At 37.6% G+C, this 144,179-nt stretch overlaps 1 protein-coding gene across 2 annotated transcripts; it reads left to right on the forward strand.

The window, feature by feature from the left end:
* Positions 1–15,633: 15,633 nt before the first annotated feature.
* On the forward strand, positions 15,634–91,223 carry TOX3 (TOX high mobility group box family member 3). Of its 2 annotated transcripts, none has more exons than XM_062007546.1 (7): positions 15,634–16,204; positions 66,191–66,256; positions 70,189–70,443; positions 84,416–84,685; positions 85,976–86,203; positions 87,515–87,595; positions 89,650–91,223. In XM_062007546.1, exons 1-7 carry the CDS (start codon positions 16,103–16,105, stop codon positions 90,385–90,387), a joined length of 1,740 nt encoding a protein of 579 aa, XP_061863530.1. In that variant the 5' UTR covers positions 15,634–16,102; the 3' UTR covers positions 90,388–91,223. The 2 variants fall into 2 exon arrangements, with proteins under 2 accessions (XP_061863530.1, XP_061863532.1); XM_062007548.1 differs by having other exon boundaries at positions 70,192–70,443.
* Positions 91,224–144,179: the final 52,956 nt, after the last annotated feature.

Here is a 144,179-nt window from a genome sequence, read left to right on the forward strand (position 1 = left end):
AGAAAAATTTTGAAATAGAAATTTTAATTTAGAAGTGGCTATAGTGCTAGTTATTGGAAATGCAGTGATTTCCCAGCAGCACCAATGTGTTGTGTGGAGAGAGAATAAAAATTACTTCAATGTATAAATGTGTCTACCGTTAATTCTGTTTGAAAACACGTTTAGCAGAAGGGATCATGTCATCAGAGGAGTTACTTGCTTCTTTGAAAAAAGTTTGCATCTGTGCAGAGTACACAAATGCAGCCACCAACTAAAATGAAACTCAGGAATTTGCTTGTTGGAGCTTTGAAGCAAAAAATGCAAGAGCACTTCAGGAATAGGTGCTTCCTGAGAGCCTACCTGTTTAACCAGCAACTTCTCTTATGCTTCAATCATGATCCTCTTCTATAGCACAGCCCTTAATAGAGAAGTGCTAACTGAACTGTGAAGTAAAAGGGACACATAAGTATTTTTTTTCCCCAGAGACAAACTCCCGTTTAAATGGCAAAATGGTGAATTCTGTCTGTAAGTGACACAGACTAACTTGTGCAATATTTGTTGTTATACTTAGGAGTCACTCAAAATGAGGCTGTAGCATCTTGCCTGCAAATGGCAGCCTTTCCACCAGTGATGATGGATTGTCAGATTCACTCCATCAAATAGAAATCTTAATCTTCAGTAACTGAAGCTCAGGTATCACACCAGACCACTTCTATTCATCCAAAGATGACCGTCTGTATAGAAGCTGTCAGTAGAGGTCTCTATGGTCTGCTGAAACTTGGAACTTTCATTTTTCTTTGAGGATATGAAGATGGACAAAAATGCTAAGTTAATAGTTAATGATGAAGCAAACTGAAGAGCAGAGAGTGGCATCTGATTGTAAAGATGATTGAATATTGAATTGAAACATTTAGAAACATTGATTACTCTAGATTTAAATATCAGAAGCAGGATGGCATCCACTAGCCAGGTCATGAGCTTCTAGCATGTGTGCTAGAGAAATTGAAATACTCAATTTCTAGAATTTGAAAAATTTCTAGAAAAACCCCTATAGACTCAGAACTATTCCTGAAACATGCCTAGACTGAGTTTTGCTTCACTAAGCTCGAGAAAAGACAGGATTCTCCGGCAAAGTGGGTCTCAAATTGATTCAAATCCAGGCAAACCAGCCTAAAGAACAAAATATTCCTGACAAGAGGAGATATGCTGTCTGCAGTACAGATCTATGCCACTCTTACAGGCACATCCAAGCTGGCTTTAAATTAGGTTGCTCAGCTAGTAATGTAGCCACAGCAGCACAGAGCTGGTGTAGGACAAGCTGTTTACCCAGTTTTTCAGCCACAGAACAACATTCACATCAGTGAATGCAGGGGAGACATAGCCAGAATAAGAATGTGATTTATTCTTTCAATGTGAGAAGCAGCTATATGTTCAACAAAGGCTTTCCTTAGACTAATGGCCAAAGTAGGCCCCAGTGCAGCTCCTCTATAGACCGAGAAGAAAGGATTGTTTGTTGAGGCCCAACTGTCCCCAAAAACCAGTCTGCTGAGTGGATTCCGTCATGTGTGAGTTCTCTGCTCACTTCATTGTCACGGGTGTTTCCGCAAGCCTGCCATACGCAGCATAACTGGGGAATTTACTACAGCAGTTGCTGATAGCACAAATAATTCAAAGTCCTGTCACAGCTTGAAAAGAACAGATGACTACTATAAACCCGTTTAATATATATAAGATATTGTTTACCGATGGAATACAGGACAATGTGATTTTCTATAGAACCTCTCATTCTCAAGGAATGGCAAAGCATTTAATGAAGGAATGAGTTAGAGTTGTGGTTGTTCAGTCCAGAGCATGACTGGTTTAGCGTTTCAATGCAAAATCATTATGTGCTCAGCAGTAGCTCACAGGGCCGTGGCCAGTAAGGGCTGTCGTGCTGAGACAGGGGACACTAGCCCTGACACTGGCTTTGTCTTCTTGAACTGTTTGTGGTATTGCTTACTCTTTCCTCGGATGGGAACCAGAGGAAGAAAGAAGGGAACTTTTGTTAATTCTTAGCACTTCCTCAATGCTAGTGACAATAACTTTGACCATGTGGCATCTTCAATAGTTAATTGCAAGGGCTGCAACTGGGTGAGCCCTAGTTTGTGTGTAGGAATTCCGTTCTCCATCAGCATGTGCCTCCTGTATTCATGTGAAACAAATATGTGCTCTCCTGTTCCAATGTGAGTAGCTACCCTTCCTGAATAGTTGAAACACCCAAGGAGTAAAAGTACACCATTTGCTTTCCAGGGAGACTCCAGCTGAATTTGAAAGCTGTTTATGCATCTAATTCATGTAAACTAATGCTCCTGAAAATTGCTGCTTTTTAAACTCAGTTTGTAATATCATTCATTTCAGATGCAACTCATTTCCAGCCTTTTGGAATGCTGTTTTTATTTGCATATCTCTAGCACTGATTCTTGGATACAACGCTGCTGTATTCTTTGCCTTTCTTAGTATTCAGTTTATGTTATCCTTGTAGAAAAGCAGACCACTCTTCCCACAGTGAAATGTGTTTCACCAATGTAAATGCACGGACATTCAAGCATGTGATGCAGAGCAAATGGTTGTGCTCACACAACCAGCTTGCATCTTTGAACTCCACATTACCATGGTTTTGATGCTTGCACAATTTGCAGTAAACTTGGCTGGAATTGTAGGATGGGAGTAATTTCTCTAAAAGTTGACCAGCTGAAAGAGACACTGTGAATCTGGGACGCTTGCAGAAGGGAACGGATGCCTGTATTCAGTTGTCTAGGTGAAGCTTGGTTGTAAACCACAAGCTGTAGTGGAGATCAGTCCAAAAGGGGCTAGAACTGCTGAGCCAGGAGATCACACTGCTCACGTGGAATAGAAAATTATTTTACTCTGTTCTCCTGCCTCTGAAGACCCCCATGCAAGTTTTTCATTAGTGGCAGAAATGTATTTAGTTGGACTAATATTATAATTATTTTTATAATACCAAGGTGGCACCAAAATGACAGCTTTTAACCTTTGAAATCTACATGGCCTTAAAACAATGGAAATCACTTTTGTCCTATGCTCTTGTCATCAGGGCCACTTAAGTCACTCTCCATGGTCTGCAGCAGACAGTATAGTTTTTATAATACTCTGGGAACTTGAACCACAGTGTGAGTTAAACAAAGCCTACCAAAGCTTGCTAAGTAGATGCACAGTCTTGGATATTGCAGGCAGTGTGGCTCATCTCTGAACTGCAAGTGTATCCAGAGTTTAGCTCTGCAGCAAATGAGGCAGAACTACAGGAACAGTGTATCTGCCCATGGCTGTCCACATGATATGCCTGTATGGGCACTTTGGCTTTATGGAAGCAGTGTAATGTAGACAGGTAAATGCTGGCTTTGATTCCAGAATGCCCTGCATTTTCTCTTAGTGTGCAGCTCTCAGCAGAGGCTGATTCCCAGCCTTTATGAGATTGTCTTGTTTTTTTGTCACATGCATGATATACTGTGCAGGCACTGGCAATGTGCAGTTGGCAGGACACAAAGGTGTCATGGCACCATGGGCAAAAATTGCTGGAATACGCTGGTAAAATACAAAAAGACAAAAAGAGTGGAAGATCTGAGAGAAGGATTCCTCAAGGAACAGGAAAGAGTTTATGGAAGTCACTAGCATCATATAGTAACTGCTTTGGAGCTGCTGGTGTCTTAGTGCATTATTAATGAGGGGTTCTGAATGTCTTTTTTCAGTGTCAGTTTTAAAGTAATTATTTAAATGCAAATGTATTTTTTTAAAGGAAGATTTTCCATTCCAGTTTTTCTGGTATTTCTGCTGATTGTTCAGGCAGCTCACAAGCATTTGAGAACTTTGTCTTGAATACATACATAACAACAGAATATTTGTAATACTGTTTTCCCTATTTAAGACATTATATATTGAGGTTGTAATAAAGCAAATGTGGGAGAGCTAATAGATTTTTCCTGAGAGCCCAAAATTCCAAGCTTTGACTTGAATGATACATTTTATAAACTGAATTACCACAAATCCCTCAATGGGTGAGTTTCAGGACAAATATTAAACATGTGAATTAAAAACAATAATGAATTTTAAGTTACTTGTTGGAGAATATTAACCTAGAATTTGTTCTGAATGGATAAAAAAGAGATTTTGCAGAAGATGATCAATTATTTCCACTTATCCCTCACAAAGAGGAACTCTACATGCTGACTACTGAAGCCAGTAAAAGATGACAAAAGAAACCCAGTGTGGGCCGTTCACAATGGTCTTCATAAATACTCACAATTTAGAGGCCAGTAAGGTCTCACACTTGAACCATAAGACTTGTTAATGGATCCTCAACTTTGCTCTCCCTGTTCCAGCCCTTGCATATCATGCAATGGTTCCTCAGTACAGAAACCACAGTACTTCTCCAGGCTGGGTATTTATTGGCCCACAGATGATGTGAGGAGGCCCAGAGCAGGACAGAAATCACGATTCCCTACACCACAAAAGCAGAATTTCTTGTGGCCACATGGCTCTCAGAAGGCTGTTTGTTGTGCAGGTCTTTTGCAAATGTAACTTGTCATACACAGCCTAACAGACCAGTAGTTGGAAATGTGAGTGGTTTGTTTTCAATACTTGTGAACAAATACAGAGTTACTCAGAAGATGATAGCACTAAGAGCTCTGATTCAATCAAACACCTAAGCACATCCCTACTTTCATCTGTGTGGGCCATTTAATTCTTCATTATATATGTCTTTGGAAAAAAACATGAGCTATTCATAACACTGCATGAACAGGAAGGGAGGCTGTGCTCATCAACTTTTTTGTGCTGGAAATTATTAATTTGGGTCACCCTTTTCCTGTAAAGGTATAGCAGCTGGAGTGAGTTGTGCTGGGTCCATAAGAGGTGGAATTGCTCCACCACATACGAGATGTGGAAGAATGGGTGAGAGGTTGTGGAAGGAGAGCTGCTGCACCCTCATGCGTCTACTCCCCAAAGCACTGCATGGGTCACAGATGCCCCATCCATGTCATGATATGGCACGGGGGATGCATTCATGTAGTCTTGTTGCTGGCCCAGCCCTGATGCCTCCTCCCATGTAAGACTCACTTCTTCATACCTCACTGCTTTGTGTGCTTTCTCTCCACTGTCCTATGGCATCAGTGGCCCTCAGTGTCACTGGGGACATACCCTTCCCGTGCAGGCATTGCAGGCAGACCTGCCCCCACCATCCCCTGGCCTCCACGTAATTCACTATTGCCAGAAGAGACATTTGCAGAGCTGAGGCCTTGATTGCTGTGAAGAGCCTTGCAGTTACCTCATCAGCTGGATGGACGTCACTGAAAGTGAGAAAAGGGGACAAAACCCCTGCAAAACAAGTTGTAGAATAATCCTTATCACACAATACCTGTCAAACAACTGCTTCTAGTGAGATGGAAATGTGTTATCCTTTCATTTCTGCAACACTTCATTAGTAAGAGACTTGTTTTGGAGGGTGATAAGATGGGAACCAGCACTGTATTTACACATTGCTCTTTTTGTGAGGACCGCCTTAAAAAAAACCAACTGTGTGTTCTCATTACCTCTAAAAAAAAGCAGTGAAACACATTTCTCACACCTTGCCCTCCTTTATGGCTGGACACTGTTCCAAAACAACATCAGTCGTTCAGAAGTGAAAGTGCAACCCACAGAAACATTATTCAGTAGTCTTCATATGAAAAAGAAGGCATTTCTGCTTGCTGAATTAAAGGATAATGAAAAAAACCTGTATTTTTGGCAGTAGTTGTGGAAGTATATTGCTTTCTCAAAAGTCAGATCATCATAACACAAACAATTTACAACATAAAATTGTTTCCTTTTCCTGGAGTTTGGTAATTAAAAACTTTCTCCCTGATCAATTCACCAAACACTGAAGAAGACATTCCATGGCTCTTTAGTACCTGGCATGCCTTTTTTTTTTTCTGTTAAAAAACTGTATTATAGTGAACTAATATACAGACAGCTTACCTGTGTTCTTTAAATATAGCAGTGAAAATCTTTATCATTGGTCTCTTGACTTTGTTTCAACATGCTTTTTAATGCAAATTTCCTAATCTAACTTGTAAAACATTTAATATTTAGAATATACTCCTTTAAGATCCATCAAAAGAGGCAAAGCTGCATAACAATGCCTGGTGCTGGAGCATTGTGAGCCTGCTACAAAGGAATGAGGTGATTCTTTCTTTCAGGTCAGAAGGTCAGGCTTCACTGCATTAATTTTGCTGAGTCTCTTTGTTATTTATAACAAACAAGGTCATTTATTTTCATTTCCTTGTTTCTAATTGCATGCATCTCCTTTGGAGTATGAACTCAGTAAACAGGTGGCTGAAATGCTGGGGAAAATGCTTGAAGCTGTTCCAGAAAAAAAAGGGCATGTCCCACACTGGTAAAGCAATTTGATGAGTTAGAGATTTAGTCATAGCAGGATGTGCACCTGCTTGAAAGCAAATACGCTTCTCTTTGGCACACACAGATACATGCAAATTAGAAGAGATTATTTCACTCTGAATGGTGGGCTGATATTTGATCAAATTTAACATTGTATATTTTAAATAAAGCCTTGGTGTATATTAGGGAAATACAATCTCTTTTCAGCTGCTTTTGAATTTTCCCCGACTTCTCTTTGATGAATATTACAAATGAATGATATTTCTTCACTAGCTGAGCCTACAAAAAGAGTATGTCTCCAGAGGAGAACTTTATCAGAGAATCTTTATGATGAGAACTACCTCCATGCCCTGAAAAAAAAATGAAATCATGAAAAGCCAGGATGTTTAACCGACAAGGAATAAACCTGATCTTAAATTTATAATTCTAAAACTAATTCTCTCAAATTAAAGGGCATCCATTGGAGTTATAGTAATAGGTCTTTTTAATCCTGTTAAGACCCATGTTTCCTTGCAGCAAAAACAGAACTCCTAAATATATTTATGGGCAGCTTTTGCATAGGTAGTTATTAAATTTGCATTTGAAAATACTGGCACTACATGGCTAAATCTGTGACTGTTTTGTCCTAAAGATGAGCTACTTTATGGACTACCTTGATTTTAGGGGCAGTTCAGAATATAGCAGGAAGCACGAATTGTCTGGTATAACTGAGTTTTTGCTGTGGAGTGTTGAGAATATGTCCAGGGCTGAATCTGTAAGGGAAACAGTGAGCTGGTTTAGCAAGATCTTCTATTTCCCCAAAGAATGGGAGGCACCATGCCCTGTGTCCGTAGGCTCTGCGGTGAGCTCTGGTGCTTAAGAAATTGTCTCAGAGCAAGGGGAAAATGTGGGAGGAAAGCTGGAGAGATGAACGTGCCATTCCAAGGGACAATTGTTTTGTCCATTTTCTAAGATTGGGCATAGGGGGGGCATTTGGAGGAGGCTCTGCAAGGTCGTGTATCCCTCTGCTCTCCCTGTCATTTGTCTGCAGATTATTTCCTAAGAGTGGGGCAGGGAAGGCAATTTGGTTGTAAGGATTATGCTACAGCTTTCATTGTTTAGGATGCATACTGTAGCCTTTCTATGAGAAGATTACTGTCCCGGGCTTCTCTTTCCATGCATGTAAAAATACACTTTGTAATTTCAGGGAGAAGATATCTTCAAATGGTATATGGGAGGAAAGAAAATATTTTGTATCTCTAAAACCGATAAAAATCCAAACCCTTTCTTTAGCAAAATATTTGTTTCTTGAATGTAATTATAAATGTCATTGTACATTCTTCCTGACTTCAATGCTTATCTTGAAGAGTTCAGTGAAAATAAATTGTTTTCATGAAAGCAGAGAAGCCATTTGATAAACACACAGTCTCAGAAAATTGTTCCCGAAGCAGAGGTCGTTCTCTCACTTTAAAAGAAAGAGAATATGTTTTAGAAAACAAGCCAGGCAGCAGAAATAAGAGTGTGGTGTTTCTTTTTTTTTGTTTCAGTCAATTCATTTTAAAAAGCAATGTGTAAATCACATGGAAAATTCCGCATTGATTATTTTGACTGCTGTAGAACCCTGGAATAAATGAAGTTGAAATGGATTTATATCAAAGAACATTGCATTTAGTAGCAAGTCAGATTGTTATTTTAGTACTGACTTTTTTAGATTTGGTTTTGTGATCAGATGTTTTATTAAATATTAGCCATTCATGGAAATGCGAGCTGATTCTTTAAGAACAGCTTGGCACATACTGTTTATGAGCTTGGGGAAATAATCTAGAGGACCCGATGAAATCTGTCTTCAGCTTTTCAATGTTGAAAACCCAGCCCATCGAAGCATCAAAAAAAGAGAGCTCAACTCTATAAATGGAACATAATTCTCCTGAACAAAAGTATAGCAGCTCATTTTGGAGATGTTATTGTGGTCCCGAGATCACACTTCTAGAAATCTGTTTGTTAATTTTTAATCTGATGAATTTATGTATGTCTCTATTACCAAGTCCCAAACTCTACTGTACAAGTACTTATGAAATAGTTGGGTTTTTTTCCTAATTCTCAGCTAGAACTATGCTGCTATTAATAGTAGATTTATTAATATGCTCTCAGAAGAATACATCATTAATTAGGAGACCTAAAGGATAACTAATGAGTCCTTTGGAAGCCTACTCCATTATTGTATGGATGTGATCTATCCAAATAAAGCTGTATGCCTATGATCCTCTCAAATCTGGATACATTTTTGTATGTTTTCACATATTCTCTAGCATTGGTCACTAATTATTTTATGATATAACCTGTGGTGACATTAATATCATGGTAAGTCACTGTAACATTCAGTGGCTTCCAAGCAATGACTAAAAGTGCATCCCCTCTATACTTCCATGGCTTCCAGAGACATCTTCTCACATTTCCCCTGGGTACCACCCATGTTCTCAAGGGCAAGCGTGCCCTCTCTTTGGAGAAACACAGTATTATTGTGTCAAACCCACAAAATCACAGAAGGATACTTTCTCAGTCACTCCAGGAACATCACCACATCCTTGTTTAGATGCTTTATAATTAAGCACGTACAGCTGAAATGTATCACAGGTCATACAGCTGTATGCTGTATGCTTCAGATAATTACCTACCAGAACACTGGATGAAATTAAAACTGAAAAACTGTATGAGTGAATCTAGTGCAGACACAAGGATTAAATGTAACCTTTCTCACCTGGAAACACCCTTCACCATATCTCACTAAGACTTTTCAGATACATTTCATTACAATAATTCTTTCAGTAATTAGATTTGGTTCTACTTTAAAATGAAAGTTTTTGCCTGACACAGTCCTTTAGACTAATAAATTTAAAGAATTTAGATTGCTCATGATAAGCATGTTTCTCCTTCTGCAGACATTGTTCTTTTACCTTTAAAAAGTAGATGCCAGCAGCTTCCCTCCCCTCCCCCCAATTTCAGTAACTCTTCAAGTTTATATATTCTTTTGAGTAAATATATGAATGGGGAGAGTGCTGGAGGGGAAAAACAAACAGAAACATACCATACAGCTTCCACAGCTTTATATCAACAGATTATATAAATGCAATATATACACACATACAGAGCCATCTCTAAGTCTTCCTGGCTTGCTTTAAAATGGCATCCCTGGAAGAAAGGAATACATTGCAACAATTTCCTAGTTAAGTTAAAGCTTTTCTTCTTTAATGCTAATCTAGTAAAGCCACTGTTCTAGTCATTGTTCTCTTAAAGAAGTTCATTTTTATACAACTGGACAGTTCCTCTTCTGTTTTCAGTACAGCAATCAGTTTGTTTTTCAACGTAGTCTTTATCTTACAATAACTGTATACTAGTATGTCAGGATACTGTAACACCACAGTCAATAGCAACAGGATATTCACTCTGCCAAAAAGTAATCCTATATTGTCCATTACACACAGGTTATTTTGGAGGGTTGTGGAATAAAGCAGCAGAAACCTTTTTGCTTTAACATAATTTAACAGTATTAGTGCTTGTCTCTGCTCTGTAAATAACTCGAATACTTGTTTTTCTGCTAGAAGGTGGTTAAAATTGTCGCATGTGAACTGAGGTGGTAAAACACTTCAGGTAAGGTAAGAGACTTCAGAATCCACAGAAACATCAAAGGAGGCAGACGTAAATGTTTGAAAAGTTTAATAATTTTGGGTTTTATCTTAGTTTCACAAAGTAATGCATTGCACAAACTGAACAAAATCAGTTGTGATTTTTTTTTTCTGCAACACTCCTTACTTGTATTTTGAAATAATGATTTGTAAAGAATGACTACTAAAAATACTTACAATCTTTTGATCTATATACTAGATACAGCAACTGAGACAGAGAAACTACACGATCATCTGACAAACAAGCACTAGACTCCAGCTCCCCCAATTATTTGGCTGCTCCCATCTGCTGGCTGACATTCCCCCCTTTACTGCAGCAAACATGGTCAGTGACTAATAAGTGTTTATTGATCTCTGCTTGAGATATTTGCTGAGAAATGTAGATATCAATGAATATTTGATCTGAATTAATGCTAAGAACAAAAGTTTTTTTCTTTACTGCCTTGTATATAGAGTGTTCATGCCAGCATGATCACTTGTAAATGCCAGATGACTCTACAATCTGATGAGGAGAGAACCGAGGTAAATGCTAATGAATTATTATGCTGTTAATTGTACTTCTTCTTAGCCAAAAGTTATCCGTGTAGTTCTTGCTTTGAGGGCTAAGTCAAAATATTATTGATTCTTAGCAGCTGTACTTGATAAGTAGAATATAGGTCTAATTCAAAGCCCGTCACAATCAATTAAAGGGACTTCCTATTGATTCCAGGAGGCTTTAGATGATTTTTGAAACCAGACTTGGTTGGTGCTCTATATTTCTTTTCTTTTCCCATATTCCATCCTTTTTGTTTTGTGCACTTTCATCTTCCACATGTGCTCTGGGAGAAGGCTAAGGCACCACTCCTTAACAGCTGACATAGGGGTGGTTATACTCCTCAGTCTCCTCTTACTCCTCTCAGCTCTTATAGGAGCCACCAGACATAGACCATGCACTGTTAAAATGAATGTCAGGTCTCTTATAGTGTTGACTTTGCATTGTGAAACTGGAGCAAAGAGTCTCTGTCCAGCCTTGGCTCATTCTACTTCTTACCCCTTCTTCTCCTATCCCCTCTGGTATTTGCTGTCTTTGCCAGCAAGGTGACTGTCAGGCCAGAGAGATGGGGGCTGCTGAGTTGCAGAACTTGTACTGGCTATGTGAACATTTGGAAGTTAGGGACCTGGTGTTTCTGTGCTTATCTCCGAGGTTTCTTCCTGACTCTGCTATTCGTTGGAGTAAATCTCCTCCCAGTGCCTTTGACTTCTGTTCAGTGAAAAGAAAGAAAATGTTAATGAGCCTCTGGTACCGTATCCATGTTACAGATTGTGAGACTGACACCAGGTCTGTCAAGTAGTTTTGCAGGGGCTGTAAGGGTATCAGTTAAAGATGAAGCAAATAAGCCATAACACATTCCCTTGCTGTGACCTGGTGCAAAGTAAAGGACTCATTAGGCTTGTGTGGGAACCGGCCAGGCCTGGAACATTAGTATTTACCTGTGCAAGTTGTGAAAGGTTTCTGGGCAGCAGTGAGAAATTGTGCATGCACTTTTTCAAGTTTGTGTATGACTGATTCACTCCAATACAATTTCTGCTCTTACATCAGAAAAGCAGTTTGAGTGTTCTTAATGGCTTTTAAAATTGAATTGTGATGATGAGTCAGAAGAAAGTATAGCTGAAGATGGAACAAAGTCACAGTTTGTGTCTCACTGCCTGAATCATAATTGTTGGCATTGGTAGGCACACATTCAAATCTTTGTGGAACACTGTTTTTCAGAAAGTTTGTTTGAAATCAAGGCTAGCACAGAAATTACTGGAGTACCCCGCTTCCTGTAGATAGATGCTTACTTTTATTAAACCAGCAGAAAATAAGGGAATACTTATTCTAAAAAGCAAATACTTCATACTTTCATCTGCTCTGAAAGGAAAAAAAAAAGTAGAATTCTAAAGCCATAGTTTTATTGAAGAACCTTAAAAAGAGTAGCTTGAGAGAAGAATTTGTTGGATTCCTTTCAAGTGATATGTACAGAAAGATATTCTATCTTTAATGTGCTCCTGAGATAAATGCATTGTAACTAACAAACAGATTTGATGTCATATATATGGATTTACAGTGTAGCAGAGATTAGTCAAATTTACTTCTTAATAAACTGCATTGAAGAGGCATTGAGAAAGGAAAACACACACTTGCCTAATTTTTTGGTTTGTATAATTCTCTCTGGCACAGTATCACATAAACCCTGACATTTCATTTTAAAAGAAAAATAAATCAGTATCTGTATTCCAGTTTATCTTTTCTCTTCTTTAAACCACTCATTAATTTCACTGCAGTGTTACTAGTTCTGCAAAAGACTTAATTTGGGGCACATGGCAGATATACCAAAGCTAGATTAGAGACAGGAAACATCACCAAATTTCTGTATTTCAGTTTCATAATTGGTTAAAGAGACAGTATGTCAAAACTTTGCACCAAATAATATTTTGGAGAGAAGTATTTTGCCTAGCTGATTTTTTTTCTTTTAAATTCTGAGTCATTCCATTTCAGTTTTTCTGCATCATTGAAATCAAGATGGAATAGTTTGAGGGTTCTCTGTTGCATCTGTTCTTTTATTTTCAGAAGAAATTGTTTTGGAAGTAGCATATTCCAACAAAATACTTAAAATCATAGTTATTTGTATCACCACTATTTGCTTATCATCTGAATTTCAGACTTCAGACCCAGAGGCAGTTGCTGCCCACCCACCACAGCATCTCACCCGCCTGCTGCCTCTTGCTCCACAGGCTGGTGCGGCTGGCCCCAGCGTGGAGACCGTGTGCCTGGCCCCAGCGTGGATGCCGCATTTCTGGCCCTGGAGCACAGGCTGTGTTGCTGGCCCCAGGGTGGAGCTCAGTGCCTGGGCCATGGGATGGGAGTGGTGTTGGGCTGGCCAGCCTAAGTGTGCCCAGTCAGGCAGCCCCTCACCAGCCAGGCAGGAGCTGTGCCACAGCCAAAGTGCTCTGCAGGCCACACGCTGCCCAGCAGCCATACACGATATAGATCTGTGGCCTTTCAGAGGCTCCTTTCAATACCACAATGGGACCAAATCCTAACCTTGGAGTCATTTGCTATTCATTCCTTTCTGAAGCCATTCCCTCTCAATAGGTATATGCTGTCTGATTTTGTTAACAATGTGGAGAACCAGAGTGAGGAAGTCTGGAAATGCTTGTATTTATATAGCAGAGCACATCAGAAACTTGGTCTGTTCCTATCCCTGGGAATCTGCTTATTCTAAAACATACTCTTGGGTTTACAGAAATAGTTGTACACCCAATGACTAGAACAGAACTTTATCAACAACAGCCAAAACGTTGAAATGAGTTTGCTGTGCCCTTTTTCTGTCACTGCTTTGGAGGAAGACTTCAGTGCAATGTTGCACTCTGAAACAGATTAGATGTCTTTTTATTTCTGAACAATTTGTTTCTCTCAGTAGCATAAATAATTTTTGACACAGGTATGGGCTGTGCTTGTGTGAACACTCTGCACTGTACATTCCTCAACCATTTGTCTTCTAGCAACAGAGCAGATTTTTCAGTTTTTTCCCTTTGGTTAAAAACGGTTGACACAATGAATGTGAAATTGGATTAGGTATTTGACAGCATGTGCCTGTTTTCTCCTGAGGCATTTACCAATTCATATAAATTTTTCTAGAAAGTTAAATTCTAAATACCCCATGTAAATACTGATGTGTATCTGTGCCATGTTTAATTCTGCTCCTAGTGCAAAGCGTCCCTTTAGACATCTTTCTTTGCTTCAGACTGTGATATTTCAGGATCAGTGCTCTGAATAAGGGTGATCGAATGTCTCCAGTGCTAGCAGGAGCTACTTGTGGACTGTAAATATTGAAAATAAGATTTCTAGGAATGGAGTTGGGAAGATACTCCCTTTGTACGTGTTGTAGCTGTTCACTGTTTTACAGTTTGCTTCCAATCTACTCAGACTGTGCAAAATCATCCCTGGACAAGGGATGTTCAGGGCATGTGCAGAGTCTTGCATGTGGGGAGGAACAACTCCATGCACCAATACAGGCTGGGTGTTGACTCCCAGGAGCGTAGCTCTGCAGAGAGAGACCTGGGAGTTCTGGTAGACAGTAAACTGAATATGAGCCAGCAATGTGCCCTCATGGCCAAAAAGGCTAATGGCATCCTAGAAGGCACTGAGTGCGTCAAAAGGATGAGGTGACATTTTTTTCTGTAGTGTCCAGTGATAGGACTATGGGTAATAGACAAAAGCTGGAACACAAAAAGTTCCACTTAAGGAAAAACTTCTTTACTGTTCAGGTGAGGGAGCCCTGGCACAGGCTGCCCAGGGAAAGTGTGGGGTCTCCTTCTCTGGAGGGTTTCAAAACCCAACTGGACGCTTTTGTGTGTGACCTCTTCTAGGCAGACTTGCTTTAGCAGGAGGTGTTGGACTTAGACGATCTTTAGAGGTCCCTTCCGACCCCTACCATTCTGTGAATCTGTGACATGAGGTGTGGGACATTAAGCTCCTGTGACCTGCTTCAGTCAGAAGTGGGACTGCAGCACAGGCTCAGGATATTCTGTCCTTGGCAGCCACAAGAGAGATGCAGAGACCCTCAGAGAAAGTCTTGCTGCTGTTGTACAATTCAACCTTGTATATTTCTGTTGTCATGGCTATTTTGCAACCAAACAGAATAAACTTCAAGGCAGTCCATGGTGTATTTCCAGTTGTGTTATAACTGTAGAGGAATTAGCCCTAGTCCTGAAGAGCAATTCTCTCCCTGTCACAGAAGCCTTGAGTCCAGGGTGTATTTTCATCCTTCTTCCTCACACTTTGTCTGCAGGGCATAAGTCTTTACATTAAAAGGCCATCATACTGCTTTAGTGTTTCCTCCAGAAGTTCTGGAGCAAGATTTTTGGTCAGGAGAGCTCCATGCAGAGCAGCAGATACAGCTGTGCAGCACCCATGACTGACTAAACGTGAATTAGTAGTGGATTGCTTTGAATCGCCATCCAGTGACTTTGCGACTTCAAGGATGTTTGTGAGGCAGGCTACTGTGTTTTAAAGCCCTGCTCTTGACTATACATTAGGAAAAAAAAAATCTCCTTTCTCCTGATGCAGCAAGAGAGTGGTGTTAATCAATGAAGTGCATTACCCTCCAAAAGCGATGAAAGTTGCTCCCCTAGAATATGCGAGGGAAAGGACGGCCGTGGTGTAAGCCGGCACCCGCCCGCCCGCCCGCTGCCGCTCACAGCCCCGGTCCCGGTCCGGGCGGGCGAGTTGCGACGCGGGCCCCGCACCGACCGCCGGGGGCGGCAGCGGGCGGACGGGCGCGGGAGGGGGGGTGGGCGGCAGCGGGCTGGCGGGCGGCGGCGGGAGGGGCGGCGGGGCGGGGAGGGGCGCGGGCCCGGCCGCTCCTCCCGGGGAGCGGTGCCAGCGCGGCGCCGGCTCCTTCGGCACTTGGCCCCGCGCTGCGCAACCCGCCCCGGTAGCCGCAGCCCTGTTGCGCCCACCCCGGGGCAGCTGCCCCCCTCCCCGCGGCCGCGGGGCGGCTGTCACACCGCAGTGCCCCGCTCCCGGCCCCGCGGGCAGGCGCCGGGGCCGTCCGCTCCCCCCCTCGCCTTTGTCGGCGGCGCGGGCAGGCAGCGGCGGTCCGTCCGTCCGTCCGCGCCGGGCGCGTGGCTCCTTTGTGTACAGCAGCTGCTCCTGAATGCGGAGGCAAAACCCGCGGCTTGGCACCGAGCTTTTAAAAAACAACAGCCCTCCCTCTCTTCTGCCCTTCCCTCCTTCCCTCCCCTCCTCCCGCCGAGGCGGACGGGCACCCACCTGGGCTCTGCCGCCCACCTCTTCTCCTTTCCTCTCCTCTTTTCCTTGTTTACCTGCACTTTTCCGCCGCTTCTTTCCCTCGCTCGTCCCCGCTCCTCGGGAAGGCTCGGCGCCCCACAGCTCCGGTCCCTCGGCGGTTTGCCCGTGCCTCAGCCCCGGGGAAGGCACCTGAAGGTGGATCTATTAAATCTCCCGGCGGTCTCTCCAAGTGCACTTCTTGGACCAAAGCACCGGCATGGATGTAAGATTTTACCCAGCTGCGGCGGGCAGCTCGCTTCCCGGAGACCCCTCCAACCTGGACTTTGCCCAGTGTTTGGGTTACTACAACTACAACAAGGTGATTATTCCCGCGTGTATTAATTCCTCGTGCGGCTGCCAGGGCCAGTTCCCCGAGAGCCGGAGTTTATGGGCGGGGAGGCTCGGGGCTGGGGGATGCCCGAAGCCCGAGGCGGCGGGGTCCGCCCGGGGGGCTCAGCGTGTCGCGGGACGCCGGTCCCGGCGAAGCTGGAAGCGGCGAGTGGCCGCCGGGCCGGGAGCCGCCTCCCTCCTCCCGCCGGCGGCCGCGGCGGGGCTGGCCCCGGGGACACCCGCTCGCCAGGCCGCAGCCGGCCGCCGCCTCGGCTCGGTGTTCCAGTGGAGTTCGAAAGCCGAACAGACCCGCCAGCAACTTTGGGATGCGCGTCCCTCTCCCCCGCGGCCGGGGAACAAAAGGCGGCTCTCCCCAGCGCGCAGCCGCTCGGGGCTGGGCCGGGACTCGCTCAACTTTTCCCCGGGCTGGTGCCACTGCGGCTCCCCGGAGGGTCGGACAGAGCCCTGTAGGAGCTCCGACGTCCCTGCGAGGCGGTGGCGGGAGAAAGGGATGCCTCCCTCTGCTCTGCTCTTTCGGATGATTCCGGCTCTATTATGGCCAGTAGTCGCTAAAGGAGGATACCCAACAGGAGGGTTATCTGAAAGTACTCCAGCTGCTAGCACGGGAGGAGGACAAGCGTTTTGGTTTGACTAGGGTAGTCAGAGAAGTTGCAGTACCACTTCTGTCTATTCACACCTTCTATGTGGCGTATGTAGTTTATGGAGTAAGCGTTATAGTCAGAAGCGAGTCACTGCCCGGTGGCTACCCTCATTTGCAAAAATAGATTTCAATAATACAGGGATGATTTGCTTCACAAAGTACCCAAATCTGGGAAAGGCAAAATTAAGAATGACACTGTGACTCATGCTATTTTGAAAAAGACTTAGCTGTTTGCACTGTGATGTGTTGTCAATAGCACATTGAGCTATTAGCACTGGGCCCTCACACATGCACATAAAGATCCCTTTCACACTGTGTTTTTCCTGGTGCTATGTTTGTCCAACCTCTGGGGCCTTTTGTGAGGCACTGTATGAGATGCTGGGGGAAAAGAGAGGTGCTGCACAAAGTCTAAACTTTATGGTAAAACAGGTTTTTTTAGAATCCTCTCCAAATGAGTAGATAAAGTTTGATGACATACAAAGGTCACTTTCAGAGAGAGAAATAAAGTGGGCTCAAATAAAGGGACTCAGTAGCTAGAGGAAACTTTCTCTTGAAGACATTTCTTCTCAACGGATGTCATGAGTGTACTTTTCTGTTGCTCTTTGCGATAACCTCCGTCTCGGCTGCCGCGATGTTCAAGTTGCCAGCAGCGGTTTGGCGGCTGCCTCCCTCCCTTGTCGAAAGGCGCAGATCTCCGTTGGCTGGAGATGCAGCCCGGCGTTCCGGGAGCGTGCCCAGCCCCTGCCTGGCGCATGCTCCTTCTGCTGAGGCTATTAGCATGCTGCTTTGTTAGTAGTTAATATAGAAAGACACAGGAGGATGAATTAAAGATGAAATGTCAACCTTAACTTTGAATGCTGCTAAGGACTTCAAGAGCTCTAAAATGCATAGTAAATGTTCACTGATGTTTGTTATACCAACTAATTTTGGCAACTTGCATCACTTATTGCCCAGCAGCATGCTTTCTGTAAATTTAATCAGGGACTTTATTGTGTCATAAACAGAATGCATTTTTCAGACCCTGTTACAGGTTACTGTATGGATTCTTTTAAATTTTCTTTACATGTCTAAAATAATGAATGTTTCCTGAAAACCAGTAGTTTACTGTATGCGTTAACTTGCTGCAAATGCACAGTTTATACACAACCTTTTGACTGTATTTCCCCTCCTCATACAATGAGAACAGAGCACACATTCAGAAAAAGTCAAAAGTAACTAACTTTTGACCTATTCAAAAATGCATTTCAGTTGCTGTGCTCCTGAAGATAATTTTGGCAAGTATCTTGTAGGCCAGGCTTCCAATCTGCAGCAGAAAATATTTTAATTAACAGAATACAGCTCATGATGCATGTGTCTTATAATAGATATCTTTGTATGCAAAAGGCCTGATCCAAAGCAGACTGACAGATGCAAAACTGTGTTGCTGTTGCTGTGAGCTCTTCTTCAGCTCAACTGGGAAAGCAGCAGACATAGTGTACAGGTGTTTCAAGGACAGAAGAGGAATTTGTCAATGAGTTCCTAGAAAGGAAGATCTTAACTGCATTAATCTGATCTCATTTTCTACATTGTTCATAATCTGTAACTATAGGACCCATTGTAAACTGGAGGGATTTTTTAAATTATTCTGAAAAGAAGAGTACATTTATTTTGAAACCTTCCCTCCTTTGCTTTACAACCTTTCTGTCCTTTTCCTCGTGTTCTTAAGGAACATAAATGATTACTCTGTTAGGCACTGAGATGACCATAAGGCATCGAAACAGGAGTTGAAATATTTACTCCACTGAAGTAAATGAAAGAACTGTTATTGATTTCACTAGAGAGAGTATTTCACCTCAAGTCTTTCTGAAACTCATTTGAGTGTCCTGCCCACTCATCCGTGCCTGCTTCATTGTTAGGAGCTGAATCCATATTCTCCTTGTGACAGTGACATTGCCTGTGACAACTGCCGGGAAGAAGGAAGTGTGATGGCAAGAGTAAACATGCTGCCTGATTGTATAGATGTGCAAAAGCAGGATTATTTATGTACAAATGTTATCAGGATCATTAACATGTACAGTTGATGACATGTGGCCCACCTGTGGGAAACTGTATCTCGTATCACAGTGTCTAAAAATATTGAACATGGTGCCTTTCGTGTAGATACATTGCACCCTGTGAGGCAATGCTGTCTTCCACCTGCATGCTTTAAACAGATTTTCCCAGGACTGTATAGTTTTTTCCTTTTATGAGTACAGCAGTGGCAGCAACGTGGCAGGCTGACCCTGAGCCCCCAGGTAGGACTTGGGACCTCATGTTGCCCTGTGAGCAAGAGACTAGCAGTGGGAAGGGAGCTGCAGCACAAGTCCTGGGCTTGTAGCCCCACAGCCTAGGAGCTGTCCTGGTCCTTACCCGCAGCTGGTTTCCTCTGCCACAGCTGATTTTAGGTGCAATGTCATGCTTTTGAAATGGGTTGTTGATGCTGGACCGAAGGGTAAGGGATATCATGTTGAGTGTGGGGTTTTTTTTAGGGGGGAGCTTTACTTTTGAGGATGTGACAGGCATTTGAAAACAGATGAAAATACATAAGTATCCCTGCTATTTTTCATGGTGCAGCAGTTTCTAGAAGATTCCAGATTGGGATTAGTTGAGATGGTGTGTTACATGGTAAACACACATAAAGGGCAGAAGAGGAAATAAAGACATGGTGATTTGTCCAAGGTTACGCAGTCGGTCACTCACATAATCAGAGCCACAACCAAGGTATTCTGAGATTCAGTCTAGTAGTTTGTGCTGAATCTCATTTACTCTAATAGGATTACTTACGTGTTTAAAGTAAAGCATGTGCTTAAGTGCTTTACTGGATCAGGGCCATATTTGATAAGTTTTCAGTGCTGATGTGAGACTATATAACTTGACCCTGCCTGTGTCTGGCTGGTGGTGGTCGTTGGGGATAACAGGGATCCACCTCTGCATCATGTAACTGCACAAGTGAAATCATGGTCTGCCTGTTTCTAGGAGAATTCTGCTGCGGTGTACCAAAAAAAAATTCACCAAAAAGTAGCTATAAAAATTACAGAAAGTTGAAAGAAACCAGCTGTTGTAAAACATTCTGCTTCTGTTTTGAGCCCTTTTGTGGTTCTGCAGATGGAGAATGATTTTGGACATTCACTGTAGTCAAGTAGTTTTTTTTCCTAAACAAACTTTTTCATTTATTGAGTAAATTACATGTACTAAAAATATTTAGGGAACTGCTATTCATCATAGTGAATACGTTTGTTTTTTTTTTAATTCAAGGAACCATAATTATAAAGCAGTTTGAAAAAGAAAAGAAAAAACTCCAAAACCTAAACACATAAAGCTGAGTACTTGAGTTATCATTATATTAAGTTCCAGAATCCTTACTTCATTATTTAGCTGTCTACTTTTTATAATGTTTATCTCTTCTACGCAGATTGTCCTTGAAGGATACAAATTTCAAACATACATACTTTAATTTAGACACTAGCGTACATATGTGAATGTCAGAGCTTGATGTTTTTGGCTGACATATTCTACATTTTACAAAGGAAGCTCAGGAAGGTTATCTCTTTCTTCCAGAGGTAAAGCCAAGACAGCAGTAGTTTAATAGCACTCTAAACTGGGGCTACAAGTCATCCTTATTAGTGTGTGCTGTTGGGGGGGGAAAAGAAGGATCAGAGTTATATAAATGTTTGAAAATTACTTTTCTTGCAGATTTAGTGTGGTTACATGTGCGTAGGTTTTTCTTTCATATAGCAGATGGTGAGAGACAATGGATGCATGTATGCTGTTAAGATAGAAAGATCTGTGCTCACTTATCATCTGCGCTGCATATATGCTACTTCACATCTGGGCTCTGCTTTGATGAAGATGGGGAAGTCTCTGGTGACTGGAAGCTGATGGATATTGTAGTCATGTGTTGTACTTACAGTCTGACTGTGACAAAGGTGGCACCAGGTGATGGGAGAGTGCCAGAAAGCACCAAAGAGCTCCCCCAAAGTAGCGATGCATAAGCAGTGACACAAATATGGGTCTTGCTGGAGAAAATTTAAGTAAGAGGTTGGAAACTTCCTGTTGTAGTATCAACTCAGTAAATGCCATTTTATCTTCAGTGTTTCTCATTGATCTGGCACATGTAGGAAGTTTGCTGAACTGCATCTTTCCCAGAACAGCTCTCCCCTGCCTCTAATATCTCAAAACCTCAGGACTGTGCAGGCAACTGGGGAGCAAAAATGTTCCCAAAATATTGGGAATATATCCACTCCAGCACTAAACATATTGGATATGTGATTTCCAGTGCTTGGAAGAGGTAGTACAATGATCAGATGAGTATGTCCACAAGAACCACCACAGTTTGCATTATGCTGGTTTTTGGGAGCAGTCATACCCCAGGTTCTGTGATGTACTTGAAGAACGAGCTGTGAAAGGAAACCTCTGCGTGCCAAAGGCAGCAACCGTGCGAGAACTCATGTTGCTCAGAATGAACATGTGTAATGATGATACTAATTGGATTGTGCAGCATACATTTTTTTTCTGTTTCTCCAATAATGCAGCTTCTGTATAGAACATACTGTTTGTTATCCAGACATAAGGAATTGGTTGTGTCCAAGTTATATTTAGCAGAACTTGATTTTTTAAAAATATTTTTTAGATGTTTTCTTTACAATGGGTTATAATTGTATTAGTAAGATAGTTGTAGTAATGTAGAGTTACATATGAAGAGTTTGATTTTGATGCTTGGAGGTAATCAGGAGCACTTATGGTATGTGTGGAAATGACTAGCAGGTGTGTTTCAAAATACTGGTAATTTGCAGCAATCATAACTCTGATGTGTGCATACTGTGGACACAGGCACCCACTCCCACCTCTGGCTCTAGAGTGAGGAAGTATTGACAAAGTCTACTGAGATGACAAGAGCCTCATTCCCACAGCATCACTTGCATCAAACATACTTCGTGCCAAGGTACAACGTCCAGCCTAACCCTGTAAGGAATTATTATGAATTTCTAATAAAATCTAAAATAGAAACACAGGAAATAGCAACTTATATTCTTTGGCAGATACTTGAGAGTGGTTTGTGGAGACTATGAGTTTTGTGACTCATTTGTTGGTTTTGTGCAGTATCTGGCAAAGTGAGGCCAATCAAACTGTGACCTTTGGGTTATGCTGCAGGCTCTTATTAAATTTGCGGTTAATACATGCCGTATATATTTGTTGAATTCTGACACTCCCTAAAAACCTAACTAATGCTACTGAGTGATGGTAATTTAATTTAAGAGGAGAAGATTTTGTACAGCACTAATCCTACCTTTTTATCTGTAATCACATTTCTACTGCCGTAAAATTGAGTGCTGTTATACAGACCTAATGGCAGGGTTGAATTTTCAAATGCTTCAAACTCTTATCTGATAACCGTCGTCTGTACTGTTACCTGTCTGTGTGATGTATTTATAGAGTGCCAGTCACCATAGTATCTTTGTGATGATTGCTACCAAAATTGAGAACTCTGAGGTGAAAATCTAATCAGGACTTTAGATAGCAATGTCACACAAGAGCCTTCTGGTCTTTGCCACTGTGCTCCGTGCAGATGAAGTCTCTGATGAGATCATGCTTGCTGCCACGTTATTCATTATTTGGTTTTGTAACAAGATTTCTATTTCATATCTTTTCCACTGCATGTTAGCATGTGTCAAACCAATCCAAATTCTGTTTTGAATATATTCTCTCTGTATCTGAGACAATATATTGAAAAGTACAGGCATTATGGGGCAAAACCAAAAGGGGAGACTGTCATTATACAACTGCATCTACTGCAGGTACCTCGGATATCCAAACAGATGTTTTAGTCAACTTTTTGCAGACACTTCGTGGCAATGGGCAGTCAAGCTGAAAAAAACTATTTTCATCACATTAAAAGTAACTGAGTTTTATGAGCAGAGTGTTGAAGATATGACCAACCAGTGCTACAGACTCAATTCTGTTGGAAAAGGTGTGCTACTAAACCTAGACAATAGAAGTTTATTATTGAAAATGGAAAGTGCTTTAAACAAATAGTTTATCTAGTTTTCAGTTTGTTTATATAGTTTATGTACTAGCTATTGGCATCCCTGCTCTGTTTACCTCTGCATGGCTAGTTTGCCCAGCAGCCCACGTTTTGTTGAAAAGCCTCGTACTGGTATTATGAAGGAAAAGTAAAGCAGTCTGTTCTCAAAAACTGCAAGATGAAAACATCCCTTAATATCCATTTAAGCTTGATTTAAAAAATAGTATAGAAAAATATGGATAGATATATCTTTTTTTTTTTTTACCCCCAACATTTGGTCATTGGTTCAACGTGGGCATCTTTCGCTTACTTACATGGGCATTACATCAGGCCTGCCTTTGGCATTTAAAGGGAGAAATTGTTATCAAGTCAATGTTTTTTTTTTGTTGGTGTAAAGTTATAGCCCTTCTTACTGTATGAGTCATTACAACCATATATTACCATCCCTGGCCAAAGACTTGTGAGAGCTAAAACTAAATCTTAGAGAAAAACAGTGGGTCATGACATAGTGAAGTTAAAAATGAAGGATGTGTGGAGATGAAATGCCAGGATTTGGACTGGCAGCCTCTGAAGTAAGGGATGTTTGTCTTTTGCTTTTTAAAAATTGTTTTTTAACTTGTTGGCACAACTTTATCTGCTATCTCACTGGCTAAAGTGAGAGCTGTTGAGGCAACAGAGTGCGTTTCTCCTCACTTTCCTTATCTGCTTTACGCAGTACATAATTGGTGATTTTGTGAAGTCATCATGTTAAAGCAGAGTAATGCTTGAACAGATGCATTTATCTTCACATTTGCTTTTATCTATATTTAATATTCTAAAGAGTTCAGATCAACTGGGCAACCTAACAAATGGTTGCAAATATGTGAAATTACCAGTATGGTTGGATTTGTAGGAAATGAAGTCTACATGCAGATGTTTTTGGTCACTTGAAATGAGTTGTCTTCATCTCTCTATTTCATTTTCTTAAGAAAATTTTTCAAGAGAAACTGTGTGCAGCAAACGCAATGGATATAGTTTATGTTGTAATTCTATAAATAGTTACTGTGAGAGAAATTAGATGGGAATCTGAAAACTAAATAAATTTAGATATGCCAATTAATGAAATATTTACTTTTGGTTTTGGACTGGTTTGTTTTGATGTTGGTTTGTTTTTCAAGGAAACCCATGCATGGAAACAACCTGAACTGTATGAATCATCCTTTCTATCCCAATGAGACAACTCTTATATTTAAAGTCACTGAATTATATAAAGGTTTGTAGGTTCAGGATATATTTAAGCACCTCGATATTGATTAACTGTCTAATTTTGATATGAGAAATTGTGTTAAAGCCATGCAAAAATCAATTGCTGCATAGTGGAGTAGCTTATTTTCAGAGCACATCATATTTATCTGCTGTTCTTTTTATGCTACTCTCTGTATAGTCATATGACTTATACAAATAGTTGAGTTTGGAATGGTTTAGGATACTGTATTTCAGTATTACTTTCTTATTAATAAAGTGCTTTTGATTAACTGTACTTTTACCAGTAAACTGTTTTACTGATAGAGAATTAGCAGTCTTCTATTCGTTAAGCAGTTTGCTTTCTTAAATGAGAATTTGATTTGGTGTGGGAAAATAGTCACTCTGTTTGCTTTAGTAGGTTAATGCTGTTGGTTATGTGGGTTTTTGGCAAGCATGTAGATGAAATGACGATAATGACGTGGTGATAGAAATACAGGGATATCATTATATTGGTTTGTCCCACTGAAAAACTTGATAGTTGTGATTTCCTTCCACAACTGAACAGGGTTCTTCTTTCTCCTATTGTTCCACTTGGTATGGTTTAAAATACATTAACCTTACAGTAAAAAAAGAAAAAACCAGCCTCCCTCAAAAGCCTTCTCTATACATGGAGTAACATAAATAGAATTTTACAATGCATGTTTTGCTCTTTTTCACACCAGAGCTGTAAATGAAAACAAAACTGATCTCAAGACTCTACACTGGACATACCACAAATGTAAATACACGTGAGGTGAGAGCACAAGAGCTTAATTTAGATTTACACTTCAAAGTAAACATTAAAGTAAATAATATCTTTATACCTACATGGCTTTCTGTTGTGGTTTTCTGAGTGTCCACTAACTGAATTTCAAATGAAAAAAATCAAGTCATTTGTATCAATTTATTTTATCCTGCTGAATAACTTAGATACACAAGATATTATTAAATAAAAGGATTTAACAGATACTTCTGTCCTTTCCTTTTGATGTTTTAAAAACCTTCTTAGTTATCTTTATGCTCTCTTGGTGGTGCAGCTGAGACCCAAGGAGTGCATGTGGAGTGAATAAATCAGACCCATGCTCTGCCAGTTGTCATGCGTTATGAGGACAGTTGACTTCTGAGATTTTGACTTTGTGGAATCAACTTTGTGGGTACCTTTTCTGTGAGAGGACCCTTGGAGCATGCTCTGTGTTGGCACTTTCCTTGGTCAGCTTTCTCATGTTCCCTTGGCTCTGCTGGCTGCTTTGGCTTGGACTTGCTGGCTGATAGCACATAGCAAAACCCCATAATTCTTGGTGCCACCCACGACTGGGAAAGACTTTAATTGATGCACAGCTCTGATTGAACAAGGTGCAAGGCAGGCACTGTAATCTAGGGTTAAATATATCTCAGAGAGATTAATCAAAGATCATATGAAAGGAAAACACAGTTCTGCCTATTAAATACGTGCTCAAGTAGGCAAACCAATAGCACTTCAGTATTTTGCATACAGAGATTTATGGTATGTCCAGTGTACAGCTTAGAGATCAATTTTGCTTGTCTACCTGTAATTCTTCTAAAAAATAGCTATAAAATTGTATTGTGAGCTTATGTGTTTATTTTACTTCAGTCTGCAACTATAGCTTGCCCAGTTTAAGTAGCAAACTGTTTTTCTAAATCTAGTCAGCAAACAACCTGTGATGGGATAGCAGCCTTTTTCTGTCTTCTGTGTTAGAAAGTGTTTGAGTAAGGATGGCAAAGATTGGTTTTGTCTTCTATCAGCACAAATATATTGCTGGCGATAACATATCATGTAAGTATGCTCCCTATCTTCCTGTATCCTTGTCTCTAGTAAATAGTAGTTTTTCAAGGAAGGTGTCAGAATTTGCCCTTTTTCTTAACAGTCTAATAGAGAGTTTACATAGCAGAAAAGAATCTTGATTCTTTTCTTGATAACATATTAAAGGGTGGTGGGTTTTTTTGAGCTTTATGTTGTTTTTTGTAAAGAAAATTGGCAACTGTTACTTGTAATACATGTAACTAATACATGTTGAATCAAAAACGTGACTGTCATACCGTCACACTTTTTTAGAGTGCAGAGAGTGTGTATTGGTCTGCATTGGTTGTAACAATCTTACACTACTTGGAAAATGTGGGGAAGTGCTATTTGCTACTGCACAAGATATGTACATCAGGATACCTACATCATCTTTGGAGACCGTGAGGCCCCTTATCAGTCCTTTTAATTTCTGGATTGATAATTAACTGAATTGCACTGTAGCTCCCTCTGCATCATATTTCACAGTATTTATGTGTTTATGCAGAATTATATCTACAGAAAAGTTTCTAAGGCTATTCCATCATGAGACATAAGTGAGAGACAGTGATGATAGAGCTTGATTCATATGATGACTAACTGCAGGTGAACAATATGTTATGCCTAATTCTCAGTTTCTGTGACTCAAAAATGATAAAAAACTCTATTAAAATACCAAGATATCAATCAAGTATTTAAAATGTATATGAAAGCATAAAGTCTAGAAATCATAAGAATCTAATAGCTATCCATGTAATTTTAGACTATATAAAGTATTTGTTGATCTTCCGAGTTTTAATGTCTGCATTGGTGAGAACTGATATCGAGCATCACTTTGCTTTCTGCCCCATAGATGTAACCTTTTTCTTTTAAAATAAATGGGAAAGTGAAAAAGACGGAACAGTTTTAATGGAGGAAAATAGATTCTTATCAGTCAGAATCATGAACTCAGATTGAGACTTTGCAGCTACAGTGAGTACAAGCAGTGCACCAGAAATCTGCCACAGAATTTTGATAGTGAGAAATCTTTTATCTCTTCTTTTAACTAGTTTTTAAATTTCTTCTTATTTTGTTGAGTCTTACTTCTATTTCATCTTCCACACTGCTGTGGCAGGAACCAGTCATTGCATTCTCTCTCTTGCCATCTGTTGATTCCGAAAAAGAATAGAGAAATGAATGTGAAATCTTAATGAGAAAGAGGGAATGATGGCCAAGGAACACTGCTAAATATTTACAGTTTGAGGATCAAGTATTTTTAGTCTTCCTGGGTTCCTAAACTTCCTGTTGTCTAGGTATTGGTTTTGTGGGGATTTTGGGAAGGAAGAGGACTAGAGGGGAAGAAGAGGGTGAAAATACATGCTATTCACATTTAAAGATTTCCTGTACATTTTGGGGAACTGGCCTTTAGTTCTCCTTTGATGAAAAGAAAGAGACAGGTTCATCATTGCTTCTCCATTTAATTGGTTTATGGCACCCAAGCAAAGGTGCTTCTATCTGCAGCTTTTTTTCTGAAACTAGTTGCCAGGGATCTTTGAATGTAGAAAGAAGAAATAACAGGATTTTAGATGATGAATCTCAGTATGTATGCTAGAGAAGGGCCAGTTGCTTTATTGATCTCAGCTACTGAAGTTTTTCTCTGTGAAGATGATTTATGTTTACCTTTCAAAAAAAATAAAAATCAATGAGACAAAGCAAACTTCATGTAAGAACTGATTTAAAACATACTCAACTTTTTCTTTCTCATCCTTACTTTCTAATATCTTCTATGGATTCAAAAGAAATGACTGCAGTGCTGTTCTTGCATATAGGAGTATACCCTCTTTGAAGAAGAGGGATGTTTCTGCTTTTGAATTGAGCTTCATAAACTAACTAGAAAAAAATCAGCTCAGAGGATATATTTTGAAGTAGTAGTTTCTTGGACACCGAAACATTCATTTCCTAGAAGAATAAAGCCACTTCTTTGTACCTACTTACAAAACAAAGGAATTGGTACTGGTAAGATGTGAGAACAGTCTGTAGTGTGTTGGTAAGCATTACTCTGGCTGCTGAAAAGTACCAGTAATATCTGGCCTCTTTTCCTTACCAGAAGCAACTCAACAGCCTCACTGGAAATCATAAAAATGGTCTCCAGTTGGTTTTATCTGCACTTCTACTAAATAAATGAATCATTATTATGTTTTCTTCAGCTTAGATACTGAACAAAAATGAAACAAAATGCTACATTCAGCTCCTTCATGTTGGGAAGGTCTAGATAATCTTCATCTCTGAAGTGTGAAAGAACTGTCACATTAAATTGCAGGTCTGGCAGCAAAGATTTTTTTTTTTAATAAAATAAGTACCTTACAGTTGGAGAGTTTATTTTTCTTACGAAAGGAAGACATAAAAGGCTTGAAGCAGCTATGTTTTAACAGTAATGCTGGAAACAGCACAGTGAGAGAGAAGACAGTGTTGTTACAAGCGTGGCTGTATAAACATTGGCTATGAGCTTAAACTGAGAGTGAGAAGAAAGTGTTTGTCTTCCAGAGGAATCAGGTGCTGAGGCAGCCTTCCATTACGCTGGAGACAAAGGAGCAGTAGTTACTTTTAAGGCTCTGAGTTTATTGCTAAATATCATATACTGTGGTTGGCTGAAACAGGCACTGTGGGGTTATTTCTACTTTTAATCTTGTTTAACGTGATTCTTTTAGGTTTCATGTTTACATTCCTAAACATGTGATATTGAAGTTGTGTTATACACTTTGTGTTCCCAAGTGAGTCTCTGATTTTGACAAAGCAACCATAGATGCAGTAATTACTTACAGACTCAATAACAATTTTGGACTTACGCATAACAGCTGGTAAACAAAATTCATGTCTTTAGTCTGATTTTTATAGTGGAAAGCTGTTATAAATGAGATTTATAGATGTTGAGGAGTTACCTAGTGTCTGTGAACAGAGAGAGATCACTTAGTTCTTCATTCAGAAATGGTTTGTTTTTCCTTGGTGGTGGTGGGGAGGGCAAAGCCTTTTAAAAGTCTGAAAGAAGCAATGGAAAAATCCTCATCTAGGAGTTTCATGGTCTGCAGAAGCATGGTGTCAAATTATTAGACGGTTTGTCTTGATGTGTTTTGAGAATGCACATCACATAACCATTTGCTTCCTTCCCCTCACACCCTGCTAGCTGATAACTGTCTAAGTCATGGAATCATAGAATGATGGGGGTTGGAAGGGGCCTTTAGAGATGCTCTAGTCCAACCCCCTGCCAAAGCAGGTCCACTTAGATCAGGTCTCACAGGAATGCATCCAGACAGGTTTTGAAAATCTCTGGAGAAGGAAACTGCACACCCTCCATGGGCAGCCTGTGCCAGGGCTCCCTCACCCTCACAGTAAAATAGTTTTTCCTTATGTCTAAATGGAACTTTTTGTGTTCCAGCTTCTTGCCATTACCTCTTGTCCTGTCACTAGATACAACAGAAAAAAGTGATGCCCCAACCTCCTGACACTCACCATTTATATATTTGTAAATATTAATGAGATCCCCCCTCAGTCTCCTACAGACCAAACAGCCCCAGTTCCCACAGTCTTTCCTCATAAGGAAGATGTTCCAGTCCCCTGATCATCTTGGTGCCCTGTGCTGGACTCTCTCCAGAAGTTCTCTGTCCCTCTTGAGCTGAGAAGCCCAGAACTGGACACAGGACTCCAGATGAGGCCTCACCAGGGTAGAGTAGAGAGGGATCAGAACCTCCCTTGACCTGCTGCCCAGACTTTTCTTAATACATCCCAGGATGCCATTGGCCTTCTTGCCCACAAGGGCACATTGCTGGCTCATGTTTACCTTGTTATCAACTAGGACTCCCAGGTCTCTCTCTGCAGAGCTACTCTCCAGCAGGTCACCCCTAGCCTGTGCTGGTGCATGGGATTGTTCCTCCCCAGGTGCAGGACACTGCACTCGTATTTGTTGAACCTTCTTTGCCCAAAGAAGAAGTCTAAAAATATTCTGGCCTTGCAAATATGAATGAGAACTCAGTTTTTAAAAAAGTGTTTGGACAGTGGAACTGAGCAGCCCTTCAGCAAGATGTATCATAGAGTCATAATCATTTTGGTGGGAAAAGACCATTAAGATCATTGAGTCCAACCACTTGTCTCATACTGCCAAGCCCATCACTAAACCATCTCCCTGAGCACCTCAATTACATGTCTTTTAAATATCTCCAGGGATGATGACTCCACCACCCACCTCCTTGGGCAGCCTATACATCTGTTTGACAACCCTCTCAATAAAAAACTTCTTCCTAATGAGCAATCTAAACCTACCCTAATAAAACTTGAGGTCATTTCCTTTACAGCCAGTCTTAGTAGACTTTTGTGTTCTTGAGCAATGCAAGTCAGTTTTTTTCTCCATAAAAACAGAGAATTATGATAGTGGATATCTTTATTTTGCCTTTAATTTATAAAGACAGTATGTAGTCTTGTTTGTGTAAACAGTTCCATCTGCCAACACCACTGTAAATATTTTGGCCTAGAAAGGATCACCTACTACAACTAGGTGGTTCTTTGCAGAAATACTCCTCACTTACTGGTGAAAGACCTGGTAAATCATAGATCTTTTTGAAAGCCTCTCATTTTGTTTTTGAAGTGATCATTTGATTGAAACTGGTTTTGAGTCTCAGACTCAAGAAATCTATGGAATAATTTCAGAAGTCCAGAAAAACATTAAAAATAACTAGTTCGGAGGTGTCAAGAATTGAATGGCTCTTTCTGGACCAGTAGCATCGTTTTTAGAGGCCTGATTACTTGCATTTGCAGCATGATTTCCTGGGAATTACTGAACTCTGAAATATACTGTGAAAGTTTGCTACTTGTTTATAAGGCATTTTGAGTGCAAAAGTCTTATTGTAGAGTTTCATTGCTCTTATCTGTTAATATGTCCTGGGACACTTTGTGCAATTAAAGTGTGATTGAAAACCAGTGTACAGTTTTTCAAAGAGAGTTCTAGCTTTGTCTTTTTTTTGAAGTTCAAGTTCCTTGGGTTTTAAACTTTGAAGCAAGTGGCTATAGCTGATGTAAAAGTTTTCTTCAAAACCTCAGTTGTGCAAGCTAATGATTCTTCCTACTTCAGCTGCAGTACTACAATACAGTGGTATTTTATTTGTTTATGCTCATGCATCAAATTGATAATTAAGTATTTTATCTGGACGAAAATATCGTTTTTCTTATAAAGTAGACTTTAAAAGAGGCTGGGAGATCTATGAGGCTCTTTCTATGGTGTACTGGCTTAAGAGATTGGGATCTGACTGACTGGGAAGCTGATCTGTTGAAAAGGACCAACAAATCACGGTGGATATTATGTGGTGGGAAAGCCAAGCACTTGTTTTATGTTCACAATAGGTATTTTAACTCTCTTGGTCAGGAGTTTGCTTTCAAGTTGAAGAATTAGGATGGGAATCCTAGTCCTGCAGAGTATCTATGTGCATACTGGTGTGAACGACCTGTCTTGATCATATGGATGTATTACACCAGGCTGGATAGCCCTCTCTCTGTAGTTGTGTGTTAACTTGACATCCTAAACTAAATGATTTTTGGTTAGCTCCGTTGTAATCTTGTGGTAAGGGACTGTCAGTTAGAGCCCATCAGTTTAGTTTGGCAGATGTAACAGTGTAGAAAATAACAATGTGTAAAAACTGTTTCTTACAAACTCCAGTCTGGAATATGTCTCACTGGTGACTTTTAGCTTTATATGTATGTGACTGGACTGTTGCTTCTATAATTAAGTTTTAGAGTTTCTTCTTTCTTTCTTCAGAATTATTGTCATATGATGATTCAATTTTTATTCTCTGCAGTACGCTTTAGAAAAATTCATCCAGAGGAAGGTAATTCAAGCACTGGAATTTCTTATATACCCTATTACTTTTGACACATAGAAAAACAAATCACAATAGTATAGCACAAATTTGGAGATGTAGTTTTCCTAGAAAATGAAACCTTGTTGTGCTGGCATTCATGGAAGAATGTTTCTTGAAGAAAGCCATTAAGTAGACGTTAATTACAGCATTCTTCATTTCTTCCTCTCTAGTTTGATACCAATTGCCGATTGCCTGGAGGCCAAAGTGTCCATGTGTGAGAGGAATGGGGAATATGGTGAAATTTAAAATCATAGATTTAACAATTTTATACTTTTTAAAGTCTTGGTTCCAACCTAAATCTTTGTGGTATGTAATGTTGCCAAAAATGTTTGTGTGCAGTAGGGTATTTTGGATTTAAGATACTAGAAAAGTATTAGATTTTGAGATGATGGATATTATAGTCAGGAAAATTAAGCCCTTTAAAAATGTCACATCCATGTCCAAACCCCTCTCCCTAATCACTGTCTGTATTGTAATAAATTAAACATTGACTGTTCTGTGCAATGTGAGAGTACTAAGTGTTAAGAATCGTCATAGTAATGATTTAGGTTATTACTACAATATAGTAGCCTAATCAAATTAGGATCTGCGTTCCCTCCTCCCAAAAACCAAAATTGAAAAGAATTCTTGATTTTTCTGAAAGATTTTACTGTCATTGAGATCTACTCCAAACACTGTAAGTAGTAGTAGGTAGAAAAGAAAATATCACCACTTTTGTATCTTAGTACACTTCAAAGCAGCTGTTTCTATTCTTATTAAAGTATTTTATAATTGCAGCAATTTATTAATCAGAAAGAAATAGCTTTCCAGCTTTAGAAACATTAGTCACAGAAGTCATAGAGAATGTGGACCAGGGTTTCTTACATCTGTTAAAAACATGGTGCTACCTTTCTGGACATGGAGGTTTCCCTGTGTTGGTTTGTATCAGTTAATAGAAACCCTCCTTGAAATAAGATACTCGTCAGAGAATATTTTATGAAACAGAAAAAAGGACTCATAAACCCTGTTGGATTCCAAGAGTTATTAAATTTTACATCATACACAGTTTATTTTTCCAGATGCCACAGTTCAAAATAATGTATTTTTAATACTACTTGTAGAATTTTACAGATTCATAATAGCATGTGACATGTTAATATCCTCTGTGACATCCTACTGGTCATATCCAGCTGTGATCAACAGTTGTGTGTGCTATGAAAGTGACATCTATTGTAAAAATAAGGATAATGCAAAAGGATACAAACAATCCCTTAAATTTGTAAAGGCTATTACAAATCTTGAATCTTAATTTCAAGGAAAAAATACATGCTAATGCCAAGTTTATGCCTTCAGTTAATAGTCCTTTATTCCTTCAGGAAAAAAAAAATTGAGCAGCTATACTTTAAATGAATTTAATGAACTGCAAAGACTGACATTTTCACTATAAAAGTCACACTTCATTTAATGAAGTAGTTAAATATTGATGCTATATTAAAATACAGGCTGAATAAAAATGGCAATATGCTTTTCAAAATAGGAATTTGAGCTGTTTTTTTCTTCCTATATTGAAAATTTCATGAACTGAGAAAAGGGAAAACCAGCAGAATATCTCCATAGTAAACACAAAGCAGTTTGTTGAAATAACATTAAAGTTGAAAGACACAAACCCGTAAAAGCAAGGAAATTAAGTTGCTCTACTCTTAACTCAGTGTGTTTGTACTGGAGCACTGAATCTCTGAAATGAATGGATCCAAGATTATCAGCATTCCATGTGCAGTATGTTCTAAAATTCTTGAAGACAAAGACAGATTGTAATCCTATGCTACAGGTGGCACATAAAAGACCTAGCCATGTGTTTACCCAGGATAAATACTTATATCATGATGTTGTTTGATCTTAATTCAAAGTAATCATGTTTTAAGTGCTATGATTTCAGTGCTAATATTCTAGCATAGCTATGTTACCTGTGTTGCAGCTTCCATACATTTCCATTGATATAATTTGAATTTTCAATTTTGATTTTATATCTGCACTTTCACCATAACAACATAATATTGATTGTGAATAAAGGAACATTGCTGACAAACATGGAATCACAGAATCTTAAGGGTTGGAAAGGACCTTGAAAGATCATCTAGTCCAACCCCACTGCCAGAGGAGGACCACCTAGAGTAGGTCACACATGAACTCATCCAGGTGAGTTTTGAGTGTCCCCAGAGATGGACACTTCACAACCCATCTGGGCAGCCTGTTCACATGCTCCCTCACTCTCACAGTGAAGAAATATTTCTTTGTTTTTTCCCATCTCTTAACACCTACGTGATGGTAAAGGGAAAAGAAAACAGGAATGAATCTTAACATAGATGTGAGTGGGAACAAGGACTGAGTGATGATCTGATCAGCTTTACTTTGATGGGTTGAATTAAGTTGTACTCTACTTCATAAAGCTGTACAAATTTCGACACAAGGTTTCTGTGTGAAGTAAAATATTGAGGATGACATCTTTGGCCCGTTGAAGTCAATGGCAAAACTCCCACTAATTTCAGCTGTCTATGATTTCATTCTCAGTGGCTGACTTGTAAAACAATGGCAAATCGATTTAATACTTTTTTTTCCCCCCTTCCCCCTTGGGAAAGATCTCTACTTCTTGGAAAATTACTTGTCTTTGACATTAATGCTCCTACTCTGAAAATATGAATTTTAACTCGGAGTAAATATAGTCTAATTTCTTACCCATACCTGTTAACATGTAAACATGATGGAAGAAATTGGGGGCTATTTTGAAAGTGGGAGGTTGTATACAGTTATAGAATCAGTTCCTAATAGAAACCAATAATAAGGAATACAGTTTTCCTACAGAAGACTAATGAATCATTTCTATAACTAAAACCTATCAGGTGTGGTCACAGCATGTGCCACTGGAAACGTGGTTTAGGGGTTTGGTTTTCTTCTGCCTTATATGCAATCAGTTTTTCCTTAAAACAACAACAACAAAAAGTAAACATTGGAGTCTGAACTAATTATATAAATATATTTGTATTTGGAAAACATACAGTATATGTGTTTATGATAGTGATCCTCAAAATTCTACATAAGGTCCTATATCAACATCTATTTGCAAAGTTATGTCGTCTGTCATTTACCACAGCAAGCACTGAAATGATATGCTTAAATAGAACATACAGTTTTGTAGGGTATTATATAAAACCACTCAAATTTATCTAGAAACATCCTTCCAGAAAAAGGAAGAAAAATGGATGTCAAATAGATGTTCTTGCTATTGACTGTCTTAAAGTAGTTCCAGTTCTGCAGTTGTTGTGGCGTTTGGTTGCTGATCTGCTTTCTGCTTAAGGCAGTGGTCCCACTGAATAGAAAAGGGTAAGACGTAATCCAAAGAGAAACACTTAGTGACATGTTTAGCAGTCAGTGTCCTTATGTAGGTAAATCTTTAAAGAAAGAAGCACAAAAGGTACTTGAACAGGTATTTCTGTACTGCAGATATTCAATAGTTACATATTAGAATGCAAATATTAAAACTATAACAGTGCTGCTGTCTTTAACAGTAGTATAGGGAAAAATGTTTTATTAAACACTAATTTTGCTAGTTATTTAAGAAGTAGCTGGCTTTGCAGACATTAATCTCTTTTTCTTTTTAATTCAAGGTTGATGGTCTAGGTCTCACACATTGTATTTATGAATAGGACACTCAATAACTATGCAAAATATCTATTTCTCCCATGGGAATCTGTGCTTTGATATATTCTGATCCTTATTAAATTTAAACAGGATCAAATTTATACAGCTTTGGCAGAGATTTATTAAAATACACTGAGTGGACAGCTTGTGGGAGTGCAGTGTGCTGTAATAACATATGCCTCTTACCAGAGAATAGTAATTATTTAGAATCAAATAAATCTGTAGGAGGTTAAGTATATATGGAAAAGATATCAATTGTAGTTTTCTACAACCAGACAGAAGTACTGTCTGAAGATTTGTTGGTGTATAAAGAAATGAACCACCCTTATAAACCCCCAAATATTCAAAATGTCATTTACCAGCAAAGCTAATATTCATCCAGTCTTCAAAAAATGTTAATGACATTTGCTCAGTAGCATTAAATTAATTGTTTAGTGCTCTTTCATCTGCATAAGCAAGTATTCACATTTATACCAGAGATTTATTGAGTGTAATTGAAAACTCCGGTTGTTCCAAAGTTCTATAAATTTATTTTCTTCATCACAATCCTCATGTACATGGAAAGGAAAATTCAAAGTGATGATTGCAGATTAACCAAAGAATTTTTTAAAAAGTTATCTATATCTAACATCCATCATTCATACAGCGTTCAGCAGTGATCTGTTTAAGATAAAATACTTTAACCTTTTTAATCTTTGTATATGGTAATTTCACTAGCATAAGAATTGAGAAATTGATATGTGGGTCAGGGAAAGCAGTATTTTCTGGCATAGTTGTGGTTTGGATGAAGCTGCTGTGTTTTGTGATGTGATTCTTTGGAATTTCAAAGCTTGAGATGTGTAAAAAAGGTAATTTTGCCAGTAACCATAGGCGAAAAAGACAACCAATCAGGTATAGGTGGGAGCTTAACAACATATATCCTAACCCTGTCTTTTCCTGGTAAAAAGATTCATACTTACACGTCAAGACAGGAGGATTTGGAGGAATGCATTTAAGTTCATGAATCTTTGGGAAGTTGTCCTGTGCTGGCAGGGAACATAGCAGAGACGATTGGGTGGTTCTGGATCTTTCCATTGTCTGGATCTTCCAAACAAATTTTCTTTGGATGGTCAAAAAAGGTCTCTTTGGATACTACATTGGTTCCTTTGGTTACATATGGAGTTCACTGCCTCGTTTTTCATCAGTTTTCTCTACTGATTATTTCAATCTAAAATAGGTTTAGTTATGAAGCAGTAGTTAAGAATTTGTAATTTTTGTACTGTACTAATATTTAATAAGCCATTATCATGATTTTTATGGTCTGGAGACGTTTGAAAGTTAGCTGTATGCAAATAGACTATATGTTATATATGTGCATGAGTGTGATTCAGCACTAATGTGACCTTCAGAATCTGGGCTTTGCTAGAAACTGTTTAAACGAGTAGGACTATTCTACTTGCATTTCTCCCTGCGGCATGAAAGTAATGGAGTAATTTCAGCAGGAAATTTATTTCTCAAGGCTTATTGTATTAAGAAAGTGACTTTTTAAAGAAAATGCATTTAGATAGAGATTATATTTGATTTAAAACTAGTACCATCAGAATACCTCTGCATATTATAATGAACATTTAGTGAAAGCTGTCTAGTTTCTTTGTGAGAAATGTAAAAAATACTAATTTTGGTATAAGTCTTTATGTTTTAACAGTTGTATCCTTTAAAAAAAGCACTGATTCACATTCATGTGAATTTGATACAAATCTGGTTAACTCCTTATCAAATCGTTGCTCATTCTTTTATTACTCTTTCATCCTGTTATTCTTTTTTGTCCTATGCTTTCAAACATAGTTCAAGGTTTTTCTAAATCAACTAATGAAACCTGATTACTTCAAGCTAGCAAGTGTATCCTCTTAAAATAACATGTGTTCTGTTTCTGTCCTTTATTATAAGAGAAGAAACAAAGTGTATTTGTTAAAATAAAAGGGCATTTGGGTTGCAGTCCCATTACAGTTATTGCATTGTTGTATGACCTTGGGCAAACCGTTTATTGTGCCTGTCCCTCACCGACTTTTTTTTTTCCCTATGAAAATAGAGATAATAATATATAGGAACCTCCTGATAGGACTCTGAGACTTAATTCATTGCTATCTGTGGAAGACTCTGGGAGACCTGTTTAGGCCATTCTGTAGATGTTCTATACATTCATGCATGTTATGATTCAGCGCAACATATATTGTTATATATGAAGTATATATAATGTGATTCACCATGTTTGGTCCCCATCCAATAGAATTATAGTTTATATTAATGAGTCATCTTGTGACACTTCTAGCATTTTTGTTTCTATTGATGATAATAGTAAAGATGAAAGTAGAAACAAATTCTTTTCTTAAATCCACAGGTGTTTTGACTCAGAATCTCTATTTCTGTGGGTATCAGGATTCTATTTTTTAAAGTATATATGCTGTAACCATCTACACATGACTTAATTTATATTGGGTTAACAAAAAATGATTACACTGAAAAGAAGAATTGCAAAGTCAAATAGCAGTCTGCTTACACTGTTATGCAGATAGCAATACTTTATGGTAGAATGCTGGCCAGTTGTCCTCCATTTTTGTGTTTAAGGCTGTAGGGAATTAAGTAATTGTGGAAAAAAACTAGAGAGCTGATGTATTGCAGTTCTAAGAAAAACTTCGTCTTGCCTGCTAAAGGTTTTTATGTCATGGTTTTCATTTTTAAAGAAAACACATTTTCCAGCTGATTCCTGTGATATTTTATTGAGAGTATACAAAATTCCTTTGGTGCGCTATGGATAAAGGAGTCCTTTGCTTATAAAGAGAAATGAGACAGTTTATAGTTCAAGCACAGGAAATTTATTGTTAGAAAAAATAGCTTTATTTGTTGATGGAGACTAGCCTCATTATACTGGTTTGTGTTTACTTTTATTAAATCTGATATGTGATAGAATAATTGTAACTCTTCCAGGGCTTTTAAGTGTTTTATAAGGACAATCATCTTTTGAAATGATTTCCTTATTCAGTGTCTCAAATCAAACGTATCATGACAAGCTATTAGGCTATGAATTTATTCATGCATCACAGTAAATCAAGTTGGCACAGTGGTTTATAAAAGATCATCATCTATATTAGTATCTTCAGGGTCAAACAATTACATTGCTTCTTACTTTGAATTGGCACGACTATCTATATGCTTTACTGCAGACCCTAATAGAGAGGAAGAATCTTGAGTGTACTCGAGATTTTTTGCTAAAATTTTCTTTTGACTGCAGTGGATGGATGTTTTGTATAATGCAACAATAATGTTTGTTTACAGATGTAAAACAATTTATGTTATAGTTACATCCATTTTTTTTCTGCATGCTCTACAAAGACAGTGTAAGGTAAAGGTAACAGCCTTGTAGTATTTGAAGACAGCTAAAGAATTGTTCTAGAATGTCAGCGGTTGTGACATTGTAAAAACACTGTCTTTCTTTTGAATGATGTCTATTTCCTCTTAGAATTGCATTGATTAATTAATAATGCTGAGATAGTAAAAGTTTTAATTTGAAGATAACATATGAGGTACAAGATATTAATTGCACCAAAGATAACATGCTAATTAAAAGGTTCATGCACAGTTGTCTGAGGTTAACAGGGTGCATTGAAATACTTGGAATTGAAACCTAATTAAAATCTCATATTTGAATGCTGAGTTTTTGCAAAGGTAGCATCTTTTGTGCTTTCTGAGTCTCTTTTTCTAAGAAAGAATTCTTTGTGCAGTGTTCCTTTTGCATGAAGGTAGTTCGATAAGAAAACAGGCATTGTAAGCCAACGATTTAGAGCAATATAAGTAGTTCTGCATTGAGTATTAGTTCAAAACGCAGTTGCAAAGATTGTGTCAAAACAAATGTGTTTGAAGTCGCAGTTTAGAAGAGAAAATGCAGACGGCTCACATCTTTAAAACAAGGAAGTTGGTTTTACGTGTTAGATGCTTCATTTTTAGAAAGACAAATGACTCACAGTGAAAACAAGGTAATTGATGAGAGTCTTAAATATTTGTGCTTATCGTTAACATGGCAATCTGGAATCTATCTCCTGGACCGACTTCCATCTTACTCTCTTAGCAAAAAATGATAGGAGAAAAATGCAACTCCTGTGCCTCTCCTATGATTTATTCCATTGCAGTGCAATTTTCTAGCATAGCAGTTTCCACCATTCCTTCCTCTGTCCTCAGCAACCTTCAAGAAGTTTCAGTGTCACCTTATCTAGCTCACAGGAGTGAAGCAAAGACTTCTAGCTCTGGAAGGGATTGGCTTTCATCTTCAGGAAGGCTGCATGCCAATACTGGCTTCAGGCTCAGTGAGATTGGTCAGCCACTTGTGCCATGAGTAATATAAATAAATAGTACATGCAAGTGTCATAGTTTAAGTTACAAAGATTATCTCACATTCAACATTCATGACTTTCTACATGTTCTCCATTTCACTATCCAGTGAAAATATACCTTTATGTACTTCCTAGATTAAAGTGAAACCAACAACTTCACACCAGAATAAAAGTACATTAAATGACAGTGAAGTGAGTTCTGAATTTTCACCTACATTAAAAAATGTCTGTGGACATTGACTGTGGTCTCACACCAGTGTTAACATTCATTATTTGTTGGCTGGGAGAGAGCAGCAATTCTTAAGCTTTCTAAACGATTTGTAAAATTCACTAACTCAAAGTGCAGAGGCAGTATAACATTTTAAATCATGAAGGTGAATAATGGAAAAAGTCTCTGTGCAATAGAATTAAGCAAATATTTAAAAAACATAAATCTTCAGTCTTGGATTTCTGTAGTAGGCAGCAGCAGTTGCTGCTCTGTGTAGTTAGAAGCATATGAAGGGGAATGTATTGAGTTACACATGAATACTACATGTACAGCTGAAATAGCTTCGTATCACTAATATTCTGCATTGTACAGTCATCCTTGTACTAAAGAAAAAAACTGAAGTCTTAAAGTATTTGAGTCACCCAGATGAATTACCAGAATAAAATCCATCAGTCACTTCTTATGAGTGGTTCTTTCATTCTGTAGTGCCAAGAACTAATTCACCAAATAATATTTCTGTCATTTAGAAGTTTGGAAGTTTATACCCTAGAGTATAGGGCTGAGGTATAGACAGAAAGTGTCTAAATCCAAAAGTGTAAGCTTTAAAAATCTCTGCTTCAGTCTTCTTTCCCCTAAAGCCCATAAGAACCTGTGATTTTTCTCAAGTGTTTACACCGAGAAAAAGTTCTTGTGTTTCTGCAGGTAGCTGACAATACCATCATTTTGCAGAAAGCCTGGTAAAGAGAAGAGCACAGCTTGGTAAGACCTAGATCAAAGAGAAAATTCGAAGTTGTGATTCCTGCTTTCATTTGGGGCTGTAGCCTCTGTTGTGGAACTCTGGATGGCTACAAGTTACGTGTAGGCAAGAATCAAAGGACATTGTTTTGCAGGTCTAGCCCTAAGCCAATGGAAGGGAACTTGTGTTTTAAATGTGGCACTGTTACACTTAAGGATCAAACTAATGCCAGGGTATCGCCAAAGAAAGACTACTCTATCTTAACCTGTAAGCATGTGGCTTTCTGTTGTTTTTGATTGCCTAACAAATGCTATGTAGAAACAAACATAAAAAATCATTTCTAATCAGCCATTTTCTGTAAATAGAGGTTGTATGAGTATTATCACCTTTTTGCCTCCTTAATTTGATGCCCGACTGGATATTAACATATGACCTGGTGTTTAAATTTTGGAGCCAGATTTATCCTTTATCCTTAGAGATTTTAGTGCTTTTGGCTTATTCTCTTTTCCTTTGGAACAACAGTCCTTTTAAGTTTTCCTACTTGTATTTTAACATTACCTAAAATTGTTAAAAGTTTTATTATTTTCATTAGACACAAGGCCAAGAATCAGAGAGAAGTGACTTGATCAAGGCCACGCAGATTCAGGTGTCAGAATTAGGAGTAGTACATACATTTTCTTAGCTGTAATTCCATTCTTCCTTTCCTAGTGAGTGTTTCCTGGTAAGATGCAGAAGAAGCTTATAGGTAACACCCTTGAGACTGTTACATGTGTATCAATGGCTTCCAGGGAAGAAATCAAAAAACTGGATTGGACTGTAATCAGTAATGTCCCCAGGCTGGTTACAGTTCCCTGGGCTCGGAAAATTGCACTGTAGCGTTAAAACTATTTCCCCCAGCCCTTTGGCACAGGCTGGGTTTTCCTAGGTTACCCCATTTGTGTGTCTGAGACCTCCCAACTCTTCAGGGAATCATGTTCAAGAAATAAATAAAAGAATCTGTCTTCCAAGAGCAGTGATTCCAAATCAGCCCTAGCAGATGTGAGAATAACTTCTTGTGCCAGAAAAATAAAAAATTCACAGGAATATGTTCCTGTTGGTTATTGCTCAGGGATAGAGACACTTTCAGATTTAATTCTAACTTAAATGACACATACCATTGTTTAAAAAAAGCTCAAATGAGCATACATAGATTTAAGCTATGTGGAGTTTTTCCTAGGGTATTCATACTTTTAGTAAAGTGCTTTTACTTGGGCTGCACACTGTTTAGGTGTTCTTTGTTTTCATTTTCTTTTCTCCTTTCAAGAAAAGACCTTACTATCCAATGAGGTGAAAGTTAATTTCCTCCAAAATAAAAAAGATCTCTGATCTACCAACTGTTTGGTTATATGTTAAAAGAGTGATGCCCTTTGAAAATTAGATCTTCTGCTTCTGTTTTTTTTTTCTTATGTAGACATCAAAATACACTAAGCTGCATAAAAAAAGGTAAGATTTGTGAATGTTTTCCTAAAAAAATACTGAACTATGTGTTCTGCATCACATAGAATTCAATTAATTTCTTGACATTTAAAATACCGCTTTTTTGTCAAGACAACTTATTTGTAATGTTTGTATTTTTGAAAATAAAGAATCCAGGTTCCATAGTCAATAACGTCTTGGACTCCTTCAGCCTGTTTAAGTAACAAAATCTTGGTGTGGTTGATGCTTTGGTTCAGTGAATACCAGACTTCTCTCTTACTCACGATTTATTTTTTTAACATAGTGTGGTTCCAGGTAAGAAAATACTCTTCTGTAGAAAGCATTTACCTTTTTCGCTACAGAAATGAGTTTAATGTTCTTTGGAACTGAATCCTGAAAGCACTTATTTGAGTGGGGTGGACTGAATTGTCCTGTCCCATTTGAGCACACGTCAGGCTTTGAAAATACAGCCTTTAGGGCACTTTATCTAACTGTGGTAACAGCAGAAGTTAGGACAGTTATCTAAAAGCTCAATCTTTCAGTATTTCACACAGGCCATTGTTTTAGACTCATTATCTCAGAGATGATTATTTCATTGTAACAGAGGTTCACATCAGGAAATCTGGAAAATGGCACTTTAAGAAGTTATAGTTTTGGCAAGTTATAAACAGATGTTTCAATTCAAAGCTGATGGGTGTGCTGTGTGGAGACACCAAATTCCACATAAACAGAATATTCAAGGGACAAAGGACCTTTTGTAGCACATTTTGATCAGCTACTCCTAAAGAGAAGTGCTGTTAAGAGTATTACTGAGAACAATGTGTCAGTGGCACCATCTTGGAAATGATTATCAGCAACTCCTAGCACAGCATCTTATGTCAGAAATATTCTAGACAGTGTAATAGGTGGGAGGTAGAAAGCTTCTATCTGAGAACAGTTTAAACAAGCTGTAGCAAGAACTAAGGCAGATTAAGCTACTACACTAAATGAGGAAGAGATGCTCAATGAAATTCTATCCTGAGGACAATGTGTCAGAGTCAAATGCATTGCTTCCTCTAAAGGAAAGCAGTGTAGGGTGTTTTTGACTTTTTTTTTTCAGTGTAATAAACACTAAGTTGGTGCAACTAACTGATCTGATGATTCAGGGTTGATTACTGGGGAGACAATGAAAAGAATTTGATTTTTAAAGTATCGTAGTTAAAACTCAGCTGTGTAGACCACAGAAGCTGTGTAGATGGAACGCGTAGTCTTTGCTGCTCTTGGGAAGGGCAGCAATGGCCACCTGCAACTAGTTGAAAGAGTTCACAAACAGCTTTCAAAATCCAAGCTTCTCTAAGCCCTGCCAGTGAATGAGACTGATGCACACTATCTGAAATCACTCTTCCTCATAGGCCAAATTGTTCCAAGTGTACTGAACTGAACTTGGAAAGAATTGTATCCTTTGCAGGAACTGGAAACGTGCTAGGTAAAGCTCTCATGAAAGTCAATGACTTTCTGGGCATGATGCGCTTAAGTTTTGAACCTGTGCATTGAAATCTTTCCTTGCAAGCTTTTTTATTGATGCACATTTTGTAACTGGATGAGTTCAGTGTCACAATGCCCCATCACTATATTTGTTAAAAGAATCAATGTGTAAAAGTCCAATTTTACAGGCTGTAGCTGTGCATACATAATGGTTTGAAAGTCCTAGCCTGCATTGTATGTGCAGTCTGTTCCAGCAGCAGCGTTATTGTTACTAGGTGATTAGTTGGCCTTTACCTTCACTGTACTACTTATTCTTTTTAATGTTATAGTTACTATTAAATGCTCTCCTAATCACTTTTTCTTGTATAGCAAGCAGCTCTATAGTCCACTTAAAACAGAAATGAGTTTCTGTGGTTTTCTATATATCAACTCATGTATCATAATGAAAAAGAGGAAGAGAAAACCTATAGCACCTGAAGGTTTCTACCATTTTGTGCTACACAGTGCTTAAAAAGTTTTACAGAAGGAATGAGAAAACTTACAAAGCCTTTATGAAAATTTATTTCTTTATTTGTGCTTGATTTTTCTACTTGAATAGCTGTATCAGGAGAGGAGTTCAAGGGTCTTAATTTTTTATATCTTCTCCAACAGTAGGATTGCTTTGAATTTTGTGGAATTATTATAACTTCACACCTTGCATAAAACTTCAGATTTTTGCCATTGTTATAACCTCTGCTAATGAAAATGTCCTCCATTAGAGTGCTACGAATATTTTCAATACATATTCATGCTATGCTTGAAATTCTGCACATCATTTCTTAACTAAGCCATTAGCACTGATAGGTACTATTTTGCAAGTCTTCACTTGAGCAATTTGTACATGTCAAATTTAACCACTGCACAATACCTATATAGAGAAATAAAAACATCTGAGTTTGGTGCTGTCTATATGCACAGCTCCCAGTATCTCTGCTGATGGTTGATAACAATTGTGCTGCTAGATATGTTTTTTCAGTGTATAATGCAGAACACAGGTCACTATTGGTAAACCTATTCTAATCATGGCTTCTCAGAACACAAATCCATTAACCTGTAGTGATAACCCTGCTGCAAAGACTCGACACAAACAATGCTGCAGTAGAAATGATAGAGTTCATGGCTGAACTGCATTTGAAAGGGCATTCTGAATATAGTTAAGGAAGTAATGTAGAAGGAAAGTTAATGAAATTTGAGATGAGTCGCCTTTTGTCAAGGTACAACTGCTTACTGAAGTTTCCACTCAGAGAAAGGCTATCTCCAACTAGAACGTTCCATTAATGTATGCATAACCTAACTCAAGCAATATGGAATTCATCTCCTTTTTTCCTGAAGGTGTTTAACAAATACTTTTACAAGTTCTTTCAGTGTCACTCAGTCTTGAAGAATTGAAGAGCCACTTCGTCATCAAGAGCCATAGAATAATCCTAGCACAACAGATGATGGTGATGGTAAAGCTGACATTATCATAACACGTGGTCATCACTTTTGATGAAACATTCCACAGCAAACATCAGCTGGCTGAGGTGAAAATCAGCTTCACTCCTTGTTCGATTCCACTTCTTGAAATATCTGTTGTTTGCTTGTTGGTTTCGTTTTTGTTTTTTCTCCCCTCTTAGCTTTAGTATATAGAGATTCTCCCTAATAATATATATATGTATATATATGTATGACTTCTTAGAAGCAGGTGAAATGATTGCTGATTTTTCCTTAATCAGGTCTTCTGAGACCTAGGCGTGTCAGAGAAACTACCCTTTCTTAAACTTAAATTCTGTCTCTTACTATATGTTGAATCATCTTTTGGTCTGTGAGATCTCTCACATTTTTTCAACAAGTTCCTTGAAAGCTGCCTTAGGCCTCTCTTTTTCATTGTTCAGTATTTTGACTTTAATACCTTCCAACCTTGGCAAAACAATTGTTTTAATCTTACTGGAATCAGGCTTCGTTCAGGAACTAAATTTAGTAAAATATTGAAGAGTCATTGTCATCATTGAAGAGTCATAACCAGAGACTCCATTTAGAGCACTTTGTTTCATTATTAACTTGATACTAATCTTTTGGAAGAAGTCACCTCAGACAGATATTGTAGATGTGGCTGATTTTGAGAGGAACTGGATCTACAAGCTGATCTTTTCAAGTTGTCTCACGTTGAGAATCAGCTGTCTGCAGCAATCATAGATTCAGCCATGGTGTGAAAACCACTTGTGAAGATTTTTAATCTCTGTCATCACAGAGACATTCGTTCATTCTCGAGAAGAATCTGTTTATACAAAGAAAATGGCCAAGGCCTATATTGTCAGTGAACAAAATGTGACAAACTTTGAACTTGGAATTAATGCAGAGGGCCTGAAATCTTCAGTACCTCAGACAGGCAAGAGAGAACCTATTTTTTCCTTCCAAAACGAGGCTCAGCATGTATTGGTAAAGGTATTTGCAGTTGCAGATACTAATGCAGATATACATGCAGATGCCTATGCAGATAATACTAATACAATGTGACATTGGATTGGCTCAGGTGACACTTAATGTCACTGATGGCTTTCTTGTGAATTTTCTGTTGCCTTGCAAAAGCTTGATGGAGATATTGCCGGGGATTGTTGTATGATTGCTCTAATGCTGGTGTAAGAATGTATGATTAGAAAGAAGCCTAGATTGGGAGCCTGAGGGGTGAGGGGTAATGTTTACAAATATGTAAAGGGCGGGTGTCAGGAGGCTGGAGCCAGGCTGTTCTCAGTGGTGTTCGATGATAGGACAAGGGGCAATGGGTATAAACTGGAACATAAGAGGTTTCAAAGAAATAAAAGGAAGAACTTCTTCACTGTGAGGGTGCTGGAGCACTGGAACAGGCTGCCCAGATGTGGTGTTGAGTCTCCTTCTCTGGAGACATTCAAAACCTACCCGGATGAGTTCCTGTGTGACCTACTCTAGGTGGCCCTGCTCTGGCAGGGGGGTTGGACTTAGATGATCTTTTGAGGTCCCTTCCAACCCTTAAGATTCTGTGATTCTGTCATCAGCATTCTAGCTCTTAGGCAGACATTCCTACAGCATCTTATCAACAATTACTTAGTTACTGGTTGTATTGCATTCTCTAGCCAAAAAATTAATATACCTGCCATAAATACACCTATGCCAGGTCTTGATTTTAAATTGCACATCTGTTCATTTTTCTTGTCCACACTTTTGGAATATTTTTTCAGTATTTCAGCATAGTTTCTCATACTTGTAGAACCCTGTAAAGTAAGGTCAGAAAACAAGATATTCCATGTTTACTTTTGAAATAACGTATGGTTTGAATGCTTTTAAAAAGAAAAGTAGAAAATATTGTGCTATAAATCCAACTTAGCATGACTGAAGTATCTGTTCATGAAAGGACTCTATTTAGTTTTTATAAAGGAAGTCTGGTCATTTTCTGGTGATCATGGTGAAATTCATCTTACCTCTGTGTCATACAGACATGTTTCTGTTTGATTCTGCAGTCTTTACTTTTATTCAGCAATGTTTTCCCGGATGAGTAAGTCCCTGGTGTGTTTAGCAGCTGTATGGAACCACTCATGTAAGACCTGATCAACATGAAAAAGGGTTGAAGAACTTACTGCCTAAAAGAAATCTATGTGGATGTATTTTAATTGCTACATTACCATGACATTCTACAATATTTATAATTCTAAAGACTTCTTTGAAATAAAGAAAGATAAGCAGCATGTGCAATAGAAAAACAGAGTCGATATATCAGATGTTTGTCAGAAAAACATTGTACATCTACCCTAACCGAAGGTATTGCAATTGTGTGAATGTCTGAGATAATTTTAAAGTCAAAAGCTTAATGTCTTTTGGTGCCTTTAGCCTTTCTGATTTCCCGAAGTGATCGTAAAGTTATAAACAGTCTGTCTAGGAGGTCTCTAAGAATCCTGTTAGGAGCTTTTTATTATACTGGCAAATTCATATTGAGTTGGTATTCGTTTTCACTATTACAGAATAATCAAATCAGTGCTGTTATTATTATACTGTTGAAAAAGAAAATAATAGGGATGTAATGTAAAACTGCTAATGTGATGAAGCACTCTTATTACATTAGGTTAAGAATGCTATGGCTGCTTGTTCCAGCTTGCTTCAAGCAGTGATTGAGGGAGGAAATGGAGGGCGTTTCGTGTGTGGCAAGAGGTTATGTACATTCTCATTTGAATGTGTAATTGTCTTTTGACGGCCGAAAGGGTGATGGCTTTGCCTGCTGGTGCTTTCTGCCAGGCTGTGTTGTTGGTCCTGGACTGTAAGAACACTACTGTTCCTACCATCACACAGTAGTGCTGTGATCTTTTTTAATCATGACTAGCATCTGATGGTTCTCTCTCTCCAGAAGAAATGGCTTATATATTCTTTTATGTTCATCTGAGCTTTTTTTCCAAAAGGGAATAGAGCTTTTTGAGTACATTGTTAGAAAGTACAACAAGCCCCCTGAAGGTTCAAATTTGACAGGGATGTTAGGAGGCAGGTCAAGTGACTGCCTAATGAAGATGAATGGAGAAAATTGCTGGTACAAGAATCACGTGGTGGGCGCTTAGCCCAGGTTGCTGAAAGTGTGATGGAATCTCACGGCTTCATTTATCAGTGTCATATTTGGGCTAAAAGTGAGCAGTATTGTTCTCATTTCTTCCAGATGGATAGGTCAACTTTAATATTTATTGCTCTTGTAGAACATTTGTTTGATGTATTTCCATTAGCTAGGCAATAATAGAAAAGCAGTGGAGAGAAACATAAAACAGCTCCCTTCCTCTTCAGCTGAAATATGGCATACAATAATGTGTAAATATTTCTAAGACTGTGCCTGATTTTTAAGTTTTTTTTTTTATTTGATGACATGATCATATGTATTAAGAGGCTTTATAAAAATAATGGAAAAACCACATCAAGGAAATATAAAATATTTGGCTTTCGATGTGTGATTGTTAATCTTTTAGGTTTTCATGAGCTTATAGTGCCTTTCAGGAGTAGCTTTTGCTTAAGAATGTCAACTTTATATGGCAAGAGAAGGCACAATAACACTGTATTTGAAGGACTGTTATGAGACTGGAAGTGTTTTAGCAAAATCAGCTTACAATTTTGGATTTCTAAATGGAATACAAAGACATTTGTATCTGTCATTTTTTTTCTTCATTTCTGTCATCACTGTTTACTTTTTCTGTGATGGGAAAAGACCACTTAATCTGGATTGATGTAAAATTTTATATAAATAGGGGATCTAACCGTTACAAAATGGTGGCTTTTAGCTAATAATGGTAACCCCTGGTTGCTGTTTATTAACTGCTTTTTTCCCATTTATAGGAATCAGTTTCAAGGTGTTTGACATATTTTATACTGTGGAAGGAAACTTAGCTGTTTGTGAAGCAGGTGTTGTGTTAAGTGCAGTGCAAACATCCTAGCCATATGTTTCTATAATTTAAATTAATTTGGTACAGTCATACTGTTAATCTTTAGTGACTTGTTGATTGGCATTTTGCAGACATATTTCTGGAAGGCACCCAATACCATTTTCTGTAGCCTTTCTGGCAGTAGCAGAGAGTAACATTTCCACAAATTGGAATCTTGTACAGCTCTGGGAAAGGAGCCAAGATTTAAATTAGACAATAACCTCTGCTCTGTATATAGCTTCTATTCTTCAGCTGTAGGGAAAGTGATTTGTTTAATACAGTCAGCTCTGTACCATATAATAGACTGATATATGAGTCACTCCTTGGCAATGTGTGTTTCTTAAATTTATATAGATTGAACAACTAGTTGGTAATGTACTTAGTTACAGTTGTGCAAACAATAACCATTAGCAGAGCTGAACAGACCTAGAAAAAATTGCATTTGGTTGGTGTTTGCTGAAGATTGTATGGAACTGTTGGATTTTTGAACAATCCTTCTCTCCAGGTGCAGTGGAAAGAATTTCATAAACATGAATATTGTGTGAGCCTTGGAAAATCAATACTAAAGCTTTTACATCACAGTTTAATTTTTTTATATTTTGTATGTAGACCTGTGTACATAATGTTCCTTAAAAATTAAACTTAGCATCAGTCAGTGTTGTAGCTACATCTTTAGGTTACAGCTCTTTTTGTTTTGCCCTTGTATGTTTTTTTCTCTTTTCCTGTTAAAATCTATTGCTGTCAATTGATATCTGTGAATGCAAAGAATCCGTTTCTTACCAAACAGCAAAGATATTTTCTCAAAAAAAGAGAAGTCTTTACACCACTCAGTTCATGTTTATTTAAAAGCCTTAAACCATTAGACCAAATCTCACTTTTTGTCCAACAGAAAATTGATTTTGCTAAAAAAACGATGTGGACCTGAAAGACAATATTCAGAAATATGCAAATAAGTAGAGATAAAAATCTATTTAGGCAGATGAACAAAGCAATCCAATTTTTTCCAATTGAAAGTTTATTTAGCATCACTGAATATTTTTGAATAAAATTCTAAACTGCTGTTAGTGAAATACTTGTTTTTATAGGGAAAAGGGAATTTTTTTAAGCGGAACTCCTTTAATACTTTACATTTATTTTTTTACCAGATCTTATTTTACAAATAAAGCACACTGTAAATATTGAACAATGCACAGATATATTTCCTAACTATGTAGTAAGCTGCATATTCTGAGTGGCTTCCAAGCAGTAGCTTGTATAAATGATATGCCAATCAAAATTATTTTTGCAACTGTAACCTGTTATAATTCAGTCTCTTATCTAAAGTGTCAACTTCATATAAACCAGATCTCTTTTCTTAAACTGTAACTATTACATGTATAATTTCCCTTGTCCTGAACTAATCCTGCTTCTGTCCCATAAGCTTCTTGGAAGGGCACAACAGCAAAGCATAATGTATCTACTGCTTGTATAAATCTTAGTCATCACGGTTTCCATTAGGTCATGTGCATTTCATTCCTTAGTCAGGAGTGAATTTTGTGCAGAATATCCAATATACTTCAATGACTAAGTAAGGCTTGTAAATATCCAGCGTGTCCTTTCCAGACCAATTTTCTAATAATTCAACTTCTAAAAGCTGACTTTGAAAAAATCCTCAATAGTCAGCAAGATGACTACTGAAAATTTGACCATTTCTATTGGTAAATAATATGAGGTTTCATATTGTGCCAGGTTTGTTGTTATAGCTAGCTTAAGGAGTTCCTTACTCTCTTCTTCATTCTTCATACAAATAAAAAAGGAACTTTTAATTGCATTTACCTCCCCAAATCCTTAATGGGTTCAGTATCTCATTTTTGCAGTGAGACCTTAAACCCAGTTTTATTATAAGCAAAGGGATATTGAGTTATAGAGTGGATAACTAAATAAGTGAGTGAAGGCTTAAAGCATGATGTACAATGAGATGTCTGGAAGCTGAGGTCACCAAATGATGTAGCTGCTGGTAGCAGTGCGGACATTGTGACTTTGAGTCACTGGAATGTCCATTCGTTTGGATCCCACTGCTGCTGATAACTGAAATTGAATCCTGCCAATAGCCATTTTATGGAAGCTGGAGATGCTATACATCTCCTTCATTGTTGTTGACGATAATTCTAAATGTTGATGAATCTATTTAGATGACCCAGGAACTTCCAGTGTGAGAGGAGTGTGTCAAGTTGCCATTTTTAGATTCTGATAATAAAAACTCCATCGATGAGGTTGAGGCACTGTGATGTTCACGAGCTGAACATCTCTGAGGGAGACACTGCACTAGCAACATTAGTTGTGCTTGTGGGGGGGATGAAGAGACTGAAAAGGGGCTTGACTTTCTCCATCTTTATGTTTATGGAGCAAATTGTAGGAGGAGTGAAGACTAGAAAGGGAATTTACATTTGAGAATGATGAAGGTTTTATGGACACGTCACATTTACAGAGATTGGATATTTTTTCAATTTAGTGTTCTATTTATGAAGAATTTAGTGGACACATCTCTGTAAGGAATGGAATCATACCTGCACCCTCACTCCTTAGCCCTTTTTCTCAGATGCATAGTTGTGTTACAACATTGCAGCAACTTTTTTCTTATCTCAGAAGATGATATATTTCTGTGTTGACATGAAAATTGATAGCTCTTTTATGTTTTTTATAGTAGCTAGTTAAGCTACAGATGATATTCCAGTTACTGGAATATAGTGCACAACCACCACCATCACCACCTGAATCAAATGGTACAGCTTGATTTATGTTGGCAAATAGCCTTCACCATTTTTCTCCCTGGTAAGTACCACTGCTGGTTTCTGGTTTTCCTAGATGACCCTTACAGAAGTGATTGTTGGGATTTTTATTAGATGTGAGGGTTTGGAGTTTTGAGGGGGCTGGTGTGTGTATATGGCGTGGAGGTATTTCTTCTATCCAGTAGTTTGTATATATGGTAGGGTGAAGGTCAGGTTGTAGCACGGGAAGAGATTCCTGTGTCACTTAGTCTGTTGTTGTTGGCTTCAGTGGTGATGAGTCAGGTCCTGCACAGAGATGTGTGGGGGATCATCATGGCATGTTACCCAGAGGTTCCCATGAATATATGTGAGTTTGAACAGCGACACCTGTCCCATGCTGCTGGGAAAGCAAAGCCATAAGATTGTATGAGACAAAGGAAAATGAGCTTTTTCTCTAGAACTATTGCCAGTTTGGAATGATGAGATAAACGTAAATTTCATATTCACTGTTACAAGCTGTCCATTTGTTCAAAATAGGAAAAAATGACGTTTATATGAAAGTTTATGTAAATACATATGCTTTGAATTGCTTCTAGATAATGTCAAAAACATGTTTTATGAGATATCACAAGCTTTGGAATAGTTTTTCTTTTAGTTTTGAATACCTCTCCTTTGCTATGTGTTAATCTTGCCTCAAAGTTTATTTTCATGCTTGTTCTCTTACCAATTTTCATCTTTTCCTTATCTATCTGATAATTCTTGTCATCCTGCTCTACTAATCATTGTCATACTGTACCTTTCTATGGGCTTTTTCTTCCACATTTTCTCTGCTTCCTAGTACCCTGCAGATGTACATAATTTTATAGCACTTGTATGTAATTCCTCTCGAAAGAGACTATGTATGTTGTATTTGACAATGTAGTTCTCCCATTAAAATACGTGCATATTTTTATCTTTTCTTAACAAGTTTTGAAAATACCGTTGAGCAACCTTGTTTTGATTAGCAAAGGAAATCTCTATCACTGCAGAACCATTGTAATAATTCCAGGACAGGAGATTATAGGAAAAACCCAATATCTGGAAGATGATTTGGTTTGGAGTTTTTCAAGTTTAAATATCATTAGACAATGAAATATAATAAACGATTCTAGATGCTTATACAAGTTAAGAGGAAGTCATGATTTATAATAACATTTAATATTTACTGTGACCAATTAGTTATTTCTCCACCCTTGATTGGTATTTACTCTCTTGGTGGCAAGAGAGCTGCCAGAACATCACATACTTCTGCTCCTGCCTTCTTTGTTGCGTTCACATTAACAGTGTGCAGTGTCCTTCAATTCAGTTAGAAAAAAATGACTGAGAAATTTTTTGATTGAGCAAAATCTCCCCAGTTTTGCAGACAATGAAGTAACTAAGTAACTGACCTTGTGGATTTATTGTGACTTGTTCTTACATATAAAGCAATTTTCATGTTTCATGCATAATTTTGCATCATTTCACTTGCTCTCAACTCTTATGCAACTTTAATGTCACAGAAACAGTCTGCCTGTATCATAAAACTAAACTGAAGTTATTATATGATCCAGAGTATTATATACTAATGAGACAGCTTTTGCCCTGAGTATTTGGGGGGAAGAAAACAAACGGAATATATAGGATTTTTCTGAGAGCACACTGAATCAGGTCTCACTTCTGCTACACAGAGATATCTCAGTGAAATTTTGTATTCTAAAAGTGGAATGGAATTATAAAATTCAAAATATGAAATAAAAATGAGAGAACTCTCAGTAGTCTGCAGCTAATTGTAGCAGACATCTGCCTGCAGAAGCACACAGTTACAGCTCAAAGTATTATTTGGTTCCATCAGAATAGTTTCTGTATCAAAAACACTGTCTCAGCGATACCCAAAGAAATGTTTCTATAGAGCTTAGGTCTCCATCATGCCATCAGCTGATAAGGAAAACTTAAGAGTGATACATGAATATATGCTTGTGACTTCTTCCATTTGACCTCCAGTTATTAACCTGGCTTCTAATTAATAGGTATTCATTCCTAGGAGTATCTTGCATAGTTTCTGTACGTTCAAAGAAAGTTCATGAAGAGACTGCAGCTAATTCATACATCTAGTTTGAGTTCATACTAAAGCTAAATCTGCTTTTATTAAATCCAAGTAAGTAGAATCTAACCAAGAAGCATGGTACTTCTTGCATGTCTTTGGTGTGAATAGCATAAGACGCTGAATTGTCTCAGTCCACTAAATTAGGAGATTATTTTCAGAGCATGAGTCGTGAGCTGTAGAACATCTTGGCAGCAGAAATGCCACTAGGATCTGCTGTCTCTTATATTTCAGGAAAAGAAAGTAAAAAATGTGCATGTTCAAAGCTCAGGCTTGCTTACAGCAAGACATCAAGGGTAGTACTTGACTATTCAAGAGAGCTTTTACTACCACTTTTAGTCTTGTATTAAAAAAACATTGTTTTTTCTATGACATCTGAAAATTATTAGGAGAAATTTCAGTACTGAGATGCCTTATATGCTTTTTAATATGCACTTAATTTTAGTACTAATTAGTCATTAGTATTTTGAAACATTGGTGCTGAAAGTCACCTGAAGACTGGAGAAGCCTGGCTTTCACATAGTGCTAGACATTTCCAGCCTTTCATGTGTGAGGCTGTCAGCCAGGTTGCATGTCAAATAAGATTATAAACAGAGCAACTTATTTTCTCTTAACTGGCCTTGCTTTACTTAATGTAAGTTTTCAGTATTTTAAAATTAGTATTTTTATTTGTGTGGGAGGAGGGGTTTACTGGGAGTAAAGGCTTTGAGTAAAACTTTATTCATTTCTCTTGTCATAAAGGGAATTTGCTGTGTACTCTTTGTGCATCCTCAACTCTCATCGGAACCTCAGGGGCTGCAATCAATATCAGAAGTAATTTCTGTGCCCACTTACAAGAAAAAATACGGTGACCCAATTAAGTGAAGAAAATACTAGACTGTGGTAATGGATGAAAATGCAATTAAAGTAGGTTACTCACCTACAAAATAAAGTTTCTACTGCCTGAAATGTTGCCTTTAGGTTGGAACGAAACAGTGGGAAGCTAAAGATAGATAAATTAAACCTGATTAGTCTCAGTTGGCATAAATTAGGAATAAAAGCTAGCATGTGGGGATTATTCCACTCTTAAATTTCATTCTCCTCCACTGTTTTTGCAGAGCATTGCATCCAGTTCAGTCCTGCATGTTTAAATAAAGTCAGTTGTTGCTGAAGACTCTCCAGAGACCTCCCTGCTGTGGGATTTGTAATCCATCCCCACTAAAAATAGTGGAGGAATCCACCAGATTTAAGGTTGATGTAAGATAAAGAGACAGGAGGAAGCAATGTGTTGTGTGCCTGTTTCCAAAATGCATCTATAGTCTATATTATATTGACACACATATTTTTTTCCAAATTGGAAAATGCCTTCATCTGAGGAAAATTATCAAATCCTGTGCCTGTCAGTCATTTTCATGTACAAACCCCGCTCTTGAAAGGTTAGCATTTGAAATCTTTGAGTCCAATTTGTGCTTCCCTGTTCTTCCCACATAGAAGGGCATCATCTCTTGCATGCTGTTGCTTAGAGATTTGGTTGAGGGTCACCATCACTGACTCAAATGCTGGAGTTATGCATTTCTGGGTGACTTTTCTCTATTTCTTATTTGGATATATGTGTAATAAGAGCAAAGTTACATCTTGTTAGCTGTCTTTGCAGTAGGCAGCTTGCTTTGTACAGCCTTGTGTATAATGAAGTAGAGTTAATATAGACGTTAAATAAATGCTATTTTTCTGTTTGATTATGATTAGTATTTCTAAAGTGAAAAGTATTTAATTTCAGAAAAAAAAATGCAGGAATCCATGCTATCAACGTGACTGAGAGTTGAGATATTTAAGATTTTATGCATGATTTTAGCCTGAAAGTGTCTTGACTAATTCTCCATTATGATTATTATAAAATGTCTACATCTGCTTCACCCTTTCTCTATCAATTTTATATTTAAAACTTGATATAATTTGCTAGTGTAGTAGAGCTGAATCACACTCTAGAATGGAATTTACAATTTTCACTGGAGTGAGTGAAATTTGATATAAGATTCTAAGAAAAGCTACTTACAGCCCAATTGCAGTATAATCACATCACTTTAAATTCATGTGAGAAAATGTTACAGTAATGTTGAATATAGTGATATAAAACTATTTCTTGGGATTCTACGAATAAAATGCTGTCATTATGTTAAGAAATGCTTAGATTCAATGCTTAGACAGTTTATATAAAATAAATGGTGAGGCAGACATGATTAACACCTTGTTTGTATGAACTTAATGCCTCAGAGAGGAAGGGGAAAAAGAAATGTTCATATGGTGAAAACAATTCTGTATGTATTCATTCTCCTTCCCCCCCCTCCCAGTAAAAATTTTCTCTTGCAGCAGTTAAACTATTGGGGTAAAATGATACTCAAATAGAGGTGTAAAGTGGTCAAATACCTCTGCTGATGAGGAGTATACTCACCTTTGTGCGTTAAGGCAGGAAGGGGCATGGATATGCTCATTCTAAGGCTTTCAGTTCCTGTGTGAGGCACGAGCCAGTGACCTCCAGTCATGGCACCAGGTGCTCCTGTCACAACCCAGAGGGGCATGGGAAGGTAGATTGGAGGGGTAGCCCCAGCATCAAGTCCACGGGTTTGATATAAATCTTTCTTGCAAGGTACTTTGTAGTACCATGTGTATCAATTTAGGCCATTCTAGGAGGTTGTTGATCATGTTCCATTTGGTAAATGTCCTGGAGAATAGAGACATTTCCATCCTCTCACAGAGTTGTGTAAAGGGAGCCATTGTGCTTTTTCCTTGCTTCAATTCTTTATAGCAGTTGTGGAAAAAAGCATGATTTAACTGCCATCTGTCCTCTGTTGTCATCAGAAGTAAGATTTTGTGTATAATTTGAGCTGTTTAGAGAAATGTAACTTGTGAAATACATACACAGAATGGATGCTGTGAAACTGTGTGTTTCAGAAGACCTTTCTCATGTGGACTCCAAATTGCTACCAAGTTATAGAAAAATATATATAAACAAGAGACCTGGCCATATAAATAAATTCAGCTTGCACCTTAGCAATATATTCCTTCCATGACATTTATGTCTAATGTGGTTTATTCCAGCAACAAGTGTGTACTCATGAGAGTGATGGCAGAAATAATTTTGTTATGCATAACTGCAAACATCTCTAGGTTGGAAACCAAAGAAAGAAAGCATGTCCTTTAAATCATATATTTTTAAGCAAATACTTACACTACAGTGGGCTTTCCTTGACTTTGTTACTGAATGTGTTTATCTTAACATTTGGTCTTTTCCTGCATTTTAAGCTTCAGGCAATACTGGAGTATAAGGATGGTGAATGTGCTTCAGAACTCTTAGAAGTAACATTTGTAGATATGTGGAGCTTTTTTTTTTAATGTGAAACTTAACAGGTTGGTCTAAGTTTGATATATGTATTAGCCTTGTATAGAAGAAAAGTAATCTTTGAATTTGTAGATGAATGCAGAGATATACCCTGAATCCATGTTTTGAGTCTCCCTTTTGCTAACTTTGAAGGCAATGTGAGCATAATGTAAAGTCTGTTCTTGTCTGCAAAGAGCCAAAGTGGTAAATTGAAATTATGTGAACATGTGACAGCAAAATATTTGGTAGGTTTGTCCTGGAGAGAACTTTCAAGATTCAGCCTAATTTTATAACACCTTAATCTTGCGTAACTATTAGGACCAGGACTGCACTTTGGACCACCTTTTAATATTTATTCATTTATTCGAGTATGAAATAAGTAGTATTACAAGTCTGGCATATATTGAATTGACTTGAATGTCAGTCAAGATAATAATAACACTGTGTATATTCATGCAAAGTTATTTCTTGACTATAAAAACTTTTATAGACTCTCTCCTTTTTAAGAGATCTGAAAATGCCTAACATGAGACCATTAAGTACTCCCTTTGTTACTGTTCCCAGGACACACACAGTATCACACTTTGCAAAATACCATTCAGTTACTGCTTTTGGCCATGGAATTCAGTGAAGGAATTCATATTAAAGAGTTTGGCTGAAATCAGAGAGATTAAGTCAGTACTTTTTATTGTTATTGTCGAAGTTTTTATTTGCTGTCTGAAAGTGTTTAAAGCAACTTCCACTGTTTACATTCTAATTGCTTTCTTAAAACTTTCAAATCTGTACTCTCTGCAGTGTGTCTGATGGATGTTTGAGAATATATGAATAAAATGTAAATGTCTATTTTTCTTTAGGACTTTGCTCAAGTATTTTATCCTGCTGAGGTTTTTTGGCTCTAACCAAAGAGTAGAGAGTGTGTTTATACATGTATATATAAAATATATATATACACAGACATGTGTATATAAACAGATATATAAAAATTAGTGTGGCAGGTGTTTGACTCAAAAGCTGGAATCTGAATGGTCCCCTGAATGAAAGACTTTTAAGATTTTAAATATATAAAGGCTGTCAGATGTATGATTGTATGGATACTTATGTACAGATTGAATAACTAATGAACCACTAATGAGATTATTCATTTACCTAAAATTCAGCATTAAGGATGTGACTACAAAACTGACTACTTATATTCATTTATTTTAATATTTTGTGCTCCTCTCTGTTGTTGACTTGTTGCTCATCAGCAGTGTGTTCTTAAGCAAGTCAAGCTTTCTGGTATGAAATCCACTGTAAGAACTTTTGTTTTCAGCAGGGCCAGCGTTTCCTTCTGATTATTGCAGAATCTTGATATGGTACCTTAAAAAAATCCTGATGTGGAAGAAACGGAGAGAAATAACTGTCGTGTAGGTAGTAAGTTCTGGTGGCTGAAATCACCAAGGCTAAAAATCTTCACATGTATTTCACACATATGTGAAGATATTTCATAGAAAATTTGTAGGCAGAACCTAGAAGGAAATGAACCTACTTCCAGTAGATATCAGTAAGAGTAATATTATTAATCTTTATGAGCAAGGTGGTTGCTATTTTGCTGTCCTATGAGAATCACCGATCATAAATTTACTGTAAGAAAATGAACAGAAAGGCTGAAGTGTAAAATTGGCATATATAATATGTTATGTAGTAGTCCAGAACTTTATGAAGTTAGTAAAAAATGTTAATCTTTTGCTGACAAAAGCATTGTGTCTGTCCATATACCCATACCCTTGTGCATACAGGTGCATAATGGTTTGATCTTTGACGTAACTGGGATGCATGATCTGCTTGCTGATGTTTGGTGAAAGGCTGATCCAAATGGCCAGCGTTTGAACTGCACCCGGTCCAGTTCCTTTACACTTATTGACTCAGAACTCGGACTCCAGTAGCTGCATGTTGGCTGTGGTGATTGATACATCTTGTGTCTGGCAGTACATGCCATTTCTTCCAAAATGTTACTCCTGCCACAGGAGTACAGAAATGTCTACAGATGCCTATGTAGTGTCAAAATTGAGGACACCATTTTGCATTCATTCTGAGGTAGAGTTACTTCTTTATTTAAAAGGTTTTAAAATTCAGGTTTTAAAAGATGCTTCATCCACTTAAAACAATAAAAATCCCTAACAGCTTCAATGCTTTTGCATCTGTGAACCAGCTACTAAAATCTGCCTCAGTGTTTCTAGTAGCAAAAATAAAACAGAATACTTGTGTTTTATAAATAATAGGAATACCACCTACTACTTCTGAAGTATTGAAGCTGTCAGGAAGGACTTGCTTTTCCAGAAAAGAACACTCTGCTCCTGCTATGAACACATCATACTTAAAAGTAGAGCCTCTACAGACATTAGCTCGATATCCATCTCAAACAGAAAAGATTGGAGGAATCTCATCTGTTATTTTTATGTTCTTCAAGAAAATAAATTGTATTTCCTGATGAGAAAAAACCCCCAATATTTACTTTAATACATCTGGTGGTGATAGTTGATACTGTTTAAAAAAAATAGAGAGAAAAGCCCCCTCTCTCCCAACCCTCCCACTCCATCTACTTCTATTGCCAGAATAATTTTAGTGTATATTGTTTTGTTTGGAGTAATCAGGCTGAAGTAGCATTAGTCCAGCTTCTCATCTTTTAATTACAGACAGTTTATTGTCTATGCTGTCCCACTTTCTGCATGGTTCCCCACCAGCCAGCTAGACTTAGCAATCTCCATTAATTTAATTTGGCATTTCATTCAATCAGACAGGCTGTGAACATGATGAATTTTTTTTTTTAAATAACACAATGCTCATTCTTAATTGATGTCCTTATCAGACATTGTATTTGCCAGAGCTGTAATTATTGGTCAGGCAGCAAAATCAAATCTGTCCAAACACAGTGAAGATGTTCTCCGGTGAAATTATTAAGATACAGTACTTAGACCTGCAAAGTAATTTAGTTTTGGTCTGTAATTACATCTTTTGGGATCGTTATCTTTCTTTTTACTCATAAGGATAGTGTAACCTCAGAGGAATTAATTTGCCAAATATGAAGATAGAACTGAGATCCTTGCCATAATATATATTTATGCAAGTAGATATTATTCTATATTAAAAATATGAGCATGCTTACACCATAAAATAATGATTAAATAATGGTCATATTTTTAAAACATTTTCTAATTTCATTGTAGAAATACTGGAAATGTGATCAATGGAGTTTGCCATTTTCCATAAGCAATAAATTGCTGTCAGAAATAATAGACTTGGAATGTGTAACTATCTAAAATACATATGCAAGCGGGTGTGTAGTGCTGTGACAGAATTAGTTTAGAGCAATCTCTGCAGCAGTAGTTCAATATCAAGCCAGTGAAAATTTTGTCTGGAAGTACTATCTCAAATTTCAAATGTATATTTTGACTAAACATGAACTAATAATTAAGAAAGGACTGTTGGTGTCACAATAACTAAATATTAATTCCATTTGGCAATAAAGGTTGGGATAGGGATTTCTTTAATAAAAAAAGCAAGGGGAGAGTGGATTCTGTAAGAACTCCAGTAATTTGAAAAATTTATTCTCAGATATATGATATATAGTCTGGGAATACAGACTATATTGTTCCTTTTAAGCAACATGTAATTCTCTGGATTAGGTGTGAAAAGATGATAAAATGTGTTTCATTCCTGTCTGAATATATCATGTTTGAAATTTTCATTTGGGACATTAATTCACTTTCCATGGTTTTGGTGGTATTCTGTGCCAGAACAATAACCCTTCCAACTTTTCCTTCTAGTTGTGCTTTTGAATTAAGCAGCAATGTTGTAAAAATAATTATTTAAGAAATCTAATGTATTTGGCTGATGAATATAGTTATACATAAAAATACTAGTATTTTAGAGATTCATTTCTGTGCCATTGAGATGTTCAGATAAAAGTCTGGGCTCCTCTACAACTGATTTGAAGTTACTTATGTATTTCTGGCTTTTTAGGAAATGAATAGTGGGTATGAGTTCTAATGTTTTTCAGATTAGAGTTGCTCTACAGTGAGTTGATTTAAAGACAGAAATATAGAAAGTTGTAATAAATACTAATGACTGAATATTGTAAGCAAAAATGATTTCTCCATCAAAATTGGTAGCAAAATTTGCCTTAAATTTTCTAGGTTCAAAATGTTATGCCATATGTCTTTCAAAATTAATTATTGGCTTTACTAGTTATCCTTTTTTAAGAAATATTATGGTTTTATACTGTAAAATTCTCTTTAGCTTGTTTTATTTCTTGCTGTGTGTTTTGATTCACCACAGTTGCTAAAGAAAAGTCTAGACAGTAGACTCTACTTAACTTCTTGAGATTTCATGAAGATTTTTTCATTAGGAGTTTGAGCATTTAATCACTGATTTTTATCCTGAACTGCAAAGGTTTCCTGTGACGTTCTTCACATCAGGCTTCTTTGTTAAAACAACTATCCATTAATCTCTTTTTTTGTAGCCAACCAATTTTTAAGCTCTGGTGAGTGCAAAGGGCAGCTTGAAAACCCAAGGAGCTTTGTTCTGTGCTGGTGCAAAGTGGCTAATCCCTTGATTTGCAAACAACAGGTATCATAACTTCTGGCCTAGGAGGTTTGGGCTGTGAAAAGGTGCCGTTTGTTGAAGTGGGGCAGTGATACAGTTTTTGTATCTCCAATCCTGGACTGGAGTTGATTTGGCCTTTGTTAGGCCAAAGGCATGAGTTTTCCCTTAGCACCATAAGTATATACTCTTCCTAGAAAAGATGAACAGAGTTAGATGCTGGACTTCAGGTTTGGTAGTGAAATCTAAGAGGAGAGCTTCAATAAGCTGTTTTAGAAAGAACGTGTTTTCTTTACATTCTTTCTACAAAGTGTTAGTAAGCAAATACCTGGTTTCTGTAAGTACAGTCTTCATATTGGTTCTTATGACTTTTGGTAGGGCCAAGATTTGAGTGCCTTTGCAACATAATAGAGGACTGAACTGTCATGGTTTTAAGTGCAACAATTTGCGTGAAGAATGAAATCTGTGGTTCATAACAAGTTTTTGTTTGATTGTAGAGTCCCTTTCACAAAATGAGCACATGCTTGTGCTTTCTGTTGGTTTGTGGTGGCAGTAAGTTGTGGTACCTGCACTTAATACATTTATTGAAACTTAAGATAGAGTTTGAACTCCTGAAATCAAAGGAAACAAACAATAGTTTGTAATGCCATGGCATGTGTTGCTAAAGGCAGCTAAAAAGGTTTACAATTTTGTAGTTACAGGGCGAGGGTGCTCTGAGATCTTTAGATGCAAAAGCTTTCTAATTGTTATGGCTAAGTAATCTTAAAGCATCCCAAGGCCAGCAAGACAAGAAAAATAGCTGGCCTAGGTGCTGCATTTTACTCACTTTGTGTCTTAGGGAAATCCAACAGGTGAGAGCTCGACAGAACTATACCTGTGCAAACCAAATTGGTGGGTTGCCTCTTTAATTTGAATGCCTGCTGCCAGCTCTGAGGTGTTTATGAGGAGTCTGAGCAAGGGATCCTTCAGAAAATAAGTACAGAAGAATGTTGACTGCAAGAAGAGGAATTTCACAAAAAACATCTTTTCCAAATTATTTTACTAAAATAGATGAAAACTCCTTGTTCTATTTAGACTGATTTATAACTGTTCCCAGATGATCACAAAGTGTTTCTAAATTAAAAGCCATTAATTATAGCCTTATATAGATACAAAGATATGCAAGAAGTGCTTTGCAATTCCAGCTCTGCACTTCAGGTGAGAGCTTTTTAAATTACTTGGACCATTGGAGCCACCTGCTTGACTAAATGCTGAGGGCCCTGTGTTTCAGTACTCATCAGTGCATTGCAGTGTTAACATTGTTACTGATTTTTCTCATTTCTCCAGGGCAAATACTAATTAATGGATACAATTCACAGCTGATTAGCTGTAGTTTCTTCAGTAATTACATTCGCAGACTAACTGTTCAGAAGAGGATTTCTAACCCAGTTCTTATTTCACTCTAAGCTTAATTTGTTTTTTGAATTGTTTAGGTCCTTAAGATAATAACCATTTTATTTTCTTTTGTTGTTATAGGTACTGTTAGATAGTAAAGAAGTTTAATCTTAGAAATACTCACTGATAACTGTTGTGTGCCTTCAATGGATTTCTAATTCAGAGACAAAATGTTTATTTAAATAATATTAGTTATGATCCATACTAACAAAAGCCCAAGTACACCAGGTTCTGACATCAATGCCCAAACCCTACACAAGGTCTTAAGTATTGTAGCCCAAGAGCAGAATGGATATGAACTTGTAACTTTTAGCTTTGACATTCCTCATTACATGATTTGCTTCCACAGTCTTAATATAATGGAAAATTATGTTGTCACTTTCCTCTTTGTTTTACTTTAATAAAATAAAAAGCAAGAGAACATTTGGCAATCAGAACAGCAGTAGCTGCTGTGTGAGGAACACACATAGATCAAAACAATTTTACTCTTCAGGGTAAAAATCAGCTACGTTTCCATTTTGAGTAACTGGAACCCCATGGGTGCAAAGCTCCTTAAAACAGGATAGCATTTGTTTATCGAATGTTAGAGCTATACATGCCTGTTCCACCTTTGCACTTAGGTGTGATTTGGAAACTTGAATTCTTCTTTTTTTTTTTGTTACTGTATAAAGAACAGCTCTGTTGAAGCCAGTTGAGTTTTTCATGTAAATCCTTCTTAGTTTGCCACTAAATGACATGAAAAAAGTCTATTCTGTCAATCTCACTGTTGAACTGAAGTATTAGATCCTTATGCAACAAATCCTCACACACATCCTCATGTGCCAAAACAGTAATTTGAATGTGCAATTTTATTTGAATTTTTTAATTTCCAAAAATGGGTGACGTCTGGGCTTTTAAAAAATGGATGACATTGCTTGAGTATCTGCATAGCTGGGGATAACAGAGTTTTAATAGCTGAGGGAGCCTACATATTGTGTTAAGGCCTCTGTTGCTTGTTATAAGTTGAAAGATTCTGCATGTTAAGTACACAAATGGGATTTCATACCCAAGAATGAGGAATCTTATCTCATATTCTTTCCTTTCTATGGCTCTGATGTTATTGCTGTCCTGGTTTGTCAGTCAGACAATTCCTCAAGTATACGAGGCTCCAATTCTTCCATTTTTCATCCTCTATCATTATAATTTTATCCTTTTTTTTTTTTTTTTTCCTCCTTTTAACTTTTGGTCTTACTTTCAGAAATTTGAGTTTGGAGTTTTCAGGGAAAGACTAATTCTTAAAATGATCACTGTGGCCCCTCCACTTCTCTAGAATGCTGGAGACTCTGGAGAGAGTCAGAGCCTGAAACATTTCTCTTCTAAGACCAGTCCGTTACCAAGTACTGCAGTGGCAAATTGAGCTACAGCAAAATGATTTCCCTTTCAGGACAGATTCAGCTGCTCTGAAAGCACAAGGGAATTCCCTGCTTGGAAAAAGGAATCTGTGCAGGTGCATGGTTACCCATCTTCATGTACTTGTTGCAGAGCTTATGCTGCTGGTGATAGTGTTTGCTATTGTGGTTTTGCGGGGAGGGAGAGGTCCACCAAGGTCTGGCAAGATAAAACAAAGTCTTCCTGAAAACATTTACTTTACAGAACCCAAAAATGAGAGTTAAGGGAAGAATGTTTAGTGTGGCTTTAGCAGCAGTGATAGGGCATTTTAGGGGACAGCACAAGAACTTTTCTCTCATTTGATACTCATTGCAGTGTGTGCCATGTCTGATAATGGAGAGGTGAAAGTGTGAAAGTCTGTTATTTCATGTTTTAGTGGTAGCTGCACAGTATGTGTGCTATGTGTTCCTTGAAGCAAAGACTCTGTCTAGATGCCTGCCTGCTCTGGGAACACATGAAGAAACAGTTACCAGGCTACCTGCTTTCTGGAAGTGCTGTTTAAGGGAATGAGGCACACTAAGTTCTGGTTAACCAAATGCTGATAATCTTTTTCTTTTCTATACTCAATCTTTAAAAGTGCTTGAGAATCTGGAGGAAAAAGGTCTGTGGCATCCAAGAGGATCCTTTCAGATCACTCATGTTTGAGAGAGTTGCACTTCAGTAGGAGTAAGTGGGCATGGGGTAGAGCTCAAGGTCACAGTGTGATAGAATTTCTCTGATTTGCAAGATGTTCCGGTATTAATGTTCACTAGAGGTATGGGAGCTCAACTGGAATGAAGGATAAACAAAAGAGGATTGTTTGACTTTTGAATTTTGAAGAAAGAATGGGATTTTAAGAGCAACGCTGCAGATTCTCATTGTTCCCTTTATTGACCTTCTTCCCCTTAAAAACAGGTCTACTTGAAATAGTAATATAGCAGCTACATCCAGCTACAACCATCCTGTGGATCAGCTGCAGAAATAGTAGAATGCATGTCAGGAGAGATGTAGTTCTGGAGAACAGTCTATTTCTAATGGACACTTAATTTGAAAAGTCACCTCTAGGTCTCCATGTCTGCTACATGGACAAAAAAAAAAGGAAGTTGAAGAAATACACTTGGAAATCTTCTGTGTATAGACTTGGGAATGCAGACTGTGTAATAATAATAATAACAAGAAGATTGAATCCAATCTAGTTCTGACTTTGAAGAACATCTGCAAAATTACATCTTATCTGTTTGTTGCTTTGTTCTTGTTTTTTTTCAACTTTTTCTATGCCAGTGATGGGGTAAGGAAAAGTTTACTGTGGCATACATTAAAACCCGAATGTTTATTTTTCTTTCAGTTTGGAAACAATAACAACTACATGAACATGGCAGAGGCAAATAATGCATTTCTTGCTGCAAATGAGGTAGATGTTTTTCTTTTTTATCTATGCTCATATTCTGCTGTTTGCTGTGATAATTTAACAGACTTTGAATGGATGAAGAGTGAAGTGCTGAATATCTGTGTGTTTTATGGAGCACAAAATAAAGACTTTAATGAGAAAGAAAATAACCTGACAGTTCTCCATTACTAGTCAATTTAGCTGTCCATAAGGCTGTTACTTACATAGCATGTCAATAGAAACAAATCTGCTTTATGTATGAAAAAAATTATAAACAGAAGGAAACAAATAAAAAGCACAGTAGGTGTACACTTCGAAAGCAAGCTTAGTAATAGTCATTGCTAGCTAATGTGCTAATTTCTATTGTAGATAGAAACATTTTAATTTGGGTTCTTAATACTCATGTAAGTTAGAAAACCAAAACCAACTCTGTTGCCTGAAGCGTATATGCTGTGTGAAGGAAACTTCTGACCAGGATCAACAACAAAGCCAGGGACTGGGCTGGTGGAGTCTGTCTGGGCTGGGGAGGGGATGTATTTGATGTCTGCCTCTAAGCATGGAAATAGGAGAAAGGTATGGCAACTACAGTCTCCATCTGTTCGTTACAGTGGTGCTGCCTTACAGCAAGTTTATAGACTGTCAACATGCTAATGCTGACCCTGGCTCCAGGCAGAAACACCTTTTGCTCATCGCTAAAAAGCGACAGCTCGTATTCCAGAGGAAGGTGCAAGATGCACGGTCTAGTTATGTACATGGAGACAAGAACTAAGTATTTATATAGGGTACATGCCGTAAGTGATCTTCCTGATATGAGGAAATGTTAGAAAACCAGGCAGCCTTAATTTTGCATATTGTGATGATTCAGTCACAGGTGTTCCTCTGTAGCTTTTAAAAAGCGATCCTGGAGTAAATAAACAGAAAGATGTAACAATAAATGTGAAGGTTAGAGTTAAGAGTTGTATTTTGTGAATCATTTCTACAATGGTCACCATCTCTTTTTACCCAGGAAGACTGCTTAGATAAGGGAATATTGTTTGGCACTAGCTCCAGTGTTATTTGTGATAATGAACACAAACCCCATCTGTAATGACAACATGATGTTTCTTTCTGTAGAATTTCTTTCCTACATTTGAATCAAACATTGATGAAAGCTCTGCTGCCAGCAGCTGTTCAGAGACAATTTAATTCCAGCTGTGATAATTCACCGTGTCAGACATTGGCTGTTATATGTTGATACAACAGTTCTCCAGATTTGCATTTTTATCAAAAGGAACAAATGTTTTGAACATTTCGGTACAGATGGCATTTAACCATGCACACAGTTTTTGAGGTTTTTTGAAATGTGTAAGATATAAATATTTGAAAAGTTAATAACTTGAAAAAAAAATGTGATGGGTAAGATGAATCCCACAAATGTGATACCATTTTTTGGTCATAACAGCACCTTTCTGCAATCCCAAATTGCATACTATTCAGGCTCTTTTTACAGGCTGAATATGCCAGTGATTTGGATTTAAGACTACCACACTAAGAACCTTTCTTTCTTCTTAGATTACATCTATTTTATCCTAAAACATAGGTCTGTTGTATGTTTTTAAAGAAAGATAGGTATCCATATTTGGGCAAGCTATATTGTGATGATTGAATTAATGTTATAAAACATAAAGGTATTCATCAATTTACTCTCCCATTTATAGTAATATAAGTATTAAGATGAATCCTAGTTTTCTAAGTACAATATTGTATTATTATCTAGCTGTGTCATATATTTATACAGCTATCCTGGAGTTATTCTGTTAGATGAGGAAAAAAGATTCAGTTCTTATAATTACCACTATCACAGAAATATGACAGTTAAAGAGAGGTTCAAACATACTGTAATAATACTAATTTCCCTGAACCCTTTTGCTTCAACAAGGAATAAAAATATGATTGTTAGTGTTTGCATTAAAGCATGAACCTAACTTTGCAATTACTGAATTACATTGTATTTAATGATAGTCTTTTTACATTAACATGAGTGTAGCTTTCCTGCTATGATTTTGGGCCTGAGCACTGCTGAGCTAGAAGCCCATTTTATTCCTGTAAATAATGCCTTAAGAGTGTAATCCTGGAGCACATTATGGCTTAGAAGCCACACATTTGCTTTATGTTTTCTGTCTCTATGTCATGATTACTACAACCCATTTTAAAGCACCTTAAATATTTATTGAAATAATATTTCAAGTGTTAATTACAGTGGTAATGAAAACAGCCAAATGCCACATATCAAGAATGAGTGTTTATCCGTATTGTTAATGTGATATGTTAGATTTCATTAAGCAGTAATGGGGTAGCAAATGAGTCACAAATTACAGTTGCATCTGTTACTAGACCACATTAGTGCCAAAATAACTGCAAATGCAGCCATAGGGTTATGTTCATTAGCCAACCACTTCTCCTGGCCAATCCATCCTTTGTGTTTGTGAACTTATGAGGTCCACGGGAAGAAAAATTCACACCTTTTGTAGTACAGCAGCAGGGAAGTCAAACGTCTTCCTAATCCAGACACAGCTTTCACATCCAGAATTAAGTTACAGTCTTGCAGTTCGAGCGAGATGGGTAGAGTCTCAGCAGACTCTGACGGTACTGCCGACTGCAGCAATCTGGGACCTCATCATTTCTGGTGTGAGACCAATAACGACAGCTGACAGGTTCTATATGCAAGCAAAGGTTTTTCTTGTGTTTCAGTTTCCATCTTCTCTCAAGCGGTTATTAATTTATATCATCATTAACAGTTTGAAAGATGACAATTTGCAGCAGTTAATGAGATCTTTCACTGAACATATCATTTTTAAATTAACTGACATTAAGTCACTCTTTCAAACAATGTAAATAATACATAAAACAGTTCCTTCTCCACCCACCTCCCCTGTAACTTTAATCCTGAACTAATGCAAACAAGCAAATCCCAGAGCAACCTTGCATGTCCAGGAGAAGCCAAGAATGCCTGTTTTAGGATTGCCAACTGCCCAGTTTGATCATGACAGTCCCGATTTGGGTACATTTAAAATGGCCTAATTTCAAGCACTGAATTTCTATTATTAAGTAGCAGTGGACCTGAAATAATATATGAAAGTTCATTTAACTCACAAGAAATTTGAATAAGCATAGCTCATTTGTTTTCCAAATAAAAGTCAGCAATGTTAAAGCCAGATAGACTCTAGTTGAATAAAGATTATCTTTGACAGACACATGCACACGTACAGACATGCACAAACCCTGAAGATAACTGGCAGTAAATGTTTTTTGCTCAAGGCATCTTAACAGGTGTTTAGTTTGTAACAAACCCACTGTTCAAACAAAGCTGGCTTACTTCAGAAAGCACTGAAAGCTGCTGTAATCACCCTCGGTCTTTTATGTGTGTGTCTCCTCCAAATTACAACCCGTGTTTAAAAGGGTGCATTGTACTTTGGGGATGGAAATTAAAAAAAAAAGAAATAAATGCCAGAATTACAATATTTCATGTTTTATTAGTGGATAAAAGGAAACAAAAGATGTTAAATGGTCAGCGCTGTATTAATGTTGTGTGTGTGCTACAAAGCTGTATTTTATGAAGCATGAGAGTAATGTAAGCTGTTTGTGCTATTTTACTAACATATCAATAAAGTGGCAATTTGTTATACAGCCAAATCCAATGTAGCTGATATTCAGACTAACAACAAAGACAGATGTTGCTAATTAAGTACGCATTAAAAAAACTGTTAATACTGATACTCCATTAAAGCCATATGATAATGAGACTTAAATCTTTAATCAGAATGATCCACAAACCGCTGCAGTATGTGAAACTTACAAATTTTGTTGCCTGTACACTTTGCATTTTAGAACAAAACAGGATTTGGGCTGCAGGTCAGGAGTTGATTGCTGTGAGCAGTGTGCCCTAACGTGATTTGCCTTGTCCTGTCCTTCTCTAGCAGACGTTCCATACACCGAGCCTTGGGGATGAGGAGTTTGAAATCCCACCCATCACCCCTCCGCCTGAGGCAGACCCTGCACTGGGGATGGCAGATATACTGCTGCCCTTTCAGGGCCTTGGTGACCAGCTGCCTTCACAAGGAAATGAATTTACACCTCAATTTCCCCCCCAGAGCTTGGATCTTCCCTCTATTACAATATCCCGAAATCTTGTGGAACAAGATGGTATCATCCATACCAATGGATTGCATATGGTAGGTCCAGTTCTTTGTGTGTTTCTGTTGCCTAATATTGTCTTGTCAAAGCACAGTAATGTAGTTTTGTGTCGTCTATCAGTTTCAATTGACCTCTCAAAGATCTGTATGATTTCTTGGTATTGCACCCTGACCAAGCACTCACCGATGTTCTGCATCACGTGCAGGTGTGCCCTGTATGAATGCTGACACATGTTGGCAGTGTTACGCAGCAAACAGTGATAATGCTGTTATTCAGTTCCCCAAGGCAGTTCGCAAATTGTTAAAGGTTTAATATTGATGGATTCGGGAAGATAAACATGGCTGATAAAGTACAGTGCAATGCTGTACAGTGTGTGAGTGGATTGCTGGTGAAGAAGCAGTCGGATTTATAAACACAGGATTTTAATGTTGGGAATGGACTTGGAAAGCCATATCCATTGGAATCGTGTGCACCCCAAGTGCTGCTAAAGTTCAAAAATATGTTGACAGTGGCATTGAATTGAAAGACCATTGTGTTGGCCAGGACGAACTACAAGAAAGGGAGCCAGACACAGTAGGCCAGTAGTAAAAAAACTATCTATTTACCAATATTCTCTGTATTCCATGGAAATGGATTTACTTTTTTTTTAAACTCATAGTAGAAATTATAGGAATGTAAACACAAGAAAAACTTCTTTGCTATTCAGATGAAGGAGCCCTACCAATGGCTGCCCAGGGAGAGTGTGGAGTCTCCTTCTCTGGGGGTTTCCAAACCTGCCTGGACACACTTCTGTGTGATGTGAACCTCCTTTAGCAGGGGCCTGGACTTGATGATCTCTAGAGATCCCTTCCAGCGCCTACCCTTCTGTGATTTTGTGATTACCTTGACCATACTCAGAGATATAGGGTCACATAAAAAAACTTTGTTCCATCCAGTGCTCATGTTGACCATGTGTGGCAAATTAGGCCTGTTATGTACATAGGCTGTTTCCAAGCCCTCCGGGATAGAGAGAGATGATCCAGGCGAGGGGAAGAGAAGAGTGAAGGGGGCTGTTAGGCTAATTCCAGTGTTCTTTGCTGTTAATTAGAATAGTCAAAACCAAGGCTGTGTGGAGTCTTCTCCAGAATCTATACACACTGGATGGCTGTGATATCAGTGGGAGGGTAAGTGGGGCAGTTTCCCCTTTCCTCTTTTATTTCCCGTTCAGCTTTGGGGGCTGTCTCCCTGCTTGAGTTTCTCTAAGCTTTGTGCAGTAACATTCATAGTCACAGTGATGAGGCACAGCTGTGAGTCAGTTTAGCATTTTAACCTCAGTGGTTACAGTTAGAATTAGTTTCTATATTGCATATTGAAGACAGAGTGAATGTTTAGCTTGAACAGATATTTTACGTCACCTATATTTTTTCTAATTGGCTGTGTTATATAAGACCTTTTGTGAAACTTTGTGTAGTGAAAAGATTTACTGCTGGACTGTAATAAAGGTCATCGTGTTGTCATGTTAATGATTTCATGTAAGTCTCTTTTTCTTTTTTATTATTTTGGCAAATGAAAATTAATTAAAGATTTATGAATCAACATGCAGCAAATATTTCTCTGGAATTCCACAGGCTACTGGCTTCATTGCAAATGTTAATATTTCCTTGGAGGTCATGAAGAGTAGCTAACACTAATACAGAATAAAGCACAAACAGCTCACTACTTAGGACATAGAGAATCCAGTAATTCCCCAGATACAAAGCAGGAACTGCCTAAAACAGGCCTTGAAGGATGTCATGCTTCTTTTCAGATCTTATTTTGTATTTGTGCACTGGTCGTGTTAGATGACTACTAAAGAAAGATCAGATGAATAAAACCTGAGAGTCAGGAATGTTGTGCCTGAAAACTAAAGTAATGGAGCATGTGTACACTGAATACAATGAAACTTGCTCAGAAATATGTAATAAATATCATGAGCTGGATCAGTGGTGTTAATGTGTATGAATATTCCCTCAATATTATCAAGTGGAGTGTAACTTGACAGTTTTGCCTTCTAATTTTGCATCTTTTCACTGATACATGATTCTTCCGTGAGTAAATGCTGTCACCTTAACAGTCTGTCTCACCTCTTAATGGGAAGCTTTACATCTTTTCCTTTCTTTTTTTTCTAGACTGTACAACGTAGAAATTAATGATTGACTTCAGTGGTAACAATTTGTTCGTGTAACAGTTTGGTCAGAGAGGATCTAAGGAAGCTCATACCTTCTTATCCCCATAGTCCAGTGGTATTTTCCAAGGTGATTGCTAGTTCAAAGCTGTAGGTTAGAAACTGGTGTGGAGTTTTGCTGCAGAGAATTGATGAGAAATTGCATGATTTGATATGGAGGAGCCTCATAGGGACGTTCGTGTGTCAGGCGCTTCCCTGCAACTGCTTGATTTGTTTTATACTGTGAGATGGAGTGGCCCCTGACACTGTATTTTAGTCAGTAGTCTTTTTTCTCTTCTGCTTATAAATCCTGGGTAGCTTCAGGAAGTTTAAATACATTAACAGAGGGTCCTTGCATAGATTTCCCCTGAACTCACATAGGTCTCTTTAGTACTCAAATTTTCCAGCAGTTAATCTGTATTTCAAAAATAGAAAATGAAAACATTATATCATATTTTATGTGAAAAAATGTGCACTTTATTAAACTGGTAAATATTTATTAATAATATTAGAATTCATCTTTAAATTAGACATTTCATGAATTACCTTGCCTTGCAGCTATAAAAACTTTATTGCAGCAGTAAAAAAAATGTAAAGGAGGCATTTTGACTATGAAATTTCATTTCATGGTCAATTGAATTTACTATATCTGAAAGAACTAAGGATGGGGTTGTAAAATAATTATGATGTTCATATACACTTACAGAACAATGTTCTTATCCAGCGATGCTAGGATAGTTTTACTTAAAAGCTGTATTAATAGTGTATTGCTAATCACTAAAGCTTCTTTAGCTGAATACAAACTTGAATTATTTTAATATGAACTGCATTCAGTTTATTGGTTATCTTGTGGAGCATTAGGGAGCTTTACTGTAAGCAATATTTAATATAGATAAACGTAGTCCTACCCTGTTTAAAAGTCCAGCAGAAGAATTTCACCTTGAAGAAATGTCATGAGATTTTAAATCACAAATGTTGAAAAAATAAAATGGGCTTGGACAGAATTATGATTAATACTGTGTGTCTTTGTCTTTTTTCTCTGTACTACCTGACATGTTCACCTATAAACTTGAATGCAGAACCGCCAGAGGCATGGTTAAAAATAGGTTATGTCAAGGTTTTCCCGTGTCTCCCTTAGGGTATGGAGTTGGCTAGCTACCTTGTAATACTTCTGCAAGTATCTCACATATTTTCCACTGGAAGAGCAAAAAAAATGTTTAAAAATAAGTAATTCTCTTTTTGACACATCCTTTGTTTACTAATATATTGAAAAAATCTAGTGCAAAAAAGGTGTTTATTCTCAGCATGAATGTGACCTAGCAGTTATTAAAAGCTCATATTGATGGGTTAACAGTTGTTCATACTATTAAGATACACATCCTATGGAAGGAGTGACAATTTGTCACAATGCTGATTAACATAATTATTGTTGGAAACAAACACAATACATTTATCTTGACAGCATTTTTCTACCTTTAAAACCAGAAAACAGCAACAAAAAGAGGAGATAAAATGGAGGCAGTTTGATTTTAATATTTTAATAATATGCAAATAAAATCCTGATGTTCAAAAATGAGTCACTGAAAAATGAAGTGTTGATGTACATTTGACTTCAAAGAACACATGGATTTACATGATGGAAATGTTATCCCTGTAAATACTTGAATATAAATAAGTGGAAATCAGCAGCGAGATCCTCATTAAAAATCAACCCCCGGTATTTTATATTAATGCTCTGTTTTCTGTTGAGCTGCCCATAGAAAAATTATTTTAATCTACAAACTGTGGCAATTCTATAAAACTACAACTTGTGCTCCTGAGGGTTCCTTTTTTTAACACCTCTCTATAATCTGCCCAGCCTGCTGAGTAGCATTGACATCAGTAGTACATCAATTTCAGAAAGTGGATTATTTTTACTAGACAGCTATTGTGACATATTGGGTCAGTCATAAATGAAAGATATTCATGCAAGCATGCAATACTTGTAATGAAGTCTCACTCTGACCTTCTGTATGATTGATTCTGTAATTTAGTTTTCTCAGGCAGTGCCTGAAATGAAATGAAATCATGTTGAACAAGTTTTGAATACCCACAGTGCACCAGGAGAAGAAAAATCTGCAGCCCCAGAGGCTTGAGAGAGAGCAGCTGAACGATTTATCTCCATGCTATTATAGCCTTTGCCAGCATTCAACATTTCTTTTTTTTTTCTTCTTTTTTTTTTTTTTTTTTTTCTTATTTGGCTTAAGTGCTTAATTCTGCAGGTAGCTGTAAATGGGAAAATAAAATGCTGTTCAGATTTAAAATGACAGGACAGGAGTATGTGCAGGGGACTGATAAAATATCTTGAATAGAACTGACCTTTCATGTAGCTGAAAGTTACTGGGGGATTCATCCTCATAATTACCATATAGATTATTTTTATTTCTTTCCTGCAATGAAACATTTCAGAGAGCAGTAGTGCTGATTGAATGAAAATTGAACTTGTTAACATTCTTTTCAGCTTAGCCTGTTGTACATAACAGAAGGTTAGCTTTGATGAATTTCAAAATTCTCTTTCTGATATGTAAGAAACAGACAGTAAAATAATTGTCTCTTTTCAGTCTGATTTTTTTTTTTCTTTTATTCAAAAAAGTACAGATGTTACAAAACCAGGCTGATAATTTTGCATATATTGGTCCCTGTATTACTTATGCTGCTAGAGAAAATGTGTTTCCCATTTGATGAAGGTTTGAGCTTGTTTATATTTTATAATTGTTGCAATACTGTCAGTGCATTCAGGATTCTGCACAGATAAGGCTAATTCATAGTGGAATACGCTCATCTTTAATTACATTGCTGCTTAGGAGTGGCACTGTGCTCAAATCAAAGACATGATGGTGGCTATTGCTTTTATTTCAAGAAGAGACTTTTTAAATAAACAGCTCAATGACGTGGCTTTAAAGAGCTAAGTTGCAAATTTGAGGTTATAAAAGGCTGCATACCATAGAAATACTATTAGTGTTTCAGAACAGTGGTGCCTTTTACCAAAAGGTCTAAATCTTTTTTAGTAATTTAAGTTCCCAAATTACTAATTAACTTTACATGAATAGATTAACAGAAGATTCCATGAATAAAAGCTTAAAAAGTTGCTTTAAAGTCGGCAAAAGACAGTTATTTCACTCCTCACCTGACTGCATGCCTCTAATTTATATATTTGATTTTCCTTTACAAAGACGCTTATTTGTAAATCTCTCCTAAATAGGAGATTACCAAGCCTGTAATCTCCTATCTAGAGAGAATGGAGTAGGTTTTCAATTAATACAATGTTACAACAACATTGTTTAATGTGTTGCAGATGAAACAGTTATTTCATGGGTCATTAATGTGTTTAACGCCTGGAACAGTCTATTAAAACAAGCCCTTGTTATTGTTATGAACATGTTTATTGTTATCTTTAATACAAAACATACAACCAATTCTGGAAAGTTATAATTATTCATTTAAAGGAGTAGGAAGGATTTTTAATAGCAAGAGAGATTGTCTTTGGAGTTTTCTTATTCCTGTTTTTTCTTTGGTTGCTACGGTGGATTACTAAACTCAGGTTTTAAATCAGCAGTGTTAGTCTGGTTTCTGCTGGGCTTTCCCGGCAGAAATGATAGCTGTTATTGATGCTAATTGTAATAATTTGTCGTACAAAGGAAAATTAACCTCAAAATTGAGTAATACCAAATTAAATGATGCTCTGGTGGCTTAGATCAGTGACATTTGGTCATATACAAAACCTTTTCACATGGTGGCAGACACTATGTAAAATTAGACAGTCAGGACTCAGTTGGGAATTTGCAGCTCTGGTGCCCACAATCAGCTCTGCTGTGACACTGGTTTCTGCCCACAGAGTTGAGCTGTGTGCTTTGCTGTTGAACTTTCAACTCTTTACAGAGTCTTTTTTCTTTTTTTTGATTAGTACGTAGTTAAATATTTTATTTTACATTGAATGACATAGTTGTGCATTTTTTAGTTACCTTTCAGGGAGCATTTGTGCAGTTTATGGGTCTTTCAGGGAAGATGGAGAATGGGTTGTAAGCACTGGAGTCCATAGCTTCTGCACAGGACCTGCATATTATGCCTTTGACATGATACAAAGATGGTACTAGGCTGCTGATGTACTAAATAATAGGGTTTTAATAGTGTTTAGATTTTCATGTCCTCAGTGACATTGTAATACTCAATGTGTATAATAAAGTCATTTTTCTGAGACACATGCTCTTCCCTCCTTTCTCATTGGTACAGACACAATGGGCCATCTGTTAATGAGTTGTTATGGTTGGAGAAGGAAATGTGTTCTGGTGTTCTTTTTAAAAATAGGCAAATCATAGTAAATGCAAGAAAGAACCTGTCCATAGGAAACCAAGTGGCAGCAGTTGCTAAAAATGCCTATTTAAAGAGCAGGTACTGCTGGTGCTGCAAGAAGATGATTAAAAATTAATGCAAGTAGGTTATTACCTGTCAAGATACAGAGGGAATTCCACACAAAAGAAGAGGAACATAGAAACATTGGATGAACAGTCTAGAAAAAAAATATTGTGACTATTTTATATTAGTAATGACTAAATCAAGATATATCAACTCCAGAAGATATTATGAGATGTGATATTAATATGTGGAAAATTATACACCCCACTGGGAAAACCGTGAGGAAGCTGTATCTATGATATTTCTGAGAACTGAGCTCAGTAGGAACACAGACCTATATGACCAGGGACACCAGCTGTGTATTAGGTGTTGGCTGTGATTTTAAACTATTCTGCCTCCTGAGTTTAAACTCTAAAATCAGGTGCTGCTTTCTTAAGACGGCCAAATGAGGCAGATGCTGCAGCTGGTCTGTATATATTTTATCTGCCCAAAGGCTTTATTATGTCCAAGCACCCTCTTTCTTGGGTCACTGGAAAACTTTCTTTGAGATTCCTGCTATTCAGTGCTGCTACCGCTTGTGTTTCCCCTTGGACAGCTTACCCAATACTCAGCTTCCACTTCAAGTTCTCAAGCTATAAAGAAATACTAAGTCTCTGTAGAGTTTTAAATTATTCTGTGTTGTCAGGTAGCTGGAAGAAAAAATACCTAGCTCTGGTAATACAAAAGATAATGAGACCTACTTTTCCGACTTCTTTAAAAGCCAACAACAAACAAGGAAAATCAAAACAGAAAACCTCACTCCCCAAAACCCAAAGAAAACTTAGCCCACCCCCAACATAGCTACCAACACTTGTAGCAATTTTTGAACAAACAAATGCCATGTAACCCCAAAGTCTGTCCCCACTAATTCCTTGCACAATTTTTGTTACCTTTGATAATGTTTGTTAGTTGTCATACTTCTGTGCAGTCTCTCCCCATGTTGCTTACTGCATAATAAGGACCTTTGAAGTCTGCCTTTGATTTGGTAGCTGAAGCACCTGAAGTTGCAGAGGTTGTAACAAAACTGCTAACAACATTTTTCTGACATTTCGGGGCTTAATTTTAACGATCCAGGGTTTGTTTGCAATGTGCTTTTGCTGTTTGCATACAGCAGACCTAAGCTTGTACTGCTAATTTGGAGAGAAGCTCCTCATGCCAACAGACTCATCAGATCAGAGCCCAGATCTGTGATCTGAGTCACACATGTATTGTGATCATGCTGTTGGGTACCTTGTCCAAAAGGAGTGTGATTCAATATGCTTTAAAGTATGGTAGATGTTCAGGGAGAAGAGAGTGAAGAATCTGTTTTTAAATGCCTCTACCAAATGATCTAAAAATTAAATTATAAAGAATTTGTGAATTAGGTGATGCTAAAGCACCAGTAACAGCTGCTGTGGATGAGTGAAAAGCTATAGCCACCCTATGGCGCTGTCCATCTGCAACAGCAGAAGCCTTTCCAAAGCAGGAGGTCTCAATAGCAACTGAGGCAACCAAGAAGTACTGAGGGACTTACAGGTTCACAGGACAAGGTTCCCAAATAGCAAATGCTCTATGCTGGGTTGGGTAATTATCAGCATTACAGAGAAAGGCCTTCATGTTTATTGGTTTTGGTTTGCTTGATTCTTCGTATTCCTCCTCTTGCTTATGTGCTCTTTCTGAACAGAAAAGAGTAATTTCTGATGCAGGAGGACTGAGGGAGCACATAGCCCAACAAATTGTGTATTCTCCATGTTTCTAAGGCAGCAAAATGTGTGTGAGCCTCCTACCACCAACCAATCTTTTAAATGCAGCTGCAAGCATGATTTTTTTTTTTCTGAGCCGACACGTCCTGTTTGTTGTAGCCTTTATTTGGGAATTAAATTAGGTAAGGTTTCCTTTTCTACAGAGAAATGAAGCAAAACATGGGAGTTTTCTCATTGCCAGGGAGAAGAGGCTGCTGCTTGTAGTGGATCTTCTGATAACTGCAGTTTGACAGATCTATTACTGATGGCACTATCTGAGGAAGGGAGAGGAGGGACACTTCTTTAGTGCTGGCAGTACCAAGTACAACTGTTTTGTGTTCTATTAAGTAAGGATTTAATCTCTGTCAGAGAAAAGCATCCTGTTAGTTTGGTTTTGATTGGCAGTGAATTCCAATCTTGTAAAAATTTAGATTAATGGATTCTTTTATCTATACTTTACTCATGGAGAAAAGAGTATTGAGGATTTCTTCTAGAGATACGCTGACTTGGCCAAAAGTAATGGGAGTAATTCACAGACAGGGACAACTGAGGATTTTTCTCTTTAGATTGCAGTGTGTTTCCTTCAACTTAAATATATGCTTTAAAATATTACATCAGCTTATGTTACAGTGACAGTGATGAATTCCTGAGGCAACAGAATATATAATGTTTTAAGTCGACATGTGAAACCAGGGCACACTGAGCATAACCATAAATGCTGGGTTTTGTATAGCTATTTTTATTGGTAGATTTCTCACTTTCCAGGCTAGCTCATGCAGTATAGGGTCAGATCCCAGCCCTCCATCGTCCTGTAGGCACTTCCATGGGCTTGGTCCTGACATAGCTAGAAAAGAGTCTTACTGGAGGTGTTACCTATTGAAATGATTGAAGGCTGTAGACAAATGACTTTAATCAAGATTTCAATATTACTCAAAACATTCTAAAAAGTAATTTCCTGGTTATATTTTTAAATATCATATTGAATGTTCCTAGAGATTAAAATTGTATCAGGGTAGAATTCCAGACTAAAATTATTGTATGTAAATAGTTCTCAAAATACAGGATAAGTAGAATTTAGTGCCTCTTTCAATGTAGTATCTAGATGCATTTATCTGTCAAAATAAATACTAGCTGTATTAACTACTAGATTCTTAATGAGTTGATAACAGAAGAACGAGTTATCTTTTATCACTTTATTTTTCCCTTAGCACTCAGTGATATGTTTTGCTGTCACTGGCTCAAGCATGGTAATTATTGAAGAACACCTTTGATAATACTGTATAAATTAAAGTGTAGGAGTTCACACATACCTTTATTTTTCAGTCTCTGTACTCTGCTGTTTGCTTTCCAATGGCTTCTGAGGAACTGGTATTTTATCAGTTTTTGAGAACTTTTACAAATCAAAGTAAAAGAAGCTATATATTTGGCATATGCCCTGAGACATCTGTCCTTAGGCAATGTGACAAAATACGACTTCTTTGGCAAGACTGTCTAAATAGATTAGAATAGTTGAGAGTAGGATAGTTTGATGAGTGAGTATCCTTATGGTTTCTTTGATGCGGCCTTCTGTGCCTCAAATGTTGAAAGTACTATTGGAGTTGTGCAAGAGAGTTGTGACAGAAAGCCAGTGTGTCTAGATACAGGCCCCATAAAGTAGTTTTGAGAAGGAACTGTACAACTCCCAGTGTGACCAATAACAAAATGAAAAAATGAACAAAGGCAGCAGACAGGACCTGTGGACTCCCCCTCCACTCCCACTGTGTAGAGGACGTTGTGAGACTGATGCGGTTTACAAGGAGCCAAGTATCTTGAGAAACAGACTTTAACAGTTAGAAGAAGGGGTTAATGCCAAGGCTGTGTTTTACACTGTTGAGGTTGGGATGACCATGAATCGGGAGCTTTGTCGTGTGAACCAGACTGCTCTGTGTCCTTAAAAAGGGACCAGAGACTGGTAAGGAGGGAGCCTGCTGCCTCTGAAGGCCCAAAGTTTGGATGGTACCTAATTAGCATGAGGTCATCAAACATCTGCAGTAACTGGGGAAAGGTAAAGGTGGCAGAGGGAGACCACCAGCTCATAGCCCACCAGCTCACACCCCAACCCCAAAAAAAGAGAGCAAAGGAAGAGACCTGAGCATACATACTCATTTACATGCCAGGCAAAGAACTGTTATCCAGTCACTAAATAGAATAACAATACAGATGCGTTAGAATATAGGAGTGGGATTGGACAGGGGAAACATTTTAGACCATATTTTGCTTTTTTGATTGATGTCAATAATTGAGGAGATCCGAGAGACGGCTGACATTCCCTTCAGTGAATGTCTCTATACCTGAGAGGTTTGTGTAGCACTCATGTAGGATAATAACAGAGAGATCTGATACAAAGTCATTTCAGTCTGCAGAAGAACCTCAGAAGTTACTTTTCTCTAGTTTTCCATTTCACGTTATGTCCTTGTTTGATTGTCATGCTGAGTAAACCAGTGGTTGAGTTTTTCCTGACTTGTGTTAAAATCAGCAAGTTTTGCCTAGCTTCAATCCAAGACTGTAAAGCAGATCAGACTCAATCAAAACGTGATTCTGTCCGCTTGAGAAGTTCATGAATTTTTGTCAGAGCTAATCTATCATTTTTGCATAATGTTACAAAAATCCTGAATGTTCATAATACTTGCATATCACTTTTACTTCTGGTTAAGTTTATGTAAAAGAGCTTGTGATATTCTCTAAAACGTTCACAGTATTCTCAGTGGATTATTTTGAATCCATGAGTTTTTCAATTTCCATGTAGTAATGTAATTAGGATGTCATGTGGATGTTTTAGTGCATTTATATTTCCATGTGTGCTTTTGGTATAAGGTGATATTGGTTGTTAAACATTTCTTTGACAAACATTTTATGCATAATGAAATGCCACTGATCCTTTTGGTTCAATGTTGGTCTTTATAGTATATAAGAAAAATAAGAGCTCAGATAGTTGTTGGAAATTTTGTATTTTTGATTATAGATTCCTCCTTAGAATATTTTGTTTGCAAATGCTGTTGCTATTGATTAGCTCCCTTATGTTCTTGCTACTGTACAAATGTAAAAAAATGGTGTATACTTCCTTGTCTGAAAGCTATAGGTACCTGATTTCAAATTATGCAAAATATTTTCTTTAATTTGTGTGTCTTCTCTGTTTGGTGCTAGATAACCAGTTACAAAATATTGCTATTTCTACTTGTAGCTTTTAGTGAAGCTTTAAAAACAAACAAAAAAAAGCACTAAAAATTTAGGAAAAGATACAGAAAACTGGAATTAAATACATGGACATAAGAAATCACACAAGCATCAAATAGTGTGGGAAAAAGGGACAGTTAAGAATTCATGGGCTTACGTATAAAATTAGATTCTGGGTCAGTACAAGTCAAGAGAATTTAGTCTCAATAAAATCATAGATGCAACTGAAGTGACAAGACTTGGAGTAAATGCTTTGTAACCCATGTTATCATGTTTTGTTGCTTCAGTGTAAAGGCCAGGAAGGTGTGTGTTGTGTAACAATAAATAAAGAATAAAAATTACTCTTTTTTAGAGGTGTAGAATACTTCCAAGAAAGTACTGCATGCAAAATAATGAAGACAGTTGATTTCTCTGAGAGAAGATTGTTCTGATCTCCACGTTTGCTTTAGCAGCAGATTTTCTTCATGCAATAATGTCTGGAAACTTAAATGAATGGAGTAATATGCAGAAAGTGATATCTTTTTGCAAAAGACTTTCAGTGACTTCCAGATGCCACTGCCAATACAAGTCATAATCAAAATGACCCTCTAGTTAATGTTAATAAATTTTCACAGAAAGGTGCCCTGAAGCAAATGGATATTTCAGCCAATAAGTCTGATGTTTTGATCTTTCTGAATCAAGTGCTCCACTTTTGGCACATGCATTCGTCTGTAAGGAGCTACACTCTTACTGAAAATGTTAAAAGAACTTAAGAAACAGAAAAAGCAGCATGATACAGTATGGATGATGAGCCAAGTTGTCAATAGCTTGGAAAGCATGGGGAAAATGAGGGTGAGACCTAGTGTACAGGATCTGGATCATAAACTTGTGAGGTTAGCTTCATCTATACTGGGTCCAGGTGCAGCACTACATGTACTTTTATGTTAAAAAAGGTTTCTTTTTGCCTTATAGGCTTCAACAGAAAGACATATGTATACCACATTCAGAATTAATATGATTTCTTGCTATAGAGAAGCAGTGTGTTGCAGCAATTGTATGTCAGATGGATGAGGCAGGGTGTGCATCTTCTCTAACATATGTATTGCTTCTTGGCATGGATGCACTTGTCCCATCCAAGAAGAGGCTTTCAGGAGCACAGAACTACTGCCTCTGTTGAGGGAAGAGTAGAAAAACAGAAGAGGAAAGTCACTTGGGCTAAACTTACCTCTGTGTAGATGCAGATGTTTGAAAACTGATTTGGGCTTATCTACATTTAGTGAGAGAGCACTGAGAAAATCAGACTCCAGACTGTGGAAGTCTGGAGGACTGTATGCTGGGCTCCCAGCATTGCTGTTTTGTTCTGTGTTATTTCATTAGGGCTCGTTGCACCTGCTACTAATTGCAGTGTCGGTTATTAATAATGAAAGAGTTTTCAAAATCTAATTTCTTTCTCACATTTGTCTGTTCAAGCAATGGCTATAGATTAATCAAGTTGATGAATCAATTTGTGAGCTATTTATTCTCATCACTTATTCACTGTGATTAAAAAAAAATAATCTTTTCTGTATAAATGTTGCTTCATTATGTATTGATCTATGTGTGGTTAAAAACAAGGAAAACAGAGTTCATAGGCAGATTCCAGTTGACTTTACCTTCAGGGCCTGGCTTCTTTTTGTGTACAAATGTGGCAAGTCTTGTGCAAATGTATAAGAAGACATAGTTTATGCTCTTTAGAAACAGTAGAAACAAAACGATGCAGGCACTGGAGTTTGAGACATGAAATACAAGAAAAATAAAGTCACTGGTTGGTACATAGCTTGCTACTTGCACATGTGTTTCATTGTTAGATTAAAGATAAGAATATGTAGTTGTGTCAGGTACTTATAAACAGGGATTATTAAGACTGGTTAGGAATATTTGAACACTTCTCCGTTGTGCTGCTGTGTCTACCCTTGAGACCTGCCAGGACAGTCTTCTTTGTTTAAAACAACTTTAAAATCCCACTCAGACAGAATTGTTTTATACCTGTTACTAGTAACAACTAAGAATAATTGAATGTCAGTAAAGGAAGATGCTTTTCTCTATATATATCCCCCCGCCCTAGTTTTGTTTACTTTCTGCATTTGACAGCAGTTTGTGCCTTCTCAGTTGCAATGTTTTCCCTGTATCACCAGTCAGACTGTTTCCCTGGCATTTATGTGGGTATTTTGCACTGCATTGAGAGAAGAAATGTTTAAAAATGGGATAATGCAATTTTTATTCCACAACAAAAGCTCCACTCACAAGTGAGAGAGAAGTGAAGTCTGAGGCGAGTGTGGAAACTGCTGCTGCATTTAATTTACTAAAAAATGGATTTAATTCATTTTTTAATGAAACTAAACAAGCTGCAAGTGGACAGTGTCCTGTAAGCCTGGCAAAATAATTTTACCTGATAATGCTACATGGTAACTGCTAATGACTAAATAACATTTTAATCTCTTTCAGGACCAGAGTCACACACAAGTGTCCCAGTATCGCCCGGATCACTCTCTGATTATGAGATCTATTGTCCATATGACTGATGCCACTCATTCGGGAATTATGCCTCCTTCTCAGCTAACCACCATTAACCAGTCACAGCTAAGTGCGCAGCTGGGGCTAAATTTAGGAGGCACTAATTTGCCACACACTTCTCCCTCCCCTCCTGCGAGTAAATCAGCCACTCCTTCCCCATCCAGCTCTATAAATGAAGAAGATGCAGATGAATCAAATAGAGTAAGTTATTCCATGCACTGCAGTGAGTAAGCTTTACATATCTTCATGCTGTATTTTCATGAATGTGGCACTGTTGTCTCAGCTGCAGTGTGCTCATATAAAATACAAATGTTACAAAAGAATGGAAGAGGATCCATTTGCTGTTTAGCTTCTTTATGTAAGAAGTCACCACAATAGCTCCATAATAGTAAATGTAAGAATAGACTTATATATATTTTTTTGGTCTAATAGATTTGTAATTAATTTCAGATTTTATAGATCTAGTGAATCTCTTTACTCATTGGCTTTGGATGGTTTTGTCATTTTGATATTCTCTGGAGTTGTATAAAACAGCTGCATTTAGACAGAAATAAAATAAGCTTTTTCCTAACTGAAAATTTTGTTAATTTACACTTTTCTTTAAATCTATTATAAAAAGAATTATTTATCAATGAAATAAAGCACAGGTGTTATATTTAAAGGCCTAATTTAGACTGTTCAATGAAAGGTTTTCTCATTAAGTAAATGGAAATGGTACCTATGGAAAGATGATTGCTCTGGATTCTCAAAATGTCAAGGTAAAATGACTATCATAGAGGTGTATTCAGAGCCACGTTTTCCCCTTGTTGTGGTAATCTTTGCATAGTTCAAGGTGTTACAGGACACAAGGAGGCCAGAGTTACCTGTGTGATCTTGGGGATGCTGCTCCAGGGGTGCCCCATCCCAGGGTCATGAGGGAGATGTCTGTGCAGGGCCAGTACCTGGGAGTAATGGAGCATCCAGTGCTGCTGTGGGGGCACTGAAATTGGGTTTGACACAGTGGGTCCACAGAGTCTCTGGACTTGTTACTGCTTTTTGCCTGAAGGGTGGGCTTTTTAACCACTGCCCCATGGCGAAGTCTGGGCATCAGGAAATGCCTCCAAGATTTTGAGTCTCAACTGACAAAATTACATCTTAATGGAAAAATCTAAATTGCCTACTCACAATATACTTTAGATTAAATCTTAATTTTTTTAAAATACAGATTAGTATTGGGATGTACTTTTACAGGTAAAGCTCATAAGATATGAATTTCTGAGCTATGCTTACAATGAGTAGTAACCATTCATGTAGTTCCAGTAGATCTGATGAGGTGAAGTTGCAACTAAGTCCTATTTGATTGGAGAAAGGCTTACACAACAGAGCACTCCAAAAGGTTGCCTACATAGTAGTTTTGTCCATATATTAATGTCAGATCTTAAATTATGTTTTTTAATTAATCTGCTTTATTTCATGCATATATTGACTGTTTTTGTTGTTACTGTTTCTTAGGCTACTGGAGAAAAACGAGCTGCCCCAGATTCTGGCAAGAAGCCCAAGACTCCAAAGAAGAAGAAAAAGAAAGATCCCAATGAGCCACAGAAGCCAGTGTCAGCATATGCCCTTTTCTTCAGGGATACACAAGCTGCAATTAAAGGGCAGAACCCGAATGCTACATTTGGAGATGTGTCAAAAATAGTGGCATCTATGTGGGACAGTTTAGGAGAAGAACAAAAACAGGTAAAAAATTGGTGCAGGGTTGTCTTGCAAGAAGTAAAATAGTAATCCTTGAAAAATAACCTCTGACCTCTGCTTTGAGAGGACCATACTACTTGCTGATGTGGACTTATTACTTTGTAGAGCTACACTGTTTTTTGAACTTGCTGAAGCCCTGTCATCTAAAAATCATTTGGTTACTACAGTAAGTAGTACTAAATGGCTGAATTTGTCTTTAAATTTTAAAGGGCAGTTAGTAAAAAAAGCTCAGGTGATATAGTCCTAGAGTCCTTTTAAGACCATCTTTTGATGATTCCTATTTCAAAGCTCTTGTTTCCTATTAATCAGAAGTTAGAAAAGAGGAAGGTACAGCACATTTACCATTTCCCTTTGATCTGCCTTACAAATTTGTTACAAAGCATGTTGATTTCCAGCCTTTGAAGCCAATCTTCTGTGCCTCATTACAATATCATGTGTGAAATGTTATCTTCGACTCAAACTTGGTACAGAATGATGAGTTTTGTTCTTCCTTAAGGGTTATTCTTCTTTCTGTACACATGAAACTCATTCACATGGATTGAAGGGAAAAAACTAAAATAAAAAATCCTGTGAGGCTGTTCTGTGCAGCTCCCAATAACAGTTAATGAAAGCTGCAATGGTAGAGCATCTTCCCGTGTAGGACACCTTCTGGGACGATATGATTGATACATGTTTGTGAGATACATTTGGAAACTTTTAGACTCATTTAACAGGTGATAGTGAACATGATTTAAAAGTGAATGTTAAATTTACTGGTGATTAAAAACACAGATTTGTTCATTTTTGCCTAACTTTTCTTGTTTAACTTAATGGGATTCTCTCATTCTGGCTTTGGGGAAAGTGAATTGTCCCAAGCCATGTGAACCTCCAATTTTCTTTTGCATATTTGAATATTTGGATTTTTTAAAGGCTTTTTTTTGCAATTTTACACTACTGCAGGTACTTAGCATCTGAAATACTCAGTGTTGTAATGTCCCTGTTACTTAGAGTCATTAAAATATTGCTTCCTGAAGAGGTAAAGTGTACCTAGCTAGTCTTGTGAAACAGCTGGCTGCTCTAGCAGCATTTTTTGTTCATGATAAATCAATATAAACTGTGGCGCAAGTCCAGCAAGTAGACCTGTAAGTCTGTAACCACCTGGAAGAATATTTAGGTCTTTCAGGGAAGGAAAAACACATCTAACAGTATTTTCAGGGGATTTGATCTGGTTTTGTTTCTCTACAAGAGATTTTTAGATCTTTCTGGCAACAATGTCTTAATAATTGAAGCTGGTGCATTTGTGGTCTCTTTTAATAGGTATATAAAAGAAAAACTGAAGCTGCCAAAAAAGAGTACCTAAAGGCACTTGCTGCCTATAGAGCAAGCCTTGTTTCTAAGGTAAGCCTAATAATGCCTACAGTGTAATGCAAGTTAGCTTTTGGCACTGATGTTTAAATAGTGGGGGTGAGCGTGCAGAGTTACACAAAGTAGAAGTAGAATCCTAGGATTTCAGTAATACAGCTCTGCAAGATGCTGTGCTGCTGCTTGAGCCTTGCTTAGTGTCTGCAAAACCAAATTTCATCTCTCTAATGATACATTAATGATTACCAAACATCTTCCTTTATCTATGGAGGCAGAATAATGCACTGCACTACAGAATTCAGTCATGAAAAATATCCTGACCTTTTGACATTATCATTTGCAAGCTACTGGCAGAGTTTTGTTTTTCCTCAAGTGCTGCTTCTCAAAAGACAGACTTTCTTTGCGTGGAGCTGGAGAGCAGTTATTGTATGACAAAGCTTAAGTATTCCTTGCAGGTGAGGGGGAAAAAAATGCGTGGTGGCTCTGAATTTGGAGAGTGCTTACAAATGGACTAGCTGGCAGTGGGCCACATGGAGTATTTTAGCAGATCCCAAGTTAAAATAAAACTTGTGAAGAAAACAAAGCTCTGCTGTCTCATTTGAGAATTCACCTTTCTAACTGGCAGCACTACACTGGTTGTAAATCTGTTTCATCTGAGAAATATGCTTAGGGACATCTGAAATATGAGTAGAAATTAATCAAGGTGGTTATTTCTGTAATAGTTGTTTGTAAAGATCAATTACAAAAATATCCTTGATCACAAGACAGCAAGAGAAGTGATGATAGCTAACTACTGAGAATATTTATTTGAATATACAACTTCAGAGCACTAAATCACTCAAGCTTACTATTTTAATTAGTTATTAAAAGTACAACAGAAGAAATTCTACACAAGCATTTTTGAAAACTGGAAGTTTTCTTTTCCATGTGTCGAGAAGCTGTATTTTTCTATTATCTCTAGGACTTAGATAATATTCTCAAAGCCCAGTGCTAAGTTCAGTGGTAGCTGAAATTCTTGGAGAGGATTTGTCAGTCCTAGGATTCCTTTTCTAAAACATCAGAAATCATGTTTTCTCCCCAAATCCATGGGACTTGGACTACCAAGAAACTTGTGGGAAGACTGCAAGTGGAAATTTTACTCTTAAGTCCAGTATTCATCTCATCTCCTCTGACTTAAGACATCCTTGCTATAGCTTTTTCATCTGAGCTGGTTTCTGAGAGTAGGGATGGAATAGACACTTCTACAGCACAACTTGACACATTCTAAGGTAAATGTCTAAAACATGTCAGTTAATTGTGCTGGAGGAAACTTTTTCTCTCTACTGTCTTTTGGGGGTTCTCAGCAACCATTTTACATGTGTACAATGTGTATGAAATGAAAGACAAATCCTGCTTTGGTCTTTAAATACATCTAATTTAAGCATCTACAATATTTAAAAAATACTTAACTATGCCTTCAAGGGCACTAGGACACCTTATTTATTACAGTAGACCTCTTTGGACTGTAGTTTTCCCTCTGGTGTGTCTTGTCAGAAACCACCAGGCCTCTGGAAGTAGGCAGGACACCCCACTGATGCAACGGTGCCCCTCCAGTGTATTCAGCTGAGTGCCTTGACATCATTCCCTTAGTCTTTTGTCTGTCAGATAGCTAGCTCTTGATGTCTTAGATGTTAAGAACTACAAGAAGCAAATTTTAAAAGTTGCTTGAGAAGTTTGGTTGTTTGTACATACTCTTATGCCATGATAACTGGTACAGGAGGATGTTTTTGAAAACATAAATGTAGAAAGTGTTGGGCTCTTTTAACTCTTTCTAATATATGTGACATCGGTGACTTTCTGGTGTTGAACAAGGGCACAAGTTATATTTTTGTCCAAGTCAGAACTGGAGGTACCATACACAGAGATGGATGAAGAGGATATGTAATGGATTGGTGGATCAGTGTTCTTTTCCAGGCTGCTGATTCATCTTTTCTGATAGGAAACAAAAGATGAAAAATTCTCCCTGAGTAGCTGTGACTTTTTTATTGCCATGTAAATAGTAAAAATGTTTTTCCTGCTAAGAATGCAATAAATTTATTTTCCAAATACAGGCTGCTGCAGAATCTGCTGAGGCCCAGACAATTCGTTCTGTTCAGCAAACATTGGCATCCACAAATTTGTCTTCCTCCCTTATTCTGAATACTTCTCTTTCTCAACACGCGACAGTATCAGCATCTCCTCAAACGCTGCAACAGCCCCTTTCCAGAGCAATTGCTCCAAAACCTTTGACCATGAGACTGCCAATGAATCAGATTGTAGCTTCTGTTACCGTTGCACCAAACATGCCAACAAACATTGCAGCTCCGTTGATAAGCTCAATGGGAACAAATATGGTGGCAACGCCATCTCCATCTCAAGTCAGTCCCTCAATGCAAAGCCAGCAGCACCAGATGCAGCAGCTCCAGCAGCAACAAATGCAGCAGATGCAACAGCAGCAACTACATCAGCATCAAATGCATCAGCAAATACAGCAACAAATGCAACAGCAGCATTTTCAGCACCACATGCAACAACATTTGCAGCAGCAGCAGCATCTTCAGCAGCAACTCAATCAGCAGCAAATGCAACAGCAACTACAGCACATACAGCTTCAGCAAATGCAGCAGCAGCAGATGCAGCATATGCAACACCAGTCACAGCCTTCTCCTCAGCAGCATTCTCCAGTAGCCTCGCAGATCACTTCTCCCATTCCTGCCATTGGGAGCCCTCAGCCAGCACCTCAGCAGCACCAGTCACAAATACAGTCCCAGACACAGACTCAAGTATTATCGCAGGTCAGTATTTTCTGAAGTTAAACGATCTCACAACATGGCTTTGCGCTGATGGAGGGAGTGGGGGTAAACCATATTTGGCTGAAAACTGTAAATTGTTGATGGTAGTTATGCAGGGATGCATAACAGATCAAATGATCCTCTAAAGTGTCTATTAGATAGGCAATAAAGAACTACAATGTAGCTGTGTATCATCTTTTAGCTGACTATAAATCATTTTGTTTTTTTTTTAAAAACTGCAAGCTGTGCTCTCTTTCATGTGATGCCTTTTTAATTTATTTAAGCTTTACCTACAATATGTGAATCAAATGGCCTGATAAATACCTGGACCTTATGACTGCAAAATGGCCTTTCAGAGTTACGGTATAACCATTCTTTCTCTAAAAGTGAATAATGCACTTCGAGGCAGTACGAACTCATGAAGCCCTTAAAGCACAGTTGTAACTACCTGTAAAATGATGATTGGATTTCATACAATCATACTTGTATGACATGAGTTAGTTGATGGCATTTTTTGTCATGAAAAAATAGAGTAAATCACAGATTTTTGCCAAAGCTCTTACTTTTTTTTCTCTCCTAAATGTCTTCAGAGAAACAAATGCGAGTAACTGAACTTAAATGTTTGACCCAACCTTTCACTTCATTTCTCCAGATAAAACCTACCATAGTTTGTAAGAAAATATATATTGACATTTACCCTCTTATGTTTATTCCAATTACAGAACAAATGTGAATATTATATTCTGTGTTGAAGTGATGAGTTTCAGATTTAATACACTGTATTTTTAAAAGGGAAATGCACTTAAATAAAACTGTTATTACAGAAAGCTAAGATGAAAATGCAAGAGTTTTTAATATGCTGTAAAACCAGTAGACTATTTAAATGAAACTCCACAACCGAATAATCAATGTAAATATTTTCTTTAAAAGTTGTAAGTTTTCATATCATGTGTTGTAAAGTTTTCATAAATGAGGCTTTAATGTAAACACTGGTAACATGAATTATTAATTGCTACATTGCTTATTGTGTTTTTATGCTGTTTTATACTTTTTTATGAGTTACGATAGCAGCAATTAAGTTGTTTGTATTTTGCTTATCTAAAATAAATGCTTTTATCTTGCTATAGAATAAACACATTTCAGTAAAACTGATGAGCCATAAGTCTTTGATAGAAAAACCAGAAATGTTTCCTTAGGCAAACACTGTCTTGGAAAGCTTTATAAACTTGATGGATTTTTGTCAAACATGCCGGGTAAACAGGTACTGCTGGGACCTGGGAGTGTGATCAGCACTTGTATCCATCGAGACACAGTGCTGAACAGTAACCTACAACTTCTCTGAGGCTTCTACCCCTTCAGAGGGAGAAAGCAGTTACAAAGCATTTGGGGTACCCTGTGTTACATTTATCTGTAAGAACAGGACAGTGAACCCGTCTCTCAGTAGCAATGTTCAGAGATGCAAGTAAGCACTAGTTGTGGTTTTCATTGTATTTTTGAGTTCCAGATGCAAACACAGCTCCTGCCATGGGCTTCTCATCTGAGGCCCCAACTCCAACTCAAGCCGATCTTGAGTTATCTGACTTTTATCGTGAAAGTAGGACATGATAGAGGGAGGGAGGAAGAAGAGAGCAGGTATTCATAGGAAGGATTGGGAAACATTTGCATGCAATGTGTATTGTCACGTTATTACTGCTGTTTCTATATTTTTACTCTGGACAGAGAGAGTAAATCCTTTCTTTTCTTCTTTCCCTTCTTTACCTACAATATCTGTGCTGCGAGTGCAGTCTGACCACTATCCCCAGTTGTCTTGCATGATTAATTACAGCATCTGTCCTGTCAGAAGCTATAATGAAGAGGTCTTGATAAAAATTGCAAATTACCACTGGCAACAATCTTAAACTGCTTATGATAAAATGAAAATTAAAAACAGCAAGTGTCAAACCTGAGTAGAATCCTAATCCTGTTTGAGGCAGTGTCCATGGCTACCATGCTCCGACCACAACTAAAAAATAATGGAATATAGATCCCCAAAAAGTTGCAGCCAGACTTGAGGGAAGAGGTACTATACCGTGTGAGTTTATTAATAATGAATTCAGCTTTCAATATTTCATCATCCTCAGGTACTGTGTTTATTATGTACAAATATTGAACAGCAAGAGATTCTAATTATAAATTTATAGATTTCTTGGAGCAGAAAAAAATCATGTAGAAATTGAAGCTTTTTATAATAGGTGTTAGTTGACAGCTACCCATGCTCCTAATAGCCTTAGTGTGATATCTAATAATGCCCGGGACAGAAGATGTTTATTCGAAGCACAGGGAAGCCTGCCTGCATTACAAATGGCATGGCAGAGACTGGGTGGGAGAGATTTTTGTGTGTGTCAGTTTTAACCAGTGTTACATAACAAAGGGAACCATTTTATAGTCGTTTTGAAACCTTTAGACAAATGTCTTCAGAAATAATTGCTAAACTGCATGTGACAGTAATTGTGTATTAGTTCTATAATTGTCATTTTGAAGACCTATGAAGTATTGTTGGAAAAATGTCACTAGTGATAAGAGTTAATTACAACTGAAGTCTGTTTTCAACTATTTGCAGCGAGAAGCAGGTGTTATTACACTCATTAAATGGTTTCATAAATCCTGGATTTTATCACGTTTGATTAAGAGCTGCTGAACCACTGATGGTCAATTCCAGGGAAAAAAAAACCAGTTTTAATTACTGCAGCTAAAAAAAAAATATCATTAAGCAGGACTGTACATTTTAAATGTCAAAATTTGAATCTTGACAAACTCAAGCATCCTCCTGCTTGCTACAAAGTTATATTTCATATTACCCACAAGAGCATATTGCAGAACATCTTGTGTTTCAAATTGTGCAAGTTGGTGTTCATATTCCCTAAGTCTAAGTGAATAACTTTGCTATCATAGGTCATAAATAAAACTGCTAATTTAAATTGCTTAATATGCAATTTACACAGGAAAAATGCAGCATCCGTATGATTTCAGTGTCATGCGTGGTTTAAAGAATGTTTTCTTTCGTATCATTTACAAGCACTTAACTGCTCCCTTCTTTTCCCAAGGTTTCAGATGCTTTATCACCCCAGTTAACCACATTCTACTTTCACATTAACCCAGGTTGACACATGATGAAAGAACATAAGGAGGTTTAATTTTTAGCTGACACAGGGTCATTAGTTTCTAACTTGGAGAACAAAGGCTTTAAATACCTCTATGCAACATAATCTCAATTTTATATTATCACCTGACCGTTGTGGTTTGCAGGCCAGATGGATTAAATATCTCAAGTTTAACCAGAAGTCTTACACTGACTCTTTTGAATGGGGATTGGCTATTTGCATGACTCCTTTTCCATTTTCTTACTTCATGGAGTATTTTGCAGCACTGGACTTCATTCTAACCTTTCCCTCCCCCCTTTGTTTGGCTTTTGTTTTGCAACAGCTGTTATTATCGTTTTTGGTCAGCTGTGATTGCTGGAGGCAAAATAGGACCAGATGGTGTTTTGCTATGCATGAATGGCGAGTTAGAGGAGTTTAGATTGAATAGGCCAAGTTTGAATGGTGTCTATGCACCACCTGCCCTCTTCAGCAGCAGCATACACATCATAGGACCATGATCTGCCTCAGACCTACTAGAATTGGATGGGAATGGAGAGAGCCTCGTTGGATTTTCTCCATATTTATTGATCTTCCATGCACTAACAGCATAATGCAGTACACAGTCAATTTGAGTTAATTGGATATGACACAGCATGTACATGTAATCTATCACTGTAGTCTCCCGGTACACTTTAGGTTTCACCGCCACAAGAACACGCAGTATTAGCCTGCGTTATCAGACTAAGTGGATGGAAGTGAAACAGGATCATTGTAGGGCTTGATTTAACAAAGTATACTGTAGTTTTAAAATGATACCCTCAAAACTGCCAGAAATGCAGTTAAATACAAACAGTTTGGATTTGATAGACTGGATTGAGTATTTTGGCACAGAGAAAAATATACTCCATTCTTATACTTTTCTGAGAAGTTTGCCAGTGAAATGATAATGAACAGTTGACTAAAAGCAGGGAGCAGTATCTGTAGCAATGGGCTGGTGCTGTTCAGAAAGGGGCATGTGTTTGTGTTTAGGAATCTACGTTGTAGCAGAAGGGATATTACATTAAGCAAATTCTGATTACCAGCCCTTAAACTGTAGAAATTAAAATCAGGCATCCAAATTGGGTTTAGAGTAAGTAGCAAAGAGCTGCTTTGGTATCCCCAAACTGGTCATAGAGGTAGAATTTAAATGTTACAGAGATTTGAAATCTGTTGTGTCCTCCATTGAGGTTGACTGAAAGACATTGACTATGCAAGAGTTGTGTCTGGGTGTTACAGAGTAAAATACATATGTTACAAATAATGAATAAAATGTGTAACGATAACTTGTAATCCATAAATTGCTTGAATTGTTACAGCAATTGGATGTTTAAAAGCCTGCTTAGGTATGGAACTGGGGGTTGCAATCATGCTCTGCCTAAGTTGGCAGGAGCTACTCACTCGGTGTCTTTGTCTGTGGTGTCAGGTAGCTGAGTGAACTACTTTATTATGAAAATTACATTCAGCTGAAAAAATGCAAAATATTTTCAAGAGCCTGTGGGAAAAGCTAGGTTTCTATTAAAGGATTTGGTTCTTCAAGTCACCAAGCAGTTAATGCTTCTCAGGTGCATCTGAGGGAGAGAATTTTTGATTGTGATACTAAAATATTTCAGAAAAGAATGTCTTGCTTTGAATGAGCTGTTCTGACACTTCAGTAGGCTACACCGCAGATTTATAATGTACTGTTTACTGCAGTTAAAAAATAGAAGTGGTATTTTAAATAGTGGGATTTGTCCAATTTCTTGGAGCACTAACATCTTCAGCCCCTACACAAACCAAAGCAGTAGTTTTCTTATAAAGATTTGAAATTAAATTTAATTTTCAAGTTAAGAAAAGTTGAAAGGATAGTCATATTTGATGTAGGGTAGTTATATGGCCACTTCATACAGATATTATTTATTCTCTTTCACCTCTAGGAACATCAATATTGATACAGTCACCTTTGGTCTGTTATTTTCTCCAAACTGGGGTTGTTACATTACAACTCTGCTGCTCTAATTGAAACAGAAAGGCTTTGATCCAGCAAGTCACTTAAAATGAGTGGATAATTCATGTATATAAGTAGTAATTTCATTAAAGTGACTACTCATATGCTCCATTATACAGTTACTCAAGTGCTTTCACAGATCAGGGGTATAATTGCAAAACGTATTTGTTTCAGAATACAATTCCAAGTAGTGGTAAGAATCAGAACCTAAAAGTAACATAAACTAACTTACATGATGCATTTTCTTAAATTCTCTTCTAAAGAGATTTTCAAGTGCAGATATCTAACCTTTGTGCTGGTTTAGTGACTGTATATTGTCATTAATGTGTAGCCTGTCTGGTAATTAGTATATTTGGTCATTTAGATGGGTTTCTACTGTGCACAGGTCTGAAAACCTGTACCTGGATCAGCAGTCACAGCTCTTGACTGAGCAGGTGCCTTGATCAAATATTTGTGTTTACAAAATAGAAGTCGATGCAGCAAACAAAGTACCATTATACCTACTGGCAATATTTGTGAAACCTAAAGGGTATAGTTACTGCAGGCTGGTTTATTTTTAATGCTGTATCTCCTAGTGTACTGATAGCTAATACAGACATTGTATTAGCATAAAGTACATAAATAATAAGTCCCAGGTGTTATACTTTTCTCACTGGTGGTTACAGGTGCTTAATTTTGGAATTGATTTTGGTGAGAATTGAGACTTGACCATACAATGTGGATATTACAAAATAATAATGAGTTTTACCATTGCTTAATTTCTTTCCTGTTCCTAATTGGAAGTGATGAATATTCAGTGTCTGAAAATCAGGGCTCACTTTTGAAAGTTCTGCCATATCAGCTGTTGAGCAGAGCTTTCTCACTGCTGTACCGATGTATCTATGTATGTATAAGTATAAACTGGTAGGAGTGAGCAATCTGTCTTTGTATTCTGGCCTCGCACAAAAGTGCTCTACCCTGTGTGCTCTTAGCATGGGGTATGTGAATGTTTTGCTGTTGTCTTCAGTAATATGGGACCAAGCAGCTGAGAAGCTGCACCATGGCATCAGCTAAATCATGCTTCCCATTCCTCCGAGCTTCTTCTCACTTTTCACAATATGCCTTTCCACATTTGAGTCTGCTTTGTTAAACCCATGGGGCTTACTTGTCCCATGCCAGCTTTTGCACCCTGCTCCTACCTGCTCACTACCTATGGGAAGCTCCTCTTGAAGAGCTGCTCCTTTTCCATGTTCCCTTCATGTTCTTCCTATTCCTATTGATCACAAGGAAATTAATAAGTAGTCCTTATACCATTATATATGTTTGTTTCAATAAAAAGATATCCAGATGTGTCCACTTATATTTTAGATATTTTCCACGTAAAATTAAGTGCACATATTTACATGCATGTAAATATAAGGCATGCATTTGGAGGGTTCTTTGGGTGATATTCTAGATGCTCTGCAGCATGGACTGCCTAAGTGGTTACTGCTTAGCATACTATGGCACTGTCAGAGTATAGATGAAGCTAGTGATAATTATCATCCATGTATAAACAGACTTTCTACCCTATAATATTGTGACAGTTAATGTGTTTTGGTCGTTTACAGCAGATAGCATATTACAGCAGATCTTGAGCTCCTGGTGGAATACACGTAATTCCAAGTGTCAGTTTACTGATAACTTGTGTTTCTATAAGGAATGAGAAGCGTTTTCTTTCCTTCCTCTTTTTTGTTTTTCTTTTTTTCCCCTATTGTACATGAAATCCTTATCCTTCGCTTCAGAAAGTGTCCAGAGCTTGCTGAGAGGCTTGGACAAATTAAATGTCTATGAACAAAAGTAGTAAGAAATATGTAATAGTCATGGATTCGCTTCTGTTGAAGTCTGCTGAAGCTGTATTTGGCTTTAAACCCAAGGCTGAGTTTGTTCTGATAATTTCTTTTCAAAGATGGTAATCAACAAAAATTAATTGGTAGATGATTCTGCATCTCTGCAGCTGCAGAAGAGGCAGATCTGCTGGGAGCTGGGGCTGGGCCCAGCGCTGCCACACAACCGATGCACCCAGCAGTGGGCGTGAGCCTGTTGATGTGGGCTCCGTCCTCATCTCGTTTCATGATAATTTAGTGTTAAAAGTCAATGCAAGCTGTTATTGATAATGTCAAAGGGAGTGAGATCAGCCAATCGTGGGCCAGAGCATCATCTGGGCCTCACCGCAGCCAGTTGTGTAACTGCAGCCACTCCAGTGGGGCAGGAGATCACTTCTATCCCATTAGGCCTAATTCTCCGCTTAGGCAACTCCACTGAGCAACGGACCCATTAAAAATGACAACCAGCTGTGCAGCATACTCAGGGCTAAATATGAGGTTGTGAAGCCAGTGGAAATAATCCCAGAGATTTCAGGGGACTTTGGGCCAGGGCTTAGCTGAAAATGGGTGCAAAAATGCAGACATGATGAATATGCTTGTATTTTCTTCAAATGATGTAGGAATAATTCTCTCAGAAATAGAGGTAATTCAAAGGAACAGCAATTTTTCCCCTGAACCGAGAAAATGAAAACTGTTGGGTATGTGTTGCTATCACAGCAAAGTGTTTCTATCCAGGCTCAACGCTTCAGCAAGTAAACAGCTTCTACTGAATTCTGCAAAGTGACTGCACAGAGCATCTGGGAAAATATTCATGATTTCAATGCATTAAGCAAAATGATAATGTTATTTGACTTTGGTTAATCAATAACCGAGGAGAAATGTAACACTTTGGTTTGATTAACCTTCTGCCATACAACACAAAGTCAATGAAATCAGAAATACTTTGTTCCTTTTTAAAATTTGCATAAATTATAGTGGACTTTCTTTTCTGGAAGTGTGGGATTTTTTCCCCCTATCCTTATCTGTATATTTTATCTGAAGTTTGTTTGTTGCTTTGGAACAATATATTTGTCCACTGTAGACAAAATATGCACTTTATTCAATTCCCTACTCGAGGTCAAATTCTCTTGAGGAGAACAAGTGTGGGTTGTGTAGCTGTCAAAAGAGGGTTTAGTGCTTGACCCTAAGAAGCATTCAAAGCCCACATCTCTCTCTTTTTTTTATTGCTTTTCATTTTCATTGTTTGTACTTTATGCTTAAGAAGGGGCCTCTGCAGAGGGGAAAGCCCCTGCCTTGGTATTCACAACTAGCAGCCTTCTGCTGAAACACCTCAAAAGCTTTTCATGGCAAGAATTTGGAAATCATTGCTCTGTGTCAGCCACTGGTGCATAATCACAGCCACGCATGGAGGGGCTGGGGCAGGATGTGGTGTTCCACGCGACGGGCAGAGCCCAGAGAGGACTGAATGGAGGTGGAGTCAGGGATTTGGGACATATGCAGAAATGTTAGTTCAATAAACAAAGCACTGGAGGTAAGGAAGCTCAGATGCAATCAATGAGGAACATGAACACAAATGAGTAAATTAATGTAGTTTAGAGGAAGGTACAGGCAATAGCTGTTTAACTGATGCTCACTGAAAAGTGATACAGTTTTATATATCTATGCTCAAACAGAAGTTGTGTCTTCCATTCTCTACAGATGGTGTTTATATAGTGTACACAAACTCAGTGTTAGAAATAGCCATTAAAAAGCCTGAGATTTTGTATAATTATTCACAATTGCTGTTGTGTAATCAAAAAGTGTATTATATTACATTTTATTTTATAGAACTACAGTGTGATTATACTTGGTAATAGCTGTTAACAGTATGAGGTTTTGCAAATATGCCTTATTTGCAAAAAATGCAGAATAATTGTAGTATTGCTAACTGAATACCAGTTTTGGCTAACATACAAATGTAGTAAAGGTGGATTTCAGGTCGTTTCCATCCCAGCTGGCAAGACTGTAGGCCTTATCTTTTTTATCTCAGGTAGTAACTCACAGTTCTCCAGGGCCATTCCAAGGGAGCCAGGAGCACAAAAGGACCAAACAAACAGATGGACTGAGATAACGTACCTGAAAACAGCGGAGGAAGGTCACCTCTTTGGAGAGTTACAGAGTTCTTGTGGGAGCCTGTCTGTGGCAGGACTGTGGCTCTCATGTTAGGTAATTTGGGGTGCTGCCTGTTGGGAGGGTGAGGACTGCATGAGCCCTCCCCGCTGCCAGTAAAAGCATGAAATGGAACTAAACTCAGGAAAAAGAAATTACTAGATAGTTTGTCATCTACATATCTTGGGATAGACTACATACACTATGTATTCTAGGATAATTTGCACCCTAAAGCAAGCCTAACATGGAGCATTTGCTGCCCCACTCAGAGCAGAGACTTCAAGTAAGCATTCGTATGGGAAAGCATGGTTTTAATTACACAGATCTCCAGCCAGCATCTGGGAGCCAAGGAAATGCAAGGGTACATCAGCAAACCAGAAACTGAGTAGGTCAAGAAGCCAGTCTGTCTCCTACAGGCACCAATGGCCTCTGTTGCCCTTTGAACCTGGAGATAAGCTAATGGTATCTGTGGCCCACCAGGAGGCTCTTTCTAGTTGCCAGTGTCCTTACTTCTACCTTGTTCTTTTTGGATTCAGTGACTCTTAGGCACGTGCTTAAAGTTATGCACCTTATGAAGTATGCTCCTGAGCAGGAAACATAATTAAGATTTAAGAACAGTAGAAAAGCCTGTAACTGCTCATAATCCATCTCATCTTTCTCTAAACCTTGGAAACAGAAATAATGAGAATTCCCAAAGGATGTAAGTTTTTTTGGTTATGTTATGGATTTCACTCTATAAAAGTGAAATGAGAAGAAAAGTTTGTTAAAACTGAAGCAGCAGATTAAATAGGTGACTTCATGGAAAGCTGAACCAGGTCACTATTATTCTTGGCGATTAATTACATTGTGGGATGTTTAAGTGCTGATAACTGCACTTGTTTCTTTAAAACATCCTCCTGGGTTTCCTCTGTGGGAAAGCACAGAGCAAGTGGCTGATTACAGCTCAAGGCAAATATTGCTGCAACTGAGATTTGCTGGTCAGGTACTGAAAGAAACTGAGTCCTTGCAGAAGAGTAGATAGATGATTCCTCTGTGAATTAAGCAGCACTTGAATAAAGATTCATTAACCCGTTACAGTATCATATATAGCATTTCCATCTAGTGGTTTTAGTTTAGTGTCAGTGGGGTTTTATCCATCACCTCTTGAAACCAATTGTAAAGCTTGCAATGGATTCGGTGCTACTGAATCCAATCCTGACAGCATTTTCTTACTTCTTTAAAATAAAAGAATTATGTAACTCAGGGTTGTGCTTAAATGACAGCTGTAAGCCAGGTGATGACTGTTTTGATGTAGAGCCTGATACTGTCTTGTTTAGGTTTGCAGCCCTGAGCAATACTGAGCTTGGGAAAACTTTGGGTATGTAGTTAGTGTTCAATGAGTTGTTAGCATTTCCCCTTGAAGTAAATTTGATTCATCTGTTTGTGAGTGCCTTGTCTCTCTTTCTACACCTGGGCAATTAAGCAGCTAGTCATTACAAAATAAAGATGCTGCCTCCACGATTCTGATGTTTGGTCACAAAGCAAAATCAATATCGCTGGATTTTTAATCTTCACATAGTCGTGACACTAGATTATCTTTCCTACTCCTTTTCCCACTTTTGGTCCATATACAGCCCTTTAAAGCAATACAAGTTTGCTTAAAAAAAAACCAACCCAGCAGCATAAACCAAAACCAACTGTGTTCACTGAAGTATTTTGTACATCATAGCTGCTACTTACCATTTCTATTCATCTGCCATTTATAGAGAAAGCCTCTCTTGATATCTTGAAGGCACCTTTAATGAGTACACATCATGAATTTTCCAACTGCTTTTAGATTGAAAATTATTTCCTTTCTATTTGCCACAGAATCTTGTTATTTTACATTTTAAAAGGTTCTTGCACACCTCCCCAGCACCTGGATTGTAAGTGATTATTGGCTATTGTAGTTTGAAAATGAAAGTGGGTCGAATTTACTTCAAGGCTGTTCAACTAAGAAAAGTTAACTTCTACTTAAAAAAAGAACTGTCACATAGCTACTGTACTCCCAGCTAAAGACTTATTCTGACAGTGCATGAAAAAAGTTAAATCCTGCACCCCCTCTCTGTGAAGCACGTTCACCAACCATCTCATTGCTCTCACAGAACAGATAATCTAACTGCTAGGCTCCTCCTGACGGGGTGCTAGGAGTTTATGTGAGTTCAAAGGATGGACTGGTCAAACTCATCAAGAAAAATACATTTGGATTTATTCAGCACAAAGACATCGTTTCTGGTTTGGGAAGCTCCCTAGATAAAATTTGTTAGAGATGGGAAGGCAATGTGGGAAAATACCATGTTGGGTGTGTCTTGTGCTTACTCTCATCCCAGAGCAGCTGTTTTTGGACACTGGAAAATTACCTGAGTAATTTCAAAATGGGGAAAGCAAGCTAAATTTAAGAAAAAACTCTATGGGCATGACCTGTGAGAATGAGAGGATAAATAAGTGGGAAAATTTACTATGTTGAGCTAAGGAGTCTCTTCCAAGCCTTAAGCCTAATTGTTGAGCACTGACTAGTAACTAATAATTTGCTTTCTTTATCAAAGTACATAAGGAGTATTTCCTTAGTTTATTTTTCAAATATCACTAAACTCAAGTGCACAGCTTTGACATAACCCTATTCTACTGAACTGGTCAAGTAACTCTGTTTCACTGGGAACAGTGAGAGGCTCCTGCCTAGAGACTGCTGTTTGATCACCACTAATCAGATGACTTTAGCAACCCTCACAGTTTTATATGAGAAAATAATGCATAATTTTAGTCATAACCTTGTAAAACTTCAGTTTGCATTTGAAAATATTTGGAATTAAGAAGAACAATGAACTTTCACTATCCATATTAAATAGATAATTAAGAATATGAATATTAAGTAGCTCAGTTTAAGGACCTACTGTTTGATTTGCTGCAAGTTACTGTGAATAAGGTCTGCAAGGAGGAAAACAGGATTACAAATTAAAGACTGTCATTCAATGGGTTCGAACTTGTACTGTTTCCCATTCTCATTACATTTGCAGGAATAAAACACTTCTGTCACACAATTTAGCAATTACTAGGGTAAAAGAGATTTATCTTTTCTGTTGTTAGTCATTTTGACGATCATACAGTCAGTGCCAGAAAGCAGCCAAAACCATTGTTATTTTTAATGTAGGTTGATGACATGCTTTACTGTCTGGGCAAACATGGCATAGAGTGGTAAGGACTGTGTTCCATGGGTGGCATGAAATTAAAATCTTGCTTCCATGATTTAACAAAATGAAGCAAGAAATCTGCTGGAGAGCAGCACACTTCTCACTGAGACCCCTGGAGAGTGCAAATCCTTCCAGCATGGCAGGGGTGACATAGTTAAGCGCCGCTGGTTCTCTGTGGTGTGGTTGTCCACATTGTGAACACTTCTCAAGTATTCTCCCTCTGAATCCAGTTGGGCAGGTTTGTGGTCAGACCACTAATAGTGGCTTTTGAAAGGATTCCTTGAAGTGGGAGACTTGGCAGACTCCTGGCAGTTCTCCGGGCTTAAGCAAATTAATGCTGATGCCTGATGCCCAGGATCTAACATAGAATCTGCTCAGTGTTCATATTAAAGGACAAATTTGCAGACAGGGAGCAGAGAAATGACTTGTTCTTTAGCTAGCTATCACATATGGCTGTTCAGTTTTTGTGTGAGATCTTTACAGAGAGATCTAAGATGTGTTTTCCAAAACTCACCAGCAGAGAATATGATGGCAGCTCTTATTAGGAAACAAACATAGCTCTATTTATGCAGAAAAGCTGTCTGTTCATTAATGATCTTATGTAGGTAATAACTAGCAGTAGTGATGGTAATTCATTGCTTGGAACACATTTACCCAAAATACTTGTATTTGTTTTCAGAGATGACATACACTGACTTGTTCAGTACAGATATAAAGAAATATCTGTTGTGTTTTACAGAACAACTGTCTTTATTTTCTCTTTTCCTTTGTCCCTTGAGCTTTAGAGTATGACTATTTAATTAAAGATTGAATGAGAGACCAAGTTTAATTTTTTCTAAACAATAAACTCCAACATATTCAACAATGTCTCATGCCTTCCTGGCATTTTGACGTATGCCTGCAGCAGAGAGTCTATTGAATTTGGTATGTGACTAAAATCTAACAAAGAACGCTGTCTACTGAACTCTAAATCTGCTTGTTAAATCATTCAATGTGCTGTACAAGTTGTACAGCTGAAACTGAAAATAAGCAGAGCCCTTACAAAACACAGTCAAGAAGCAGTTTAGCTAAAATTCTCAAGACACAATTTGGGAGCTTTGGGGTGGTTTTGACAGTACAAAAACCACTGACATCGTTGCTTTATATGAATTCATCTTACTTTTTTGTTCTTGTTATTTATCACTATTAGTCCCTAAATTAAGCTGGGAGAAGTGTGTTCGATTGGATCTTTGCAATTGATTGTCACAATGATTGTTATTTGAGTAAATACGTTATTGCAGTAAGAATCTTGTTCAACTGAGACATGGAATTGGCTCAGCATTGGCATCCACACAGTTAGACAAGAAATCCTTCTTGTGCTTGATGTAAAAAAATATAACCTTCTACTGAAAAAAACAAAAGTCCTCTTTTGCATCTCCTGTACGTTGTCTGTCAGACTGTACTCTGCAGGGGAGATACTTCCATGTATTGGAACATTGTCAATAATAAGTAAAAATAACAATAAGAGAGTACATTATCACATTTAAATAACAAATAAAGAAAAAAGGAGACAACAACTACCAAACTTTGAGAGATTTTTAAAGACTATATTTAATGCTAGATAGGGCCTAGAGGAATGGATAAAAGAAGATAGGAAAGCACTCAGAAACCTGGTGAAATACTCTTTGTTATAAATCCTGGGCTTAAGGATTCATCTTTGGTCAAACTCTGTTGAAAGTAACAATTGAAAATACAAAATGAGGATATTTATGAGGTGTTTAATAAAATAGTCGGAAGCCATGTTAAATCTAAATGACCTGTTCCACATGGAGATTGCACCCTGAATTATATCAGGACAGTTATAATGAAAATAGCAGGTGTCCTATTGCTTTTTGGTCAATTACCATGGTTAATGAATGAAGCAATTTTTTAATTACAATTTAATTACGCAAGATTGTTCAGCTCACTTGCAGCATCTGTTTTTCTGTAAGGGCCTACTTTTGAACCCATTTTTTTACAAGTAGGTCACCTAGAGCACAAAGAGCGTGATCCAGCACTGTGCATACGGACTTCCGTACCCAGAGGAATGGGAAATGAGCCCCAAGGTCAGGGGCTGCATTCTGTCATGTTTCAGACTGGAGCTTTTGCATCTACCTCAGAGCTAAAGTCTTCTTACCTCCTCACTTTTTGCCAGAGCCATGTTTCTCAGCACCGTTTTTCTCAATGTCATATTTCTTTCCACCAATGACCATGAGCACCAGCAGCAGAGTGATGGGATTAATATAAACATGGTCCCTGGTTTCAGACTGTGACTTCTGCACACATAAAGTCAGTTGCCTTAACCATCAAAGAAAGAGTTCCTCTTAAATATTCTCCCCAAATGGCTGTCCTGACCACTCTTTCTGTTGTGGTGCCCCAAAAGAAGTGCTCAAGCAGTACTATGAGCCTGAGCATCCCCAGTTTGGGGGGGGGGGGGTGGGCAATTTCAAACAAAAGGCACCCAGCTCCTACAGTTGGGATGTCAGGATGCCACAAGAGTGCTTCATTGTGCTGTGTAGCCTTGGCATGTATCCTTAGGGCTCTCTGTGCAGTAAATACCTGTGGTACTGAGAGGCATACCTGCTACCAGAAGACATCAGCTCAACAAATGAATTATTGAGTAAAACTCTATGGTCAGACTAGGTAATCACAGTTATCCTTTCTGGCCTTAAAATCTATTATCTTAATTCTCATTTACCCTAAGGCCATTTTACCCCCCTCTAGCAATATAAATGGACCTTAAGGTTTGAATATTTATATTCCCTTTGAGGTATCTTGATGTTGCCAGAGTGATGTCTCAGTAACCTTTGTGAGAATGAGAATGAGGAGCTCAGAGTCCCTCAATTACCATGTTTGAAGTTTGCTCAGAGGCTGAGGTTTTGCTCGTTTCTCTGGTCTTCCTTGTCTGATCAATACATGCAGACTGTTTGGGAGTCCTTGTTTTAATATTTTATTAACATTGATTCATGTAACTTTGCTTGTGCCTTTTGTGCTGAGGATTCACTAATTAGTGACATAACCAACAGATCCACCTGTCTTTGGCATATTGCACAAATAAAGGTGTACACATTTCCCAAATGTGATGCAGAATAATGCCAACATGTGGAGAAGTGAAAATAATCCAAAGACCAAATCTAAAGTGATCTGGGCTATGAGCTTGGAAATGTGTCCTGATGGCCCACAGCTGACATCAGATGTCTCTAGAGTTGGTGAATCTCAGCTGGTGTAAGTCTGCTAGTGTTGATGAATCTCAGCTGTTGCAAATCTGGGTGGCACCAGGAGCTTAGTGTGAAAGCAGAACTGTAATGTTATTGTGACTGTGCCTCCAAGATTGGGTTTTCTGCATTAAAACCTGCATTAGGATGGCCCTGATGAGTGACACATGCATGAACACCATGGTAAGTAGCTTGCTTTCTTGTGGTCTAAACATGATCTGTTAAGAAATGATGAACATTAGATGAAGATAAGATGCTCACTAGTGTGTTTTCAAACTGCATAGTAGCTGCTCTTCATAAGCTTCTCACTTGGGTGAAAAGATAGTAAAGAAAAATCAAATCAAAACCAAAAGAGAAATTCAAATGCTCCAGATTCCTGATGAATAAACACTGGCATTCAGGGCTTCCTGGAGCACAGCACACTGCTCCCTGCATGGAGCCCTTTCCACAGCTAACATTGACCCAAGTGCCTGCTCCAGAGAGGGGTTCTTTTTGTTTCATTGGGTATTGAATGCAGCATTATGAGCCATGACTTATGGCAAGAGAAAAGCAGACACCCGAGGACAGATTCCTCTGTTGCATAATTCCACAGCTGAGAAATGTGCCAGGGAATGCAGAATTATGACTGTTAATTTTCCAGCTTTCCTTCTTGTTGTCTTCATGGCCCAGTAGAAAATTGTGACAGCTGGAAGTGAGGAAAAAATAGAGCTTTGTTGCTTTCCAGAGTAGTCAGATGGCCTTCAGCAATTACTGTAAGAAGTGAAATTGGTCCTCTTAATTGATCTGTCGCAAATCTGCAGACTTGGTCTGCAATTGTTCTCCTAGTCTCAAAGTGCTTCTGAGAGTCCCTGGTTGGGAAATGCCTCCAAGATGTTCTCACTTGCAAACCTACAACTTTAGCCTCTTTCTGCCAGTGTCCAAACCATCACTCTGGCTCCTCAGTTCAGAAAACACTGAAGTGGGACAAGGTAAGCTTAAAAATACAAACAGAATCTCCATTCTCTTCAGTCTTGTAGTGGAGGCTGTTCAAAATAAAGAACAAGGAATAATTTTTGTTGCAGTTGGTTTTGGGTTGGGATTTTTTTTGTTGTTTTTATTTTTCAATAGGGGAACTGACAGCAGGTCTGTGCCAAGGTGTATCCCTGTGTACTCCAGCTGCTCCCTTTGCCTACCAGTGCTGAGGGCTGATGCTTGCAGCATGGTCTGGCCACCCCAGTTTGGAGACTGATGTGGGGTCCTGTGCTGACTCTACTCAAAGAGGGGTGCAGGGATCAGCAGATAGGGAGTATTGATTTTTGGCAACACCCAGCCCTGTTTCACAAATGTTTTAATGAGGCAACTGGCTCCTTGGAGCTTCTTGCTTTGGATTACACCATGTCGCCTTCTGTTACACCACGTGAAGCCCTAAGCTAGGCTGACGTGGTGTAACTCAGGTGACCCTGATGTGGAATGACATTACATGATGCAGTGTGTGAGAAAATCAAAGTTTGTGGCTCCTGGCACCAAGTAGTCCCTCCCTTTTCTGCAGAGACATTGCAGTGCAGATTTCAGCAGGTCCTCGATGGGGTAGGTGTTTGGAAGAACTAGGATATTTTCATTAAACAATTTCAAATCTCATTAGCAACTTTTCATAAAGTAATAATGCAGTGGCAATATTAGCCCTATTAAGCCAATACGAAAATCACACTCGTGGTAGAGAACAGTGCCAATAAAAGCCTTTCATTTTGTACAGGCTAATAGCACATGCACCAGTGTGCTGTTAATGAAACAATGCAGAGTTTTAATCTCCCAGAATCAATTCAAAGCTTTAGAGTACAGAGAATTAGTACCAATGGAAGCAGTTTTAAAGGTTCATTTTTGCCTTCATTACAAGTGCCAGTACTTGCTCAAATCAAGAATCTTTTGGGTAAAAAAAAATAATAAACCCACAAAACTAAACAAAACCCCCAAAAACTTTTCATTTAAGCTTGACAAGCAGAAGAGATTTGTGGTGTTGTATAGCTCCAGATAAAAGGAGCATCTAGAACTATGTTTCAGTTGCCAGGACAACTAACCACTGCCACACACTCAGCCCTGCTGACTGCAATGAGGAAATCAGTGTCTGATGGATCAGCTCAGCCATCAGCCTCAGAAGCAAAATAAAATAGCAGGACTATGGTGATTTCCAGACTATGCTTGTACTTGGCCAATACTTGATCTGAAGAGAAAAAAAAAATCAGGACCACCATCTATTTCAGCTTTCATCTTCAGCTCTTAAAGCTTTTTGTAAGGAGATGAATAACAAAATATATCCAAACGTTTATATATTTTTCAAGCTCTGGCTTTCCTCTTGCTCAGTCATTTTGCTCGTGGTATGAAATCTGTTTTGTCATCTACACCCTCTAAAGCCCTCCCAAAATGAGAGGCTGCCTCTGGCCGTGTGACTGATTGCAGGGGGGAGGGAAAAGGTGCAGGGCAGCCCTTCGCCCATCTCCCAGCTGGTCCCATCCTGGTGGGTCACAGTGAGATGGACCAGCCCTGTCAGCAAAGAGGTGAACCCCCTCTGCCACAGCCTGCTTGTTCACGCTGTCCCCAGTACAGATGTCTTGCCATGAACTCAAGCTCATAAACAAACAGACACTTTGAGGAAGGTATAAAATTTACTGTATCTAATTCCAGTCTCAGACCTGTGTTCTGTCCATGCAAGGATCCTCTGCTGATGTCCAAGCATGGTGCAGATCTGTGCTGGGTCTGAGGTGGGATCACTAATTAATTGCAGCAGCAGTTACTGTTACAGACCAGGACTAGTTTAAGCAAAACAGATTGAATTAAGTTCTGATTTCTTGTTACTGTTTTATCAATCACTGCCAGTACATAGATCTTTGTAAAAAGATCAATAGGGTGGGGTTTTAATTACTTAGAGAACACTGTTTATGTATTTATCCCGTGGTTGGTCAGATGGTTTGTGTTTATAAAAGGCATTTGAAAGGTTCAGGGCTGCTGCAGCCCCGGTGAGGCTGGTTAACTGCTCATTGTGTCAGGGATGCTGCTCATGGGAGTAAGTACTCTGCAGTTTTGTTAAGAGATGTAGATAAATGCTTCCTAGAAGTAATCAGTTTCTTTCGTTTCATATTGCATAAAGAGTTTCTAACTTTAAAGACTCTTTTCATGAATGGGAAAATATGAAATCAATTCCACTTATCTGAATGAATCTTTTAGCAAGCTCAGGGTTTAGCATGGGGGCACTGCAGGCAAAATGTAACAAATGCAGTAGCAGAAAATTGACTAAAAAGTGATGAACAAGGTTATAGAGACAAAAAATGAAAGGGAAAGAGTTGGAAAAGTGAAAACAAGAAATCTGTGCGATAATGAAAGATTTGTTTCTTTTTTTTGTGTTTACTTCTCCTGTGTTCATAATTTTTTGGTCCATCATCAATCATTGTCAATTTGAAAAAGTGCTACACTTAGGGTCATTTATCCAGAGCTATTGGAGGCTAAAATTATGCAGTTTCAGTCAAAAATACATGAATAAAGACTGTCATTTCTGATTAATGACATGTGACTTCAGTGTCTTAGAGAATCATCTTGCCATCCAAGCTATACAAAAAGGTTATTATGTAAGGCCTCTTCCATAATATATCTACCATTTCTCTAAGAACACTGCAGAAGCCATTTTGCTCACATTAAAATCAGTGCTGATCTCCCTTATTATGCCAGTGGTAATTGCTCCACAGATTTGGAGTGACAGAATAAGTAAATTTTTGTGGAACTTGAAAGTGCATTACTGAGAATGTTTATCAAGCTTGTGGGTTTAGTGCTGCTTCATGTTTTGCTTTTTATTTTAGTTGTAAGAGAAAGTCTAGATTTGTATTGGGGGGAAAAAAAAAATCCATAGAAAACACTGATCTCATGCAATGTATTAAAAAACCTCCACACATGGCATTTCAGCATTAGTTACTATTTTTCATGATTCACCATTTCCCTCATCTCCCTGTGCATAATGCAGCCCTTATATGCATTTGTCTAATGAGGAAGAAGGAGCAAGAGTTTAGAAACTTGAGAGAAGTATGAGAGAAAGGGAAAGGAGGGGTGAGGCACCTGTGCCAGGGGCTGCAGGAACTCTTCCCCACAGCCAGTTTGTGCATACGTTTGTGCTCCCAGGGAAAATCTCATGGCTGCCTCTGAAGCAGTACTGGGAAGCACAGCCTGCAGAGTGCCATATGTTCTGTTACAGCCTCTCAGCTCCTTTTCACTCTTGTAAGAGGACTGCATATAGCAACTATCACATGGCCTGCCTCCTTCCAAAGCTGTGTCTTCACTCCAAGACAGATCATGCTTTTTGCAAGAAAGTTTTGTTTTGAAGGGAAAGAGAGGGAGCTTTTCTGCAGTTTTACCTCCTGTTGCTTGTGGCAGGGGAAGAGTTCATGATCTGGTCAGAGACCTTGGAGTTTCTGGCTACACCAGAGGTTACTACAGAAAAACCTTCTCTGCTGCTAATGCTGAGTGCCCTCTCTTCAGCTCTTCCTGGTACCAACAGCAACATGAGTGGTTGCAGCCCTCCACAAATTCCCATTTCTATGGCAGATGTGTGGTTATGCTATAGTTGTATTTATTAGCCATCGTGTCCGTTTTTTCTGATATTGCTAATAACAAGTACTGCTATATCAAAGTATATAAACACTTTTCTCAAAGTCCAGTTCTTGCACAGAAACCTGAGTATTTTTTCTCTTCCTTAAATGCCATTAACGAGACACACATCTTTACTTGGTTGGCTATAAAGTAGAGAAAACTGTGATGAAGGATGGGAGTATCAGAGGATATGGGGTACCTGCTGAGACCCCAGTTACTCATAGAACTGAGCAGACAGTAATGGAACTCCTATCCCAGGTCATCCTTTCAAATCATCTTTTACTCTCTCTGGTCCTTAGAGAAAAAGTCCAGTGAGCAAATATTGCTGCCTAACAGCCTTCTTTTCTCTATATAACATACACATATGACTTGATACCAGCAAACTGGATGATCCTAGGTGCTATGTATTTGGGCTTACATTTGCTAGTCTTGTCTTATTCCTTTAGTAACACACCCCAGCAAAGCTGGAAGGTGAGCTTTGCTGGGAGAAGGTAAGTTGCTCAAAAGGCTCCTGAGTCCACTGCTCAGGAGAAAACTAAGCTCACAATCCAAAAGGAATAGATTGTGGGTCATCAATAGACAACAACAGTAAATGTAGTGAAGAATTTGCAAACCCACCTATTTGAATTGCATAGTGCAACGTTGTCCTATTTTATCCTATTTTTTTCTCTGCAAATCAAATGGTATCGAGAATCATGGCATGATATAGTTGAATCAACTCTCATCCATTATGTTTAAAGACCACAACACAGGGCATCTTTAATACAGGACTGTACATATTTCTTGTGGTTCTGATACTATTAAAGCTACCTAAGTGTCATGACGTGTTTATTTATGAGATCATCAAAGCTACTTAATAACTTTCTGTTGGTTGCTTGTTTATATCTGTGTAATACAGAGCCAGATTGTGCAGCCCACAGTCACATCAGTGTGCACTTACTCATGCAAGTTGTGCCGCTGACATAAGGGTTTCACAATCTGGCCCGTAATGTATCAAAATACATGAGGCCAAGATCTTATCATTTACAATCATGTAAATCTGGCTCTAATCCATTTAAGCTCCAAGTTAGGTATCTAGATATAAATCAATGAAATTCTGTTGGCTTCAGTATTTGATTCAGTGGAGCTATTCTGATTTCCACTGAGAAGATCGGGCCCATTAGATTTGCAATTTAGAAATGCATTTGCTCTGCTTCATGTGTAAAAGTTAGGATAGCTGAAATTACCATCACCAGAAAAAAGATTATTTTCAACACTGGCTATTTAAAATAGCTTTTTTTTTTCATAATATAAACAAAGAGAATTATGTCAGAGTTAGAAGCAAAAAGGTTTAAGAGTCACATATGTCTTAACCTTTACACTGGCTATGAGTACATCAGTTCCTACAAGATGAACTGCATTATAAAGTAAATAGATCTGCTTTAAAGAAAGGTCAGGACACATGTTCTGCTAAAATCTAATTTCAGTCTATTGCCCTATAACCTACTGCTCTCTGGAATACAACAGATATAATAGTAAAGAGTCTGCATTTAATTATCTGTGATATAAAGCCTCCTTATCCTCCTGAGAATATTCACGAGAATAATAGAAGGTATTCTTAAAATACTGTATTTACCTCTGTATAGTGAGTGCATTCCATTTTAACTGTCTTTCCTTCTTTCTGGAAGTATTACTCTAGCACTTCTTGTACCCTTAATCCAATGTTACATTACTTTTACATCCTGAAAGACTAGATTACTTTACAGATCCAAGCAAACTGTATTGTATACCTCTAGCCTAGTGGTAGTGGTTCCTGCAAGCATATTAAGAGCCAAATTTGCTCATTGTCCTTATGCATTAACTGTTTGTTGCTGCCTGTTTTTAAGATGAATTACAATAGGATTCAACTGCTTAATAATAACATTAATTTTGCCTGTTACAAGCCAGAGGAACTTTAAAGTGAAGGGTACTTGCTGCAATCTCAGTGTTAGCCTGTTAGAGAAACACCTAAAGATAATGTGTAGACTTAAATAAAAGAATAATTAAGATGAACTTAGTCATGTTATAACTGATGTGCATGCAGTCCTAAATCAACTTGTCATTTAGAAAGGAGATAGATGGTAAGTCAGCTTTTAATGTAATAATCCAAACACCTGCCTAAAATATTTAAACAATTTTCAGGAAACAAGAGAAAAAACATCTATCTAGGGTTCAGATCAAATAAGGACATTTTTGTCTTATATTTGACACTGCATCTATCATTACAAACAGGCATGTACAAACTATATTCTGAACTGATATCAACTGGCTTAATTGCTGAAGAAATTAGAGCAGCTCCACCAAAACACAACAGCTGTGGTTCAGGCCTAAACTGGCCATAGGAATTCATCTCACCTGGGTCCCAAGAAGGATTGTCTCGAAAGATGCTTTGAAAATAAATGCTCCCTAAGCATTTAATAGAGTTTGAGAGGTTTCTAATTTGATTTTTGATTATGAGTAAGGATCGATTTTCTGTAGTTTGAGTCCAGAAAATGGCTGAGCTGACTGCATTCATAGCATACACTTCTGCCTTTGTTCTTCCATCTATCACCAGTTCAACTACCTTAAGATGATTATTCAATACCTAGGTGAATTTAAACTTCATATATTTACACATATACTTCCCTGGAGTCTTTTCCATAGAAGACAGTGATAGTCATTTAAGGCAGTATTCTGTCATCATTTGGAAGTCTGGAATGTTCTGCAAAAAGAAAATACTGGAAAGGGAAAGGAAAAAAAGAAAAGAAATAGGATTGATCCTAAAGATGCTCCAGGAAAAGGAATAACCTGAATTCTTATGTCTGTGAGTAGCTTGGGGATTGGCTTAGAAACGCCTATGAAATTGTTACTCAAAAAGATATGACATTCCCTTTTCTTATGAAGTGTTTTACTATGTTATTAGTTTATTGGAACATGCTACTTTGGTAAAGTTAATGACAGAAGCTGCTTGTTAGATGCACATCACTTTTGCTATCATTGTGCAGTTGATATTAGATCTGTGAAGGTCCTCACTACTGCCAATCCCCAGTAGCTGAAGCACATGGAAAGTCTTGCAAGAACCAGATGACTCAATATTTTGCTGTAGGCTCTGCCAGTCACTGCATGGTGATGAGCTCAATCACATTCTTTGAGTCTTTCAAGGAAAAAAAACTAATTTAAAAAGAAGAAATCACAAAATGTTAAATACTTGTGTCAGCTGTTTGAGTTGTGCTGTGTATCTGTTTCCTGGCCACATATCTCCAAATGGCCTTCACACCTGGCAAAAAGCTGCAGTATAAAATGAGCTAGTGGGCCATTGGTTGGGGAAATTTTGTTGGATTTGTTTTTCCTGTATAGCTTTCAGAGATCACCACAGGGTCTGGTCTGGGATTGCTCTGGTGTTCCTCCTTTGTGGAGGGAAAGGGCTGAGATGACCCACAGTGAGGGCAATGGGTTGCTCTGAGTGGCCTTCCTCGGGTGCATTTGCTTGTCTTGTTTGGCAGATCCACAGAATTCTTGCAATCTGATGCACTAAAGAAGTATAAAAGATGTTATGGCATATCACTGTGCTGGTGAAGCTGGTTTAATCGTACCCAAAGGAGAACACTAAATTCCACCTAGAAGCAAGAAAAATGCCTCTAATTCTCCTTTAGGGAGCATCTATATAACTAACTTTCCTATTCCAGTGCAATGAGACCTTGCAGTCTCTGCAGAGACTCCTGATTTTACAGTTTCAAGTTTTCTTAGAAACTGTGATACTTACACACAAGAGAGTTCCTTCTGGGGCATTAAAATACAGATCTCTAGGACTTCTCTTCCATTTCTTGCAAAATTAATACTAATTACCAAGAATGATTAGCAGGTTCAGTACTTATTAGTCTTACTTTTAAAAATTCTGATACAAATGTCTTTTCTTCCACTGTAACTGATCATTTTAATTTCCCTTCTTTGTACATAATAAAAATTGACGTTAAAGGATGCCTGAGGCAGTGTAATGAGAAAATGAAATTAGTTTTTCAGTTGGCTGGTCAAAAGCATTTTATATGTGATAATAAACAGTTTATTTTACTCTTTTGCTTATGACATAATAAATGATAAAAACATTTTCTTGAAATAGATATTGCCCACTTTGCTACAGAGAGCTCAAGCTGGGACCTTTCCCATTTGTGGGTCACATAACAACTCTGAGGAATATCTGCCTTCTTGATCTGGTTTTCTTAACCTTTGTTAGATCATACACAACAGTAGATCTCCACCCTGAGCATGAACAAAAATGTAGGTCATTTTTATTCCTTCTTGAAAACCTGTCTCAGAAACACAGGGTTAACTACATAGTGTAACCTAGGAGTAAATCTACATCAAGGCATTTCTGAGGAGTGTCTCAGAATTTTATAAAGTATCCTTAAAGCCAAGCCAAGCCCTATATTTAAACCAAACTGTGCTGCTTCACTTGTAAATGGTTGAGCAACAGAAAGAGCCTGGGCAGCCAAGCAATCCTACTGCCCAGGCTGAGTCCATCTCTTCCTCTCTGTCTTTAAGCTCTGGAATGAAGGGAAATTGGGGTTGTTAGTAGTTTGCATAATTCTTGATTGTCAAACTGTCCACTGATCTCTGATACTGTATTGGCAATGTCTGCAGATAAGGGGAAAAAGAGGTTCAGATAATTATTCAGTGGAAGACTGTGACCACTTGGAGATTTGTCCTGTTACAGCGACCTAGCCCTGCATTCCTATTTTGTGTGCCTTTTCTTCACAGAAGCTCCATCTGAAGTGAACATATGAGATGCCTTGAATTGTTTAGATTGGTTTAGACTGATTATAGTGACTTCTGCAAAGCAAGAAATCAAAATAAGTTAGTGGTGAGATGAACATGTAACATATTGATAAATGTAGTTACATATATGAAATGGGCAAGGAAATGAGAAAAGCTGAGTTTCTTGCATATGATACTTACAATTCTTGACAGCTCAAACTCCCACATGCTTGAATAGTTCAATACTGGATTAGTGTGATGTCTGCTTAACAGATCCTGTGGGGCATAGACTCAGCAAGGAACATATCATTCAGGATTTTAGGGACAGCTTGTAAACTATCCAACACTACTGGCAATCCCACTCCAATCAAAGTCAAACTTGAAGATGGAATGAGTTGGAGGAAAAGAGCCACTCATATATGCTCCCAAAATTTATGTTCCAAATTGTGATTGGTTCATTTCTGTAGAATAGTGCCAATGAAAGTTTTATTTGTAAAACAATACCAAATGCATTGAGCAAGCTAGAGAATGCTTGTTACAACAGTAAGAAGGAAAAACAGAATGGACATGGAAGACTAAACTGAAATCTTGATTATTTATTTGTTTTTACTGAAGCCAGGGGACTGCCTATTAACCTCAGGGCCACTAATATTAATATTCCTGTTAAAATATTAATAGCACCATTTTTTTTCTTTTTTATGTGCCAAACTAGTTTTTACTGGAATAATCAAGATTTAAGAAGAATGAACCAGTTTATATATTCGTTCTGATACGCATTTTCCCGTTGACATTACCAGAAGTCTTCATGACAGCAAAGATTGTATTTTTGGTAAGACTAGCCTTGATATGTATTGGAAAGAGAGTTCTGAAACTATGACGTTTATGAGGCCAGCAAACAAACTCAAGTCATAATGTCATAGGTGGAAAACGAACACCAAGATTTGAGATAAAGAATGGCATAAGATTGTATTGGAAAGACTCCTCAAGAAGTCAGCTGCTCTGATTCCTGAGGGCAGACCCACTGTGCCAAAAGTTGGGGATTTTTTGACAGGTATTTTGAATCTGTCCTCAAAAACCTTGTCAGGGAGAGCCATTACATCTTCCACTCAGCAAGGGGCTGCTCAGTGTTCACACTGTAACCGACACATATGATTCCTTACCTCTGTGCCAGTGTCTTCTACAAGCTTTTGAAGACTACTTCTGATCTCCCCTCAGTGCTCACTCTCTCTCCTTTCTGCTAAACAGTGCAAATTTAGCTTTATTTTTCTTCTTGAAGTTAATGGAATTCAAATCCAGCTCAAGGTGCCATTTCTCAGCAGAATATTATAGAGATAATTAAACAGCAGAAGTTATTAACAAGGAATACAATAATCTGTCCATTCTTTAATGTCTTTCAATCACAGTATATCTGTTGGTACAAATGCACATTACTTGGATAGATTTTTAGGTGAGATTTAGTGGCTTCTGTTCACATTGCAAAACTTGAGACATTAGCTACAGATTATTTCACAACTTTTCGGAAGTAGTTTACTTGCTATCCTGTTAACTGTGTCCATCTTCATATATGTATATGTGAGGAAGCCCAGGGAACGTGAAAAGAAATGTGACTCTTACATCTAAAGTCCATTTTCCCTGCTGAATAATGGATATTCCAGTTTTCAGTGCATCCCTGCTGGGATGGGGCTGTTCAGAGTCTGACTATAGCTGCACTTCCCCAGCTCTAGAAACAAACCTGAAAGGGTATTTCCTTGTCTTGGCTGCAGTATAGACCTGGATATGGTGGAGAAAGGCAGAAGTATGAAATTTCAAATCAAACTAATGCAGTATGACTGATTATCTAATTTAAACCTTCACATTTATTCCATCAAACTGTAAATTAATTGTCTTTTTTTTTTTTTTTTATTCCAGATATGTTTCCTGAGAGTGACCTAATTTTAGAGGTAGTGAATATTCTGTCTTAAATTTCCAAAACTACATAATTATCCAGGAATTTCCTTCAGATAACCAGAAAACATTTTAGCAACCAAGAAAATTGTGTCAGCAATAGCAAATTTGAAACCATTTAGAGCTATAATTAAAATAGGGATTGTTCCACAGGTATTTCAATTATTTTTTTTTTCCAGTAGTGAAAATTGAGTGAATTTCTGAGGAAAACATCATTCATACTATGTATTCCTTGCTTTTATAAGGCCTTAAATAAACTCTAAATTCCTGAAGGTTGTGATTTGTTTTTTTCCTACACAAAAATGCATCTGTTCCCTAACTAATTTTATTGAAAATGAGCAAATTGATATGTGAGTTAAATGCAAATCAGAGGTAGATCTTATTATGAAAGCTTTGTTTTGGAGCTATTATCCCCCCAAGTATTTTCTTTAACTCACATATTTGTCATGGTAGATGACAAATTAAGAATTTCACCTGACTGCCCCTTCATTGGGAGCACAGAAGAGGTCTTGGTATCTTCCACATATCTCTGACTTTCAATAATTTTCCAGGAAGGCCAAATATGAGCAGAATGGCCTCCTTTTTATTTTAAAACTTAATTACAGAAAATAGAAATTTAGGAAGAAAAAAAATCAAACTTTTTTTTGGAGAGGAAGCAACCACATTTTGGCACTCAGTATTTGCTTTTCCCTTTCCGGCTCAACCCCCACTCGTGTGCAGTGTCCATATGGATGAGTTTTATGAGTATGTATGCTCTTCTAACACATCAAAATATTTACCTTGTGCATTTCAGTACAACACCATTAATTTTACTAACCTCTTATTCTTAGTAAATGCCAGCTGTCTTTGAGTTTCCAAGGCACTCAGATCTGATAAGTGAGCTCTTGTGTTAGCACTGTGACGGTCAAAGGTCCATGTCAGGTCAGGACCTCTGCTCTGTGGGAGAGATAAACTGATTTAAAACTACCAGAGGAAATAAGTAAAGGGAAAAATGGAATTTATTAAGCTTATGAAATGTCAGGAGATGTGTTGCAGCCTTTCGGACAAATGCTGAATGCAGTTAACCTGGAGGAAAAGGGGGGAGATCAAAAGATCACCTGCTACTAGAAAAAAACCTGGTGCTAAGGATGAGACATAATGACATCCTTTTTAGCTCTATCAGCAATGATCTTTGATTTCCTTGTAAGAGACCAGAAAGATACAATTAAGAACACGGTTTTTTTTGCTTGTATAGAGTCGGCCTGTGAGCTTTATTTAGTACAATAACAAACCCATGGAAGTAAACCCATTATATTTAATCTGAGTTCACAGTATAATAGTAAACTTTTTTTTTTTAGGTGGATAAATCACATAACTTTTAAATATGCAAGATATAAACCACAGTCAATTAAATGATAGCTAAGGTACTGTGGCAGACATGATTAAATTGGTGTGTTATTAAGATTATATACACAACATCCATGGAACAATATCTTGGGTGTGGGCTGTGAAATCAAATCAGAAGTTTACTAGATTCTTAGCCACCCAGATGTTGTATACCATATGTTGGATGCAAACCCCAAACCTTCTGTCTAATCCTGAGCAAGTCTGGCAAGTCATCCCACCTACCTATAGAAGTGACTTGTATCTTGTGTTTATGTCAGCTGCTATTAAGGGGAAACAGTTGGGGATATAGCTGGAAGGTGCCTAGGTGCAGGTAGCATCCGTTACAAAAAGATTGAGCTCCTGAGGAGGCTCTTACTAGAATCAGGGAAAAGGCATCAGTCTTTGAAATGAATGCTTTTTGCATTTGGAGCAGGATTTATCCCTGGACATTCCATGGTTCACAAACATGAACACCACTTTATCTCTTCTCTGTTTTCCCAAGTGGGAAGTGTTCACTATTGAAGTACAAATGTAACTTTTAAAATCTTCAATCAAATCCTGTTAAGATTCGATGGAAAGATTCATGCTGAAAATAGAGATTTTTTTTTTTTCCTAACTGTCAAGTCTGGCACAATATTAAATGTGTCAAAAGAATTAGTATTATCTCTTCTTCTTCTCCTAAGGTTTTACGATGTGAAGAAGTGAGGGTAAAAGTAAAGTAGTTAAGAAAACTAGTTAAGAAAAAAAAAAGTAAACTAGTTAAGAAAATGTAACTAAATTTGGGATCCATTGAAAACCAAATTAGAAATAAATATATTGTATACATTGTAATAATAAATATTTACCATCTTTTCAATTTTGCATTTTGAGACATCTGTTAACCTTAACAGGAAGAGTTATAATGCTGTGTGGCAAATAATTCTTGTGGGGCTTCCATCCACGTGAAAAAATGGGTCAAAATAAGATCATTCTTTTTCCTTGTCTTTTCCTAATAAAATTTTGCATATTTGGATTGGTAGGAGACTGATTCAGCAAAACCATAATGAAATAAAATCTAAGGCAATGCTTGTGTTTGCAATTGCAGCTACTCAGTGAAATCAATAGTAGTCCAATCTTCAAGTGTTTTTTCAGACATTTTAAGATGATAATATAAACTTTGAAGAATTTTTTTTTGAGTGAACACAAAAACTTGTTATTTAATCTTTTGGTCTTCTGTCAAATATTTGCACAGGATTAGAATGACTGGGAACTATAGCCCAATAATTGCATAACTCATTGTTTCTAAAGCAAATACATGAATCTCACAGTTGCAGCATCTCCCCAGTTACACCACGCATGGATGGCTTTTGTTTCTGCTCTGCCAGCCTTTGCAGCATATGCAAGGTAAAATTGCATTATCTTGGCACTTCCTATTTTAATTTCTGCATGGCTAGATTGCTTTTCTTCTCCTTTGTTGTTAAGAAAGGTAGAGTTTTGCTAAGCTTAGCCGGGAGATGTTTCTTGCCTATCAGGAAAATTGGGCAAAATAGTGATCACACAAGTGTGCACCTTTGCCATCTTGCTCTGCTCTTGCAGTGCTGACTCCTTTGTCAGGGATAATAACATCAGGGGGATGACCTTGTGAGGTAAAGCACACATTTATTTAGTCTCTAAGCTCTGCTTGCATGTTGGCTGAAGTATGATCTTTGTCAAGCCCAGAGGTGTAATTACCCTGAGAGTTAATGCTAATTGGTTTATTGAGTTTAATTGGATATCATTAAAAATACTGTCATGAAGGAACTAAGACAGTATGAGGATTCTTACTTTATCATTTGTATATAAACTTAATTTTACATCACTATTTCACAACAAATTTTGGATGAACTACTGAGGACATTTTAGATTTAGTTCTGCCTACTACTCTCAACCTTTCCCAAAGTTTTGGATTAAGAACTTGATAAAATGTTTGATGGTATCAGTAAGGTTAATTACAATTTCAGCTATGGCAAGAGACATGCTGTAAATGATTTAAAGAATAATAAAACCATAGAGGTCAAAAGAGCTGATAGAGGAGGTTTCGGCCATCATAATGAATAATGAGTTGGAATAATTAGACAGTTCTAGTGATGATTATCAGAAATTAACATGTGATCTCACTAAAGAGCTTCAACTGCTCTTAGATAGGATTACTGATAAGATTTTTAAAAAGGAGTAGCTTATAATTAATAAGGGTATTTTTTGTCAATGCTAGGACTGCAACTCAGTGTGATATATATTATTTAAAGACACAGAAGCTCAGATGGTCCTAGACAAAGACGGAGGTAGAGTTTTGGCTTTGTATGCAGAAAGTAGGAAAAAGACAACATTTGGGCTCGTTTATTTGTAATTAAGACACCTATTAAAACAAGATAATCCTTTCTGGGGAGGCACAGAAAAAAAAGCAAGTTAATTTCCTAAAATAACAAGAAAATCTTGGGCATATGTTCAGTTAGCTACATTATGACTGGAGACCTGAAATTTTGAGGAACTGTCCACAAATCTAACTCTTTTGTTCTACTTAAAAGGACTTAAAAAAATAACCCATATTTTGTTCTGCTACTCTAATATTAAATGGCATGAAGTGATCTGGGCTTCTGTTATTTTGTTTCAGATGTGATAGATCTTGACTGGAGTCCTAAAAATTACTGTTTTGCTAATAATGAGCAACTGGTTGCAATAGGAAGAACATCAATAGGTTCCCTTTGAATTTTGGCTAATTCCCAACATGGGTCATGTTGATTTCAAGCCATCTTCAACAATTTTGCAAATAAAAATTTGCAAAATTGTATTTGAATGTGGTAACACATAGAAGTGGAGTATACTGAGCTGCCCAGCTATTCAGAATATCGGACACAGTAGCATAATAAGATTCACAGTGTGCAAATCCTTTATAAAAGTTAAGTCTTGTACTTAATATTAAAAATGTATTACTATTTCATTCCACTCTAAGGCCCGTTTAGGTGATTCCCTTTAATGTCTCTGACCCACTTTACTGAAGTAATTCTGACATTGGAAGGAGGGATACAATAAAAATATTTGTGTTATTTCCTTACATTTAATTGCATTTCTTATTTTTTATAGGAAAGTTACTGCATTTTCATTATAAAAGCTATTTTATAAGATTTAAATTTCAAAAAATAGGATAAATTCAGAATATTTCTAAAAATATTTAAGCTAGAGATAACATTAACCAAATTCTTCTCTGAGATATGTGGAATAAAGAGAATCCATACAACTGTAAGCCAATATTTAATGGTAGAATTTAACATTAATTTTAAAAGCATTTCTATGGGAATACTTTCACCTCTTATCCACTTCACCAGCCACATATAAACCCCTAACCTAAGACAAATGCTGCTATAACTGCCTTTTATCGGGTCATCAGGTTTAGAGATAAACAAAGCTCATGTTGAGAGAGCTGCTGGCTGAGCCCCTCCTCTGCCTCAATTAGGGTTTTGCAGGTGGACCCAATAGAGTTGCTATTGAAGTCATTTGAGTGTTATTTTGAGTTTAGCAAAGTTTGGCAGATGGGAAGTTATAAAGAGGTTCATTGTAAAACTGCAGTAAGGATTTAACTGTTAAGCTTGTTTTCCTATTTTCTAGTTGCAGATTGGAAGGATTTGAAAGTCATCCAGGGATTTGAAAGTTCAGCAGTTTCTCTTCTGCTATACTTCAACCAGGCAAAGAAAATTTTCAGGCTGTATTATGACCTTAATTCTTCCATATAACCCATTAACTGCTCATTATTGAGCTATAGTAAATATGGAGTTTTTCAAGGACTTTCTTCTCCCCAAATCACTTTAAGAATGAATGCTAGGAATATTGAATCAAGGGTATATTGTCAAATGGAATCATTTCAGAGTAAGTAGAGTTTTCTTTGAATTGTGATTGACTTCTTGGATAGATGGATATATTTTTTCTTAAAAAAACCCAAACCACAGGGCTGAAATCTAACAGTGAGTTTAAAAGGAGTTACCATCACTCATTAACTCCATTTTTAAAAAATGTATGTCATGGCAAAACTAGCCATGACAGTATTGTGTGATTTCCTGGATAATATGTAGTATGATAAATTAGGTTACACAAGTGGCTATGTATGACCAGCAGCAGGAAAGGAGTTACATAAATAAACCAAAGTTAATTAAAATGTTAGCAACTATAAATAATCCAAGGTTAGTGAACATTGTTTCATTTTAAATTAATAAATATGCAAAGGTAATGTTTATAATTAAAGCTATAATTTATCTTCATGCTCTGCTTGTTTAATAACAGTGGTAACATAATGTTACAGGCAGAACTGTAGTAATAGATTTGTTTAGCACTGACATTATAAACAAATGTCTCAGTCTATTTATTCTAAGTTATGATACAGATTCTTTTCACATGCATCTGATGGCCTTTAAACCATTTAAAATGAACTACATTAATGTAATCTAATCTTGATACTGAACATAACATTTCAGTTTGAATTATCCAGAATCCATGATCCATTTTATTACTCACAAAGCACTTTATACATTTATGATAATGGCAGACCTTGCTCTGTTATTTAAATCCCATTTCAGATGGGATTTTTTTTATTATTTTATTTTTTAAAACATTTTTGGTAGTAAAATACAAATAAAGAAAAGTCAATGCTCAGTAAGCCCTTTAACAAAGCAAACAATTCAGCTTTTTATGACATTAGCAAATAATAAAGAAAAGATCTGACATTTACACTTGATGAAATTTTATGCTATAAGAGAGATGAAGAAATTGAAATGGAAATCAAACATGATAAAACTTGTCCATGAAATTCAGGTAGAGCTTAAAAATAACCAATGCTAAATATTTTGGGAGCTCTCTTACTTTATTGAGGTCCATGTTATTTTACTGGAAAAATATGTCTTTAAAAGTGAGTCCTTCCACACATGCAAATATTTAGTTGGAGTCATTCTGGTAAAATAATGAGGGACTTGAGGGGATTTATACATGTAAGGAAGAAGGTAATATAACGTGGTATAGGAATATTCAAACAGAGATTTTTAGGAATTAGAATTGATTTGGTATAGTAGTCAATTAGATTTAATCATCCTGAAAACTTCTGGTAAATGTTATTGGAATTTGTATTCAATCAACTTGATTTTGAATTCAAAGTATTTTATATATATTGTTGGTCTAAACTCTCAACTCATTTTGACTGTATTTTCTGGTGTTATAATATCACATGTGATGTGAGGAGCAGTTATACATATTAAGTTATTGCAATAAAATGTATTTGTAGCTAATTCGCTGATGAAGTCACTCGTATAAAAAGAGCACATACAAGACCTAAACTTGAGGTGAGAAACTACTGGCATCTTTCTTTAAATAATAAACAAAATTGATTATATATCAAATTTATTTGACTAGAGTTTGAAAGCACAGTTCAGACTGGTTTTCTTCATGTACTTTGTTAGCATTATTATGACACAGAGCTGCAGAATCAGGCATCCAGTTCATATATAAAGCAGTGCCCTGCATATTAAAGGAAGATGATTGCTGTAGCCTTATATCATGAATCACAGCTTATGTACTCAACTAATTAAGCTAAAATAATAGTGAAAAGACAATAAAACATAGTGCTTGAATACTAAAGAAAAAATTAAAAGAACATCCTGCATTTTATGGCTTTACTTCTGATATGTCACAAAACTAAGCTTTACAGTAATTATAAGCCTGGTATTAATAAATTGACATTTTATGAAAGCAGTTTTAAAATTATATCATTCACTCCAGTGGGAAACTTTATATTTTTAAAACTTTGCCTTCAGTGTTATACCCAGCAGAATTCAGTCCTTACTAGAAATTATATGTATTTCTTTTTCCTCTTTGTATCTGTATATTAGCAAAGGATTTCAATAGAGACATAAAGGACTGAAATACAGCTAATGTTATAGGAGGAATGAAAATAAAAAGAAAATCCTCATCACAAAACTAAATTTACTCTAGAAGTGTTTCCTTGCAGCACAAAAATAACAAACAAGCAAAACTTCAATTGAAGCATGGACTACATAGAATTTCACAAACCTGTAATGAGTTAGCAAACAGGTTATAAACACATAAATGTGATGGTATTTTAAAAAATGGCACACAAGAATGTGAGGGAGACGTGTCAGAGACTGTGATTTACACTGTGGCTCTTGCTCAGATTTTAGCGTCTTGGATGGTTTGTCCCTGTCGGGGTTTCAAGACACACACATTTGATCAAGAAGAGACATTAGACTTAACCAGAGAGGCAAATTAGGAGCCAGGAGTTCTTGATTTACAGTCCCAAGATTGACTCCTTCAGTTATGTTGGACAGCTTAACTGCTCAGAGCTATTTCCCTTGTTGTAAGTGTGAAGTTGGTAATAGGTTAATTAATCATCTTTGAAGAGATTGAACTATGTTGTATAACTGATGACCATTAAACATCCTTAAAATAAGGCATGCATTTTAATTATCATTATTAGGAGACAGCGAGAACATATTTAGGTCACTATTTTTCAGATATTTCACTATGCCCAAAGGAAGGCCTGCTGAAAGATTTTTTTGTCCTTAAATACATTATTTAAAATAATAAGATAACAGTTTTAAAAGAAGTTAAACAGTAGGTTTTAGCTGTATCATTCTCTTTAAGCGTTCCTTTATAATAGGACACAAAACAAGAAAGGTATTCTCAGAAATCGTACCACGCTATTTTCATGTTGATTGCAATAAGTGCTGAACATAGAGTGCATTCTGTGTAAAATCAATGTTGAGGGTGGGGGAGGATAAAAAAGAAAAGCAGCACAAAGATTTTGGGATTTATCCTTTAAGTGCCTCTCTGGGAACAAAGCTGTGCCCAGCAAGGGCAGGAGCAGAGGCCAGGAGTAAAGAGGTGGACAATAGAAAGGCTATCGCAGGATGAAAGGGGTAATGCAACAGGAAAAGCATCAGGAGGGAACATCTTCATTAATTTTATCATCTATTTACTTTCCTAAATCTCCTTGTGTGTTCATTCAACCTTGATCCCATTCGGTGATATCCTTGCAGATTTATAGTAAACATTTCCCTTCAGGATGGTGAGAGATAAGCCTGAACTGTAAAAGAAAAAAAAAAAAAAGCCCAAACCAACAAAAACCCTCAAAAACAAAGGGAAGAAAGGAAAGCTGGATACAAAGCTATCATCGCTGGTACTGTCTGATAGCACCTGAGTCTAACAGTCACAAAACCCATACACAATATAACCAAATTACTCCGATATTCTTTCACCAGAGAAATCTTTTCCCTTTTCTTCTTCAGAAAAACCTTTCCTCAGAATAATTATTAAGGCAGGCCTAGGGAACTGGGTTCATTTCAGAGCTTTCATTTTTAGAAAGACTGTTTAATATTTATATAAAGCTCATGTTAAGTTTATGCACCTGTCAAAATACTAAATTATATGATAGTGATTGCAAAATGGGCTATTTATCAGACAGATGTCTCGAGCAAACCTGGAAAACACAGATATGGAGGGCTAGATCCCTCTCACTACAGGGTAGTGGTGCTTTATTTGAGCCAAGGTGCTGTGGGGTAGATGTGTTTAACCCCACAGGCTCTGAAAGCTGCGTGGGCTGAGAGCTCTGCTGAGGAATGCCCTTTCCACCACAGGAGATACAGCACAAATAACTTTCCATTGACTGAAGTCTTGTGAAGCACAAGTAACTCTTCTGATATAGAGCCTACTTTCAGGTTTCTTGCAATGCTCTTCAAAAGTTGTTTTGTTTTGATGTCAGGTGGCTTCTTTCTCCAGCTGTAGCCTTAGGACTGAGAAGATAACATGAGGATACATTTTAAGTGGAAGACAGCCATTCTTACAAAACAATTCCATTTTCTACAGCATTGAAGAATTATGCTTAGAAATGTTGAAGTCTGACCTCATCCAATTGTAAATTGTGAAATGTGCTGTTTGCTACCATCGGGAAGAGGTCAAGGTGTCAGGAACCTGAGTTTAGAGGCAGAGCTCAAGTGAAAGGTTGTAGCAGGAGAAGATCGAGAGATGACAACTTGAGTATCATAGTGCTTTATTAATGTCACAGCCCATGGGAAGATTAAGCAGTTTGCTACAACTTTTGCCAGATGTCTGAATTAATGCCTTGCATTTGCTGGACTTTTGCAACGTATCCATTTGCCTTGGAGCCACCTAAGCTGCCTGTGCCACTAAGAGATGTACAATACGTGTCTTATTTTCATTCTTTAATGAACAGTTACTGTGCATCAGAAATCCTTGCACATAAAACCCTGGATATATATTAAAAAAGAGATATTCTGGTTCTGGACCTTAGGTGCTTGGGTATGGCATCTAAGAAACACAGCACCTTCCCTCCTGCAAGGCTTTTTACAGTATCTCAAACGTGTCCAAAGTAATCTTGTGATACTGATTCTATTAAAAATTATGAAGAATAATCTACATGGTCTTCACTCTGCTTTGGAGAGAAATTCTTTGTCAATACATCTAAGACTCTCTAATCCCTGTTATAATAAACTCCACTGATCTGAACAGGTGTATATCACAGTTGCTGCTTTTCAGCAGCACAGCGCTTCCTGTATGATCCACAGAAGAAAATTTCTCACACTGGGAGAAAAACAAGAAAAAAGAGAAAGTAAAATAACTTAATTCCTCCCTCAAATTCAAATCCATACCAGTTTTCTACTAAGCTCCCTTGAATATCTATGTGTTCAGAAACCAAGAAGGAAACCGGCAGACACTATTTGGTTGGAAAATCACCACCTGTGTCACCCAAAAAGCATGACAAAATCCTGGTAAATATATGGTTGGAAGCATGCAGCTTTTTTAACAAGTCTTCAAATTCAAAAGCTGTTAGGGACTTTTGCACAAATTATTGAAGTCTATTAGCATAATAGAAAAAATGTTCTGCATATCACTTGTGTGTGCTGCATATCTCTACTTATTCAAGTTAGTTAATGCCTCTATTAAATACACTGGGGAGAGAAATGTTTTTTACTTAGTTTGCATTTGTTTTGATTCTGTGTGGTGAATTATGAATTACCATGCTACTGATAAACCTCTGCAAAAATACAATGCAGTAGATGTCTAATTATGACTTGAAGTGAAAATGAATTATAACTCCTCTTGATACTTCTTATGATTTGCTGCATTATAAATAATGGTGATTTATTATTGTTTCACCTACTGCTCTGCTAGTGATGGATCATAATAGTAGATCATCATAATTTTGAAATCAGAACAGAGGTGTTTTTTCTTCCATATAATTCAATTTTAACTCCACTACTGAGGTTGGTGAGCGTCACAATCCATCTAATTTACGTTACGTTTTATTAGAAAGAAGATACGTTAATCGATTTGGTAGCTGTTCATTACTAACATCTGTTGATTAGACTTCTCTATTAAACTGTCCAACATACCTTTTGATAGTCTCATTAGGCTTTCAACATGACCCACATGGCAACTAACACAGAAAAAAAAACTATCATAGACTAGTATTGAAAAAGAAGTTGTTTCCTTCCATACGTGTTGTATAATTATAGAAAAATCGCTGTACCATTATTATAAATATTCAGATCAATATGGTCTTAGTGCCATAGTATTCAGTGGTTCCATAAGACCCTTCTTTCATGCATTTGGTCCCTGGTAGTGCTTTATATTCAGTTATTCTATGTATTGTCCCCTTCTTAAAACAGTTTGTCTAAGTCTCATCCAGACAGTGCTCAAATCAGTGAGACCTGGATGAGGATTTTCCTTTCTCTGCAGTGCATTTTCATATTTCCACCTCTGCAGTGGGAAGCCTCTTGTGAAGTGGGAGCATCCCTGCCATAAATCCAGCTTGAGGTAGGTGCATGAAGTCTCAAATAATTCTGACCTAAGGGAGTACACTGACATGCAACAGGGTCACTAAGTATTTCCTTCAGAAGACTTTGAGCCTCCTCTTTCCTTCTTGCTCCCACTAGATTCCTGTCACATGGCTGTCATCATGCTCTGCTTTGATTTCAATGCCTCAGCAACCTGCACTCCCCCTTGTGCTATGAGCCCCAGCATGTCACGGCAGCAGGTGCTACGTAGCTAATGAGTGGCAGAAGCAAGACTGTCACTGGCATCTAATAAAAAGTTTATATTTGAAATGAAATTCTTTCTCCAGAGAGAAAATAGCCTTCTTCAGCTTCACTGGTAGCAAGAGGCAGAGGAGCTAACAGATCTTTTGGTGGAGCAGATCAGGCACCATTGGCCATTGTTGTGTTTGCTGTGCACAAAACCCTCACTGCTAACAGTGATGGATTCTTTTTCAACAGTAGTTGATTCTTTTTCAACAGTGGTTGGCCTGTGTCTTTTAAAAATCTGTTTCATTTTAATCATCTTATTCATTTAGTCCATGGCAGCATCCAAAAACCTCCAGCTGCTTCTGCAGCTTCCTTTGAAGTGGACTGTGCCAGAACAACTCTCTAGAAAATAGCTGGCAGAATAATGCTGACTGGCTGCCAGAGATGTGGAGCTGGTCACTTTGGCTCTTCCTGACCCTATGGAGAGCAGAGGAGCTGTCACAGACAGCCCAATGATGGCTCTGGTTGCTGAGTAAGAACTGCAAAAGCATGAAGCAAGCTCTGCAGAGGCAGGTGTGACTGTCTGCAGGACAGCCAAGGCGGTGCTTGCTTGTCTTTGCCGAAGCACTAAACCTCAGCTGATGTCAAGGGCTTGAGGAAAAGGAGAGAGATACAGACAGCCAAAACATTCAGTGGGAATAATATTGAAAACTTTGTAGATAGCTTAATCTTTGTTTTTAAAGGCTGTGAACGATTCATTGAGCCTCAGAGAAATTATTTCAGTAGTTAATTATTGTCTTAGTTTAAAGCAAAAACCCCAGAAAGTTTGGGCTATCTTTGGTTTAACAATTAAGATTTTAATAGTTACCTGCTTTCTATAACCTTTATTTGCCCATGAACAGACATGATGGGTTTGCTTGCTTGTTTGAAAAGATTTCTGTGAGCATAGTGTGGTCCATAAAATGCTTTCAAATTATTTTCTGTTTGTTTACATTTTGAAACTGGAGGTGTTCTGCCTGGGCATAACACCGCCTACATTTCCCTGACACCCTGTATGGAGTGCTTACTTTTTAAATTTGGGTGAATGAATATTTATAATGCAAAGTGAATATCTGAATATTCTGCAACATCAGTTCAAAATATTTTTATGTCTGTGTCTACCATTAACTTGTAAATGTATGGAAAAGAGGCATAAACAGAGTTATTGTGTGGCTGCATTCTCTGAGCCCCTTTTGTAATGAAGAGTTTCTATCATATAGTGGCTATTGAGAGACTCTCTCTGTAAAAAGAGAGAGATGGTGTCAGACCTGCTCCTCAGAAAAAAGCTGCTGAGGTCCATTGCAAACTTACAGTGAGAAGTGACACTAAACTGTAGGTTTTTGAGGACATGACAAAAGGAGGTGACTATTGATTGTGACAAGGTGTCCTACCTTCATCACAAGGTGACTCCTAATTGCACTTGAATAAAATAGGGCAAAAGAGAGTAGCTTGCATTATAGTTGTCCAGTTTATGTGCTCTCTAGATAATGAGGTGTCAGTCTCTTGGCATATTCCACAACCACTAATTTCAATAAATGGCCTTGATAAGGGAGTACATGAACCAGTCTATACAGCTTCACTTTTTCTTTCCCATTATTTTTCTTAGACTTCTTATCCTTTGTATAGGAAAGGAAATGCATATGAAGTTGCTATCCAGGTCTTGTTTATTGAAGAACAAATAAACATGAGCATCTGATAACTTTCATAAAAGCTAAATTTTAATGGACCTGAGGAATCTAGGGAGAAAAGAATAAGTGAAAAGAAAAAATAGAAAACCCTAGAAGCACGACTGAAATGTGTATATATACAGTCTTAAAGCTCTTGCTTCGCAACTGAATGAATAACTCCTTGAGCAACAATTTATTTGCATGCTGTTAATTAGAAGCATAATTAATTTTTGTAGATTATAAATAATGGTGTGCAAAATGTCATTCCCAGCAGATCAAATGGAAATAATATAAACATTCTTAAAACAAGAATAGCTTGCAATGAAAATGATTTAAATCAGTTACAATTTTTTGTGATATCTTGTACTAACGAAAACTATAAATTTGGGTCTGAAGTTAGTAATTTATTGGTAAAATGCAAGGGTTCATTAATCATTCTGCTTTCTCTTTTACTTGGCACATATGGAAGGAAAATCTCTATGTTTATCACTGCTTCAAATAAACAGTAGCATAAGTAGATTATTCCCAATAGAAAGATTTTTTTTCCACACCCTAATCTCAGAGCAATCATTCACTGATCTAAATGAGCAGTTACTTAAACCGCTAAGAAGGGATGTTAATTAGCTAAGGAAAACTAGGCAAGAGTATTTAATTTAAAAAAAAAAACCAAAACCAACAAGCCCACACCACACTTTTTCCCCTCCTGATATCTTATTTCTAACGTATTATTTACTTGCAGTTTACTTGGATGCTATCTCTGTGACAATATGATATTTAGGGGTGTCTTCTCAGGAGGACAAGTTCTCACAAACTTCTCTAACTCTAAAGCTTTGGTTTTGTAGCTTCCACTCAACTGTGGTTACATCTCTCACTTCCCAGATGATATAGGTATGTATTGGGGTAAAATTACAAATTAATACAAGCTGGAACATAAGAAGTTCCAAAGAAATGTGAGGAAAAAATTCTTCACAGTGAGGGTGGGGGAGTACTGGAACAGGCTGCCCAGATGGGTTCTGGAGTCTCCTTCTCTGGAGACATTCAAAACCTCTGGAGACGTGCAAAACGCACCTGGACGAGTTCCTGTGTGACCTGCTCTAGGTGGTCCTGCTCTGGCAGTGGGTTGGGCTGGATGATCTTTCAAGATTCCTTCCAACTCTTAAGATTCTATGATTTTGTGAATGTGAGCCTGCTTTGCTCCCTACAAATGAAGAGGGTGGATCTGAGCCTGCCTGGACTCTAAAAACTTTAAAACATGAGAATGCTTTATTTTTTTGACAGGTGCCTTATGCCTTCAGGTCCAAACATCTCCTAATGAGCTATATGCCCAAGAAAGAAATATCTTTTAGCTTTTGATGCAAAACAGAATCTGCAGTATGTGATGCACAAATAATGTCAGAGCTCTGCCAGGCTGGTAGATGATGTTGGCTAAAGAAAACAAAAGCTGCTATGAGTCAGATTGTTCAGATTTGTTGGATCTTCTCTGATGAGGTCTATCAATGTCCTTAGTGACGTTTTGCAGGCTTGCCCAGCAAAGGTACTCTGTTTCTTCATCATCTGATCCTGGCAGCCTCCTCTGACAATTTGGTTAGCAGTGGGGATAATTAGGTGGCACTCATGAGACATAAGGAAGGAGACATTTGTCTCCTTAAAGGAATCCTTGTTCCTGAGCACAGAACTGTCCCTATCCCACACCCCAACAGTGCTGAGAAGGATTGTGATTACAGTCACTACTGACGTGGGACTGGTGTTTATGTGTTAATTCCTGGTCAAGCACATCTGGATGTAAGTAAAATAGCTGTAGAAGTGCTTCTGTCATTAGTTTTCTGGCATTTCTGATCAACTGTAAGTGTAGATTTTTGTGCTTGAAGTATCACTCCATCACAAAAGCTTTGTAGTTCTACTGCTGCCATGGTGTCATGCTGGTGTAAAACTGGTACTGTGTCTTGGGGACACAGGTTGTCTTATTTTCTAACTCTTCAGTACTTGAGTTTCTGATAGTAGACGTCATGTGAAAAGGGACAATAATCAACACAAAATAAGGGTAACCCAACATCTACATGCATCAGAAATTTTGCTTTGAACTTTTGATTCCATTTTACTCATTTTATTCTACCCTCTGACTTGCCAGTATTGAGGGTTGTAAGGAAGGGCCTCTTCATGGAAAATATATGACATTGTCAATAATCAGCTAATGGCTGCAGGCAAGATTTCAAATTTTAAATTTATGTATTTATTCCATTAAAAATGAAATTATTCTACAGAGAGAAGCACTGTGCAAAAACAGCACTATTATTGAAAGGATGGAACATATCAGATGAAACATATAGATGAAATTCTTGAGCTGTCTTGAGCATGCCATCTTCTTCTTTCATCCCTGCCTCTAATTCCAGCAGACAAACAATGCTTTATAGAGCTGACCTCATCTACAATATATCTTATTTCCTCTTGATAAATTATATTTCCTTTACATACTCTTTTGCAAGTACAAGAATCTAAATCTCTCCTACACTGTAATGCAAAAATCATTCCACTTTTTTTTTTTTTTTGCTTTAATTCTTCAACTAGAATTTTAATATGTTGTTTAAAGACATTTTTCAGGAAGGTTGGCAAACACCACAAAGGTGTTGTGGTTTAACCCCAACTAGTAACTTAAGCGTCACACAACTGCTCACGCACTCTTCCCCTGACATTGGGATGGGAGAGAGAATTGGAAGAGTGGAGGTGGGAAAACTTATGAGTAGGGATAAAAGCGGTTTAGTAGGTAAAGCAAAAGCCATTCATGCAAGCAAAGCAAAACAAGGAATTAATTCACCCCCTCACACTGTCAGGTAGGTGTTCAGCCAGCTCCAAGAATGTGGGGCTCCATCAGGTATAATGATTACTTAGGAAGACAAACACGTCCCCCATTCCCTCTTCCTTGAGCTGTATATACTGAAGGTGACTAGATATGGTACAGAATATCCCTTTGGTTGGTTGGGGCCTGTTGTCCTAGCTGTGTTCCTTCCCACCTTCTTGTGCCCCACCAGCCCACACGCTGGCAGGACAGGGTGAGAAACAGAAAGGTCATGAAGCTGTGAAAGCACTGTTTAGCAGTAACCAAGACATCCCTGTGTTATCAACATTATTCTAAGCACAGATCCAAAACAGATCCCATACCAGCTACTGTGAAGAAAATTATCCCAGACAAAATCAGCATGTCAGGTTCTAACAGATCTAAATGTTAGAGATTTTGCTGATGTTTCTATAAGGCTGCAAAAAATGTAGATGCACAGCTGAATATTGAGCTCAGGAAAATACAATGAGCATATTTCTGTGTATAGAGATTAAAAAACAAGCACATGTAAAGCATTTAGATTGAGTTTTGTTTTGTCTTTGAGCTGTGATTCACCAGTTTGGCATTCTGTTGAGTAGCCAGGCATCATTATGGACCTTTGATGTATTCTCCATTAAAATGCATGTGCTGTACTTCTGGAGAATTGATGAGAGGTGGAAAAATTGAAGATGTAGTAGAAAGAAAACAATAAGAAAGAATTCTCATAGGCTACGTAGACACAATTCATGTCAACATGCGAATAAATACTTCATGTACCTATGGCTCGACAAAAAACATTGAGAGACTTCAGTGCTCTGCTGCATTTTGTTTACAAAATTACTAGCACAGAAAATTGTTCTAAACAAGACTTTTTGAAATAATGCTTTTGTGTTCAAAACACAGTATTTGGACATCTGTGATTACGGACTCCGTTCTTAACTCTGCCACGGGTTTAAGCTTTTAAAAAGTCTTGCAAAAAACACCCATGTTTCTCATCCCTATTGGCAAGATGAGCATAAAAATGGGAGTCTGATTAGGATGTTGTTAATTATAGTTTGTAAAATGCTTTGAGGTCCTCTGAGAAAAGTGCTCAAGATACGACAAGAGGCATTATTTAATAAAGATTTAATGAATAAATAGCCACGGGGCATAAACATACTGACACTAAGGATAAATTATTTTATGACACATATCTTCACCTGTTTAGTATAACTGCTATGAAAACTAGAAAAAAAGGGCTTGAAGCTGTGAAAGCATCCAAACAATTTTGTGGTTTAGCATATTATTTTAAATCCTGACCTCTAAATGTGATCTGCCATTGGTGAGATTGATACTTTTATAGAAGTAATATACAGAAATAATTGAGAAAGAAGTATTCAGAGCTATGTGATTGAAAGCATGAAAGGCCCCCAAAGCCTTTCATGTTATCATGTTTGAATAGTGCTTTGGTCTTTTGTTCCTCTTATGATAGATGATGCTTCAGTGTTGCAATGACAGTGAAGCTCCTACTCTAAATTGTGGGGAAAAAAATGTTAACAGAGATTAAAGGTATGTTCACTTACTCACAAAATCTTTTTATAAAGTTAGTTACCACCAATAATCTTTTCATCTGTTATTGATGATGTATTGACTGCTTTCTCTCATATCAGTTAAATATAATGAACTGTGTACTGTAATAAAAGATACTAAGCTTCGTTAAGGAAAAGAATTAGATTTTGAAAATATCACAAAATAGCACCAGGTTGAACTTTTGCACTAAAATTCCAGACAGTGGTTTCTTATAGAGATACAGGTATCATCTCTGATTTTCTTTATTGTGAAGTATAGTTATTTTTTACTATTATGTGCCTGACTCTATAACTTTTATTTGGAGCTGTTCCAGAAGGTTCAGTGAATCCAAACTTGTGTACACAAGGTAACAATCACAGAAATTGGCTTTTTATTATTGTCAGAAGGAAAACAAAACATATTAAAATGGCGTTTTCCTCTAGCATCATCTTTTCTGTATAAAAACTAAGAGGAAAGAAGTTTTTTTAAAGTGAAATCTGATGGGGTGACTAGTGAATGGGTAATTGATATGCTGTACTACAGAACTCCTTGGCTTATGCAGTCTCCCTTATAGTATTTAACATAATAATGGTGTTGCCACAGTATCAGCTCACCTTTTTTGCAGGCTTCTGTGGGTAATCTAGGCCAAAGAGCACATATAAAATAAAAACGGATTAATTTTGAAATGTGTGCTTCACCAAGGTGCTCCTGTAAGGCATCTAGTTTCATAATGCAAGCCCTTCCTAACCCAGCCATCAAATTATTATATAAAGAAAGCTTTTATTTGCTAATTACTGTGTTCTGCTTCTTGCAAACCTGAGAAAAAGGCTGTGGGAAGCATTGTAGGAGATGATTCAGAGAACCTTTTGAGAAGTCCTTTATAAGTTGCAGTGTATATATCCACTCTTACATGAAGACTACAGAGCTGCATTTTATTAAACAACATTGGAAAATATTCTGCACTTTTTATATTTCACTGGAGTAACCACCAAACTGCACAGATTTTTCAATAAGACTTGTATCAAGTTGACTCTAATGCAGGTTGTTAACAATTCTGTTTTATGTGGGTTTTGCATTGATTTTACAGGTTTTCTGTTACTCCTGTTAGGTGTTTTTGTGTTGCGTGGGTGTTTTTCAGTCCAGTCTACAGCTTCTGAAATGCACATTCATAGGATGAAATGAGGGAGTCGGGATACTGCTAAGTGCTGTCAGCTGTTGTGGGTGGATCATGTGCCCTAATCTTAAAGGACTACAAAATTAAAGTCTTCTAAAGATGAGGAACTCAGGTGTAGTTTATTCCCTGGTGGCAAACTAGTCTGTTCCTGTTAGGAGTTGTTACCTTTTGACCATGATGGCTGAAAATTAGAAAGAAAGAGAGGAGAAAAGGGTTTAACAGGCTCATAGTGGAGAAATATTTTACAAGAAGGATGAGCTTGTTTGATTGATACATAATAAGCACCAGGTGCCACACCATATGTGTGAGCTGTGTTACTCACCATCCCCAGTTTCCAGAAGATTATTGTGTCTAGCCTCTTGTTTTCCTGAGTGAGTTTATACTGAACTTCACATGGATGACGAAATCTCAGATTCAATCATTACTCCTGCCCTGGAGAAGATAATATGCATGCAGCTAATAACATATTCAAAGAAAAATACCTGGTGCTTGTGGAGTTTTTTAAATCTCCGGATGTAGATTTTGGTTTAAAGGCATTATATGAATGATATAATCTACTACACGAATAGCAAATTATGTTTATGGAAATATTTGTGTTTTATATATTTTAGAACATCTTACTTGGCATCTAAATGCAAAACAACTTCATTTTTACTGAGATGACATGGTCATGAATAGGAGATATTGAGCAATAGAATAGATAATGACCCATATGTAACAGTTGCCTTTAGATATACAGCCATGTTTACAGAGATTATGGGAAAGCTTCATGCGCTTCAGTGCAATTTACTAAATACAATGTGGGATGAAATTGCTGTTGTTGGAGCACAGGACAGCTTTAGAAATGAGCAGCTTGTGTGTGAGGGTGTGTGTGTGTGCAGAAAGCCTTGTCTATTCACTTGGAACAAAAAAGCTTTAGTATATTTAGATTATTGTTCTCTTGAAATAATTTACAAAATTGCCATACCTTAGACAGTGAATTCCAGCTAATTGCTTTACTATAAGAGAGCAGTTGTTTTTCCAGGAACAACTCCTTTATGAACCTTCCCTAATGAAGCTTTGCAGATTTCTGTCTGGTTTCTGTCCATTTTCAGCCTCACCACATCTTCTCCATAGCAGCAACTCAAAGTCTTTTTCCATGTTCCTGCCCTGTATTCTACTGAAGTTCTTTAATTTTATTTTTTTGTAAACTTTTTCCAGTAACTCATAAGTTCTTGAATACTCAAAGGGGTAAAAGCACATATCACTGCTAGTCCAGGGATAAACATGTACTCAGCACGAGCAGCCAGCAGTAATGCTATGAGAAGTCCTCTGAGCATCTCCTTAATGGAGACAATATTTTTCCCCATTTTAACCAGCCTCTGGCTTTCATAAAATCTTTAGCAAGATAATATGACATATCTGTTGAGAGTAACTGCCCAGCAGATTCAAAGGGACAGACAGAGGCAAGAGCACAAGAGACTCATTTCTTTAGGAGAGCAGGCTAAAATTAATTTGGCCTTCAGATATCTGCAATATGTTACAAATGCATGGTATGCTACCACACAAACTCCTTTGCTCTTTTCTACCCCTGGAAAAGTAAGTGTATACACATTTATTTATTTATTTATTTATTTAATGTGATGAAGTGTTCAAGGATCTCCAATGTAATATTATCCAGAGCATCAATGCATGATGAATTTAAAACAAGATGAATGCAATTTAACCTAATAAAACCTGGAATTAGAAAAAACTCTGAAATTAATTTACAAAATATCTCCTGAAATGGAAAAACACATCTTTCAGTGGAAGTTAGGAACACTTAATGGAGATAGCTAATGGGATTGGCCCAGCATAGTTGCAACTAACAATGTGCAACGGGATTTTCAAAAGCACTAAAGGAAGAAATACTTTAATAGAACTCTCATATTTAATCTTCTAAATGTTCCTAAGCTTTCATGGTATGAACTTCTAACTCATGTTCATAGTTAGACTAGTGTTTTCAAGTTACACAATTGGAAATTCAGTTTTGCAAGGCATTCTTGTTTTTCATTATAACTTTCACACACTGTACTGTTTTATAAATCTTTATAAGCCCATTTTAAGTAAAAATACATATATCTCAATATGAAAACAGTAATTAGTTACATCAAACAATTAAAATGATTATAAAGCCTTATCGTAGTAAGTAGTATAATTTGGATGAACAGAAACAGGAAAAGCTTTGTGTTCTAATATTCTTACAAAAAGGAGTGTGGGCCCATATGAAATCTGTCCTCAGTGACAGTTTGTACAGTGTGGATGCTCAGTAGGTGAATAGCGGGGTCCAAATTTTATGTAAGTGCTCTATTTCATGACAGTTTAGTTAGTTTCCATGGAGATAATTATGTTGTCACAAACTAAGGGTAAGGATTTCAAGTGCAAGATAAATAGGAGGAGCGCATGGACTTCCAAGCAATAAAGATGTTCGTCTTTTGCTCTGTAGTAACAAAAGGCAACTGTAATCACAGTGGTGAAAGAGTGAGCTGTCTTTGCTATAAACATTGTTAGCATTCAGTATATCAGCACCCTGTATTTCATACTATGCCTCTCAATACCTTTTTCTTTATGATCATGCTTTCAGTGGATAATAGTTTTCAGCAGTTACCCTAGAATGGGGCCAACTCTTTAGTTGGAATAAATCAGCCCAGCTGGACTGCAGTCAATGAAGCTGTGCTAAATTAAAGCTGAATTAAGCTGTGCTGAATTAAACCATTTGAGAATTTGACTTCACATTGTTCACCTACCCTGCCAAGTGATCAGGTCAATAATATAAACAACAGAAGATAGATACCTGATGGATTTCCCCACTCCCCTTAAATAGATCCTCCTTTCAACCCTCTGAGTTATCCAAGACAATCGTTTGGTCAAGCTTCTGGTTTAGCAGTCGCCCAACCAGTTCCTCACTCAGGGTGCTAGGAACTTGTGCATTTTAATCACTGTTCTGGTTGATTAGTAAAGTAACACTTTGTTTTTCTTTTTCTTATTACTTCTTCTTTTTTTAATCTATTTTTCTTCTTTTTTCTTAATCCAATCCTAGTTCTTAATGACAAATGTTGATGAAAGAGATGGGTCTGTCATGGTTCCTAAGACTATTTACGTTGCTGGTCTGTAGAATTCTTGGTTGAAGTTGCTCTCAATTTTTTAACTGTTGGACCATGACAGTACTGGAGAACAGTCTGGATAAAGCCTGAGTGCAGATATCTATGCATATTGAAAGATAAACTGTGGTTGACTTGAAGTATGTTTGTCATCCATAGAGCCACACCTCTGTGTTACAGATTTGTTAGCTATTGGTTGTGCAGTTTACTTGTTGACCTTGTAAATTACATCTAACATCAAAATAACAAGGAATATCCCCTTCAAATGGGTAATATGCTTCGCTTTTTTACATTTAGAAACTACTCAACAGTACTGTACAAACAAAATATTTGGTAAATTGTTGTGTGTGTTGCTGACTGTGGTTCTAAACATTGATAGTAGAATTTGGATGCCTGAACACAGGCATCCAGTGCCAGTCTACCTCAGGGTTGTTAGAGTTGGTGCCGGGTTTAGGAGCCCACTTTCATATACTGGATATGTAGGAAAGATATCATAGATTACCGTAGTGTAAAGACATCTTTCTCAAAGATTGTTTGTACATATATGACCTATACTGTACCCATATAACTTAGGCTTTCAATATAATGTTTACATGTGTGTTAAATACAGAAGTTATGGATATATAAGAAGATATGACTGTATCTTTCTGTAGGGAGAGATAGATGCACTGTATATGTAGCATACTTTATATACTTAGATTCTAAATACAGCTTGAAGCTCTGCCTTTTAGTTACTAATTCAATGGCACTGCCTCAGTTGTGCTCTTTGTTCAGCACTGACAAAAGCTTTTGTAACTTAAAACATCTGAGAGAGTTCTAGTTTTGTTTCTGTGGTTTCATGTTACTTGAGTGAGAAAGATGCCCTGGCTAGTGCTGCCTCTGGGAGCTCAGGCTCTCAGCAGGAGCCCCAGCTGTGGGGGGCTGCCACACTCCTCAACCTTGCTGGGAGCCCAGACTCAGCAAGCTGTGTCCATGGCTCCTTTCTCCTTCAGATCAGAAGTCCTCCCCCATTCATGTTATTCTCTCATTCTGCCACCTGCTTTTAATCTGCGAGTGAGGCTTATTGCTCTTGTTGATCTCTCATCTGCTTATTTTGTCTTATTATCTTCTAAAGTATATGGTAATTAGAATGAGGGAATTGCAATACAACAATAGCAGAAAATTCCTTCACATTGTCTCTATTTTTTTACTCACAGTTCTTTTTATTATACCCTCTTTTCACTGTGGACGTCTCCTCCTTTTTTGTTTTCTTTCTTCAATATTATGTCTTGATTTTTAGTCTTTGGGCTGGGATCTTGCTGTTTCCATTCTACAGTAATTATTTTTTTCTTTTTCTACCCCATAAGAATACATATTTAAGAAACTTTTCACCTCTGTTTACAAACTAGACTCAAACAGTGGCTCAAATCTGAGCCTTGAGCTGTCTGAATTATATTTGTCAACCAGTACAGCAATGGAATGTCATACCATCCAAAGCAATTCAGATTTTCTATCCAGAAGTTAGTTATGCTGTAAAACTGAACTTGGAAATATTCATGAATATAAGAACTGTGTGAAGTTCTGAATTGTATGTTTCTAAAAATATTGTTTTCTTACTGTGGTGAGATTTTGATATATAAATCTCCAAAGTTAGTTAATCTCAGGGAGAGGGGTAGGTGAGCATTGAAACCGGGTTTTCCACAAATCATAGGTGCTAAACATTCAGGTCTACCCCTGTGGAAAACCACAAAATGTATCTTATCCTTCTGAATTTCCAGTGGGGTTCTCAGTGCTTGCCATGTAAGAAAAGAACAAAGATCTCAGTTGGATTTCTTTGTCTTTAAATTTGAACATGACGTCAGTATTGCACAGAGACACTTGTTCACTTTAGGATTACATGCATTGCTTGATCTATTAATGAACCAGGATGGAAGCCCTGAAGGGACAAATTAAAGTCATTGTTTATATGATGAAGTAGAAGAATATGAATGGCTGATGCACTCATTTTCTGCTCGTAGAACATCTGATTGCAACATGGAGTAGCACAACTCAAATGCAGGCAACAATGCCTTGCTAAAGAAGAAGGATGCTATAGATTGTACTGAGGTCCATTAGCAGAGCTGAAGGGAAACCTGGGGTACATTAACTCTTGCCCAGGCTTTGTATTTCAGATAGTTATTTTTACTACGTTGCTTCTGCATAACAGAAACTAGATGTTTTAAACAAAATATGTATCTCCTAAAATCAAGGTGTTTCTCAGATTGCAAGAATCGGAGGTTTTTATTTATATGTATCACAAAGACATGTGCCCAGGAGACGCTAGGCATCAGTATTATGAAGAAGGTGGACAGAGGTGCAAACCTCTCTTCACTTCCAACCTAAAAGCACAAGCTATTGTAGGATGGTTGCTTTATTCTTTAAAGGGTTGGAAAGACAGATTGGGTCATTCACTTCTGTGCCTTTAGTGACTCTGGTATGTAAAGATGCAGTCTCTCTTCCAAGGTTTGATGCTAATACTACAGCATTGTTTAAAATTCCTCGACGGGGGCCACTGTTGTGTCTGCTACAGTTAGATAGGGATATCTATCAGACCTTCAGGTTATTTAATCCTATTGAACAACACTGTGAGATGTAATAATTGATTTATGCAATGATCTCTGGCTTGCATTTATACTGTCTACCAAAGGACTCCTAGGTCCTAACACTTGTATTGAGAGAATTTCAAAAGGCTTATAGGGGATGGCAATAACTCAGATTATATCAAAAGACAATTTCTGTGCCTGGGAGTCTGGGATAGTTAGCAAAGTGCTTCAGTGTCCTCAGAGGTCAAATTAACCACAGTGTGTTGTATAGCTGCTGCTAGTTCGGTTGCAAATCAAATGCCCTTCCTTTGGTAGAGGTTCAGAATGGAGCATTTTGTGAAAATGTTCCTTAAAGCTTCCTGGTAAAGACAATGATTTAAAAAATAAATCTTTTCAATAGGGTTTAACCTTTCATGGTGAGAATGTGTTAGTGGCAGTTCTTCTGTTCAGTAACTTATTATGGAAAGATAAGATGTTCTCTGCCTTGGCCACAGCTACTTTACTTATTAATAAAAATTAAAATACAATGGACTGCAGTAAATTTGCAAAGGGAGTGTGGAGTAAAGGAGCAGCTTTCAGACAAACTGAGAATAAATATGAAGCAATGTCAAGGCTTGTCATTCTTATGTGCTCTAACAGGGAAAACAGCTCTTGGTGCTGTTTTCTCCCAGCATCCTGCCTTCTCCATCCACACTGCTTTCATTTGAAACAAAAGGATAATTTTTTTTTCTTTTTTAATTTTGGATGCTGAGGATTTGTGCCAGGTTGAACTGGCAAAGAGATAAGTGCCACAGCAGGGAGGAAGATTCATAAATGATGAAGACACAATCTCTTAAACTCCCTGGCTCACAGGTGTTTTGTTATTAATGAAGCTGAAAAAGATGCTCCAAATTATATCTCCTCCTTGACACGAGAGCTTTGGCAGCCCTTTGTGACTGAAACCTCCTGCTCTTGCAGGTGTGTGGGATAAACTTGCAAGCCAAAATGGGGAAACAAGAGAGAGAAAGAAAAATATTCACATACCCAAGGGATAGTAGGGATGGAAGAGGGAGGAAGCAGGGAGAGAAAGAAAAAACACTCAGTGCATTGTGAAATGTATTCTGTCAATATATGAGAAAAGAGATAATGCATCTTATTTATTCCTCCAGCTCATATATACCTGGCAGCAAAGAGAACTGTAATCTGGTCTGTAACCCTACACAAACATCCTTTTAAAATTCCTAAGCAGAGCAAATTAAAGGGTAAAAAGGATCTATAAAGTTTTGCAAGCTCTTTTCCAAAAAAACAACAGTGATGACATCAAAGTTTGGAATAAAATAAAAAGGTTTATTATTTCAATTTTTTCATCATTTTTCCCCCCATATGTTAAGACCTGACTTATGGAAAATAATTATATTATGCTGTTTTTTATTGCCTTGTTATGGAAGAATGAAGTTCATTTTTGCCTTTTATTGGCACCATCTGTTTCTTTTTTGGCAAGTATCTAAGACAGCGTCATATGGTAGTATCATACACATAAATGGGCTGGTCCTGAGGTATTCAGGTTATACTGATCATCAAGTGCTTAAGAATTCACTTTTTCCTTATTTATCCTTTTGCACAGTCTGACAAAACAAGATACTTCCCATTCCTAAAAGCTGTAAGGCTTTTTATATTGAGAGGTATAGCAAGTAGTTACTCATTAGAGGTAATTAAAAATGTAGACAGTATATTAGGGAAGAGTTTCACTAGGTTCTTCTCACATCCATGTTTCTAAACCACTGGAAATAACAAGGTATAATGTTTTTGCCTCTTCAACCCATGGACCATAGTGCAGAGCTGTGTGATCGGAGTGACCATGTAGGTCAGCAGCACAGGGGGTTGTGCTATAGTTTTAAGGCTAATTAGAATTTTGTCATTGACTTCATTTCCAGACATCACCTTACTCTTAAGTACCTGTTTTGAATATGTGGGTTGACTCAGTATTTGGCAGCACCTATAGGTTTCTGTTAATTGTAAAATGAGCCTGAAAAATAAAGCAAGATGTATTCCACATATTATTATGGAAAAAAGCAATTCTAGGTACTGATATAACAAAGGAATATATTCCTCATCTTAATAATTGTTACAGTCAAATGTTAATTAAAAATGGTCTACCCTTTCTTAAAACCTTTTGCAGAAATTGTTTATTTATGGGGGTTTTGGACATCTAGTTTGATGTTGAAGCTGACCCTAGAGAGGTTCTCAACAATGAGTTAAGGTCTCAAACTAGAGATGCAAAAAAAAAAATCTGTAGAAGAAGGAATAGGAACTTAACCTGAGAATCCACTTTATACTGTAAACAGAGTGTTTTCTTTGATTTGTGAGTCAGTGCCACGTGTCAACAACTCACAGTATTCAGAGATCTAATGCACGGCTCAGGTTGAATACAGTGACACCTGAGCATAAAAGAGCACTGAGACACCTATCCTGATGCTTTAGAGCTGAGAAGTTTACTTGGCCATAATGAGTGATTTATTTTTGGCTGGTTAGAGGTAGGAAAAAAAAAAGTTTTAATAAATTCCTAGTAAAATGGCCTATAGGTTTCTATGAAATATGCCAGTGGTGACAGTTTGTG

This window comes from Colius striatus, chromosome 14 (genome assembly GCF_028858725.1).
Source record: "Colius striatus isolate bColStr4 chromosome 14, bColStr4.1.hap1, whole genome shotgun sequence".
In the NCBI taxonomy this organism is placed as follows: Eukaryota; Metazoa; Chordata; class Aves; order Coliiformes; family Coliidae; genus Colius; species Colius striatus.

What these genes read in the sequence shown, in the direction of transcription:
- TOX3 (XM_062007546.1), top strand. Translation starts at nt 16,103, where the DNA reads ATGGATGTAAGATTTTACCCAGCTGCGGCGGGCAGCTCGCTTCCCGGA. An exon ending in GTTACTACAACTACAACAAG is followed by an intron (nt 16,205 to 66,190) that starts GTGATTATTCCC and finishes TTTTTCTTTCAG; the next exon opens with TTTGGAAACAATAACAACTA. An exon ending in ATGCAGATGAATCAAATAGA is followed by an intron (nt 84,686 to 85,975) that starts GTAAGTTATTCC and finishes ACTGTTTCTTAG; the next exon opens with GCTACTGGAGAAAAACGAGC.